The sequence below is a fragment of the Strigops habroptila genome, chromosome 4, assembly GCF_004027225.2.
Source record: "Strigops habroptila isolate Jane chromosome 4, bStrHab1.2.pri, whole genome shotgun sequence".
In the NCBI taxonomy this organism is placed as follows: domain Eukaryota; kingdom Metazoa; phylum Chordata; class Aves; order Psittaciformes; family Psittacidae; genus Strigops; species Strigops habroptila.
The window spans coordinates 20,036,959-20,181,137 of record NC_046358.1 but is presented as its reverse complement, the minus strand read 5'-3'; the positions used below and the strand labels follow the sequence as shown (position 1 = coordinate 20,181,137).

Sequence of the window (144,179 nt, the reverse complement as noted above, 5' to 3'; positions counted from 1 at the left end):
TCATTTTTGAACAGCACATTGCTCAGTGCACGCTATTTTTCAAAGCTCATCCCACTGTTTCCAGTTTTTGCTTGCACTCTGGCCCAAACAGTCCCAGCTGCTTTTCTCCCAGCTGCCCATCTGAATGGTTTCCCTCTTGCTTGTCTTTTCCATGTTTTCCTCACCCAGTCTGCCATGAATCCAGTTTCATTCTTCTCGGAGTCTTTCCTCCAAGAAGAGACTTGGAGAAAAGTATTTTTCTTACCTTGTGGTCACAGTCAGTCTTGCTGGCTTCTACTTTGTACCAGAGCTCTTCCTCAGACCAGCTTTGCCTCCTTACCTCCTCCTGTCATTTTGCTGCCTGTTCCAGCCTCCTTGGCTAAGCAGCCACCATTTCAGCCTCCAGAAAAAGCATCTTTGCCCAGCCAGGACAAATGTCCTCCAACTCCCTCTGCCGAGGGCTCCCTGCCTTTCTACCAGTGCAATATCGGTCCTGTCCTCACACAGTTCCTTAAAATCCTTGCTGCAGGGTACTGGAGACGTCAGGCATTTTTAAGTCAGTTCCAGAAAATAACAAAAGAAATTATTGAGGGTTACATGGGTTCAAGTTCTGGCCCAGAACAGAGTGCCATGCAGTCCCAAAGGCTGGCAATATTCCAGCACCATGCACATTTGACATACTTTTATCTTTTTACAAGCACCACAAACAGTAGACCAAGGCCAAGAGAGAGGTTTCTGGACAAGATGGATCTGATGACTGAATTGGTACAATCCTTTTTTTTTTTTTCACAAACTTCTCCACATCTCCCCTTCCAGAGTGAATTCTCAATCCCCAGCACTCAAGTCAGTTGGCCACTTCCTTCATGCCACCTATGTCCAGCTGATAAGAGAGGGGACAGGCTGAGCAAGTTCAATCAGTTGGAAAGATTGGGTCTGCCATATGTCTCAACATCAGCTTGCCCAGACCTCTCCTTGGTGGTCTCCCTGTGCTGTCCCAAGCACTAGTGTGAGCACAGGGCTTGTCCTGTCCATGCTGCTGTTCCTGTCCTGTGCTCTCCGGGTTTTGGAGGTCACTGGCATTTCCCCTCCTGCTGGTCTTTACATGTGCTACAAATTCCTGCAGCAGCAGCTGAGGAAGATTGAGAACTTTTGGACTCGCTCCTCCTGGTTTTGGGACAATCTTTGTTGTCTTTTAGGCAACTCTAAAGAAGCAGTGAAGATCTGGGGAAAGCTGCAGTGTCTGTGAACGTACCCACTAGTAGGCACTTTCCTTTTACTGATTATCTTACACAGCCAAGCTTTTAAGTTGTCCCTCCACACATCTATAAATCCAGTCCTCAACCATTCCAATTAGGAGCCACGGAGAGGCAACCAATTCCCTCCCTACCTGGTGCACTCAAAAAGCATCACTATGCTAGGACCTGACCTCATAAATAAAGCGTATGTCAGAAGCTCTCCTTGCATCAGACACAGTAAACAAATGCATTCAGCCCTGTTTGAGCGAGAAGACTTATGTACCAATCAGTGCCACAGGAAATCATGTTTATACCTGTACAGAAATTGCTCAAGAACAGTATGTCCTTTTGAAACTATTACCTCTGTCCCCTCCCTCTATCCACCAAACCCACCGTGGCCAAGGCCTGGGAGGGCCAAGGCCTGGGAGAGTCAAGGCTATTTGGCCACGGGGTTGAAACTACACAAGTGCAGCATGTCTGGATGCCATGGGTCTGTTTGTTCAGTGGCTCTGAACACTCTTCTCTTTCCTCCTCCTTTCCGGTTGTTCTTTGCCTCCTCTCATTTTTTCCTGGGTCCAGATTGCAATGGGAACTCCTTCCTCCTCCAGAAGTCTGGAGAAATCCCTAGGAGCAGAAAATGGCCTTTTGGAGTGAGCAGGGAGCAGGCGGCAGGGCTGCAATCCACTCTCATCCAGCACCCACTTGGCAGCACAGCTGAGCTGGTGGCAGATGACAATTTGCTCTTGGCTTTGGTCCCTAGTAAATTATGACAGGAGCAAGGAGGGAAGTGGGGAGATGGCTAGAGATGCAATCCCTTGGTGTGAACCAGCGACAGGCAGTGACTCAGAGGCAGGCTGCAGACCCAGGTTGTCTGCTGGTGTGCAGCGAGCCAAGGAGCCTGGGCTCTGCCTGCCATGGAGGTCAGAGCTGCGGCACAGGTCTTGTGCTGGAAAACACCTTCTCCCGAAGTATCCTGAAATCTCTTCACTCAAAGTGCATGTTGCAGAAGGGCTTTGCTTCACCTGGGCCATGACATATCATGCTTGGAAAGGGTCCAAAATGCAGGATAGCAGTGAAGACAAACACGAGCGAAGCACTGTAACTCTTCACAGAAGTGATCTCCAAGGTACAGTCCTGTACATCCTCTGTACAAAAATGGGAAGGAGACTGATTTTCAGGCATCTGTTACTTTTGGGGAACAAGTGTGGACTCTTCTCTGTGGTCCCCCATCCTCTATTTCTGGCTCTTTTTTCCTGCTGTGATCAGCCATCATGAAGGGGTGTATAGAAAGGGTTGACGAAAACACCAAGTGCAGCAGTTGTCCCCTGTGCTGATACTTACAAAGTGTGATCACAGAAATCCTGTCCAAACCATGCGTATTTTTGAGTACTAAACTCAGCAGCCTGAGGGAAGACCAGGGCTGGATCCAATTTAAAATCTCAGAACATCACTGCCTGCTAACAATGTCTGGGAAGAGGCGAAGATGAATGTGACTGGCTAAAATTACAGAAATCTGTCTTCTCTCTCTCATTCTCTTTGTTAGGAAAGACAGCAGCCTCAATTAGTTTGTTTCTTTCTTTTTGATTTGTTATTTCTCCTGATCTGAATTGTGGCGACCTGTGGTGGAGCACAGGGGATACTGAGCATCATCATTTCTCCTCTGTGTCTGAGGGACTGCTGAAAAACTGCTTTGCCACAAACCTTTTCAGAGCAGGGGCATCACAAATCAGGACCTCTTCATACCAAGGGGAGACCTTTCCATACGTACAGAAGAGCTGGAACCAAGCTGAACCCTCGGCAGAGCTGGCAGATCCTGTGATATGTCCCTGGGAAGAGAACACTTTGCTCAAGAGGGACAGGTGATCAAATACCGAAGAGTCCATGGAAACAAAGTGGATGCTTTCATTATGATTTTGAAGAAAGCAGTGATGATAATCACTTCCTCTGTTCACATCATGACAGAGAGCAAATGTACAGCACCGATTTATCGGTGCACAGAAACAGAGGCTGGTGTGAAGTGAGAGGACATCACCTTTCCCTGGAACGCCTGTGGGAACAGCATGAACATCATACACCTCTTTAAGTTGAAGCTAGTTCATATTCCAGCTGCTGAAGCCTTGCTGTGTTTAGTAGACCCACTTGCAAAACCTGGAGCTATCACTCCTTGCGTAATGAAGTTGACCCCATAGAAATGTGTATAAATAACACACCTAAGTAAATGAAAAATACAGCATGCAGGAAGGCTGTGCTGTATCTCTTATGGAGACTTCTGAAACAGAAAGCTTTTTGTCAGATAGGGTAATAGGTATGGCACATCACTGCACATATCCCCTTTTACTGAACTTAGAAATGAATCAGAAAATCATGGCTAGATAGAGGGCTAAAAAGATCTTTCTGATAATTTATGCAGGTAATGGAATTTCACTTCACACTTCCTGCTGGTGCCCTCATAATTTCTAGCCGATGGCAAAGTATGCCTTTCAAAAATTATCTGATGTTGATTTACAGAATTCAAGTGTTAGGGAGTCTGTTGCATCCCTTGGCAACCTCCTACAGTGGTACACTGACTTCTTTGATCAAGAGAAAAACAGTACCTAACTTACAAGCAGGGTTTGTCTTCATGGACCTGCTGGCCATCAGGTACGTCCTTTACTCTTTAGTTACTAAATATTTAAAAATTGGGTTAGGCATAGAAATGTAAATGAAAGTAAGAGTAATTGGTTCTATTAAAATCTGCTTAAATCAAGCAGAAAAGTTGTTGAAACAAGCTATTCCATGATTCTGAGAATAAAGTGATCTGCATTTTTTACCATAGAACAGCTTTTCATTTTGTTATTCTATTATAGCATGGATGACACTGTAAGAAATCTTCATACAATATACTGCAAAATGTAAACATTGAAAAATGAAAATGAATCAGGGTAATAGATTGAACTAAAATCATGCAACTATAACCTACGTTTGTTTGGATTTTTCCCCAAAAAGTTTTCTTTTACAGTAATTTTGAAATTTCAGGTTTTCAACCCCACTCAGAACAAAGACAAACTCTGGAAATCTTCCTGAGGCCCAACATCGACATTCAGTAGGACCTTCCAAGATTTCTTTTGCTGACCCAGCTTGTATTACCAGGACACACAGTGTAACTGTATCAGATATGGAGCTCCTGTCATTAATACATACACATCTACATCTGGGGTCTCTGCCAGTGCAGCTATTCCAGCCCAGCCTCTGAAAGAGAAACTCGCCCTCCATCATTGCTTATTCAGTCTGTTCCTGTTTAACTTCTTATCTGTACACTGGCTCAAAAATGTGCATTTATCTAAAATAAAATTTGAGCTTTGAAGCTCACTTGGCTTGTGAAATTTGGTGCTATCCACTTTTACTTTGTTTGATTTTTATATACGTATATACATACACATATATACACGTGTATTCACACAAACACAGAAACATACAATGTCAAAGACTGAATATAGGCCTTTTCTAATGTTTGCCAAGTGGTTTTCAGGTCCAACACTGAGTTTTTGTTGTTTGATTGTTGGGTTTTTTTTTCTTTCTAAAGTACTAAGCAGATAAATATTGCCATTTAAAAACCAAACTTCCTCAAAATTGTCCTCTATGTTCTGAAAGATCGTCTTGTTCTTTAGGTGATTTATGACATCAATCTGTAACTACACATGTATTGTTTAGAGTGTTCAGCAAACAAGACATGAGTGTTTGAAATACTTCAGGGCAGTAAGATGCACAAAACGTCCCAGTTCTAGTATGGACACTTGAAATTCAGTGTCTTCTTTCCCGTTGATGCACCTCATGTTGTCGTTGCCTCTTCATATCAACATAAATGAGCACTGACAGGCCAGCTAGAGTAAGGCATTTGCTGTGCAGAAACTAAAACCAGCCTAAGATGAGTATATCCTCCACTTTTTTTAAGCATTACACCATTTGCCAGATGGACCAAGACTGATGTGCTTTGAGTGAATGTGGATTTGATGCCCAGCCAAAATTTCTACCAGATCTTTGCAGGCCTCCCATAGTAGGGATGGCTGTGAAGAGACATGGGCCAGGTAAAATGCAAGAGTGCGATGAATGTTAGGAGACTGGTGCATCAGGACCATGGAAACCACTCTTTGGTGGCAAGGTTGGGCCAGCTCTTTCCCTGTCCAGTTAAATTCCAGGGTTCCCACCCAACTGAGAGCCCCGTAGACCTGCTGCCCAAGGAAACCAGCATTTCTGTTTCAAGGAGATGGGACTGGCAAATCTCCAGGAAGAAGAGCAAAGAAATTTGCCTTAAAAGACATAAAACTGGAGAGCATTATGGGAATCCTGAAGAGCACAGCCTGAGGCTGGCTGGGCAAGAGGGGAGAGCAAACTCATCCTCCTGCAAGACCAGCCATGTTAGGGAGAATGTGAGCCAGGTGGGGAGGAGAGGAAAAAGAGGGAGGAGTAAAATGGAGAGCTGGTAATACTGTTAGAGAACCAAGGAATAATTTAGGCTGAGATGCACTTCTGGAGACCCCTCAGTCCAGCTCAAACTAGGGCTAATCAGGTCATCTTGCTGAAAGACTTGTCCAGTCCAGCCTTGAACACCTCAGAGAATGGGAAATCCCACAACCTCTCTTGGTGACTTGTGCTATATTTGACCACTGTCATGGTAAAAGTTTTTTCTAGCCTTACATCTAATTGTAATTTTCCATGTTCCAACTTGTGACATTAAAGGGCACATCCCTGCTTGCTTCTTTTGTTTATGAACATGTCTAATTCCTGTGGGCCCTGCTGGCACTTCTTGCCTCCACAGCCTCCCAAAGCAACAAACTTCCAAAGCTGACTACCAGCTCTGCAAGAAAGGTTCTGGACCAAAAGCTGATCCTGGTGGTCTAAGCCAAGAATAGCCTCGAGGTGGTGGCAGGGGGATGGTCAACAGATCCACTGTTGAGATGGTCAACTCTCTATTCATATAACTTCATCCTCTGTTAAGACTAATTTTTCCATCATAACCTGTTTTCTAAGCTGGGGCTCTGGGACTAATAGCTCCACAAGCATTTGATTTGCCTGAAGAATATTTCAGAGCTTATTAATTTCATCAGTGACTGATCTGCATAAATTTGTTCAGCCAGCACTACAATAGCTCTTTCTGGCCAAGTCTGAATGAAGTACACGTCTAATATTATATATCTCACACACATTATACATGTATTATCTACGTGCACATGCACCCACACATACATTCATCACCTTGATACACCTTTTCATGTCAGGTATGCGAATTATTTTGTTTATAAGAAACAAAGTTCCCTCCCTGTGCCAGGATTAAGAAAACCCGCGTTCCTTTCCTGGCTCTCTGTGGGATCACATGTGATTCAGCCAAGTCATTTCATGTCTCTGTGCCTCTGCCTCCCATCTGGAGAACAGGGGCAGCACTTCAGAAGAAACAGTATGGTTCATTCTCATCAGAGCTGCATCCTGGAGATGCTGAGCGGGAAGAGCAGGGATGTTCTTTACAGTGAGGGTGGTGAAGCACTGGAATGGGTTGCCCAGGGAGGTTGTGGATGCTCCATCCCTGGCGGTGTTCAAGGCCAGGTTGGACAGAGCCTTGAGCCACGTGGTTTAGGGCAAGGTGTCTCTGCCCATGGCAGGGGGGTTGGAACTAGATGATCTTAAGGTCCTTTCCAACCCTTACGATTCTATGATTCTATGATTCTATGTCACTTTCAGAAGAACAATGACAATTCTGACATTCCTAATGCCATGGCAATATGAATATTCAAAATAGCAGGACCTTTGTTAGAGATTCTGATTAATCAGTGATTAATATGGCTGTCATTTCCTGTAAGCTCAGAATAACCTGTGCTTATCTGAAGAAAAGGGAAAGAGAGAGGGGAAAAAGATAGCACTTGAACGTACTGGTACGTGGACTTTAATTGCGTCTATAAACAAAGGCAGGACACTCATTTGTGAAAAAAACACCGGTTCCCAAACGTTCCTTATTCCTGTGACATTTACATTGCTCAGGCTCATGTACTTAACAGTCAGCTCCAGTAACCCTCCCTGATTCTCAAGTGGTGGTGGTGTAAAGTGTCACATCCACCAAACTCTGAGATGACAATTACACACTGCAGCTATTTTCATCTTGCTCTTGCAAGCACGCCATGTCCCTTGGCTGATTCAACTTGGAAAAACTCTCCTCTGAGCCACAGAGCACATGGAATATCTACGTTGTACCTTGTTGTAATATCTGTCACTGCTTCAGTTGTTTTGACAAGAATTCTTTTTTGAAGGACTCAAATATTTTAGTGCAAAACTGAATTCTTAAGCAGTGTTTGGAATGTTTCTGTTTCACTGGAACATCTGAAGCTAGCTTTACCATCAAAGTGAACTTATCACATAATTGCACCCAAGCAGCTGGCCACGGTATATTTCCAGCATATCTTCTGCCCTCGTTGTGTGACCGAGACAGAATTTTGCCCTCAAATTCTTGTTATGCATACATATAGCACATATTTTCTTGCTTAAGAAAGCTTAGCTGCATATCATTGCTCCACAATGAATTATATCTCTATGATTTAACTAGAAAGGCCCATTTAGAAACTAGATGCAACATAGACCCCAAAGGACAAATCCTACACTTTCTTCAAGACAAATCATAGAAACTACTTAATTATAGCAAAACATGGGCAAGAGCACTAGCAACATTTATTCAGAAGAGTCCAGATTTGACAGACAGACACATGCACTTCAACCAAGAAGCTAAGAAAAGAATTTAGTCCAGTATCTGAAACAATCAAATGGAAGAGCTGGGGGGCAAATTTCATTCATATCTAAGGTCTGTAAATTAGGTTGCATACGAAGATGTGTGTTTCTAAGAGGACACTTAAGCAAAGATAAACAGTTAAGTACTCACAGCTTTGTTTGTGTCAATGTTATCTGTAGATTCTCTTTTTCCATAACACTCTGAGTGACTTTTTAATGTATAGATAATACATTCCTTAAATATAGCCTATATACATGCACTGTGAATGGCTATACCACTAATACTGCAAATAAAAACATTACCCCTTGCAGGATTCTTCTGTCTGATTTCATTTGATGAAGCCTCTTTAAACAAGCTTAATTGAGTATTTGCTGTGTAGCTTGCTGAGATGCTGAGAATTGCTGCGATAGCATGCCTTGTCTGTTGAGAAAGGTGGTGGCTCTGTTTTGGTAGCAGGAGGGGAAGTTTCTTGCCAGTGGTCTCACACTTGGAATTCTTAAAAAGGGCAAAGACAGGGACTACAGGAGGAAAAACTAAATTTTAAACACATGCAGACTTTGCTTCCCTGTTAAAAACAGCCAGATCCTTCTAAGTTCTCCAGGTCAGGAAGGTTCTAGGGTCCGAGAGAAATTCTCGTGTCCTGGTTGCTCATGTTTTTCTTTATGAGGACTCACTACCAGCAACAGCCAAAGTTAAAGTCCCCGTTTTCACTCCCAGTCCACTCTTTTTCCATCTTCCTCCATCACTCTTGTCAAACTCTCCATGTATCCTGTCCTTAGTGCTCTACTGACCATGTTTCCTTCCACTTTTATGGTACAGTTGCAGCTCTGCCACTGGCTTTTCTGTAAACTCATCCATCCCTGCTCTGGGTTTTGCCAAACTGTGCTTGCTTTCCTCCTCTATAGTGAAAAATGCTGGCAGAATCACCTTCTCCTTAACTCCTTTCAAAGGGTGACAGCCAGTGGACTAGGAAGGGAGGAGGGAGGACAGGAACATTGCCCACAGGATTTGGTGGCAGCAGGATGGGGTGTGCTCACATTGACGCCAGGGAGTGGGGGGAACAGCATGTGTCAGGGGTCATGACACAGCCGTAAAGACATTTCAGTTCATTGCTGGTAAGCGCACACAGCTTGTAGCAGAGACAAGGTCTGGCAGTCCTCTTCCATAGCAAGGTTCTCCTGTTCCAAGTATCTCACTTGCAAGTGATTAAGGGTGTTGCTGTTCTTGCCTCGTCTCAGCTGCATCTCCTGCCTGCATGCAAGCATTAGTTCACAGCACTGGCTAATTTCTCCATACCTGATATAGTTAAATGACTTTTGCTAACATGGGGTAAACAAATATGCATCTCTTATTCACAAATAACCTCCAATATTGTAGTGACAAAACCAACAGTAGGTATTTTTGCCTTGATTTAACTATACTGATTCTAGCATCTGAAAACTTAATATCTGCAGTAAGCCCTGTATAAAGATGCGTATATATATATATGCATATATCCTAGTTCAAGTAGTTTAGAGACAAAGTATAGAAGAAAGGAAACATACACTGCAGTGATGGCAAATTGAGAAATGGGAGAAGTGTGGGCACTTACCAAGGTCACGCAGGAAGTTTGTGGCAGTATATGAACTGCACAATACTCAGGCACCAGCTCAGGCCTTTACCAAACAGCCATCCAGCTTTTGAAAATACTCATAGAAAAAGTTTAGGCTTGTTCAATAATCCACAATAAGGCAGAACAAACAAAAAGTCATTACCCTACCACAGCATGTCAGGCTGCAGAAACTGAATTTGAGGGGTTATTATCTGCTGGTACAAAGTTGTAGATATTGCCAAATAGTAATTTTAAAATTTTCTGTTTTACAGTGCTTAGAAAAAGTGAGAAATCTTGTTTTCCACTTTAAGCAGACTCAGTCCAGTGGAGTTGAACTGGCAATGTTTGCAATCCACGATTTATATGTTAGTGCTTTATCAGATTGCCAGAGACATATAATGTCTCTTTCTGCTGCCAATAAAAGCAGATGCAGAAGTATCTTTTTGTGTTTATTTAGCACAAGGTTGTTAATGCCTGGGAGTAGCATACACTGGGGTGTGGCTTCTGTGTCTTGCACACAGAAATCAGTGCTAAGAGACCAGAATTAAAACAGGCCAAAGCAGGAGTGCAACAGACTGACCTTGGAGCCAGCAGGGTGGGAAAAAGGTTATGAAAACCTAAACACAGCAGCTGGGTCAAGGCTAATTTTTACCTCTTGGAATTCAAAGGTGCTTGATACAAAGCATTAATATAAGTAAGTTCTTTGCTTCCCATTTCCTTAAGGAAACAAATTTTAAGGCTGCAGGCAGTCCTTTTCATCTCAACTTGAAGGGAAGAAAGAAAATCCTGGGTTGGCCTTTTCAGTGAAGAACTTTTTGCATAACTTCATTAAGACAAAACAAGATGCCATTATAGATTAAAGTAAGGACTTCAGTGAAGCAGGAGGTTGAAAAAACCTTCAAATGCAGTTCTGCTTCATGTCTTAATCCTTATTTCCTAACAGGTTGGAGGTGCAGTTTTCTCCTCTGGCTCGCCATGGTTCAGCTTGAGACCGTGCATCACTGGTTGTAAACCAGCTTGGCACCTGCAGCCTTAACTTCGGGCAAAAAGGGGTGTTGCTCCAAGATGACTTTGGTGGGAAAAAAATGGCCTCAGTGGTGTTGCCTCCTCTCCCACCCTCGCTCTTCATCAATGAAAGGCAATGCACACCGCGTTGTCCGCGTAGCACACAACCCTGGGAGCATACAGGAGCAAAACACCCACAACAGGAGGGTCAGCATGCTGTCCCATTTACAACGGTTTACATTTTGCTCTGCTTTAGCCTTAGGAAGGCAGCCACATGCTCAGCTAAGTCTTTGGCTAGGAGAAACAGTGTGATTGATCCTGACCGCAACTACAAACCAGTTCCAGCCTTGCTGAGGACTGACTGGGGTTAAAGCAAAAGTGAGAGTTGAAGGACCTGTTCCAGAGTAGAGTGAAGACAGAAGAGCATCTGGCCCACTAAGGGAAGTTTTGGAAAAATAAAAAAATAAAAACTTTTCACAGAAAATGCCCATGTCCAACAAAGTCAGCCTTCGCTAAGGCTTACCAGTGTTAAAGTCATGTTTAAAGCAGTAAACCCCCTCATTCTGCCTCTGAAGAAGCAGCAGCAATCTCCGACAAATGAGAAGGGAAGGGTTTACATTCGCATGGTTCCTTGGCTTGCTCCAGCACTGTCTGGTTAACTGGGAGCAAGATTTATGTGCTATAAAGTGCTCTGGGGAGGTTACTGATGCCAAAGCTCTACACCTGGGTTTTTAAAGCCTCTCTAAAATTATGAGAATATCTGTATATTCACATCTAGGAAAAGAGAGCCCCTCTGAAAACCAAAAATGACTACTGATTTTTGGTGAAGAGGAGAGCACAATTTCACCTAGGAGGGAGATTTGCAAACCAACAAACCAAAAAACACTAAGTGTCCTGGTCACATGGAAATTGGATGTGAGCTAGCCATTTACCCTTGGGGAGAGGTGTCCCCTTACCCCTGATGAGTTTGGATTTTTCCAGACAAGGAAGATTAAAGAAATAGCCTATTAAATGATTTCAGGATTGTTACTAGGGTTTTTTTAATCTTAAATTATTCTACTGAGTATAATCCCATGGAAACTTGCTTCAGAAGACAAAGAAGCTCAGTGTCTCTTAATGGTTAGTGGAGTCACATTCTTGTGCGACATCTGCCTCTAAATGATTACTTGAGAATGAGCACGCCAGCAGGACTAGCAATGTAACCAGGGATGTTATCAGCCTCTCAACAGACTTGGAAATTGATTTTCATCGAGTATTGTTTAAAACTATTGTGCTGAGTGTTGAAATTGGCCCGTCTTACAAATAATTATCCTGCGCTGATGATGTTTTCAAACCCTTGTAGAAGCCATCAACAGTCTGCAATATCTCGGTGTTGTGCAGTCTTTGTCTGGAAATCACATCCAGTCTGTGTGACTTCTGCAAGCTCTGACCAAGAGGAGACTTTTCGAGGGGAAGTGTTATCACCAATTCCACCGAGTAGGGTTTCTTTCAGAAACATGCTGCTGCCTACTGCCAGTTAACACCACATTTGGTCAGAGTCCTCATTTGATTTGATTCCTGTTTCAGGGCTGAGCACCATGGTCTGGGCTCAACTCTACAGCGTGCGAGAGCCATGGTGACTTCAGACCATCAATGAGTGGGATGGGAGAGAAGAGGTTTCTGTACCTCAATAAAATGGGGGAGAAAGAACAGCAGAAAAATAGCCTTAATGAGGGAAAGTTGAGACAAACTGGATGTCCCGGGTCATCTCATCTCTGCTGTCACTGAGAAAAAGACTCTGACACATTCTGGAGGCCAGTGGCCTTGGGCAGACAAAGGGAAGGAGGAAGATGATACTGTAAGTGGAAAGGATGCAGCCCATGGAATTTTTTGCCTTCCCAGACCTCTATGCCTCCACGCCAGTGCCCGTGGTGTGACCTTAGCAGCCCATGCCTGGATGGCCATGGCGCACAGCCACCTGCTCGCAAGGAGGACAGGGATCTCAGCCTAATTCTCATGCAGCCCAGGACTTAGGATGGCACCAAGGCCCCCAAGGCACACAAGGAGGTGGTGGTTGACTGACAGCGTACTGGGAGAGGCAGAGGGTTTGGGGTGTGAGAAGATGGCTTGGAAGGAGTTGAGGGTGTTTGAATTTGCGGTGGAAAACAAAATTGCTTTTTCAAAATCATTGGGGATCTTACTTCTGGCCCACACTGAGGGACCTGTAGTGTCTGAGGCAGTCCTTGCATTACGACAACAAATCCTGAATAGCAACTAGCAAGACTTTTATCTTCCAGCACTTTTGTGGCAAGGTGCTATCACTACTTGCTATTGATCCCTCAGCTAGTCAGACAGCAGTGCCCTCTCTATCTCCCACCTCAACAGTCATGCCAAGCCATTCAACTACACAAGGTACAAAATCTGCATCCAGTCTTTGAAACAAAAACTGTATCTCAAGGGCTTCATATTGACTAGGTCATTAAATCACTCCTCTTGGACAAGAGGTCCCTGAAGGAATGCAAGGAAATAAGTGCTGTTTCATCTGACTTTGAAAGAAGTCAAGATCCATGTACCTAACTCCCACTTGATCCTTGCAATTACTCAACCTGGGTCAAATCTAGAGAGAAGTCAATGAAAAGAGACACTGATTCTGCATGCCAGTTGAAGAGATGCTCAGTTCAAACCAAGTGGTATTTGACAAAGTCAGCATGGCAATATGGCTGGTCTGCAAATGCCCACAGTGTCTGACTTGTTTCTGGGTGTCCAGGCTCCCTGGGACTTGATGTTCATGTGAACAATGAGTACATAAATTCTTCAAATGCCAGGCACTTCCTGGCACTTGCATATATCTGATGTCTTGTACTTACTGCTCACTGTGTAGAGCTCACTGCCAGATGATGCTTATGTCTTTGGAAATGTCTGCAGCCATCTCCAGCCTATTATCTAAAGGCCTTATTGTCACCTCACCTGTTATCTGCAAGCTCTTCCTGGAAAGGTGGGTCACCATTTTTCGCAGGCATGATGGAGGAGATAGAAGAACCATATTTACCTTCAGTAGCTTCAGACTTGTGCACATTCTTCTCATAGGAGCAGAGCTAAATTGGCAGCAGTATCACAAGTGCTAGTAGACCCCATGGAAAAAGTCAGTCTTGCTAGTACAGTCATTGTTGTTTTGTTTTCTTTCCAAAGGGGTTGTCCAGCACAGAGCTTCTTTGCCAGTCTTTGGAGGTATAAACTGTTCTCTTCCTGAGGCTGAAAAAAGGCCTTTAAATCCTTTAAAAAGGATTTTTTAATTTCTTACGATGCTGTAGGTATAGGTCAAGACCATTTTTACACATAAATGCTCCATCTCATTTTGACATGCAAGATAGGTAACTGTATGTGCAGAAGGACTTTTCCAGATTCATATGTAAACCAGCTGCAAAGTTGGAGCGATCCAATCCAACACTATCCCATAACCATGAAGGCTGAGGGGTTAAACATGCTTTAAGAGGAAATGATTGATCTGGAGAAGAGATATTTCTGATGATGAGTTGGTGGAGCCAGTAGTGCAGTCTGGGCCTATGATACTCCTCTTCTGTCAACATGCTAGCCATAACATTGTATCCACATCCATACACACACTTATGCATATGTATGTGTATTAATCTCCTAATTGGACTGTAAATGGGATGTTGATACTACCTAAAAATGAAACATAATGCATACTGGGGTGTGTGGGGTTTTATCTGGAAGCGTATCTGTAAAAAGCTGACATTTAAATCAAATTCACTTCTCAATTTTTGTAACCAGGATCCCCAGCTGGGGGCAGATTGCAATAGTACTGCTGATTGCAATGGAGCTCCAAGCACAGATCAGCAGAAGACCCAACCCGTGCAGAACAATATCAACATCAATTCCTCTGTTTTCTTGTTTCCTTGTGAAAACTGGTGTGATTCCTCTCTCTGATGAAGTGGCAAACCCGTCTTCCAGGATAGCAGCTGGCATGGTATAAGTCTGTACAGTGTTCTCCCTTGACGGTAATTTATGAAACTTTCACAAGACAAGGATTAACTTGTGCTAGTGAGCTCGATTTCTTGAACCTCAAATCACATCTCCATGCATGCAGAGAAAAAAGGCTATAAATAATTCTCATAGTGTTTTATAAACCATTTTAAGTAGCAAATATCATCTGCTAACCTTATTTGCAATTGGTACGTGCAGCTAAGGGAAACAAATGAACTGCTGCTGAATTAATTTGCAGCCCATCCAGAAACTTCTTTACACTTTGTCTGGAAAGCGTCCAGGCAGCAGAGCAGCTGGCATGCAAAAAGTGGGTGGCTTCCTAGGAAAGGGGGTTAGCTTATTTTTAATATAATTTGTTTACAAAAATATCCACCTTTGGTCAGATCTATTTCTGCCAACCTGCCTGGAGTAGTCCATTTTAAAGGGAACATGTTGAGTCAGACTGCCTTTGTTTATCACAGATGGGGCAAGCTGTGAGCCTATGAAGAGAAGTGGCCATTTCCTCTCCATATTCCCCTTCAGGTGAGAAAACCTCCTGGAGGTGTCCATTGCCACAGATGAGACCAAAGCAACTCCTTTAAACTAAGCACTCAAATTTTTCACAGTCCCTGGGAGACTGGGAAGACTGTGTGGCTTTTTTGGGGGGTTGCTAGTGGCTGAAGGTGAAGGTGGACTCAGTATGTGCCTCTCCTGTGGGCTAGCGGGCAGACCTCTGCCAGGCTACAGGGGGTTTCTGTCTAGGAGAGACCATTATAAATAAACTTTCCTCTTTTCTAGGAACCTGCCCAACTTCTTACGCCAGTTGGCCCTATGTTTGGGGTAATTTCTGAGGTGAATGGGCAGGATTTGCCCTCCAGATACATGTCTCCACAGGCAGAGCAGAGAATTGCCAGGCTGACCCCTAGCACTGTAGCTCTGGTGGCAGCAAGAAGAGGTCAGGCACAGGGTATGAGGGGAGCCACAAAAGGATATTCTAAAACTCCTCTTCCCAGAACACCCCCACTTCTTCAAAAAATGAAGCTACCTTAAAAATGATCCTTCGCCTTTTCTGCATGAGTTCGTTGACTGTTGCTGCTGTAGGTCAGGCCCCCCATTGCGCATGAGGCAGGATGTGGCCCTGAGCCTGCCTGCTTCCATGGCCCTGAGCTCACACTTCTTCCAGCGGTAACAGCAACACTGCTAAGGACAATGACGGCAGAGCTGTAAGAGTATATCTGATGTTTTCACAGGTGATGTAACTTTTCTTGATATGGAAATACGGCTCAAAACCCCTCAGCTATACTTTTTATTACATTCCATTTGCTTTTATCTTTTTTTTTCTTTGAATACACTTCTGATTCTGGTGTAAAACAGCTGACACATGTAGACAGGCAAGTTTCCACAGGCAATTAAAACTATGGGTGCAGACACGAGTGTCCTATAAATGACATTTCTTTTGAGGAAGGGAGGAAACACAATGGGAGAGAAACTGTTTTAACTTTTAAAACAACAACAATAAAAGTTTGAAGTAATTTCCTAGAAGAGTTAACAACTAAAAGCTGACTTACCAAGTTAAGTACAAGATAAATCCTTCATCAGTAATAAAAACCAAACAAAATAACTTGAAAACCCCGGGTGGCTAAACAGACCTTCAGCTGCACAGGGATGAAGATGGCACTGGAGGGAAGAAGGCACACTTGCTTGCGTGATGCTCTCCTGGTGCCAAGGTGCACTGTGGCTTTGCTATTGAGACTGCTTGGAAATGTGTCAGGCTAAAGTCTGATCTCAATTACAGCGGCACAGAGCTGGAGCAGCTCAACTAACATCAGCTAGAAATGCTACTCCAATTTTTCTCATGCTTGTGGATAGCAAGAGTTTGGTCCTTTTGTACTGGAGCCTGCCCCATGGCATGCTTTTCCCCTTCTTGCAGCAGCCCATACTGTGTCACGGTAAGCATCACCTACTGCCTCAAAGGAAGCAAAGGAAAAATTGCACATGTAATTAATGCCTGAAGTTTTTACAGATGCTCAGAAAACATCACTTTTTCTGACTACACAAATTCAAAGTTTAGTCAGGGTATTAGATCTAGCATGTTTGCATGGAGATCTTTTGGTTTTGAAAACAGAAACAAAGCAAAATGCTTATTCTTTCACCTACAGAAAGAAATATGCTCCTGAGGAGATGCTAGAGGGTGTAACACAGTGCAGGACCCCTTCCCATCCCATCAGCAATGCTGAAGTGGCTGCTCTGGCACTAATGAGGTAATTCCATGTCATCCTGGGGTGAAGGAGAGCTGGCTTGGAGCTGCAGCCTGCCAAGATGTCCACTAAGAAGGCTGCCCCTTACACAAGGCTGTACCTTGCCCTTGGTGGGTACCTCTGAGCCTCCTTGGGGACATACCAAGCACCCTTCTGGAGCCCCAGGGGATATCTCCCTCTGTTTGGCACATTGCTGGTGCTTGCAGGAAGCGCTCGAGACAGCGCGGGCAAGCAGCACAGGCCAGCACGGGAGGGAAGGCATGGCCCCTATGAAAGAGGCTGGAAAGTTGCCCCAGCATGCCGGGCCTGGGCACGCTGCCTGCCCACTGGGCTGGGGCTCGTTAGGGGACACTGGGGATGGCTGGGAAACCCCATGGGAAGTACTACAACATCACACTAAACTGGACCAAAGCAACCCCATATCCCATTGAAGGGGGATATGTAACAGCTTCACATGGTGCTGTGCCCAGTTACAACAGTCCAACTTTCTGTCTAGTTCAGTGTGCACCTGGAGCAGAGCCCAGGCATCACAGTCATTGCAATGACCCAAGCAGAGGGTCCATGCCTCTGCCTCACGAGGGACACTGTGGCCATCCCTTGGCCATGACGTCACCCCACACCAGTGTGTGGGATTGCTAGCAGCATTGCTTGGACCTCAGAGCAGACAAACCTGTGCCCCAAGGGAGCCCATTCCTCCTGCCCTGCACACTGCAGCTGGCTGAGTAACCAACCCCACAGGAATCAGGCACCAGGACGTCAGTGGAGCTGCCAGGCATGCACCAGTGCCCACTAGCACCGCAGTGTGCAGGGCCCCTCCCCAGCACCAAAAGCCACAGAGAGCGTGTCCCCACCAGAGCAAAGAGTGAATACCAGAGGCATGAATCCTGTACTAACAGCTCTGGGTTTGCAGAGCTTAATTAAAATGATAAAACGGCTGCAAGGCTGGGCAGGCTCGCTGGCATGTGGCTGACGGCAGCAGCAGGGCAATCAGCTTGTCTGGTTTCTCATCACCAATGGGGAAGGTCCACTCGTGCCTGCTCCTCTGTTCAGCTCCCAGGGACAGAGAGGGATTTACCCAGTGCTCAGGTCCCAGTCTTGCTTGGAACTTGGCTGAACAGCTATGATGGGTTTAGCCCTTTGTCTGTAAATGTGTCTTCACTCAGACACTCATACACCTGTTTGGAAGACCCACTGTGGTTTGCTCCAAGGGCACAAATTTGCCATTTTTCTCTTCACCTTGGGGATGGCCAACTTTTGATGTAGCAGGTTCAGGCTCTTCTTGTGGAGGGCAAAGCATTTGAGGGATTTGCCTTTCTGCCAACCCTGACTGCTGCACTGACTGGAAGGATTCAGCTCATCTGCCCTTGGTTTAGAAAAGCCTCAAGATCCCTTCAACCAAACCTGACTGCTACCCACACAGAGGTTCTACCCTTAAACACTGTGTCTCCAGTCCCCCAGGAGAGAGCCCTTCCCTGCCCATGGCCCCCACAGCCTGGAGCAGGTCTTCTGAAGTTTGATGGCTCTCCTACAACCCAGCTTAAACTCACAGCTAGCTGCATCCACAAATACTTGTGTCCACACAAATTATCCTCAAAGTGGTCCCAAGGACACGAAACCCTTCACAGATCTGACTGCACATCATCACCAGGCGAAGGTGCTCCTCTTCCACCTTTCCCACAAGAACTCCACTCCCTTTTCCCCATACACACTCATTTGTGGGTTTAGGAAATCAGGAGTAAATGCCATAGGAATGCATGTTCATACAGTTAGAATATCTCTGTGAGCCCTTAGCACCCCATCTTTTTGCTGCCTGTCTATAGGAATAAATGTTATTAAAATGCAGGTGGTTTGCAAAGAGCTTGAATTCTTACTGATTTTGTAGCTGGATCCTTTGATGTCTTTAAAACTACATTTCCAACACCCAGCAAGATGTCACAAGAACCACAAAAGCCTAAGACACAGAGGTTTTTGTCTCCTGGAGTTTCCCTGCTCTTACAGTGTCCTCAGCTATTCTCACTGCTCTTCCTCCTCACGGGCATAGCTGAGCTGCTTCAAGGACAAATATTCCAATTATAGATAAAGCAGACAGCTCTCAGAGGCAGGTGTTAACATTTAGCTTACAGCTCCAGCTTTTCCAGTACCCCTTTCGAGGTTTTCAGGCTGCAGATGTAATCCCCTCCACTTCCCTTTCTGTCCACAGGTCTCACAGTGCTCTGAGCACACATCGCTGTCACCTCCTGGTAAAGCAGGAAACATCTGAATGACACCTCTGCGACACGAGAGATGGAATGGAGGCACAACAGGCATGCAGAGCACCCCGATTTCACACAATAGCATGAGCGGTCACCCCAAAACCACTGGCTGAAGGGTAGGATCGCAAAGCTGGTGGCTGGGGAGAACAGCCAAGGGACTTGCTCTTTGTCCCCTGCTTGGCTGTTACAGGACATTGCTGTGTCACCAGCCTCCACTCTACCACAGATGAGATGGAATACTCTAGATATATCACTCATACTTAAGGACAGCAATACGATCTATATCAAGTACTGCTGCAATGAATGTCCCATCCCATGTAGGTAAACTACCATTTCTAAGTGGCAGAAGACAGAAAATAAATGTGTTGTCAAAGGCAACCAACTTGTTTTTTTGGAGCAGAGAACCCTGAGGATTAGTTCCTCTTTAATAACTACTCTTAGTTAACAGGCATCAGGTAAAAGCCCCTATCATTCATCAGTAATATTCTGTTCTGACATATTTTTCAGCTAACTTTTTCCATAGCCAGGAATAACAGAGCATCAGAACTGAGTGGACAGAAGTATCAGACAAGGAACAGGACATCAGGAGAGCCAGTCCCAGTTTTAATGCTATGACCTTAGGCGAATCACCTGCCCCACTGTTTATCCTTCCATGCTTTGTCTGTCTTGTCTGTCCAGACTACAAGTGCTTTGGGACAGACACTGTTTCTCAAAATGTGTTTGCAACAATTTCCCTTGGAGGGCACTGAAGAACAAAATAAGTGCTTAGTATACCATAAAAATATTTAGTAAATAACAGACAATTGTGAATCACTGTCCTGTAACTCCATGTCCTGTTCTTGGTAAGTATTTTTATACACAACTAAAAGATATAAGTACCTACACCCCATCTTCAAAAGGAAGAACCTGAGGGGCTTGACTAATGTGGAGTTAAAAATGCAGTGGCTGAGGCAAATAGACGTCTTGTTCAGCCTCTGAAACAGAGGCGCCTCTTAGATGAGGAACATGAAGAGGACAGCTGGGAGCAGTCCCTGACTTCAGCTGTCCCAATATGTAGTGGCAACCACAACTCGCCCAGCTCCCATTATCTCAATCTTTTGAGTTGCTTCTGAAACATAGCTTCATTTTTTGACACTAAGAATTTAGTGGTCTCTCGGCATTAGGGTATGTGTTTATTTTCTTGTGTTTGTTTTGCCTTGGTTCTTTACTGACCTCTATGCAGGGCTTTGTCATGATGGTCTTGTTTAATGATTTAAGAAGGTTTGCTAGAGAACAGCTATGAATCAGCTTTGGTCTGCAGTGCACTTTAAAAGCACTCAGCTGTGGGGACAGCTTCATTTGTGATCACATCATAAGGGATGTGTCCTGTTTCCCCTTCTTTTCTTCACCTGTTGCTTAACTTTGTTAATTTTACTACCTCCTGCTTTCTCTTTATTTCTCTGCTGGATCATCTGGCTCTGCAGAACCACACAGGAGGTCCAGCTGGTACTGTCACACCAGGTTTGGTGCTCCTGACCCATGCAGAGGACAGCCCACGTTGCCTTCAAGCCCACCCACCCTTGCACTGCTTTGACTGCTGATCAAACTTCTTCATAGTCCAGTGAAAAATCTTGGCCAATCCTGGCAAATGCTCATCACAAGAAGTTGGATGAGGCCTGGGTGTGCTGGAAAGGCTGTGCATGCAAGGCTGATCTATGAATTTTTTGTGCCTAGAAGCCATTTCCATACCTGATAATGTTGGTGGGTCTCTAGCTCATGCTCTTGGGTCGCTTTTCCGTTGGCTGTTTCAGCAGTGCAAGTAAAACTTCTGGCAGGTGAGATAGCAGGAGGTGGTATAAAGCAGTGAGTTTGGTTTCTCTTGGTGAACATGAAGATCTGATGAGATGAATGTGGCAGCTGGATCAGCCAGATGTTTAAGCAGGTTCGGGGGGTCATTTGAGGAGGTGAAATGAGGAACCAGCATGTTCTTTCTCTCATCAAAGAGCTTTGAATGTATCCCTACAGATAAGGGAGCAATTTTAAGCATTTACCTGTGATAATTTTGTCTGACCAATTAAACCAACCACCAGCTTTTGTGCCTTCCCCTAAGGGCTGCATTGAAATGGGGATGTCAGTGCAACTGCGCCTGTCAGGAGGAGAAAAATCACTTCTGCTTCTTGGAAATACATATGATACAGTGAAAAATCTGGGGATATTTAGAAGGGAGCTGAGTCCAGGAGAAAGCAAGAGCTTCCTAGATCAGACCCATTCTTTGTCCTCCAGATATCTATGCCAGCAGAACTTTGACCCAGGCCAGTCTGTAAGGGTGAATTTAAAAGAGCAAAGTACTGCCTGTTGCAGTCCATTGCTACGTTACTCAGCACTGACACAAGCTGATTGATGGGGCTCTACTTCTCTGTGATCCCCCTGCAAAAACCCTTTGCAGATGAAACCAGAGCTCCTGGGCCATCAGGTACATTTTATTGTGCCAAAAATGTTTGTCCTGGGTCCCAGTGAATTCCTTCTGCCGCTTCTCCTTAAAAGGCATCACCCACCTGGCCTGATTATGAACATGAACTAAGCAGCCTCACACTCACCCTTGCATAGCAACTGCTGGATAGTGACAGATTTTAAGGGAATTGGTGGTTATCTGATACATAGTTGAGCAGCCATGTTCAAGGCTATAATTGATCCTTGCTCTCTTTTCTTTGCCACCAGCCCACCTGCTAACTGCAGCTCTTTCCATCAGGTTGTTCTCTAAAAAAAAAAGAGAAGGGATTAATCTTGTAGTGTAGTTCAAATTACACAGGAGTTATTTGACAGAGTAATATCTGTGCACTGAGCTAAAGAACTGACCTGGGAGTAAAAATCAAGCAGGGCTGTTCTCTGAACATTTAAAGCCTAGAGACTAGGCTTAACTGGTGACATTGGTATGGTGACTGGTGTAACAAATGACACAGAGAGCAGATTTGCATTTTTTATTTTCATTTTTAAGGGGTTTTGTCATGTTGTGACGTGCTCTGGGCTAATGCTGCTTTACCTTAAACTGATCCCCTTGGATGAATTTAATAGCTAATAACTTGTATGTTATTCCAGCTGTAGGCAGAACGTGTGGCAGTGGGCTTTTTATTTGAAAAATAGTCACATTGGTGCAAATAAATGAGACTGGAATCAGTCATGTTGCATATTATTTGCAGCTTGGGAAGTACATAAGATTTTAAAAAAAACCCTCATTTATGAGCAGGTTGATATGGAGGTTAAGACCTGAAATAGAGTCATTGGCCATGTCCTGTAGCTATGTTTGGTAATATTTCTTAAATTATTCTTTCTATGGAGATAAAATCACTGCTTCTTTTCTCCCTTTTCTGGTTTTATGATTACAGAATACATTAACGTATATTCATTTTTTTTGCACTTTCGTAAGTTAGCTTTGCATGTTTATGAACACCAATGAATTTAGCACAAAGGCACTTGGAGACAGAAAGACATTGATTTACCAGCTTAGAGGCAAGGAAAAAGACCAGGGGTAGATAGCAGGGAGAGAGAAAGTGGCAGGAGGCAACTGAGAATACCAAGGAAGTTGGGGAGGATCCAAGCTGCTTCATCAATCTACTGCCTGGATCTGCTGGTTACCAGCAAGCAATCCTGAACTTTGGCATCACTACCAAGGGAAACTCTTTGGAGGAGAAAGGATCATGAAAGCATGGCCTGGGCATCATAATTAATCATATTGTTTGACTGCCAGTTCTGGCAAACCCTGATGTCAAGGCAGCACAACCAGGGGAAAAATCCCCCTTGGCTTTGGCTTGGGCCACACTGCCACTCCATGCCTCTGTTTCCCCATCTGCAGAATTCCTCTTTTCACAGGCTCTGTCTGAGCATCTCATTTAATGCTCACAAGGAACAAGAGACCTGGAATAATGGTGACCCACCTACTGTCACAAGGATAATACTTTTAGAAGAAAAAGTGCTTCCTTTTGACAACCTTAGCAACAAATTCACTGATAAAAGACCTGTTTGTTGGAGCTTGTAAACATTAAAGCCTTACCTCACCCATGATTATACAGGACATTGGTGCAGTTAATATCACTGCAGTTCACAAGCAATCAGGAAGTAAATTAAACCTCTGCAGAAGGGGCTGTGCACTCATATGCCCCTATAAGCCAGGGACATACCAATTTTCCACTGGGGTAATTTCGAATTGAATAAATTACTGCGAAAATGAGAAGAAAGGAGGTTGCCCCCATTCAGTGCAATTGCACATTAATGCTGGGGCTCAGCTGGTGATTCAGTATCAGCAAGGTGGTCTTCCACAGAGCACCACTCCCGAGGACACTTCTCCAAATTTTGAGGATTCCTGCAGGTCAGGTCTGCTCAGGACAAAGAAGAAAGATGTGTTGCCTGAAACTCTGGCTTGAACACCCTTATCAAACCACCTAGAGTCCTCATCTGCTTGGACCCTGCAGCAAGATACACCAAACGCAAATGGGTTTTCACCTCTGTGCAATAGGTATATGCAAACATCTGTGCAAAAGGGGTGATGGAGCCAGGCCATGGAAGGAACAAAGTGACTGGACAAGTTTTAGGTAGCAGAGCATCCCCATGACATCAACATGCACATGGTGTTAGTAGCATTTATTCATTAGCCATCATTTGTGAATTATTTGGGTTTTTTCCTGTTGTTCCCTCATTCTTTCCCTTCCCCCCAACTTTATTAAGCAATTTATGCATGTGTGGAGAGGTAGAAATTGAATAAGATGTTGGGAAAAGGGAATTAAAAATCTGAGGAAGGAAAATCAGCTGGAAAACTACATATGATTTTTTTAATTGAGAAAAATAAGGAGACAGTGAGATTGAGTGTGCCCTCAGCAAGTCTGCCGACGACACCAAGCTGTGTGGTTCGGTTGATACGCTGGAGGGAAGGGACGCCATCCAGAGGGACCTTGATATGCTTGTGAGGTGGGCCAATGTCAACCTTATGAAGGTTTACCAAGCCAAGTGTAAGGTCCTACACCTGGGTCGGGGCAATCCCAGGCACTGCTACAGGTTGGGCGGAGAAGAGATTCAGAGCAGCCCTGTGGAGAAGGACTTGGGAGTGTTGGTTGATGAGAAGCTTAACATGAGTCGGCAGTGTACACTCGCAGCCCAGAAAGCCAACTGTATCCTGGGCTGCATCAAAAGAAGCATGACCAACAGGTCAAAGCATGACCAACCAAAGGTAGGTGATCCTGCCCCTCTACTCTGCTCTCGTGAGACCTCGCTTGGAGTATTGTGTCCAGTTCTGGTGTCCTCAACATAAAAAGGACATGGAGCTGTTGGAGCAAGGCCAGAGGAGGGCCACAATGATGATAAGAGGGCTGGAGCACCTCCCGTATGAAGACAGGCTGAGAAAGTTGGGGCTGTTCAGCCTGGAGAAGAGAAGGCTGCGTGGAGACCTCATAGCAGCCTTCCAGTATCTGAAGGGGGCCTATAAGGATGCTGGGGAGGGACTCTTCCTTAGGGACTGTAGTGGTAGGACAAGGGGTAATGGCTTCAAACTTCAACAGGGGAAGTTTAGATTAGATATAAAGAAGAAGTTCTTTACAGTGAGGGTGGTGAAGCACTGGAATGGGTTGCCCAAGGAAGTTGTGAATGTACCATCCCTGGCAATGTTCAAGGCCAGGTTGGACAGAGCCTTGGGCAACATGGTTTAGTGCGAGGTGTCCCTGTGCATGGCAGGGGGGTTGGAACTAGATGATCTTAAGGTTCTTTCCAACCCTTACGATTCTATGATTCTATGAAATGACGAGATATCAGGTGATGGCGTGAGGCTGACAGGGAAGTGAAGATAGATACACTTAAATATCACATGAAGTTATACAGATATGCTTTTCTTTCTTTGAAAAAAGACAATACTGGATTTTCCTTCAAGTTTTAGATTTTTTTTTATAATTTTAGCACCTGGTAAGTCTTTATTATTTTTTATAGCCAATGCACCAGGCTTGCAGATAAAACGTGTTTCTGCTTTGGCAGAAACCAATCAGGTTCCCCTGTTGTCACTGCAGCAGCACAGCCTGTGACAGTGTGTATCTGCCGCATTACAGGACACACCCGCTCCATGGCCTATGACAAATTCACTCATATCTGCTTAAAGGTTGCTGTTGCTTAATACATTCTCTTACCTTTCATAAAGTATACAGCTACATCTTGGAGAATTTTAAAAAAATAATGTTTATAATTTTACCAAACCTGATTTGCATTTTTTTGCTTAAATTTTTTTTTCTGCCCTAAGTTTGGAATTCATGTGAAAAGTTTTTTGGATTTTCCTAAATATAATATTTCTTTAAAAAAAATCTACTTTTCTGACAAGTGGAGAAATTTTTGTTTACTTTTTCTCTCTTTCAAATTATAGCTTGTCTTTGTTTTATTCTTCCTTTTGTCCTTGTAAGTCCAATACTATGCAGTTATTGGAAAGTCACAGATGACAGGACTTGTCACCTTCTTCCTTCAGTATCTTAGAGTTAGATGTCTAGTGAAAGCTGAGTTAAGCCTTTTGCCTCTTCCTAGAGAGTGTGGGATAAACTGCCAGCTGGGTGTCTCTCTGCCTACTGTAAACTGAGCCCAGAAGCCCAGCTCAAGTAAGTAGCTAACTCTCAAATAGCTAAAATTGCGTCAGATGATTTGCACCCAGAGTGACTAGCAAAGAAATGAGACACGGGGAGACATATGATTGTAAGAAAGCTGAAAAGAAAATGCAGCCTCAGATACCATAAAATCTGTGTGACATAGAGTGACAAGTGAGGAACAAAGGGACTTGCAATGAAGAGCAAAAGGGGAAATATAAGGAAGAAAATTGTCGTTTCGAACATTTTAATAGACCAATAGCAATATTTAAAATTATTTTTTAATACAAAGCTCATTGTTTCTCATAGGTCTCTATTCACCGTTTCAGGGTTCACTTCTATTTTTTTCCAATCTCTGACATATATTGCTAAATAAAGAAAACCCCTGTATCTAGCAGGATAGATTCTAGCAGCACAAACAGCTTCCTCTGTCTTTCTCTGCTTCTCTTTACCAGCTTCAGCTGTTATCCTCTGCCTTCATACATGCTATGTGCTGCTTTTCGTAGTTCCAGATGGCCAGAGAAGGCAGCCAATATAGTGTAGGCACTACAGGACATCCCCGTCAGCCTATAGAAGACACAATCCATTTTTCCCTTTCTCGGATCATCTCGTACATGTTTTCTGACCGTGCAGAACACGGTGATATGGTGTAGCTGGTACTAGCCCTTATACAAGGGATTATACAGATAATCCTCTCAAACTGCTTATATCTGCCATGTCCTATCTTTGCAGGATGGAGCATGGCCTCATATGTTTCCATCTTCCCACAGCTTCTCGCTAGGGTATGCAAGGCAGAATCTCCATTTCAATCATTCTGGCTGGTGACAGCACGACCCTATTGCTGCTGCAGAAAGTTTGAGCTGAAAAAATAGGTAAAAAATATTAGTGTTGGAAGGTCCTCACACAGGGCCCAAAGGAGATCCAGTCCAAAACGCTATGGAGCATGGACAGAGTCAATTTGTGTCACTTGGTGTCCCAGAAAAGTCCCCTGTCTTGTTTTAGTATTAGTGCATTCGGGCCAGCCCCAGGCTTCCCCTTGGGAAACAAAACCTTGTGGCAGTCTCTGCTCATGCATCTCTAGGCCAGTATATGATTTTTTAAGACTTCTATGTGATGAGAGACTGAAGGGAGAACCACCGATCCTTGCATGATCTTGCATAATGGCAGGTCCAGACAGTGGTTGTAGCTGGAGGGGCAGCAAAGGCTTCACATGAAAACTCCCTCTGATCCAAGAAGCAAGGACCAGGATGGAAATGGAGCAGCCAAGTAAGCGTTGCTCTGCAACACACCACACAAGTAATAGTACTGCAGATAAGTACCCATACCGGTGGTACTTCACGGCCCATCTGGGCCTCAGTTGCTTACCTACATCTCTTTTTTTCTGAGTAGCTCCTTAGGAGTCCAGGAGTTCTCTGTCATGTAAGTAAGCACATCTAATGGAGCCCATCAAGTGAACAAATAGCCTTTTAAGACCAGCCTCTGTTTTCCAAGATAACTTTATGGGCTTTCCACTGTTTCACTGGTTCTCATTGCTTTGTTTCCCTAAGGTTGTAGTAGATTTTCAGGATGTTGCACAATTTGAAAGAGTCACTGGGCCAAAGGTTCAACTTGTAGATGTATATCCAACTCTGGAATACTAGGTAGAAAACAGACTCCCAGGTCCAAGATGGACAAGATTTCAAGCTGTGCCAACAAAAAGGAAAGTTCCCCATCAGCATTATGACTTCCCATCCTTCATAGTACAATGAAGTTGGAAGCTGAAAGAAAAATAGGGAACTTTTACTTAGGAATTTGTTTATAGCTATTATTAGAAGTGGTATAGCTGTAGTCAAACAAATGAGTCCTACTTCCAATGCTCTAATATATTCTGTAATTTTTCTTGAAGAAACAAGGGAAAGAAATGCAAATTAGGTTTTTTTTTTTCCATTCACTTCCAGCAGTTCTAGTAGTATCTGCAGAAAACCTGTTAATCCCAACTACATAGTCACACAGAGAACCTTATTGGAAGTATATGTAAAAATATTTCAAGCCAACCCACAGGTTATGTTAGAATTATGATGCATCCTACAGATACTAAGATTGGGCATATTGGGATAGCCCTTGAATAAGCATATGCTGAGAGCAGTGTTTGTACCACAACTGGCAGCCTCAGGGCCCAAGAAAGTCTAGGGGTGGGCAAGGATTAAGAAGCAGTGTCCGAGCTGGAGTCAGACAGTATAAAGAGATGAAAATAAAATCCAGGTCTAAATGCACTTTGCCTCTGGCTTACTGGACCAAGTTTCCAACTCTCTTACATTCCTAAGTGCTATACACCAGTCTGCCATACCGTGCTTTATCCACATCTTCTTCCCTTTGAAATGGATATAAACCCAAATACTAATGGACCCCTGCAAAGGATACTGAGCCATTTCTGCTGGGTTGGTAACTTCTTTTGATGTACCAGTGAGAGCAGCACATGACTGATTTGATTTGGTGCTAGCACGCAGCATTGCCGTGACTTTTCGTTTTGCAAACTCTTTTCTTTTCCCAAAGTCAAATATGGAAAAGCTGTGACAGCAGCATGAGCAAAAGGATATTGGAAATAATCCTCTTCATTCAGCCTGCATGCAAGATTTAGTGGTGCAGTAGCATTGCAAGGATGATTTCCACGCATCTGATAACACTGTGACACCCTATAATAAAACATATACCTTCTGTTTCTTTTTATCCATTTAAGCCCTTTGAGCAACCAGCAGTTGTTGTGTTCCCCACTGCTACTATTAATAGCCGGGGCAGACCATGTCTGCCTACTTAGATTTATTACATTTTAACTAATCTTGATTGAAGTCTTCATATGCACAGGGTCCAGAGCAGTCACTCACCAGGGTTACACAAATATACACACACACGTACACACAAGGAGGTTTTCCTGAAATTAGCTCAGCAGATCTCACATAAAAAACATAAAAACATTTATGTGAAAAAGCAGAGGTTCATTACCTTTTTCCTAATGAAACCTGGACAACTAAATACAAGAATCACCTCTTTCACCATCATGGATTAATTCTGGACAATTTTTCCTAGGTAAAAATTCCACTGAAGTCTATGGGGAGATTTCCCTGAGTAGGGAAACTTGTGCAGCTCCACACGTTTTGCCATTACTGCGTAGCCATGATTCAAAAGAGATCACATGCAGGACGACAGAAAATTCTCCCTGATATTCTACATATTTTGCTGGATATTTTTGATAATAGACTTTATTATGTTGAGGGATCTGTCAGTGCCATGTGAAAATCTGCTTAGGTGAAAACTGCGATGCACTTTCTCAGCTGCAAGATAAGCTCTAACAAGCCCCATGTACATGTTGCACAGGAATGATGCAAAGGGCAGTGCTCTCCTCATGGCTAAGAGAAGGGGTTTGGAGGCTGCCATGTCCCTGTGTCCCTCCTTCCTCCCCCAGGACTGCACGAGTAAGCTGGGTGCCTGGCTGAGAAAGGACTTCTGCAGACACTCTGAAAAATTGTTGTTTTAAATGCAACATTCCAGTCCCTGTAAGCCAAAATATTTTGTTTAATATTCATGTTCCAGTTTATATCACTCCAACAAAAAGTCAGTCATGCTCATTTTCTAAATGATTTGTCAGCTTCAAACATTTCTCTGAGAAATGTCCAAAACCTAAAAATAAAATAAAATAAAATAAAATAAAAAATAAAATAAAAATAAAATAAAATAAAATAAAATAAAATAAAATAAATTAATTTCACATTCTGGGAAAGATCAATGCCATTCTTAAATTCAACCCACTGTGAGTGTTTCCAGGAACTGATTTTTCCAGGGAATTTGCTGTGCACCAGCAATACACCCTAACTGCAGCCCTCTCTGGGTGAGCTATGCAACCTTGGGAGCTCCTGCTCCAGGAGAAAAGGCTCTCACCCTTTAATACTCCTCAAGATACAGTTCCATTTGCTTGAAGCTGATTTTCCCTGGATGCCTCCTGCAACCAGTGCTGGGGAAGGCAGGCAGGCAAAGGTGCAATGGCTGCTGTGGCACAGTGTTGAGTGGGAACAGAGAGGCAGTGACCAGGCCAACGGAGGTACCCCAGAGCCATCTCCTATTCCCCAGAAAAGGGAAAACTCGTCTGAGCAGGACTTCTTGCTGCAAATCTCCAAGGTTTCCAAGGGTAAAATTCCCATCTAGCAGCCCCGTCAAGTGCCCAAGATCAAATGGGTCTCAGTCATCTGCCTGGGCTCCCTGGGAAGCCAGGCAAAGCCCTGGTCTCCAGAGTCCTCAGTGGATATTTAGCAGCTGCATTAGCCTTTCACTCTTTGCTGTCCTGAAAGGACAAGGTTCATAAGATTAACAGGCATGAGCATTGCTATGCTTTCCACACATTGAAGACATTAGCTCCTCAGAATCGCTCCTAGGTTAGCGAATGCTCCTGTTGCAAGAACAGGATAAATCTCTGGAGTTTTAAAAGATTTGCTTCAAAGGCCTGCAGCTGGGTATACTGGTGGTCTGAAGCTCAGGCAGGGCAATGGGTTTGCCCTAGCTGAGAACATGCAGGAGTCTGGACAAGAGACGGTGGGTATGAGCAGAGAAACCGTGCAATGCAAGGAGGGTACAGCAGTGGTGCCGCATGTGTCAGGAGCAGGCACCACACAGGAAATGTGATGTCTTCAGTGCAGGTGGAGCTTCCTGGCCATGTAAAAATCTCCCCCACTATTTGTGCACAGCAGGTCCAAAGTGTCCAGGATGCAGTCAACGCATTCACCACATGCTTCATGCACAGCTTGCTTTAAGATGACCAAGGCCAGTCTCTAGGATTTGGGGATGCTGTCAGTGTGCTGAGAGCCCTTGTGTGAGAGTGCACTTGAACTGCAGAGCCCTTCTCACCTATTTCTGCAAACCCTGTGAAGGAACCTGCCTGTTGCCAAAAATTCTTCATCTGGGGAGGAGCTGCAAGAGTCTGATAAGAAACTGTTTTCTTGCCAGTTCGGCAAAAATCCCACAGGGAATGATAACTAGGGAGGGGCTTCAGTAGTCTGAGGTTTGGCAATGAGATATGTCTCAGCAGGGACATTTCCACCTATTAAAGCCCTCCTATTGTCTAGGCCCAGGACAGAGGTGACAACTTGTTTCCTCTTGCTTCCTTCCTCTGTCGCGATGAGATCTGGGGCCTTCCATTGGAAATGTGTTTTAGGTGTCAAGGACAGCCCTGATTCTGCACTGCATGGCTGGGAAATAGAGAGTGGTGCTGGAGATCCGACTGACACTCACATGGTTGTGGGGACTAGACTGGATGGCCCCGAGATGCCTTCCCGTCCTGCGTTGGGTGGCATCTTCCACTTTCAACCACTGCTTTCACCTGCAAGCTAAGGGATGGACATTCACGCTGCTCTGATGTGAAGACAGGTAGAAAATTCACCCTTTTACTGATATTTCTGTGCCTGATTGTGCAACGTGCCTTTGCCTTCCACCAGAGAAAGAGAGTTTCATGTAGAGCTGGCAGCTGGTGGCATTCGTCCTGGAGAACAAAGTAAAAGGGCGTCAGTGTCAGGTGTGGAAAGGTGATGTGGACACTGCTCTAACACTTATGTGGAGGCTTTAAAGAGAGCAACTGGGTGATTCAGCAATTTCTGCCCAGAATAGCACGGTGTGTTTGGCTTGTGACAATGGAAAAAACCATACATAGCTAAAGGGACCTCTGCAAACCTACATGAATCATAAAAACATCAGCTGCAAGGGATGTGCATCTAATGTTCTTCTTGGCAAAACCAGGATGTCATCCATCCCCTATCTGCTTTTGCCATAATATGTAGTGCAGATCAACAAATCATGGCCTTCAGGAAACCTGAACACTTTTATAAGCCATTTCATAAAAAGATGCTTCTCTGAGCCCACAGACAGCAGAAGGTGAAACAAGAGATAGAACACAGTGACAAATCTGTCCATCATCAGCAACGTGTTTGGGAAATTTCGCGTCTTTTTCTGTCTCACACACCTATTGCAAAACTGTATCTTATCAGTTTTTCTAAACAGTGTCCAAATTTCCTTTATAAATACTTTTTAATTCAAAACCATCACTTTGTAGCTGTTAATGACATTATTTACAACACATTTTTACAGTTAAAAGCATCTTGAGATGTGTATATATTCAACTGAAAAAATACTAGAGCAGCAGACCACAGCGTGGAGATTAAAATGTTGTTTTAAGACTATTGAGGCACAACAGGGAAGGAAGAAAGTCTTCGTGTGATAAAGAGAGAAAGCTCAGGAGTGGCTTTGGAGCAAGGGCTTGAGACCACGACTATGGTCCCTGATGGAGATGCCAGGCTCGGGAACGGTCTCTGCTGTTTTCAGCCAGCTGTGAAACCCTCTCATTTTCCCTGGGTGTGGATTTCCCTGAAAAAGGCCTTTATGATTGCAATCCATTCTTCCAGGGGTTTGCATGGATGGTGTGAGCCCATGGAGCGATGCTGGCGAGGTTAGCCACTGCCACTGTAGCACTCCCCAGCTAAAGGACCTCAGCATGCTTTTGTCCCACTCTAGAGAGATGTGCATGGGAGAGCAGAAAGGGAAGGTAAGCATAGCTGTGAGGAACTGTAGAGGCTGAGACTGAAACCTGGGAGCACCAAGAACCCAAAGGAAAAGCCCTGGTGGGAAGTGGTGGGAACTAAGGTGCAGAGGCAGAACTGGATCCTGCAAATGCCACCAGGCAAAGGGTGTCGCAATCCCGGAGAAAGCACATCAAGACCTGGAAGAAGTCCATGGTGCTTCGATGCTTGAACCATGCTGCTTTGATGCTGCAGTGGTCAAAGTACACTGAAAAATAAAAACCCATTTAAAAGAAAATAAAGGGTTTAACAGAGAGTATCAATTATGTAGTAACAACTTATGAACCCTCTGCTCTCTGCTGACCTCTGATGCCTTGCTTAGTTACAAGCAATTACTGAGTCCATTTTGCTTTCCAAATAAATAGAAGACCTTTGCAGAAAGCAAACTCGGAGCTGCTTCTTGGGAGAAGCCAATGCAAAATGAAGCAATACCCCAATCGAAAACCCTTCTGTGAGCCAGCAATCGGAGAAGGAGAGTATTTTGCTTGGCTTCTCCTCCTGGGAACCACTTCGACGGAAACCTTCCTAGTGAAGCCAGAGCATGCCCCCAACATTGGCCCAATCCTTTTAAATGTCGCCTCTTTCTCTAGGCTTTGCAGTAGGCTCGGGTGGGCTCAGCCAAGCCTGGCGTGACAGGAATTTCTTAATAAAATGATCTGCATGCCTCCCTTGAGCCTCCTTGTGCTCACACTCCCCCCACCCCAGGGAGGCAGGAGGACTTTGTGAGTCTGCCGTTGTCCAGGCAGACTTGAAGCAGCCTCACAGGCATGATTGATGGGTACTCTGGTGGTGGGAATGCCGAAAATAATTCCAACACATGTTTCCCAGTAGCACCTGGCAGCCAACCAGAAGACAGCACTTGCATTTCCTAAATACTGGAAAAATTACTGTCACTGCAGATGCCTCACTAAATATAGCCCGGTGAGGTGGCAGCCTGTGAAAGGCTGGAGAAGGGCAGCTACCCACCATGTATGTACAGCTCTGGTCCCATTTGAGCCCTGGCTGTCATCCCTGGGCTGTGAGATCGCCAGTGCTGCTTGCTGCACAGGCTCTGAAGTCCCAGACCTGGTGGGGAAGTGTCTCTCAAGGAGTAGATGGTGATAAAATATTGGAAACTGAAAATACAGAGCCACCTGAGCAAAGCAGGCTCTTACTCTCCATGGGCAGGAGATTGATTTCAGGTGTTCTTCCATCTCTGGGGACTCTCTGGGAGAGTGTTTGCTCCCTTTGAGGCCAGGCGCTTGGGACCATGGGGTGAGTGGTCCTCTATGGTGCCTGCTCTCTGTCTATGTAGAGGGACTCAGGCAAAGCCCCTTTGGGTGGCACCTAGCTAAAAGCTGGACAGCTTGCACACCTAAAATTTCCTGGCTTGTGTGAGTGATTTGCAGAGCAAAGTGCTACCTGGTCTTGGAGCAGTGGAACACAGCTTTTAATTTTTAAAGGAGATGGGGATTATCCTCCACAGTGTGCCCCTCTCCCGTTTGCCCCTAGGCCTCACCTCAAGAATTAGTTTACCAGCAGAGTCCAGTGGTTCCTCGGGTGACGGCACTGCAAAGCATCAGTCCTATGAGCTGCTCTGTATTGTATTACAGGGTGAGTCAAGGGGTAGTGCTGCCAGTGTTTGCTTTAGCAGCTTGCTGGGCCACCATATGCACCCAGGTATGTGGTTCTGAAACTGATATGTGAGTCTCATTTTCCCAAGCTGGCTTTTGTAGGGGGGAGTAGAGTTAAAGGGACCTCTCAGGTCACTCTTGAAATCTGGCCTTTGGGACAAGCCCCTGTCAAGGTGTTTCATGCTTCTGAGACTCAGCTGTATCACTCTAAAAGCCAGAATGTTAAATGATGTGCCTAGATTTGTGCTTCTAAGACAGAAGGGTTTGTTTGCGGAGGTTTCGTTTGCTCTTCAACCTGCTATCACCCACCAGCATGAAGTGCATAAGGTCAGCCCTGGGAATGGCTGCTCAGCTGCAGACACATACCTAAGGAGCCATTTCATGAATCCTACCAGGGCACACAAAGGGTGGAAATCAGAATTTTAAACACGTAGTTTTATGTGTTTAAATTTCTTTGCTACTTACTCCCACCATGGGACTCATAAGCCATGGGGAGTGACAAGCAAGGTGGTGGAAGAGAGCCTTCAAATCATGGAGCACAGAAAGCCCATGGTAAAATGGAGTTATTCACCAAGAGATGAAAGCCTGGGTGAAGCTGCAGAGGAGGTGGTCACTGTAATATGCCCAGTCTGTCTTCATCCACCTAGCAGGAGGAATGGAGCAAAGAAATGGCCCTGCTTTTACCTGATCGTTACTCACGTCCACAGCATGTTTGTTCTCCTGTTACTTGCACTTGATAAAGCTCCTATCACAGCATCCTTGCGAGAGATGTGCTAGCAGTGTGCTGACATCAGCAACAGTCATGCTTCATCCTGCTGTGTGGAAAGACCCGTAGATAAGGCAAAAAACCATCATCCATTAAAAAAAGTCCTTCTGGTTTTGTACTCTAGGAAATTATGGGAATGTGTCTAGGGGAAGTGACAGGAACAACCTTGCTAGACATCAAGCCCAATCTCCTAGCAAGCATTGCCCAAGAACAGTCCTCTACCAGGTAGAGAAGGGCTAAAACAGCAGGTTTCCAGCCTAGATGCTGTAGTCCAGGTTGGCCTCCTTGGTAAAGTCAATGGGCATTTGTCTGTTGGTGAAGAAGGTTACACCGATATTAGATGTAACCACTGGAGTGTTACTGGTACAACAATCTTTGATTGCTTTTACAATGTCTGCTGTTAGATGTTTGGCATCTAATACTGCCAGGATTTTAACTCTGTGTTGGACCTCAGTTTAATTTTAACAATGCGGAAGGAGCGTCAAAGCAGGAGATTTGTTTTTCTGGATTTGGCCTTGCCCTTTGATTCTGAGCTGTGTGAAGCTGCAAGTAACCTTTTTCTCAGCTCTTATTCACGAGCAGAATAAAAAAAAGAATAATGAGCATAATAGAATAAAATGCCCATCCTGTGATGTTACTGTAAACTCTGGGCTATGTCCTTTCTGTATGTTTGCATAGTGCCTGCTACAGCAAGTCCAGGGGTCCTGGAGACCTATCATCAGACAGGTAGTTAACAAAGGAAGGCAACTGCAGACTTTCATTTCAAATCCATCACGTACCATGCTGGCAGAGGGGAATTTTGGAAATCGTTATCTACAACTGCTATCTTCTAGATGCAACTCCCCTTATACAGTTCTAACCACTTTTTGGAAACCCTTGATTGTCCCTTTTTTAAATGATTCAGGCTTCAGCCCATCAAGAGGAACAATTAAATTCTGAACCCAGGAGTGCGGGATTTCAGACTTGCAGGTGTTCTCTCTAATAGGAGCTGACATAGGAACAGTTCCTACAGCAGAGTAGGTAAACAAACAGATATAGAACATAGCCCTCCATAGGACAGCTGGTGAGAAAAGCTGTAAGGGCAGGAGTGTCATTTAAACAAAAATATCTAATTTGGGATCTCCTGTACAGGACAGAAGCCCTTATGAATTGCCAGTGTTTGAGTGTATGGTTATGTCTGACGCATTTTCATCTCCAGCATTATCCATTCAACCCAGAATGGAGCATGTGAACTTTTTGGCGTGATTCTTTGCAAGAAATGGGCAAACCCAATCTCAATAAAGGGAAGTGTGGCTGCATCAGCACCACAGGCATTTCTTGGTTTCCTTTTTGGCTGGTGCTTCCCTCCAGCCTGGCTGTCTGCGTCCACCTGTTGCCCCGGCTCTAATGTTTCGATTGTAAGTGCTTTGGGATAGGAGGCGTTATCCTCATGTGGGGCACTTGTGCAGGGCCAAAGCTGCTGGCAGTAATGCTCTGACATCATATGTAATGGTCCTCTATAGCACTATGGAAAGACATAGAACCTTTCTGTATTCATAAACCTGCAAAGCTCTGTCTGTAGGTACGTATGAAAGCTTGTGCTCCCACACATGGGCGGACTCTGTGCTGTGGCATTTTGTGACCCTTGGATGGTGGTGTGTGAGTACGAGAGGTGTTGAGGTGGGACCAGCAGGCATGGGACTGGATGCAGGGTCTGATTAACCACTTCATCCCAGCTGGGGGAAGGAACACATCCTGGCCACAGTGACATCTCTTGGCCATCTTGAGGCCCAGCTGTGTGTCCATCCCTGGAGCATGGTATGGTGCCCATGTGCAGGCTCTTGGGAGACTTGCAGTGAGGGGCAAGGGGATATGGTGTATAGAGTCAGCAACTCCTGTTCCAGAGTATAAAGTGAAGCACTCAACTAAGCCACGAGTGATGGAATTCAACCCCCTTCTCAGCATGTCGTAAAGTCAATCACACCCTCAGGGCCTGCTCCTACCCTCCTGTTTGTGTCTTTCCATTCTTCATCTCGTCTCTTACCAGTGTCCACCCTGCAGAGCTGGTTCTGTTTCATATCCCTGTTTGTGGCATGTGGTGGAGGGATGAGGAGAGAAAGGGGTCCACCTTTCTGGTTGCTCCCTGCCTCCTGCACAGCTCTCCTCCAGGCAATGGGAGCAAAAACAAGTGGATCTGACTCCTGGAAAGTCACCTGAGCTTGATTCTGAGATTTCATTACATCAAATCTCGTAAGCTTTAAGGAGATTTCCCAGGGTTCCTCCTCACTTCAGCATGCTTTATGATGCTCTCAGGTGGTTTTGGAAGAGCAATCCTCCACGGCTGAGAATAAGGGCTGTGGTTCTCCCTGCTTCAGCTGCCATCCAGTGGGATGCTGGCTCCGGAGAGGCATTAGAGGGCATGAAGTGAAATCATCTTATCAAAGGCTCCCTTACTTCTTATACTCATCTTGTTTAGGAAGGCCCATTGTGTGTCTTCCATTCCATTCAGGTATTAGCAGAATTAACAGGCACCTCAGGAGCCATTAGGATTTTCATATTCCTACACTTTCTTAATTGCTCCCGTCCCAGTGCCTTTTCTTCCTGCCAGGAGATGATAATGCTCCTTGCCTAGAGCCAGATTCCTCCAGCTCCCTGACTAATTTTCCTACAAATTTTGCAGCAAAAGCAGTTGGCTGGTAAACCTGCTCAACACTTAAATTGTACCTAGGGGGAAATAAATCTCCCTAGCTCCAGGTACCTCCATCTAGCTGATTACCATCTAGCCTGCTGTTGTCTCTTTGGAGTCAATGGCTTCAAGTGGGATTTATCTCATGCTAAAATAGATGCCAAAATCAATTACATCCATCCTTCTCTAGAAGGTGTTACACGTCTGCGAAGGGAGCTCTGATAAGACAACAGTGTTGTAAATGTCTAAAATGCTGTGAGATGAATCCTGCTTTTGTGCCACAAACGTTTTTCTCCAGAAACTAAAGTTGTTTAAAAGAAGACCATAAGGAATCATGAAAAATTCACAGCTGCACTGAAAAAGTCATAAGAAGCCCTGACTTCTTTCTAATTGCTCCAGGTGAGTAGTTCCTATTACCTCCTAATCCCAAACATCCTCTCGAACCTCCCAATTCCAATGGCAGACCCCAAGAAATTTATATGAAACTTCTGTCTCAGCTTTCTGGGTGTATGTGCGCAATTCGTTATCTTATCTGTAATTAAGTGTACCTTTCCGTAGCTGAACTGCAGGTTTAGATCCTTTGCAATTCTGTAGCTGTGGTTTTAGGGCAGGCTGATGAGCTGTGGGCTTGCTTTGCACACCCATGCCCACACTAAGACAAACATGGACAAAAAGAACTCTAAGGAGAGTTCAGGAGAAACAAAAAGTTCTCCTGAAAGCCTCCAGGTGGGGAGGAGAGAAAGTTTCACTTTGGTTGTGAATCCTGCATTTTCACTGTTCTCAGTGACTATAAAAGCTTGTAGAGTCTTTAATTTAGTGGGACTTTGGCACATGCCAAAAGGCAGCCAACTAGTGAACATCCCTTCTGAATAAGGAAACACTAAACACCAGGGCCCTTTGAACAGACCATTAGTGTTTATTTTAGGTCTTGGGGGAGAAGTTATGCTCTTGGCTTATGGCTGTTCAATGAACTGGAGACTGCGAGTCTGCAGATGCACACATGCACAGACACACAACTGGTTTGCAAACTATCAATTACAGCACTAAAAAAGAAAGTTCGATACCTGCTGAAACACCCCACTGAAGAGGGGAAAAACAATAAAAATAAAAAAATACAAGCACAGAACTGGCAAGAGAACTGTCCAGAAGTAATGGGTGAAGAAGTGAAGTTTTTAAGCTAAGTTTGAAGACTAGCTGCAACTTGCCACACAGGAAAAAACAGAAGACAAAAGCACCATTATGCTTTCTTAAAAATGTAAGAGTACAGCACACACATTCCCTGACAAGGTCATTAAACATCGGTTCAGAGACCCACAGCAGCATATGCCTGGGTACAATGGGTGTTTACTCTTTGATTCAGCGAGGTGCTGATATGCATAGGGGTTGCTGTCGCCTGAATAACATCGGTTTTGGCCCTGTGTGTATCATAACCACTTGGTTTGGTTAGTGCACAGAAATGCAGCTAAACCCACCCCTTCAGATATCTAATTTGTTTGGAATGACAGGCATGTCTTGACTAAAAATTAATTCTGCCAGGTGATATAACTTGTTTGAATTTGCAGGAATTTGCCATTTGGAAAAAGGAAAAAAGAAAAACATTTAATTAGGGACAGAGTTAAAGCAGCTAATTTGATCTTTCAATGGAAAAAATAAATTACAGGTTAAAAATGAAGATTATGTGCTCTGGGTGAAGCATGCTCCCTCCTTTCAGGTATGCTTTGATGAGGCTTCTTCCCCTACTAAGAAATGCAGTGCACGTTTGTTTCAAAGTAACGGCAGCACTGACTTGTTTGTTATCCTCCTGCTTCTGTCCCCAAGCAGATGACCTGGCCATGCCAGGGATTTGTCCAAGGAGCTTCCCTCTGCCTTTCAGCTTTTAGCGCCATGCAGCATGTAACCAACCCACAAGGAAAGGCAAAGCCAGCTGCTCTGACCATGAAGAGCAAACCTGCCTCTCCAGGGCTTTCCACCCCATCCACTGTCCCAGCTTAGCCTGACCCCTCTCTTTCCCAGAAAGGAGAGCCCATACATGCTTTCCTCTGCCTTGGAGCCGGGCAATCCCTTTTATCCACACCAAAGCCCCATGGCACAGCCATAGAAGCAGAAACAGTGTGGTGGGGAGCAAGAGTTGAGCAGGCATGGTGCCACTGGGGTCTGGGCTGGCCCAAGCATGGCCATGACACCACTGCCCACAGCTTTGCTGTGCTCTGGAGAGCCCCAGGGCACCCCTGAAGGAGAATCTGGGTTTGCCACATCCCTAGAGCCATCTTGGCTCCTGCCCGTGTGCAAAAGGAGCCTTGCAGATAGGCTTGACCTCAAGCCCACAGAAACCCAGGCAAATTTCCTGTTGACTCCAGCACTGCAGATCTTTAATAGCACCAAGGACATGCCCCAGCAGGAATGGCTTTTGGGCTTCCTCCTCTCAGGGGAGGTTTGGGACTCCATTGCTCCTGCTGCCTCCCACGGGACACCCAGCCCAGGAGGACGACTCAGGAAAGCTTCAGTGTCCATGCTGGAGTGGCTCGAATGCAGACGTGTTCAGACCCACCCTTCCCCTGGCCATGAGCAGATGGTCTAGACCACTAAAACCACATTTTCTGGAAGTAGGTTCTCAGATGGAGTCACTTCCTGACAGAGCTCGTTGTCTTTTAGCAGGAGGAGCATAATCAGAAAAGAGCTAATTATTTACTGGAGGGACTTTTTTTTTCTTTCAATCTTTTCTCATTTCTTATGAGTGTCCTTCCAGTTTATTACTCATCTGTGGCTTTTTTACAAGTTGTCTTTCAGGTGAGGCGCAGTGAAGTGGTGTTACATTCCATACATGTAGGGGCTTAGCTGCAGTTTCATTGTGTATTCAACCCTATAATTAAAACTCAGATGGAAGACTTTATGCCTTTAAAGCAAAGAAATTCTAGGTTTCTTGGCAAAACATTTGGCTGAGTACATAGAGAGCACCTTAAGTACTTAAATGGTCTCTACGTGAGGAAACCTGATGCCAGAAATTATGTACCTTAAAGGCAGGCTGTTGGGAAAAAGCAAACAAACCAACACTAAGGCGCTTGATGTCTCAAGGTGCATTCTTCCTGTGTATTACTTTTTTCTTGGAAGATGCTCTGTGAGAGGGATTATATTCTCAAAAACCAACTTGTTACTGGCACCCGATTGCTATTAATGTGAGCCACATAAGTCATGGGAGTCAGCAGAAACCACCCAGCTGATTTTCAATAAATTATGAGGGACTCGACCACTGCCTTGAAGCAAATCAATACAGTGCTGCTGTGGCGTGCCAACAGCCAGGAAAACTCCATTGGAAGAAGCCAGCATCTTTCTTAGGCATTACTGCGAATAGCTGCTGTGCCTGGCCCCTTCTAAGGGGACGCTGGAGTGAGGCACAGCAGCTGTGGGATCATTGGGATAAGGCACATGGGAGATTGGGTTTTCAGGTGAGTGTGGGGTGTTAGCATAGGAGGACTTTAACCACAAGAAAACCCCTGTGGGGAAGAGGAGCCGAGTGTCTCCTCCAGCCTGTAGCTCTGCAGGGGACACCCAAGGGCTGTGGTCCTACCTGGAGAAGGCCCAAGGCAGCCGCAGCAGGAGGAGATGCTCTGCTCTTCCCAGTGGTGTTTTCCCGTGTGGGTGTGCGCCCATCATTTTCCCTGCCTCTTCTCTGTGCCACCTTGCAGCCTTCACTGCATCCCTCAGGACCTGTTGATGTATGAACCAGACCCACATCTGGAAGAAAGGCTTCAGAGATAGGGTTGCCAGAGCAGCCCTGCAACCCACTGCTCCATGGGGAGCACAGACCAGGTGGTCTTCTATGTTTTGTCTCCTGCTGGAAGGAAGTGCAGCTCAGTGCACACTTTGAAGCTGGAAACTGTAGGTAGAGAGAAGAACACAGTCATTAGAATCAGGATAAGCAGCATAGGTAATTTGTCCCCATGCAAATAGTGTGACCTGGCTTTTGCAAAAGGGTGTGCTTGTGCTCAAACGCTGGGGTGGTGCAACATGGGCTAGCAGTGTTAATAGCCACCACAGTGGTAATAAAAGGCAATAAGAATATTAATGCTAACAATAATGATGTGCAGATCAGGCAGCTCTTTTTCCAGCAGTCAATCTCAAAATACTCCTAAAAGGGATCAATAGCATCTTTTAATACATGGAGTAACAGTGGCATAGAGCAGTGACCTTGTCACTGTCATCCAGCTGGCTGGCAGCAGGGCCAGCAGCAGAATTAAATTCACAACCCATGCTGTTCTCAGCCTAAAACAAACTTGGCTTTGCCATTCTGACTTTTCGCAGCGCCATTCTAAAATTTGGTAGAGAAAGGCACATGTATCCTCCACTCACCTCCCCTGTGTTTGTGTCCCATCAAATCTTAAATGAAACAGCAGAACCAGAGCAATAAAGCTTTCTATCAATGGGGGACCTCCCACTGCACAAGGAATGTATTTAGTTTGACCTTCAAAAGTAAGCAATTTGCCAAAGTCAGCCCAAGCTTTTAAGGGGTATCTGTGCTTCTTTCAAGGAGATGGTCTGTGTATCAGATGAGCCAGAATCTTTTGGGATATGAAAATTATAACAGCCTTTTTTTTTGTTATTAGGCATCAGAGTAAATAAGTATAAGCCCCACAGAGAGCATCTTGTTGGGGCATACATTGTATATGCTCCAGGGCGCAAATATTTTACACACCCTCCCCTTTGATTTTTTTAATGGAATATGCAAATCATGCATGTTTCAGCTGGGATTGTCTCTCTTTGATCTGACTGTTCTCCATCCTGGAATTTCTTGCAGTGGGGAGAAACCAAACTGAGGCATGCAGCTGAAGGGAATTTCACCCTGCACTTTCTCTAAACCCATCCAGGCCCAGCAAACTCACTACAAAGACCTTGAATGTTGGCAACGGGTTTGGAATAAAGTCTCTACAATGGAAGGGCCGGATATCACCATGCCAGGCCATTGCAAAGAATGAGCAGAAAGGCTTGGGTGCCTCCAAATTGAATTGCCTGTCCTCAGCATGAGATAGTGGAGGCACTGTTAGCTGGGTCCCACGAGTGTGATGGGTGCATGTTCATGCGCAGCAGAATGGAGAGCAGTGTGTGGATCTCCTGTTAAGCAAAGACCCATCCAGCCAGGTCCCTAGCAGTACCCACTCTAAGCGTTATCAGTTTGCTGCCTTTGACCAACACCTCTTGGCCCTGTGGGGTCTTAAAAATAATGCAGGGTGCAAACTGTGCATGGGGAGGGCTTTCAGGCACCCTGCTGAGCAGAACAGGAGCCATTTCATCCACAGGTGAGTCACAGAAAAGTGATTTTTAAGAACGCACCAGGGGAAGGCTGGTGTGAGAGGCACCTGCATGTGGCCAGGAGGCCGGCCGGGCGCCGCTGGAGAGGTCAGCTGAAACAACAAGCGGTGCCTAGGCTACGCTGCCAAAACAGCTCGCGCCGGGGCTTGAATTACCACCTTTGTGCAAACACCCTGCGTGGCTGCCGTGATCAGCTCCCTTTCTTTGATGAAGCAGATAGGGCTGAAAGGAAAACAGAACAGGGAGAAAAAGCAACATATGGCGATACGTGTGGGTTTGCTGGACGAAACGTGCTCCTGCTCCTGCTGGAGCGAGGGGAAGTTTTGCCTTCAACTCCAGTGACAGCACAAGAAGAGCTCAGGGGACCGGAGGAGGGTTTTGGCACACACAGAAATGAACTGTTAATCAGGGACATACCCATGGCCAGGAAGACTGGTCACCTGTATTCCAGGCCATGCTGCAGCAAACTAAGCATGACCACGAGTTTACACATATTTAGGGAGAACGATTTGAGTGTTCTGGGGAAAATTATAGTAATACTGGGGAAAAGAGAGAGGGAAGGTGTCCTTTCTGAATTTGGAAAGCATTCCTGTTTATTTCTGCTTGCCTGTGGGGGAGAGGGAAGCATAACGAATCATCCTATCCACATAAAAAGCACAACTGAGATTTTACCTGAGCAAGAAGAAAGCTTTTTCAAGACTTGTAAATGCTTATTGATTTGTCCTTTTCTATTTGTGTGCCTCTGCATTTCCAGGAGCACAAGTGGAAGGAAAACATCCCTGAAAAAAAAAATAACCCTATCAGCAGAGGTCTGACCCTTGGCCCCTTGACAGCGATGAAGCCGCTTGCCTCCAGCGATGGATTTGGTCCATCCTCTGCTGACAAAAGCAAACCATCCCCACTGTGCGGAGCCCCTGGCCCACAGCAGTGCCCTCCTGTGCTCTCACCTGCACACATTTGCCTTGTGGGCGAGCCCAGGACACTGCCAGGGGTCAGCTGGGGGGTAGCCAAGAGTTTGGCCTGCGGTGTCTTGAGACTTATCAATGGACTGTTGTTCAGCTTGGGATTCCTGAGCTTCTTAGTCACGTCTTTGCAGGTAACTATAAATCACCTTCTGCAGAACCTGGGGTTTTGCAATACCTGGCCCTTTGCAATTTTGCCTCTTCTACAAATAACAGGAGTGGCTATTTTTGTTCTGCTTGAGACAGGCTTTCAAGTTATGGGCTCTGGGTACACGAAGAATTAGTTGGGCTGATTCTGCTTCCTTGCCAAAGTTGTTACATTTCATTAAAAGCAGCTAGAAACGCACTAAGTTCCTCTATGGTCGTCTTTTTCCATATAAGGAATAGCTTCCACTGGGTTGGAAAATTGGCAAAAGTGTCCATAAAAGCATCCCTAAAGCAGGCTCGTGAAAAGCCTGGGAAGGGATCACATCCCTGGTCAAGTTTACATCTCTGGTCACTGGCGGTGGCCTTTCCTCCTGGGTGAGCTCAGCGTTTGCTGGTTGAAACCCTCCTGCTGTTGCTGTGACGGTGATCAGCTGGGCAGAGGCAGGTGATGTCTGGGGTCCTCCTTCCCCCACCCCATCAAATCCCATCCACCTCTACGGATGATGTTGTTCCAGAGGACGAACCCTGTACCAACACTCTTCCCCTGTGTTTTATGCCATGCAGTTTCATGGAGCAGCGGTTTGGCTGAGGGCACGATTGCAGGGATGTACATGCATAACTAAATGTGGGTCCCAGGGTAGTCTCAGCTGATGGCTTAGGAGTACTGTGCCCCTGGTAGGGCCCTGGATGAGGCAGGGTGTCCTGCCACCACTCCCAAATGTGCTTTGGAAGCAAGGGGATGTGCTGCCTGAGGAGCTGAGAATGTGCTGAGCTCATTTGCACCAGCTGAGGTGTTTCCCAGCCTCTGGTACCAGCAGTGCCACCCAGGAGATCTGGGCCAGGCTTGTAGCCCGTACATCACTGTAGAGGGTTGCACCACTTCTGTGGGGTTTGGATCTGGGGCAGTTGAAGCAATGGCAAAGTTATCCCGCTCCCTGAGCCCTGGGCTAATTAGGTCAGAAACAAGTGAATAGCAGACTTCAACATTTACTGCCTCATTTTTCACACAGGCTTCTTCCCTTTCTAGGAAGTTGCTAAAATCATGGGAAAACCCTACGCTATTGCAGCCAACCATCAGCATGGCTGTCATGTCTCTGTCTCACATCGGGTCAGCTCTGCCCATAAAAGCAGCTGCCACATCAGCTACTGAGTCTGCTCAGGGTTGGGCTTATTTCGTTTTTTTTTTCCTATTATTATGGGGATAGATTTGACTTTTCCACTTTCCAGGTTCACTCACCCTCTCATTGGTGTCTTTCCCTCTCTCTGAGCTCCTCAATAATGCATGAGAAGGAGCACAGGCTGCTTGCTCTGCCACAGCAGCAATAATGCAGCGAGTACCCACTCCGTGCGGGGTCAGGTTTCTGCCACTCGGGAATTCGACAGATGGAAACGCTGGGATTCTTTCCATGGCCCTCCTGCCTCCCAGGCCCCCAGGATAGCAGAAGATTATAGGGGCATATCCCAGCACAGTCACCAGCATGGGACAGGGAGGACCTATGGTGAAGGCAGAGGGGAGGGAAGGGTGGTAGAAGTCATTATTTCAGTGAAACTGTTGAAGATGAGGCCTTTTCCTCTGTCTGGGAAGGCAGTGCATTCATAATCACATGGCTAATAAAATCAGTTTGGCTTCTTAAAACTGATTTTGTTTTCACCGTCATGACCCAACTAATTAAAAAATTCATAAACAAGGTCCCCTTGCCTCCACCCCCAAACTGATGCTGGTGTTGTCTCGCCTTTGTTTGCTCTGCACCGAGTCAGTACAAGTTCTCTGTTCCAAGGGAGCCTGAAGCAGGTGACCAGACATTGGGGTCTGCCCAGACTCACTCACACAGGGGGGATGAGGCCATGTTTACAAGCCTGAGTGCTTTTGCATGAATATCATGCTGCCAATCCCAAGCCACTGCTGCTTCCAGACTGATCGAAAGATGCAGAGACTGGCCCATATGAAAAGGCCCTTCAACTGTTTGTGCAGGGGACTTTGCTTTCAGATCAGTCACGTTTGTACCAGATGCCCCATAAGTGCCAGCCTGGTACAGCAGAGGCAGAAAGAGAATTTTGGAAGCTGATGTGGTGAGTAGAGGTATAAATATTTTATTTCCATTATCTCTGTTGACTGTGACAGCTAGGGTGTTCAGGTGACAGAAGATACGACAGTAAAAACAGGATTAGGAAGAGCAAAAATGCACATACGGTCACTGAAAAGCAGAGCAACCAAGAAGGTGGTGTAGCCAAAGCTAAAAAGGAAGAAAAAAAATAGGCAGATCATTTGAACAAGTTTGTGTTCAGAAAACAAAGCACCAGTGGTGGTTTTCTGTGTTATATGACTCTGTATCTTCATTATACTGAGAAGCCTGGGTGGGAGCAGCAGGATACACAGGCCAAGGATTTTAGGATTTCAGGATTAAGTATCAGCCCGTGCTGGTATGTAGGCAGGTGAGACCATCCTGAAAGATGGGCTGGGATCCACACTGAGCCTTCAGCTCTGAGACTGCCCCCATCACCTCTTACATTCGTTGGCATTGTGGTATAATTGGTTTTGATTTTGGCCTCAATCCTTTCTTTCTATATGGGAAAAAACCTGGGCTACTTTGTCTGCAGCAGTCATCTTTCCTTCCAAAAAATAACCCCACCTACCTTCCAGATTTCATCCCAGATTCAATGTCTGCTTGTTTCAGCAAGAGCCGTCTGTACTGTAACAAAAATATTCATCTTAATTTTAGAGTATGAAACACTGCAAAAGTCAAGTCTGTTTATATTTTGCAGTTATAGCAGAGCTGGCTGGAGCAGTATCACAAAAGTCTCATTGTTGTCAGAAATGATTGCTGGAATATGAAAACATTGGTGCAGCAGATACTGTGGAGGGTTTGGGACCATTCAACTGCTTCTTCAGTTGCTTCCAACGGAGGAAGTGTCAAACCCATTATTTAATGCCATGCAGTACTGGTATGTACCCGAGATGCTCAGTTATGGCACAGTAAGCACAGTAAGAGCTGGTTGCCATGCCTGGGTGCTCTGGGTGCATGGCCTTGGTTGGTGCTGAGCCAGGGGCTGGCTGCCTCTGCAGGGCTCCTTGGAGGGCACACATTATGCTGCTTCTGAATTGGCAACCCTTGTTTCATCTCCTAACACTGCCCCACACAGCAACAAAGTTGCTAAACATGGGACCTAGGCATATCCATAGTGTGAGGCCATTGATTTCTGTCTCATCTGGGACACACACAGTGCCCTGGCAGCTGTGGGAGCAGAGTGTGCTTGGAGTGGGAGTTGTGATGCTCCCAGGTGCTCGGGAGGGCTAGTTCAGCCCCAGCTCTCTATGGCTGGCAGAGCAGCAAGGGGAAGAAGGATATGTGCTGGGATTCCTCATCCCCAGCTCCTGCTTGGGCAGCAGGGAGGACACAGTACGGCACAGCAGGGCTGCCCGGGGCCTCTTTCTGCGGTCCTGATGGACAGCTGGCAGGCAGGGAAATCACCGCGGGGCATGGCGAGCCTCCCCTTGGCTCCAGGGAGGAGAGGCAGGGTATAACGTGAAACTTCAGGCAGGCATATCGTTTGACTTTATCCCTTCATGAGGCCATTCTGTGGTCTCTGTCAATCCTGGATGACAAGATATGTAGATGGAAGCCAGCATTTGCTCCGTGTCTCATTTTGCCTGCTCCGGCAATGTATGGAGACTTAAATTGCCTTGAGAACCGGGACAGAGACAACTCCCGCACCAAAATATTTCACTGCTGGCTGACACAATCCAGTCAAGAGACAAGGGGACTTAAGACAGCTCATGAAAAAAATGCCATTACACTCGCCTTTAAACCTTGCCTTCAGGATTTTGAACTTAAAAATAACACACAACGTTGGCCATTTATGTTTAGCTCACTGGGGGCTTTCTTTCCTGCAGGAATGTGAGGATTAGATGGTCTTCTCTGCATGTGCGGTGCCTCCACCCGCGCCCTGCGAAGCGATCATGTTCTACTCTCCTAAAGCCTTGGCTGGATTGGCAGCAGCAGTGCAACAGCAGATGCATGAATAAGATTCCAGCATGCTATGTCCCATCCAGGCGGGAAGGAGAGGACCAATGCGCAGGACAGGCTGCATGGCAGGCTGGAGCAGGACCTTCAAGCCAAGCAAAGACTCAAAGAAACACATGGGTGGCATTCATCTCCATTTTACAGGCAATGAAACCTACTGATTGCAATGCCCTGATTTCTAAGGGTCAGATCCGGATGCCTGGCTGAAATTGGTGACAGGCTGCCAGCAGATTTCAGTGGAGTAAGGTGGCTGCAAATGACAGTAGGAAGTGGCTGCAGAGGTTTATTAAGTAAGAAAGTGTTAGAAAGGCAGGTACTTGGCAGGATGCTGTAAAATCATAGGAGTAGAGAGGTGTAACACTGTGCTGCAGTTGGAGCTAGGACTGGAGCCATGGCTGAGGATGTTGGGGGCTCAGAAACCTCAGTCTGCTCTGAGAGCTGAGTCTGAGCTCTCTGCAATACATGAAAATAGGTTGTGGGGTAAAATAAGCTATGGGTCCGTGCTGGCTCCCCTCCAGTTCTTCCGCAGGACAGGTACCTGAATCTGAAAGACGCAGCCCCTGGCCTCAATCTAGGCAGCAACATGCTATTTGATTGAGTGGTGAATATACATGTGCAGTCCCGAGGCACAGCCCCTCAGCCTGACAAGACAGAGCAACTGAATGCAATCTCCTGCCCCACAGACAAGAGGCTGCTCAAAATGGGCAGCTTATTTCTGGGTATCCTGAGCAGGAGGAAGCATGTTACACAAGGGGCAGAACAAGGTCTCATACTCCACTGCCGAGTACCTTGGCTGTTGCTAGCACCTCCTCATCTCCCTGGCGTGCAGCTTGGGGCCTGGAGAGCTGTCATTAGCCAGGATATCTTAAAGAAAAGTACTTACTGAGCCCACTGGCACATTTCTTTCTTTCTTTTTTTCTGTCTTCTTTTTTTTTTTTTTTTGAGGATGGTGGGAAAGCCAGAAATAAAAGAGGAGATTTACTAGAAGAGGCCTGGAATTAGCATCCATACAATCTGAAAGCAGGTTTACTTCTGATAATAAACCGATAGTGCATGCTCTGCATCACAGCAGAAGACAACTTTGTCACAGGCAGACTAGTGTCTTGATTCCTCAGGGGATGGATGAGTGATGAAGCAGTGCCCCAAAGCAAGCCTGCTGTCCCTGGAGACTCTCTTGCAGGTACAGGGAGGCAAATCTTGTTCAGAAGGAATGTTATTATTAGGGACAGTGAGGTTGGACTAGGTGCTGACTGCCATGCTGGGTACCAATGGGCTTCTCCGAGGTGGTTCCAGACCTCTGTCCTCCAGCAGCAGCAGTGCCCCCAGAGGGATGTGACAGCAGACACTGCTGAGCTCTGGTCTGTGTACTTCAGGATATGATTCATAGAGGTTCTGGGCTTCCCCAGAGCTGAGGAAGCTGTTTACAGCCCAGATAATGCAGTACCTCCCCACCCATCACAACAGCTCGGGACATCAGTGTTGCCTGCCAGAGCCTGCTGAGATTGCCACGACTTTCTCTATCAGACAGTTTCAGGCTTTCCTAGTGCTGCCGCCTTGGTTCTTTTCACCTGTTTTGGGGTCTAGCTGAAATACTTCTGTGTCTCCCTTCACATTAGTGCCTCATAACACGTTTCACCTCCAGCTGTGAGAAGAGCTGATGCTGTTACCTTTGCTTCACAGGACCTCCTAAGGTGCACAGATTTTGGAGACTCTGTTATGGTATTGCTAATACACATGGGCAATAGCCATCTCCAGACCTCTGGATTGCATCGAGATAGACAGTCTTCCTCCAAAGCTGCTTCAGCCTTCTGTGATCTTTATGGAGCAATTCATTAAGCATAGGATGTAGCATAGGACATGAGAGCAGTGGTCCTTAAAATATGCTTGTTAGAGCAGGAACATTTGCAAAAGGTGAACTTGACGTGAGAGGAACACATAGCTCAGATGTCAAATGCCATATTGGAAAAGTGTTGGGTGGTGAAATAAAGATTGGCAAACCCTCTTGTGATGGCTGCTTTAAGAGATCAGACATTCTACAGTTAGCTTTTGGGATAACTGTAAGAATGTGGAACATCTAAAGACACATGGGGGCTGGTGAAAGTGAAAAGTGGTGGGTGATCATTCATATCAATTTAATAATGTTGGAAATAATTTGAAAGGAATTAGTGGTGGAAAGTGGAGAGTCCAAAAAAAAATAGAAACTATATTTCTTGGCCTGTGTGACTGAAAAATTTTCATAATGAAAAATTTGACTCTCCATCCAGATGAGAATGTGTAATTGTAATTCATGGGGAGAAGGAACTGTTGGTTGTCATCATTAGTGATAATATATTAGTAGTGGATGTTCTTATGAGGGCTGTATGTGGTCAAGTAAACATGCCTGCAAGGCTTAGCTATAGTGTCTTCCTTTCAGAGAGCACCTAATTACATCTACAGAGACCTATTGCACCTTTAATCATGATAAATTATCATTGCCATTCTTGTGACACTAGCGTTGCCTACCTGCTGAGTAGTGGTAGAGATCAGGAGACTTGGTAGGTGGTCCATTAGTAAAATAGAAATCACTACCACCATATGAGTATATTACCATATGAGTATGTTTTATTTCGACATACCTTCTCATATCCTGGGTCTGAGCTGCCCAATGACACACACAATTTTCTGTTCTTCTGACCTCCGAGCCTGTTGCCAAGATGGAGTTCCCAAGAGGGAAAACACGAGAGATGTTCTACCACAATGACTCTCATGATGAAAGGAGGTAGCTAGCCCAGCAGGTCTCCACAGGACTGTCCCCCCCATGGAGATTAATGAAAAAGATTATGTTCAACCATTGCACCTTGGGACTACTGCAGATGTATTTATAGGAGCATTTTCTCTGCTTATGAGGGGAAGAGATCATCTCTACCTTCTGGGTACTTTGTAGAAACTAGCTCAAAGAACAGCTCTGAATTTATGCAAATTAACTCTTAACAGAAAAAAAAAGAGAACTTCAGCGTAATTTTTATGGTCACCTTTCTGATTTTCAGCTACAAAGATTTATCCAGCAGTACCTATTAAAATGTTTCTTGAAAGCCATTGGGGTGGCACTGTTCAGGCAGGCCAGGAAACATTCAGAGAAGCGAACTGGCTCTCTTAATGCAAATGAGCCCTCTGAGATAGCTGGAAAGCTCTTTTTTGTGGGCTTTGCTAAACACCACGGTCTAACAGGCTATTATTTGCTTCTTTGTACTGACTGTACATGCTGAATGCACACCCTGGCATGACGTTATGCTCTTTGTCTAGAGTACAGGTTGGCCACTAACTTTAAATGAGCGCAGATGCACTGAGCTTGCAAAACCAAGAGGATGAGAAACCACTTTCAGCTGTACACCAAGTCACACAAGTATGGGCCTTGCTTGGGCTGCATTTGTCCTTATTTTCCACTGGCAAAGCCCTGATGACTTCACTGCCATATAAACAGGGTAAAGAGCACCTTACCTGTAAGGTGTCTATATGCTTACAGTAGGACTTGGATATACAATAAGGATGCAATACATCTGTTTCTAAAATCACGTATATTTCCTTCATGCAACTGTATAGAAGAGACTGGAGAGGCACAGTCCTGAGTGGGTCCGGGCTCTCTGCTTTAATCTGCTGCTGGGACAGCAGCTAAGCAAGCTATAAAGCACCAGAAAGCCCTTAGCTCACTTAAAGAAAAGTGATAATTCCTCAATGGCTCGGGAAATCAGGCAGGCAAAACTTTGTGGGTGAGGTCCCAATTCATCAATTTCCATAGGGGTCGGCACATGGTCTACCCTAAAATACCAATACCAGCCTGCAATGATGTGCCTACCATTGAGTATGAACCTTTTCCCATCTCAGTGCCCATGTGAATGAACAGTCCCACAGGAAAACATCGCTGAGAGTCCCTCAGCCTTGCTTATCCTGAGACAGCAGGGACTGCACCAGCAAGGCTTGATCCAATCTGCCAGCCAGGCTTTTCTCTTGCAACCAAGCCAACAAAACCCAGACCACACATGCAAAGCAGCAGGGAGCTTCTCCATGCACATTTCTGCTGGACAAGGTGGTCAGGCCATGGTGGTGGGGGGCTAGCTCGGGGTGTGCTGGACCACCACACTAGAGCAGTTGTGGCATCACGGTGGAGCTGGGAAGAGCTGGTGGAATGAAGAACATTTCCATTGCTGTGAGCCTCAGCTCCCCTCTGGCATCCAATTGCAAATTGCAGCTATGCAAATAGAAAAGTTTCTCTGCACTCTTGGTTGCTATTTGTCATATTTTCAGCATTGGTTCACATCCTGTTCTCTTTTCAGTGTACATTTTAACTCCTGTTTCCCTGTCCCTTCCAAGTGATACAGTGAGGATGCTCTGCCCTGCCAGGACATTTCCTTGGGAAATCTCCCTGCCCCAAGTCCCTGAGCCAGCCCTCTGTATGGGATGAGGGTGCATAGTGATGTTTATTTGTCACAGGGCAGCAGGGCTTGCAGCTGTGTTTTGCTCCTGCTTGTCTGCACATTCCCGCCAGGGATAACAGTATTGTCTCAAGGAGTGACAGGCATAAGTATGGAATCAGGAAACTTGTTTGGTCATGCCGTAATCACAGCAGGGACTCTTTCATGTGCTCTTATCACGCAGTGCTACAGCGCAGCTTCCCTAACGCAGTGGTCCCCCTGAGACGAGCCAGCATGAAGGCTGCCACCGCAGGACCAGAGACACCGGCATAGCAGCACTACCCAGAAATGTCTCAGGCCATCCTCCCTGCACTGATAGGCACATTCAGCTTCCTCAGGAATCACGTAAAAGTATGGAGGGAAGGGAAAGAGTGCAGGGGGAAACCTGTGCATTCGTTGCAGCTTTCCCACCGGCGGGGCACAGCTCCAAGGCTCTCAGCAGGGCAGCCTCTCCTTTCCAAGCATGCTATGTACAAGTGCTGCACCTAGCCATGTTGTAAACGCCAGTGAAGGAGGTTTAGAATCCTCATGAGCCTGTACTGGGAGCATCAAGACCTCCAGGAAGAGTGCCTTGGCACTCTTTAGAGAGCACCCATCGGTCAGAAGGTGATTGTGCAGCCTTATTCCTGCTACAGCCAGCTTTCCTGTGCTCGTGTTATCTGCTTATGAGTGAGCTTTGAGAAGCCTAAGCCAAGATTTTGGGTAGCTTGAGGAGTCCAAAGCAAGAAATAAATTCAGCATGCTGTTTGCCACCCCTCCAAAGCCTGGCTGGGGCTGCCAGTTGGATTTCTGATCAGGAGCGAAGGCAAGCACCAGGTTTGCTCTGCACTGCTGTCCTTCATACAGAAGGAGGCCTGTTTCAGGCAGCAGCAGCAAGGAGCAGCTGATTAACCCTGGCCTTATTTGAAAGAATTGCTATACAAAACAGGTGCATGCTGGGCTGGCTAATGCATGCCCCACTCTGCAGTCAGTTGTCTCCTGTGCTCCTGGATGGCTGGGGTTTGATGGTGGTTCCTCTGCAGCTCTCCTCTGGAGGGGTTTTTCCACATGGAGGAGCTGGGAGGGTGAAAATCCACACCCTGAGAGAGGCCCTGTGCCTCCTTGGTGCCTACTCCATGCATGTGTGACATGATGAGGCAAGAAAATGAAACAGGAGTGGGGATTTCTGACAGCATTTGAGCAGAAGGAGGGACTGGTCTTTAGAGACTCTGGGTTCAGGCTTGTTTCTGCAATGCCTGTTCAGAGGAAGTGTGTTGAAGCCTATTAAAAAAGCTGGTGAGCTTAGCAGCCATATTTCTGTGTTTTGTCTAAGACCTTGCTCACCATGGAAATACTATGATATCAAAAAATACAGGGGTGAGCCAGCGGTTGCTAGTCTTAGGGAGCTTTGTGTTGGGTACAAGTGTCGGCAAATTGACTCCGGGCTGTTGCTGTGGCATCACCAATTCTCTCTTCCTCACTTGCTCTTGGGTGCCCTTGGGGCTGCTGTGGCTGACAGCATCTTTACCGACCTCCCCCAAACCCAAGAAAAAACAGGGCTTTTCCATCATTGAAGACTGCGGTGATTTATTGCAGAATAATCCACCAAAAGGAGGGGAAACTGGACAGGACAGAGAGGGTCATAGTGTCATGGGAAGAGGATGAAAACAAATGGGGCAAGAGGCTTTAATTAATGAGCAGGAACATTGAAACAGCACAGGTGCAAGGTGCAAGCTTTAGGTTCAGCAAAGACAGATGTTGAGTTCAGTTTTGGGCTGCAGGACTGAACCCAGTGCAATTGAAATATTGCAGAGGCATGGGCAAAGTCTGTTGTGGAAAGAAAAGCACCATTGCTTGTTTGCTTCTCCCAATATACTGCAAGGACCATAGCAGCTAAGCAGCATCTCATGGGTTTGTCCTGCATTGCCAGAATCTACAGCTCCTTCCTATATATTATTTTACAATATATCACAGCAGATCTTCCCCTCATGGAAACTCTCTCTTTGTTCTTGGAATTAGGGGGAGCAGCACACTGGGAGCAGGATTGAATGTGTTTGCACATTCCCTCCCCTTATAGGATTGAAACCCTGTCAGCCCAGTGATGGATGCACTGCTGAGCTGGTATATCTGATAACCAGAATCATTAACTAAATTGTTGGAGGGTCAGGGGCTGGAGGCACAAACACCGTTCTTGCGCCCGATTTTACAAGGTTCCTTTGTGAAGCTATGTGCAAGCCAAGTGGTGTAGACAGGGAAAGCCACTGAAGAGCTCTGTAATCATGGCCGAGTTACAAGGGGGACATGCAAGCAAAGGACAAGCTGTTTGCACAGGGACTGAGAGAAAATTGCAGGGCTTGGGTCACTCAGCCACCAGAGCTGCCATATCTTTGGAAGCGAATGCAGGATTTCCCCACACTCTCAGCATCGTCTGAGAATGGTGTTTGCCTTTCATCTCTGCAGAAGGAGAAAGGGCACAGTGGTTGCACTGACTTCCCTCACCCATCTTCCTTGCTGCTTGCCCCCTCCTCATCCTCCAGGAAAGGTCATTTATGGGACACAGCCTCTTTCCCCGCTCCATCAGGGCCGCCCTGCAATTTCTAGCTGTCACACACACACCCAGCAACTTTTCTGGAAAGTTGCCCTCCATTTACTTATATCTGAAGCACAAACACATGCAGCTCCTGGGGAGGCAGCCACTTTCCCAGGCAGATGTCTCCCAGTGTTAAAAAAATAATCAGCTGCAGGCTGGGATGCTCCTATTCATCCTGGAGGGCAAACTGCAGGGGAAAGGAAGGGATGTGCCCATCCCTGGCTCTTTATAGAGGGTCTGTTGCTTAAAAGACCATTGATCCAGATTCAGTGCACTACTGAGGCGTCTAAGAGGGGATTTAGGGACTTAAAATTTGCCTGTGGGCACCAATGCAAACTTTGAAATGGCTTTGATCCCTGAAGAGGTATCAGGCTGCCAAAAAAGCGGGAAGAAGCAATTGGTTCGTGTTTGGTCCAACGAGGGAACAGGATGAAATGGCAGCATGAGGTTCAGATGGGAGCAAAACCCCCAGGATGAAATTCCTGAGCAGAGATGTGCACTGCCCAGCAGCTTTCGGAAATACACTGGGAAGAGTGTAGAGGGAAAATGTATGGTGTTAAGTACATCCACTTCAGTGACCAAAAAACATTTGCTCATTATCTTAGTGTCACAAAAAGACATTTAAGATACAGCTTATTTAGATAGCTGCCTGCAAATATTCATGTGGAGAGGAGAGGAGAGGAGAGGAGAGGAGAGGAGAGGAGAGGAGAGGAGAGGAGAGGAGAGGAGAGGAGAGGAGAGGAGAGGAGAGGAGAGGAGAGGAGAGGAGAGGAGAGGAGAGGAGAGAAAGGAAAGGAGATGAGAGAGGAGAGGAGAAAGGAGAGGAGAAGGAGAGGAGAGGAGAAAGGAAAGGAGAGGAGAGAGGAGAGGAGAAAGGAAAGGAGAGGAGAGAGGTGAGGAGAAAGGAGAGGAGAAGGAGAGGAGAAAGGAAAGGAGAGGAGAAGGAGAGGAGAAAGGAAAGGAGAGGAGAGGAGAGAGGAGAGGAGGAGAGAGGAGAGGAGAAAGGAGAGGAGAAGGAGAGGAGAGGAGAAAGGAAAGGAGAGGAGAGGAGAGGAGAGGAGAGGAGAGGAGAGGAGAGGAGAGGAGAGGAGAGGAGAGGAGAGGAGAGGAGAGGAGAGGAGAGGAGAGTAGAAAGGAGAGGAGAAGGAGAGGAGAGGAGAAAGGAAAGGAGAGGAGAAGGAGAGGAGAGGAGAGGAGAGGAGAGGAGAGGAGAGGAGAGGAGAGGAGAGGAGAGGAGAGGAGAGGAGAGGAGAGGAGAGGAGAGGAGAGGAGAGGAGAGGAGAGGAGAGGAGAGGAGAGGAGAGGAGAGGAGAGGAGAGAAAGGAAAGGAGATGAGAGAGGAGAGGAGAAAGGAGAGGAGAAGGAGAGGAGAGGAGAAAGGAAAGGAGAGGAGAGAGGAGAGGAGAAAGGAAAGGAGAGGAGAGAGGTGAGGAGAAAGGAGAGGAGAAGGAGAGGAGAAAGGAAAGGAGAGGAGAAGGAGAGGAGAAAGGAAAGGAGAGGAGAGGAGAGAGGAGAGGAGGAGAGAGGAGAGGAGAAAGGAGAGGAGAAGGAGAGGAGAGGAGAAAGGAAAGGAGAGGAGAGGAGAGGAGAGGAGAGGAGAGGAGAGGAGAGGAGAGGAGAGGAGAGGAGAGGAGAGGAGAGGAGAGGAGAAAGGAGAGGAGAAGGAGAGGAGAGGAGAAAGGAAAGGAGAGGAGAAGGAGAGGAGAGGAGAAAGGAAAGGAGAGGAGAAGAGAGGAGAAAGAAAAGGAGAGGAGAGGAGAAGAGAGGAGAGGAGAGGAGAGGAGAGGAGAGGAGAGGAGAGGAGAGGAGAGGAGAGGAGAGGAGAGGAGAGGAGAGGAGAGGAAAGAGGAGAAAGGAAAGGAGAGGAGAGAGGAGAGGAGAAAGGAGAGGAGAGAGGAGAGGAGAGGAGAAAGGAGAGGAGAGGAGAGGAGAGGAGAGGAGAGGAGAGGAGAGGAGAGGAGAGGAGAGGAGAGGAGAGGAGAGGAGAGGAGAGGAGAGGAGAGGAGAGGAGAGGAGAGGAGAGGAGAGGAGAAAGGAAAGGGGAAAGGAGAAAGGAGAAAGGAGAAAGCCATTTCTTAAAAGACCTGAAGCTTTCTGTGGGAACATAGAGCTTTCAACCAAAAGTTGAACTTTGCAAGAAGTTACACTGGTACTTTCCTGCCAAGGTCAAGATATTCTCTCTTCCTTTTTCAAGAGCCTTTTTTCTTTTTTTTCTTTTTTTTTTCCAATAACTTGTCATTAATTTTTAATGCACATTCTATTACAAACATCAGTGCAGGTCAGCAAATACTGAGCCTGGGATGAGGAGCATTGATTGTATTGATGGAGAATGATCTTCTAACATCTGAAGTCCCACTTGTACCTCTGGAAGATTTCAAACAATTCATTTTATTATTAGATTTTGGTTTGGAAGCAATATTTCAAACTCAGATGAGTTTCAAAATCACATAAATTCCACCCCCCAAAGGAAATTCTCATCCTGTGCAGTTTTATTCATTTCCCGCGCAGACCTGTGAAATGTGTCATCACCAGCGCTGCAGCCAGGCAGAGAGGTGAGGAGCTGCAGAGCTGGCAGAAAGCCACTTGTGGGCTGTGGGAAATGGGAAAGCCTGTGAGAAAAACCAAACATCAACTACCTCCAAATGTGGATGTTCTTAAATCAAAAAACTGGAGGTATCAAACCAGGACATGGGATCTTGCCCCTGATTCAAATATATCAATGTCCATTTGACTTAGCTTCAGAATGACTGCAGAGAAAATTTCTTGGGGAATATCTGTGAGATGCATGAAAGGCAGTGGGGTGCAGTGACCCTGTTAGCATCCCCTGGTGAGGGGGTGCTGCAGGCAGCACAGCCAGGACCTTTTCTGGTTTTAATTTAAATAATGCCCAATGCTTTTTGTGGCCTGGGCTCTGGCTCAGGAGGGCTGCGCTGCAGATTTGTGATTGTATTAACCCTACTTCTTGCTGACCTTTGAAAGGAGATAACACAGCTGCAGTCCGTGGGGAGGTGCAGGCAGAAATGGAAAGAGGAGATGGCTGGAGACAGACCCCAGAGAATATCCAGCTTCATGACACACTGTGGTGGTGGGCAGAAAGAAATGCTGAAAAGCAGAATATTCAGAGGTGCTTTTCTTCAGCTGCTCTTCACATAACTCCACTCCCAGAGGTGCCAAAAGGGCATTAGGAAGCCACTCTGCAGACTGCCCAGCATGGTGGCACAACTGCAAGGAAGGAGGCTCTCTGCGGAGGGGATAACAATGGTAGGACCAATGCAGGCACACAGCTGAGATCAGATTAGAGGGGACCCAAATTCCTGGGTAGTGGAGCACTTGCCAAACAGGTTCTCTCACCTGCACCACCAAAATTTGAAGGCTTCTGCGGACACAGTGTCTGCACACCACAATATCTGTGGAAAGCGATGCTGCACAGCCAAAGCCCATGCCAGGGCAGGTCCCACACCAGCAGCACTGAGCTGGGCTGCTGAGCACGCTCTGTGGTCAGAGGCAGGCTGAGCATCCCTCCTTCAGGGCTGGCTCCAGACACAAACATGAGCCTGGACCTAAGGAGGAAGCCTGGGGGTGTCTCTTTGTATGGGCAGAAACCAAGCACGTGCTCTCAGAAGATCTCATTGACTCTCCATCAAGTAACCCAGCTTCTGCGTACATGGGGAAAAGGCAGAAGAAAGAAGCTGCACTAAAAACTGGCCTCATGCAGTAAGCTTTTTTGCACATTTTCCTCTCCTACAACACCCTCTCTCTTGGCTAAGATCTGCTCAAAGAGCCCTTTGGCTGGCTTACTTGACAGGAGATTCACAGCTGGGTGGTGTCCCAGTCCTATTGCAGATGTGTGGACTCCAAACCCTCCGCACTTGACTCCCAATTTGGGAAACCACCTTGAGGTCATTTGAGAAATTTAGCACCTCGAGGTTTCAAAACTGCAGCTGACTCAGAAGTGTGCAGGAGCTACTGCCATGAACTTGGCTTGTGAGACGACTGCATACATCATTTCTGACATTAGAGCTGATTAATGCCATCGAGGCCATTGCTGGAGCATTTGCTGAATCACTGCACTCCTCTGCCTGAGATGGGTCTTTATTATTGATTAGTGATAAGAAAGACAGGTTTCTCATGTTTGTAAGCCATGGGCTGCTCTGCAGCATTCAATTAGCTTTGCAAGAGGAGGCTGCTGGGTCTCCTGTCCAGGTTAAAAGCAACAAATATTCAATGTTCCTTTTTATGAAGATTGAATGACTTACAGCAGGGTAGCAGAAAGGTGTGAGTGCTCCTCTGAGAAGACTTTATATTTTAAAGGAGAAATTACTTGATAACCAAACGGACCCCATGCTGTGACCCCTTTTACTGACATTATTGGGTGGATCAGTGGATGAAGTGGTAAATTGCACATCTCTTGAGCCAGCCATCTGTGGGCAAATGATTCTTAAATTGTCATCTGAGACCCAACACTGCACAGAGGGCAAAGAAACACCTACTTCCAACCAAACTAATAATTCCCACCAAGGAATTTGTCTGGTGAATGTGAGTGAGGCCCCTGTGAATTCCTTGGAATTATTGACAATGGGCTTTGACAGATTGCTGGTGGGGAGATTTGCTGGGGTTTCTTTTTTGCTCATTGTTGGAATTTCAGGTGCATTCTGATGGGAAACGCAGGCAGTGGCATATGTTTCTGTCCCTTGATGAACCAAATAAAACTCTGCAAAGGATCTGCATTGAGAAAGGACTTTGTGTAGCAGAAGGGCTACTCAGTGGGGATCAGTAATTGTGTTCAGGGGATAGAAAGGGGAGGATGAACTTAGTTACTTGGTCTCATGTGGAAAAATTAAAAGAGAGAATTAAAGAAAAGAGAATTAAAAGAAAATAATAATAATAACAACAACAGCAATAATAATAACAACAATGATGCAATTAGTTTAGTTTCTCAGGCAGTCCTGCATGTTTATATGAAGTCACACTGTGCCGAAACTGACAAGCCACAATTCTGATGGTCCTCTGGTAGAAGAAGTATTACCACAGCTCAAGGGAGGATTTGGTTACAGTTAGTTCCAGGACTACATCATGTCATTGCTCCAGGATGTTAACATGTCACTGTTCCATGAAGTAAGAAAAGCCCAACAGGACAATATCAAGTGAATCTTAATGGGGTGTGCAGACTCTGGGGTACGTTTCTGTTCTGTGATGAACTAAACCCAGCTCGGGGAGGAGCCGCAGCTGGAAAGTGACAGAAAGAAAATTCCAGAGGTATGGCCCATGGTACAGATTGAATGTGATCTTTGCCTGGTTTCTCACGTCCAAAACTGGAGGCAACACCATGTACTGCCAAGGCTTGGACCCAGACAGAGGCCCCAGGAACCCTTTTACCTCTAATTTTTCTGTCCTAACCAGGCACTAGGTAGCCAGGGAGCAAGTGGGTTTTTCTTCCTGTCCCTGGTGCAAACCACAGATGCTCCTGGCTCTTCTTTACCTGGGGCAAAGCCAAAGACACAGTGAGGTGAATACAGCCCTTGGGCTTTGCCTTGGGATGGAGGGAAGAAGGAAGGTGACCACTTGCTCTGCACGCCACAGGTTGAACACAGAGGAAGGGTGCATGAGAGGCTTCCTTTGGGTGCTGAGCTAAAAAACACATTGTGGAAAGGAAACCTCTTTCTCCAACGAGCAGCTCTGGCAGTCAAGGTTCTACCTCCTGAACTTGCTTTCCCCAGCCTTCTCTCAGAGCTTTGGGGCCTAAAAACAGTGCCGTAACCTGGCATGAATAGTCCAGATTTTTAGACAATGACTCATTTTTCTTCCAATGTTTGGGTGCTGGTTTTATTTTGCTCCTTCTCCTTTTTAAGGGGTTTTGAAAGCCCCTATGACTTGAGTCTGCTCCTATTTCAGTGTTTAAGCCAATACTCTCCTCGAGCATGTGAGGCACTCAAAACACTACTGATTGCTCCCAATATCACTATCATCAGACCTGCCCTAGCTGGTCAGGGATCCCATCTGGGATGCCAACCCCCATGTTCAGTGCAATACTGGGCCCTGAGTTGTTTGTCTACCCCTATGTTGTATACCTTTATCAAGCCATGCTATCTCTGAACACTACTTGGGTATTTTGTCAGGCTTCACGTCAATAATGGGCTATTTTCCATCTTTTAAAATCCGTTGTTTGTTCTTTATTCACTTCCTTCTGCTGATTCAATCTGCTGCATAAATGAGCCGTTGCATGGTGGCTCCTCTGAGATTCTGGAGGAGCTGTGCACTTGGGCAAGGTGCAGCCATGTCCCCCGCCCTACCACAGAAACCACCAGTGGTGGCCACATCCCATGGATGTGCTTTCCCCGGATTTGCTGCCAAGAGGATCACAGCTATAGGGATGTCTTCAGTTAAACTCATGCCAGAGTACCTGGTTTGGTCACGGGTCCTTTCTAGCCTAAGGAAAAAAATGAAACATCCTCAGTTTTGGAAATTGTTTGTGGGAGACCGGGTTTCCAACGCTGAATGCCATGGATATATGTAACATATGTATCATGGACGTACGAGGCACAGCAGCAGCATGAGGACAAGGGAAGTGGGCAGACCTTACAGGCAGTCTCTTAAGAAGCTGAGTGTCTCCTTACATTTAGCAAAGAGGACTGAGAGATAAACTGATATATATGCTTTGAAGGGGTGAAAATATTCAGTGCTACTGGGATTTTTAACATTACCAAAGGCATAGATGATTTGAGAGTTAAGGATGAGCATATTTGAACCAGAAGGAAAGCACATGACTAAACAACAATGGTGACCAGTGACAAAGAGAAATGAGTCACTCCATTTCCCAGTGTCTTCAGAGCAATGTGGGCTTTAGTAAAACAGGCCACTGAGCTCGAGTGACTGAGCTCAGTGATCTGGGTAAATCCAGATTTAGCAATTCCTTCTGGCTGTAAAAGCTATGACCCTGCTGGTTCTCACAGTGTACTGGTGGGAAAGTGCTGAATTTGGTAAACTCAGACATAAATGTCACACAACATATTTATACAAACCAATGCAGCCTCTCCTTGTAGGGGAGCAGCCCTGTCCCTGCATGGCAGCAGTCACTCATCGATGGGTGGCAGCAGGCCTGGGACAGGGGACACCTCCCAGGAGGGCAGCTGGAAGCCATCCACAGCCGTCCTGAGGTAGTGGTGGTGCTGGCATCCCAGACCAGCCTCCCCGCTCCCAAGGAAGGTCAGAGGCAGGGACTGAGGGTGTTATGCACCCAGAAAGGCAACTCTAAGAGGTCCAACATCAGCAGCATCCTGCAGCGCCTGGACAGGAGCCTAACACAGAGGGGCATACTGTTGCTGAAGATGTCAGATAAACAGCATCCACATTGCTGTGACCAGATCTGATGATGGTCTGCTTCATCCCACATTCATGTAAATGCAATTCTCTGAACACCCAGAGCCCCTAAGCTCTACTAGCCAATCGCACTAGCCCTGGCCCTCTGAACCCACAATAACAAAAACCCCAAACCAACAAAAACCAAAACAAATGTGTTATAACACTACAAGAAATATAAGCTTTGTAACTCCTCAAATCCACTTTGGTTCCAGGGTGTTGCTCTTGCAAGACAGAGGGCAATTTCCAGCTTAGGCAGTTTCCTGTGCAGAAACCCCCAGAAACCCCCGGCATCGGCCCTCCTCCACAGGGCACACACATGGGTAACCAGAAAGGCTACCGCAAGCCCAAAGCTGAGCTTGGGCACTAGATTTTGTAAGACTCATGGTATTAACCAGGTGTCTTATGAAAGGATCTCAAGCATGGCTGGTAATGCGGGGAGCGGTGTGAAACCCATCAGGGAGAGTAACCAGAGCAGCAGAATCGCTATGGCAATGGAGATAAGGGGCAGCCCTCACACCGCAGCTGATGAGTGACATGTTTTCTAGCCCTTTCAATGCCTTGAAGTGTTTTCCTTCTTGACTCAAACTAGAAGTAGCACAGCTTAAAACAATTAATGTCCCCTTGGAGGAAAAAAAAAAAAAAAAAAGCAGCAATTTTTCCTTCTATTTTTAAGTCTTACTTCATTACAATAGCTCCAATATTTCACTCCTGACTCAAAGGCAAAGTCCGAGGGAGCAGGATATGCTGTAGGGTATCTCTCCTGCCACACTATTCGTGTTATTTTCAAGTTCCTCTCTCCCGGGTTGATCTTGGCAGCAGATCACAGCGCCAGTGCAGCACAATGTAAACCGGAGCCATTGTTACTCCACCTCCCGCTCCTCATCGCTGCAACAACATTTCCCCACATGCCTCCCAGCAAATTGTTGCCATGTCCCGTCCCACTTCCCCCCGCCTCCAAAATCCATTAGGCTGCTGCAGTTCAGCTATTCATCTAGCCCCCTCAGGCCGCTGAAACTCAGGTAACCCACCTTGCTTCTCGTGGGTGCATGTTAACATTGCCCCAGCAGCTGCAGCAGCAGGATGCTCAACCAGCAAAGCCAGCCCCATCCCTGCAGAAACCCCTACAGCCACATTCTGCCCATGCTCTGCCCAGGCTGGTAGTGGATGGTACTCAAGATGGGCTGGGAGCAGTGATAAAAACAACATCCGTGGGAGTTCGCCGCCAACTTCACTGAAACAGGATCAAATCTTCTGTCACTTGGCAACCTGCTTTATCAACGTGAACTTGTATCTCTCCCTGCTGCTGTTTTTCCAAGGGCTATTCATGGTTCAAAGCTGCAGACAATACGGTTCCTTTCTTCACTCACTGCCACCTAGTTATCTCTGTCAGAGTGTGACTCTGGAGAGAAGCAATTTGAGAGAGGAAATACATTGGAGATGGAAATAGCATGGAAGATACAACAAGGACTCGAGTTTCTTCTTTCTATCTTACTCAAGATTATGTTTTGTGGCTGCATCCCCAAAGCCATTCGAGTTCTAAAAATTATGAAAGGAACAAAAAAGTTTTTTTCATGCACATTGCAGAACATCCAGAATGATTCTGTTAACTTCCACGGTGTGGGAGTGGGAAACAGAGGTCAGCACTTGGCCCTTGGCTAATGCATGAATCATAGAATTATAGAATCAGCTAGATTGGAAAAGATCTTTAAGATCATCAGTCCAAGCATTCCCTCAGGACTGCCAAGACCGCCACTAAACCATGTCACTAAGGGCCTCATCTATGTGTTTTTTGAACACTTCTAGGGATGCTGATTCCACGACTTCCCTGGGCAGTCTGTTCCAATGCCTGAGCACCCTCTCAGTGAAGAAATTGTTCCTAATATCCATTGTTCCTAATATCCAATCTAAACCTCCCCTGGCGCAGCTTGAGGCCATTTCCTCTTGTCCTGTCACTTGTTACCTGGGAGAAGAGACTGACCCCCACCTCACTACAACCTCCTTTCAGGCAGTTGTAGAGAGTGATAAGGTCCCCCCTGAGCCTTCTCTTCTCCAGGCTAAACACCCCCAGTTTCCGCAGCCGTTCCTCATCAGGCTTGTGCTCCAGACCCTTCACCAGCTTCATTGCCCTTTTCTGGACCTGCTCCAGCACCTCAATGTCTTTCTCGTAGCGAGGGGCCCAGAACTGAACACAGGATTGGAGGTGCAGCCTCACCAGTGTCGAGTACTGTGGGACGATCACTGCTCTGGCCCTGCGGGTCACACTACTGCTGATACAGGCCAGGATGCTGTTGGCCTTCTTGGCTGCCTGGGCACAAGCTGGCTCATGTTCAGCTCAGGGTCAATCAGCACTCCCAAGTCCTTTTTTGCCATGCAGCTTTCCAGCCACTCTTCCCCAGTCTGTAGCACTGCACGGGGTTGTTGTGACACAAATGCAGGACCCGGTACTGAGTCTTATTGAATAAAGATAAAGCAAAAGAAAGAGGAAAAGATAAAGAAACCTGACAGCAAATATTAGCAATAGCTTTTTAACAGGTGGAGGAATTATTGTATCTATCTAAGAAAGAAAACAAAACAGGCACTCCTAAATCACCAGCACTGATTTAAACATGAGCTTTTAAATACAGTGTGAGCAGCAAATGAGTTCTAATTGAGGAAAGCTTGTAAACAAACAACAGCTTTCATCTGTAGCATCACATGCAATACAGGCTTTGTGCTGGGGGCTGGACTGTACTGCTGCAGCCCGGGCCTGGGAGTGGAGACAGGAGCGGTCTCTAAATCTCTGTAATGAATTTCAAGGCAGAAGCAGAAGCATCCTGGAGTAATGAGGAATGGCAAACCTGGACTCACACTTCTCAGGGTATGAATGAGGAAAGGGAGCAGTGTCAGGTCAGTGACAGGCACACGTGAGGGTCCCAGGGCTGCTCCATCTCACCCAGGTACTCCAGAGAACCAGAGCAAGGTCCGGAGGCAGCCTTGGAGCAGCCAGCATGTGATGAGTCACTTTTTAAACCACCTTTGAGAGATGTCATTTTTCTTGAAGTAAGAGAGTTGAGGGCCTTTTCCAGCACCCAGGTGGGCATCTGATCCATGCCACGTTCACTCTGCATCTCCTGCGCTAGGCAAAGACATCCAACTTCTATTGAGCACCATGAAGATATATCTGAGGAGCAACGTGGGAAAGTGGGAGTAGCTGAAAGGAGGGAATGTGGCTGGAAGCAAGCCTCTGAAAGATAACTGGGGCCATGGAAAGAAAGTTCTGCTGCAACAAGGCATGCAAAGTTAATGCTCAGCCTGTGATGCAAGAGCAGGGGAGATACAGCATGTCAGGAAATGTCTAAGGAGTGCAGATACAATCAGGCTGAAAACACACAGAGCATGCCAAGGAAGTAACCTTGAATGTGTGCTGGTATTTTTCTCTGGAAAGCAACAACAGGATATTACAGAGGGGCTTAAACACGGACATAGTTGCCAGTGCTTACTAAGATACATAAATTACCTGCCCTGGAAATGAGCATGAAAGGGAAAAGTGTTTATACCGGGTTCCAGACCAGGACTTCTTGAAAGGCAGGTGCTGGCTCCACTGGCAGCAGTGCCCCACTGAGCCATTGCAGTCAGCTGGAGGTTTTGACAGCGGAATGGTTGCATTCAGTATTGCAGCTCAGCATTTCCACTGGGTCTATAGGGTACAGGCCATGAAAAACACTCCCCTTTCAAGAAAGATGTGCTGCAGCGCCAGAGCTACACATGCATCAGGTATCTGCTGCTAGGAAAAATATCCTGCCCTAATTACTTTTTCCAGAAGTTTTAATGACTCTCTGCTCCAATAAATGATCAGTCGCTCACATGAGCTGAACCAGAAACTGGCAAATCAAAGCCATCCTTGTTTTGAAAACACTTTGCCCACCAAACCCAGTTTAGCACCATACCCCACAGCAGGAGAAACACAAACCCAATCAGAATATAGCACCCGCAGTTCCCAGCCCAAGTACCCAAATTTAGGCATGTGGATAGAGCAGCTTAACCCTGAGGATTGCTGGGACCCATATAGACCACCAGAGTCAATGGAAGCAGCAGGTGCTTGGAAACACTGCAAATCAAAGCACTCATTTAGGGCACTAAATATAGAGCAAAATTCAAACACCCAGGCTGGAAAATGCTGGCCATGTAGTCCCTCTGCTGCATTTTGCTACAGGTCTCGCACACCCCGGCTGCGGCCGCACGATGCCCGTAGAAGGTGCTGGGTCTGGGCTCCCACCGCTGCTGCTCATTAACAGGCTTTTATCCATGGTGACACAGTGCAAAGTAGGTTCTCCTCCTCGCTTTTTTAGAGGATATTGCTGCACTTGAGATAACCTCTCTGGTTTATCGGTACTGAAAGCAACGTCAGCGGGCTGTCAGAACACCTCCCTGCTGACCCGCCACGTCCTGAGGGCCGTGTGCAAGGGTTGTCCCTCCGCCACCATGCGGGGACCCTCGCCAGGCTGAGTTTTGCATCCAGGCATCCCCCAGTAGCCCAATGTGTCCATAGAGCCAAGGCAGCACCTTGTGCTTCCCAGCATCTTTCTTCAAGTAGTCAAAGAGCTGTTTGGAATCATTTTATATGTGTGTACATATATATATATATATATATGCTTTTTATTTTTTTCCTGGCTGTCATTTTATTAAAAAAAAATACGTAAAAGAGAAGGGGGAGAGAAATAGAGAGGAGAGTGTGCTGATCCACGCTCAACTTTTAGCTTGCCCAAACATTCAACTCCAACAATGCCTTATTTTGCCTGCTGTTGAGAAGCTGCTGCACTTACCATTTCCATCTTCTTTGGGAAAGTGGAGATGAAAAAATGTTGCACCAGTTGAACCTTCAGTGCCAGGGGAGTTTTAGCCCCATGGAAGACAGGCTGGGTCAGGGCTGTCACCTTGGCTGGATCAAGGGCTGGCTTGCACATCTCCTGTGCAGGTTGACTTGGGGTTTCAGCACTGAACAGCCCTTTATCATGCCTCTTTACACCTCCTTGTAAGTAATGCATGGAGGATTTTGGAGTGTGGGATTTTTGATGTAGACATATATAGTGAAGGGACCATCAAAGGGGGAAGGACTAGATAAGCCATGTGGTAAAAGGAGAAACATACAAACTGTCGCTGTATTTCTAATCCATAGAGAGGTCAGATCCTGGGACTGCATCTAACAAGGGTACAAAAGGAGGGACAACCTCCTTCTTCACAATTGCTATCATATACTATTTTAAACCAATGTAACACTTAGAGCTTTACATAAAACTGCAGGTCCTAAATATACAAAATGGTAATTTTTAGCCATTTCTGAATGGAGTTATGTTGCTGCTTTTTCCAGCACTGGCAGGTACCAGCCCAGTGACGAAGAGGAGCTGCCGCTCTCTGACGGGTAATGGTGTGGAGAATCCATCCAGGCTGCTCTCCTCCTGGCTGGGGCAACCACGTATCTGCCCAGGGCTGGGCACAGGACAACAGACACCAGCCACCTCACCCTTCTTCCTTCTCTACAACAGCAAACCACGAGTGTTGGTGGTGCAGCGCGAACGTTGCCATTGTGGCCTCACCTTGGAAAGCATAGGGCTATAAATACACCACTTTGAGAAAAACTGTGCTGGATGCGACCTGTTGCACAGCTCTTCAGCAGCAGAGAAATTGAAGAGGGATGAACCAATGTCATAACTACCCTCATCTCTGGATCTTGCTGATATTCCCAAAAACACAGTCCTCTTCCACAGTCACTGATGCCCACGTCCTTTTCAGCTTTCTTGCTGCTGGGGAGGCTGTAGCATCGGTTCTTCCAGTAGTCTTCTCTACACAAGTTCTGGTAATTGACATATTTGCATATACCACCCGTCCCCCCCCCACAGTGAATAGTATTGCAGTGGTCAGGCCCAGCATGGACCTCCTCACCCCACCTCCCGAAGCTGCTTCTTACAGGCACTCATGGGCAGAGGGAGCTTCTCCAGGGACTCCAACACTCCAAGCAGCTTTGCAACCTCCCTCTAACAAGAATCAGGCACATGCAGAGCCAAGGCATGAAACAACTGTCATCATTTCCTCATCAGTCTTGAAGCCAGCAGGGGCCAAGAAGTGACCAGCCTACCAGGGACTGTCAGGAAAGGATTTGTACCAAATGGAGAACAGTGCTAGTTTGTGTGGGGTGCCCATGCATCAGATGCTGTTCAGTTTGGTCATCCTGACTCATAAGTGGCAGAGAATAATTTGGAAGAGCAGGAAGACCAGCTCGAGATGTGAAACAGCATCTCTGCAAGTGGAGACATTAAAGACTGGGACTCTGAACCCCAGGACTTAGAGAGAGAGGGGTGTCTGCACTGTTAAGTCCTTAATGTTGTGGAGATGGTAGAGAGGGAATAACTGCTTGCTGTATTCACAATACCTTGTCAAGGAATAGGTTCACAACAAACAGAAGGAAGCACTTTGCCACCCAATTCATGGCGCAGTTGTGGAACTCTGCCACAAGATGTTGTGAAGACCTAAAGCATAAAAGATATGATACCATGGAGGTGTGGGGCTCAGGAAGCCCCTAAACCACTGATTTATAGAAGCTGGATGGCTACGAGGAAGGCTCGTGCTGCAGTTTGCTGCTTTCTTGCACTTTCTCTAAGCATGTTCCACTGGCCACTGCAGGACACAGGATGCTAGACTAGATGGACCTTTGATCTGCACCAGTAGGGCTGTTGGCTGAGTCAACTCCTACCCACAGGTAGGGCTTTGTTAATTAACAAGTGAGGTTATGCCCAGAGTCATGCCTCCAGGCAGATGGCCAAGCCTTCAAAGGCCTTGTGTATGCCGCTGCCACAGCAGTTTCCAAACCTGCTCCACAGCTCCCTGCTCAACGTTCTTTCAGATATAGCCTATCGCACAGCAAATCTGCCACACGGAGAAGTCCTCTCCAACCCAAGCCTCCTTCAGATGGGTGGGAGAAAAGATAGGATAGCAGCTGAGAAAGATTTACAAGTTAACAAGTCCTTCCCTACCAAACAGGGCTGAAGGGTTTGCATTTGGTTGGTTTTGTGGGGTTTTTTGACAGACCACGTGAAAGCGATAGTCTCTCTTGAGAACCCATAGGCCAGGAGACAGCATGACTCCCTCATCAGTCTTGCATCCTTACATGATTGTCACATTTACATCTGCGAAGTGATTCTTCTGCCTTAGCCAGCACTGAAAAAGAAGATTCTTTATGTCTCTGTGGTTATGAAGAGTAATACGGATGGAGTCTCATGAGAGCAGAGAGAACCACCTCTCTGGACCTGCTGGCCATGCTGCTTCTGATGAAGCCCAGCATAGGGTTGGCTTTCTGGGCTGCAAGCACACACCACCAGGTCACATTGAACTTTTTGTCAACCAACACCCTCAAGTCCTTTTCCTCAGGTCCTGCCCCAACCCAGGCGCAGGACCTTGCCCTTGGCCTTGTTGAACTTCATGAGGTTCACATGGGTCCCCGTCTTGAGCCTATCAAGGTCCCTCTGGATGGCATTCCTTCCCTCCAGTGTGTCAGCCACACCACACAGGTTGGTGTCATTACAAATCTTCTGAGGGTGCACTCAATTTCACACTCCATGTCACCAAAGATGTTAAATAGCGCTGGTCCCAATACCAACCCCTGAGGAACACACCGCTAGTCACTGGTCCCCAGTTGGACATTGAGCCGTTGACGACACCTCTGAGTGCAACCATCCAGCTAATTTCGTATCCACCAAGTGGTCCATCCAACACAGAAGTATAACACCTCCCAAACACAGTCTGTTTGTTTCCAGGATTTTTTTGCCCATCTAGGAAAATTTGCAGCAGCTTTGGTGCTGGGGAAGGAAACTGAATTATCTCCTCTGAGTTTCTAAAGACTTGGTCATTTTTCACCCAAGCTAGTTGATTTATATACACCTTTCAAAGTTATTTCAAAGTACTCTTTGAGAAGGATGTGCTCTGGCTGCGCAGTTGTAGGAACAGGTTATAGGTATGGACTATGGGACTTGTTATTGGCAGCAAGAATCAAGATTGCATTGCTCAGTCCTCGGGAAATTACATGCCTTGTGCAAATCGTGCTGATTCTCTGCAAATAACCTGGATTGTTAACTTTGAGGCAGGAACGTTGGGTCCCTGTCCAACTAATTGGTAAGACCAACTTAGTGCTATGAACACACACACTTCCCTGTACAATGTCTGTTTCTTCTTTATAAAAAGGATATTCATATAAACCACCCAGATTTTAGTAGCTTTTGCAAGGGAAAAGGTGACCCAATGAACCATGAAACTTAGCGATGTATGCAGAGGAAACAAAAAAAAGACATTCTATTTAAGAATATTACTCATGACATTCATTTGTAAACATCTGATTGCAAGCAGATGTTTACACTCAAGTGTTTGGAGAGGTTTTTGCTCTTAGTCTAAGTCCCTGTCATGCTGAAAGAAATCACTAGTATGCAGAACAAAAGCAAAAATTTCCACATATCTGTACTGAAAATTGCGTGCATGAGAATGGGTGTTTAAAAGGTATGAACATGGGAAGGATTTAGTCATATCTTATTCCCAAGGTGACCTTTTGTTCCTTTACTATTTTATAAGCTGCCATCTGTGACGAAATAAGGACAAGAGGCTAGTTCGACACTGCTTTGCTGGACTGAACAGAGCAAGTCTGAGATTCACGTATTTTTCCCAAAGCAAGAGTAAGATTCCAACCAAGAGCGACTCAAACACCTACTTTACTGCCAAGACAGGAGGAAAGCAAAGCCAACCTCTATGCTCCTTGCTCACTAGCAGACCCCAAAGGTCACAGCTAGATTGCGTAGGATGGTTCACAAGCTACTCAAACTCTTCTTCAGGTTCACCCTTCCTCTGTTGCATCCAAAGGACTGTGACAGCCCATCAGTACTCATGAACAGTGAGACAGATACTGTGTGTGACCAAATTGAACCAACCTAAGTTCCTGTACAAGTTAATTCCACACTGCACCAATCCTTTATTGTCCAAGCTACCTCAACAACTGGCATTGCAACTAATGTTCTCTGCAGCTTTCAAGCAAGTGACTAAAATGCCTTTCAACGCTTAGGCTGTTCTTGAAAAAAGTGTGGGGCAGCAGCAAGTTATTTTGCTGTATGAACTAATAGATGCTTCCCATAGAAGCATTGTGTGGTCTTAAGAGGACTGATTACATGGTCTGCTGGAGAACAAACCAGACATCAGCAAGCGGCCAAAAGAATCGAGCTCACCAAGGGTTTCGGGTTAGCATCAGATCCTGAAGAGAGCATCACAGAAGAAAAATTAACCTGGAACCACTCTTTGCTTAGAAAAAATCTCAAAGAAGAGCCCATTCACTAGTTTTCCTCATTATGTAGATCTCAAAGGTGTTATTCTGGAAGTAACATAACACTTAGCACATGTGCACCAGCAAGAAGTTGAGACATACAAGTTTAACATTCCATGTAAAAATAAGTAAAATAGAAACAAAACTACTGAAAATAAGGCGATATGGAGCAAGTGAAGAAGACATGCAATTAATTTAAGAGCAGCACAGAAATAAAGTCTGCATAAAACAGATCAAGGTTAAACTGTGCAAGTTCACTTTTTGTTCACCCTCCTCTTTTGTTCATCTTATTTCACATAATTCACATATCTCAGTCTACACAACTCGCCGTTGGTCATCATATGAACGTGGCATAAAATAATTCTTGGTTTTGGCAGGCAAACAGCACTACCATGTTTAAGACTTGTTCCTGCTGGCTCTGTGAATCTCCAGGGGATCACATCCTGGACACAGTATCAGCCACAGGGGAATGCTCTGACCCTTTGGAGCAGTGGGTGATGACCACTGTTGTGATGCCGTTACTTTATGTAGCATTTCAGTAATGGGAGAGAAGCCAAATGAGCACTTTCAAATGTAGCGGGCCAGCTCACCGCTGCATGACAGAACAGCAACAGCCTTATTCTGTATGTATATAAAACCCTCTATTATTTTTCCTTTTGCCCACAGCAGTGACACCCACTACATTTATTTGCATTCATGTAAAACCTCCAATAAGGAGCATTCTCTTAGCCATTTTAAGTACATTGTAAGCATCAGAAACTGCTCTCTGCAGCGGGGATACACAAATACTGCTGTTTCTGAGAATAGCACAACTTACAAAAAGACATTTTTCAAACCTGGCACTCTCCTGAACAGTTATAGCGTTGCTCCCACTATTTCTGAGGAGCTAACAGCAGTCACTAAGTCTTTCCAAAGCACCATGAAGTTGATTTTGGGAAGTCATCAATGACAAAAAAACCACATTGGTTCTTTATCTCAGCTTTAGATTCCCCCTCCCCATCATCCATTTGTCAAGGACAGGAGACATATTCGAAAAGTGAAAATCAAAGATAACAATAGGATTTGATTTTGAGAACTGACTTTGCTCTCGCTTATCAAGATAAAGACAATACTTCAAGAAAAATAACAAGGTAACTGTATGATGACTGGAATAAAAACTCTGCTAGAATCTACAATTCTGCTTTGGAGGTTGATAGCTATTAGGAAAAATTCCACTTTCATATTCCACATTATCTTATGTAAGAGTTCACCTTTTACTACAGAGAACATGCTACGCAAAAGCTGTTGAAATCACCATAGGAAACAGGCATAGACCTACTAAACTGAAACTGGCACATGACAAATAAAAGGCCTGAATGGCTGCAGGAAAGTATTACTTTAAAATCCAATTGAATTTGTCAAGAACACCTCAAGTCCCTGCATGCTTGAACAGCTCTCTTATCACCCAAGGAAGTAAGATCATAGTGCTCTGACAAGCCTCTGCTCAGCAGCTTTCAAAAAAGGCACATCATATGCACAGTCAGTACCCGTCAGCTAAGACCAGCCTTTGTGCTTTGTAAAGAGGCAGCGCAAGGAGAGTCCCGGGTTAGGTTCTGGAGATGTCCATGTCTCTAGACCCATGTGGGAGGATATCACCTTCTGTGCAGTCAGTGCTGCAGCAGCGGGCAGAGGACAACTCCGCTAAGCTGGCTGGGGAAGTATTAGCACTTGTGTGCAGGCTATTAGCTCAGGTTACGGGAAGTACCCTGTATTAAATCAGGACTGTCACTCCTCCTTCATTTAGCCTCATCGCATCAGAACTCCAAGCACTTGGAAAGCAAACACGATCTGAAGTATCTTACACACAACGAGGGAATCATTTTATTAGATTATGGAAGACAGCAGCATTACAGTACAAAAAGTTACAAGAGTAGCAGGAAAAAGAAGTGGTTTTGGTTTAAATACTCAGGATTATACTGGGGAACATGAGAAAGATAGTACCCTTTTCTAAACTAACTCCTAACCAGGTTATCAAAATAAGTTTTGAATATTTAGCACGAGTAAAAAAGTTACAACAAACATCATTATAAAATGCTTTAATAAATAGTTTCTTTTCTGAAAGTTTTTTTAAGAACATGTCAAAAAAAAAAGTACTAAAACAGAAGATCCTGCAAAGCAAATCCTGCATTCCTGTATAAAATAACTGATTTCAAAACATTCATGTTTACATTGTTCATGGGCCAGAGTTTATACTCTCAAACCTCCACTCCTCTCACTGGTAGGGTAACTAGGTGTATGTAGTGTTATGCTTCTTCAGTAAGTAAAATAAACTTATAGTTTTGCCCAGTTAATAGCAATAATAAAAGCCTTAAAAAAAAAAAAACCCAACAACACAAATGCATAAGCCTTCCATGACAAATACCCATTTCTAATGAGGTACTCCCATCCTCTGAGCTTGCCAGCCTTTTTTCTTTAGAGCAAAAGATGAATAAAGCACAACAGAAACAAGATTGAGGAAAATATTGTTCCCTTCATTAGGCCTGTATTTAAACGCAAAAAAGTAATACCACATGTAATTAACGTATTCACAAAAGAAAAACAACAATGCCTCGCTATGTTGGTACTGTACAGTAGATGCACCTGTTAGTGTTCTTGAGATGGGCTGAACATGGGGATAAACAAACATTTCTGGATCTATTTACACGTAAGTGGTTATGTTCCTATGTAAATACAAATGACCAACAGATTCCTAACATTGATTGTATTAACATCATTTTCTAATCTGGACATAATACCAAAAAAAGTCTTATAAACTGCCATAAAGCCTCCTTTTTCTGCAACATAAATTAAAAGGAATGACATGTAAAAAAAAAAAAAAGACCAAAATATTTAAGTTATTAAATCAAATATACAGAGTGATTCATTTAATATGTACATATTTACAAAAAAAGCACTTTCACTATTAGAAAATAAACTGTGTCAGTTGGGGAACCTAGAGTTCTCACAATTTTACTATATTGATACGGCAGTCTTTGACAGTTGCTATAGAAAAAGTTTAATCTCAAGGCACTTGTCACATGCTTCAATACTGCAATTCTAAAGTAATTCAACAGAAATAAAAAGGCCACTTTTAATCCACAGTTGAAAGATCTCTATAATTTTTTTTTTTGTTCCTATTACAAAGTGTGTAAGGCAAATTTGGAAAAATCTTACAGAAGCTACTAACGTAACAAGTGCAGTGAGCTGCCATTAATAGAGATTCAAAGTCAAGAAAGCAGTTTAAAGTTCACACAATTTCCTCAACCAGGAGGTTTTAAAGCCACCATTAAATTAGAGCAAGTAATAAAAAGAAATACATTCTGTAAACAGTGTACAGTCTTTTGTAATAAACTTTACACATATTGAAAATACAACCTCTCCTCTGCCACACAGCGAGTGTATTATAAGTAAACTTTACAAAAATAGCAACTATCAAAGATTACTCATTTTTTTCATCTGACAGTCATTGAATAATTTATACAAGGCTAAAGAAACAAAATAAATTTTATTTATTATTTTTATTTATTTTTTTTTTTTACGCAAAATAAAGAAACTATGAACATTTGACTCCAGATATTTTTAGTCCTTGATGCAAAGCGGAGATGTCAATTTTTCCCCTCCCCAGTAAGTGTAGGCGCAGCCTGCCTACATTCCAAATACAGGTTAGTCTCTACTGCCTTCAAAGTTTGATGCATTCACATTTTTTACAGATCTGTTGTCCATTTTGCCTATTTGATGGGATTTCTTTACTGGACTGCTCTCTGATGTGTCAGATGCCTTTGTGGGCAAAGGCTTTGCGAGTTTGTGAGAGAGGAATTTGTCCATTTCCTCATCTCTTTCCTCCTCTTCTTCCTCCTCTTCCTCATACTCTACATACTCCTCTACTGCATCACAAGTTCTTTTTTGAGGAGATATGAAGTTTTTGCATTCATAACGAATGTCTTTGTTACTGTAAGATCTGTCTATAGGATTTCGTATGGGATTTAAAGGCGCCCACTGGTTATTGGCACCCTCTTCTCTGGGAGGACGACTTCTCTCTCTCTCTTTTCTTCTCTTCCGAGTCCACCACATGCAGATGATTATACAAGTCAGCCATACAATGCTAAATACCACACAAAGAATTGGAACCAAATAATCTAGAAGGCAAATGAAAAACACACACACAAAAACAAAGTCTTGAGTTAATAAAACTAGATACATAGCACTGGGCATCCGCAAAAGAAGTATCCATACATAACTACAGGTGAGCATGAGAAAGACTTTTAGGAAGAAGGAAGGAAGATGTCATTACAGCACACTAATAACTGTTTGAATGCACTATTCCATCTAGAAATGCTCTTTACTAACTCAAACTAAGGCAGAGTTTTCTCTGCTTAATGATGTTACATTGAAGGTTTTACCCCAGACAAACTGGTTATATAAGCAGCATCTCTTTGTCAAGCACCTATGCTAAGTTGGCCCAGAAAAACTCAGTAATACTCTTAAGAAAAAAAAAAAAAAAAGAGTCTATCCATGTAGGAGACAGGCTAGTGAGAGTACTATACCTCTAAATTGCTCTAGAAGAACTGGCACTTGCATCAGAAATAAGTCCCGCATTTACTATCAGAAAGAAGAGTCCTTTGCCACCAACTCCACAGACATTTACGTACCAGCTACCTCAAAAAACATTCAGGTTAGAGCTGTGTAACCAAATCAGTCATGCACTCTTTAGGGTATTCTGGTTTTACTTTCGAGTAAGACACCAGAATATTGTCACTAGAGATTAGAGTCTTTGCTGCTCAACGAATAAACAAAACAAGTTGAAGCAATTGCTTTTCTCTACATTCCCAATCACAAAACTCCACTAGCGCTCTCCCAGCCACACAGACTCAGATTATTTCTCTCGGAAACCATTCCTGTATGTATACAGATTCCAAATTCAGAATACTTTTCCTTAAAGCTAGAGGAAATCAATTGTGTCTAAATGATCATCTCCATCTAGGCACTTGAGCATCCCACAGAAATGATATTCTCAACACAGGCACAGGGCTTTATACCACATTTTGTAATAGGTTTCCACCTACTTCACCCAATTAAGGGCTAACAAAAAAACAAATCAAGTCAAGGAACATGAGTCTCCAGGTTACAGTTTATTTCATAACAACTCTAATTAAAGGACTAGGGGCCAGTGGTCAATACTGAGCATCTACATCAAAATGATGAGTCTGGAAACCATTCTCTACCACTAGCCGCAAGAAGTTGAAGTCTATCCACACACAAGGACTCAAAATCTTTAACTGCTTATTTTGGCATAGCTCTTGGAAAGACAGTATTCAGAGATAAAGGTCTCTCCAATGACACCATATCCTCATTAAGAGAAATGAACATTACATTTTAAACCAGCTATGTACTAATGAGAAGCACATGTTGAAAGAGAACAAAGTTTTACATTATCATGACCAACTATTGGAAGATACTAGACATCTTTAACTCTTTTTAAGGTAAATAATACATAAGTGCTTCAGAAGAGAGTTAGTGTCACACTATGTGTCTTTGCCCTTACCATAGTTTTACTACTTCACAGTCTCAGCTTCTACAGTGCAGCAGCGTCAAGGGCTGAGGCTGGGTTAAGGTTAACGTAGGAGAATTGGAAAGGATTTGAACAGCCCATGAAAAGAACTTCTGATCTTGTGAAAAGTATGCTTAGACTGGATAATGGGGTTGGAAGTCAGAGTCAAAATAGTGGCAACGGTAGGTGGGGATACTATGTAAGGGATGAGGTTAAGAAACTTGCACACAGGCACAGAACCTTGATTTTAAAGCTACTTTCTCTTCAGTTAGTAATAGCAATTAAACAAACAACCCAACCTATCATTTTCCCCAATGTGTAAAGGTAAGACTGACACTAGGGGAACAGAAAATGCTCACACACACATGCACAGGATGCATGCATCGGGAACCTTACCTGATGATGAATTCCCAACAACAATGGTCTCTACTTTGACTTCAGTTACTGCCAACATAACAGTGCTGTTTTGCCGCTTAGTGATTGCATTTACTATTGTATTAGCAGCATTCTGTATGAGACTATTATCTTCTTCATCTTGATGCGGGACAAAAGACTAAAGGGAGAGAAGGGGAAAAACAAGAAGCTATTGCAATCACCTAACCGTGGAAATCTACTTTTTGCATCCAGCTACATCTTAATTGAGTTCACTAGGTTGAATTAGTTGACAGGAGTTACAAATAGTGTCCCCAAAAAGTTTACCGTAGCAATGGTTGGCTCTATCCAAACTGTAGAGGCAGTGTCAAGACTTGGTGGGTAACATGCCTACTTGATAATCTAGCATCCCTCAAATAAAAGGCAGCTGACTTCCATGTTACTTACACTGCTGAGCTAAACTTAGTCATAGTATGGAGTACTTCAAGACATGTGGATTATCTAGATAGAAGCTTGGACTAGTAACAGTCTGCTCTATTTATACCATACACTTTGCTTCTTGCATCAGCATGTTCTTTACAATAAAGACAGACAATCCAGCTTTTTCCCGGATAAAACATTTTACGAAAATTAACTCAGTCTTGGAAATTAAGCAATTCACAAGCACTGAGTGATTGGGCTCTCATGCTTCTAAAGCAAGTCTTTACCTCAATAGAGCAACAGTTACTTTCATCTACTCAAATTACACCTCCTTCCACTTCCCACTCACGTATTTCATAGAATCACAGAATAGTTTGGGTTGGAAAGGACCTTAAGATCATCTAGTTCCAACGCCCCTGCCATGAACACCTCCAGCAGCCATACTCCATATGCACAGCAGAAACTTCTTCATAAGACCCAATCCAGCCACCTGCAACTGTGGCTTACTGAGAAGGTCAATAGCCCAAGATTCCTGACAGAAAAGATAGGCACCTGTTCACTAGTTTCAGCTGAATTAGTCTTCAGAGTAATTTATCAGGAGGTTGCGGTAGCCTTCTGTCATTAATGATACCTGCAGTTTCAGCTATCTAGCACTACAGGAAATTGCAAGATCACAAAATTGCTTTGCAGTCACACTAAGCCACAGATTGCAGTATCTGCATTGAAGTGAAACAAGCTTAAACAACCTCTTCCCCAGCTGAAACTAATAAGAGAAAAAGATCCTATATATATACTAATACAAGTCTCATACTTACAATAGCAACTTCCACTGCATTCTCTGTGGAGTAAGACAGATCACATAATATTATCAGAGTTCTGTCCCTAGAAACACTCCTAGTAGCTGGTAAATACCGGATTTCAGAACAGATATTTTCAGTTGTAGTACCCTGTTAGAAGCAAGGGAGATTGTATGACTATTTAAAGTAGAAAATAGTACATAAAAATAAGCATCTTCAGAGTTTTTGCAGTTACTGAGACCTGATGAAGGCAGCAAAGGGAGCAGCAAGAAAGGACAGAGAAATGAAGAACAGGGTTTTGGAATGAAGGGTGAGAAACTGATCTTGCATGACTACCATAGTACAGTGTGAGCCCATCTTGAAATGTGAGAAAGTAGTTCTTTGAGATTTAAAGAAGAAAATAAAATGTTCAGTACAAACCCTAATTTTGCCTCGCCTTTTAGACAAAGCACAATTAATAGCAACAGAAGAGTCTAATAATAAATTTAGCAAGTTTATGACAGCAAAAAATCATATCAGAAACATTAATCTTCCATGCTTTGACATAGAACATATTCCTACACATATTGCCATAATTCTGCCCTCACCTGGGGGACTTTGTCTCCGTTAAAAATTAAAGTAATTCTAGCACAGTCATTGTCCAAGTATCCAGAATTAGGCAGACACTTGATATTGGCAGGCAGAGGTTCAGAGGCACTGCATTCTCCCCAGGCCGTGCATGGTGGCTGAAAACATTTCATATACTTCTCCCGGCATTCTTGACCCATGGGACACTGGTTATTTGAATTATCCCAGTGTTTGTGTAACAGACAAGGCTTTTTCCCACACCACACCTAGAAAGTAAAAAGAACAAAGAACTGTTGCAGTTAATTGCTTTTATGCATCAAATCAAAATAAGCAATTCTCATAAAATGGTCACGATCTACTACTGACCGCAAAAAAAAATTCTATTTCAATACTGCCGCAGTCCTAGCAGGAGAGAGTTGCTCTTGCACAAAGATATTTTGTATGGACAAAAGAGCAAAAACTGCAAAAATTACCCAAAACACCACTGACTGGCCATATCTCCTTGGAGGCTTACAGATTTGTCCCATGTAACTGAGCTATACAGAAGTTCAAGCATTTATTTTAAACTAGTCATCTAAGCTTCTATAATCTAGAAACACCTCTCCAGAAGAATTAATTTCTCTTCAATATTTGTACTGAGATCCTTGCCACAGAACACTGAAGATGTTAAGAGCTAATACACACTGGTGATAAGCACCATCATTTCAACCACTCTCCCAAAAGAAAACAGTATGCTGTTACCAAGTTGCTGAGGTACAGCAAGCTTCCAAACACAGCTCCATTTCATGATGCAACCTTGAAGATTCTATACAATAATTCTATACAGCTATTAGTTTGGGTATTTACAGATTTCTTAAAGCACAATTGTCAGCAAGAAAACATGTTTGTTCCATGAAAGAACCAAACACCACACACAGGCAAGTTGTCTGTATTTACCACACAACAATTTCTGAGATTCTAGTTACTTTCACATACTGTTACCTTCTGAAGATATCTCAAACTTCAAATCACAACACCACAAAGGGTCTAAAATAGCATTCCTAAATGACTAACTGCAAGATTTAGTTCTATCTTTACCTACAGTGCACACCTAGCTAAACCAAGTAAGATTAAGGCTGGATAGAATAGTAAGACCTCGAGGTTTTTAAACTGGTGCTTCCAGTGAAACATGGGAGACTGCTGTGTGAAGCAATGTTTTAAGCATTATTAGTGCTCATCTGGAACCACCCACTTAGCCTTGCAACTTGTCTGCAGCACTGATCTTGTCTCTCTCCAGGTGTGATGTAAAGCTGCACAGGTACCACAAATCCACTGAGAAAGCCTATCTCAGGAGAGCTGAAAGGCTTGGAGCAGATATTAACAAGTTCAATCTGCATTTAGGCTAGTATTATTTTTCTTAAGTCACAACCACCAGGATACAGTTCATAATAAATACACAAAAGTTGCCATTTGTCAATTCATAAACCTTCTGAAGCATGAAACAAAAAGACAATTATTACCGCTGAAGCAACTTCCCTGCCTACATGTTCTTTACCTTGGAACTAATGTATCACAAAATTAGGAGCTCTAAAACTGTGTTTGCAAAGCTTTAGCAGAGTCATTTATTATCCTTTCAAGGATCATTATTCCATTCCAGTTCATATTTCCTTTTCTGCAAAAGTGCCTTTGTGCTTTTAGGCAGCTTGTTCTAGCAGGTAGAGAGTAGGAGAGTAGTTTATGATTAGAGACAATCCCACAAGTACTTTTACAGGAAGTCATTAGAGGGTTTTGTTTCGTTTTTTTTTAAAAGGCAGTTTGGGAGACACAGATTAACTTGTGCATGAAGAACACTAAGCTTGTTTCAGCCAGAAGGATTTAAGAAAATTGGTCAAAACACCTACCTTCGTGCAGTCAATACGGCCATCCAAACAGTGGCAGTTGTTGCATTCTTGATCCCACCTGCTGCCATGGGGAAAGGTCATTCCCTTAAGCCAGCAAGGCTTTCCAATTCCAATCACTAAGAAAAAAAACCCAAAAGGGCACATTCAGACACTTCACCTCTTTGAATTACTGAAGCTATACAAATTTAAATCAAAAAAATACTAGTTACGGTTTCTTCCACATCAGACTACTGTATGTAAACTCTGTACTGGCTACATTGTACCCTACTGGTTTTGGGGTAAAGATTGATAGCAGATACAGGAATACCTTCTTGGCACCTAGGACCAATTCTTCCAGGAGGACAAGTGCATCGGTATCCATTTATTTCATCTATACACGTGGCACCATATCCACAAGGCGAAGACTGGCATTCATCGATATCTAGATAGAAAGTAGGTAAAACTCAATGGCAAGGACATAGAACATTGTAATTAAACATTTACTGAGATGTAATCTGATAATACCAGCTTTCTTAACAAGCAAAGGGCTGTTAGGCTTCAGAATTAATCTCCTAATTGGATACTTCTACCATTTCAGCAGTAACCTAACAAATTTCTTATAACTGCACCGTAACTGAGGTTCTGTTGATCAAAGCAGCAGTCATATGCTGACTCATCTCAGAGCAGAGGTATTGGACAGTTGAAGGTGCTAATGTGTTCTCCACATTCAGCTATAGAAATGAAGTCCCACATCTTGTTCTGGCACTAACCTCAAGACATTTAGACTTCCTGGAAAAGCACATGCTTTCAGGAAGTCATCACAGTGCAAGAACTGAACAATGAATTGGCTCAACAGTGCTCAAAAGAAGTGACTCCTATACAGTTCACCATAAGGAAGAAGAGTAATAGTTTAGTTTGTAACAGACATTTTGGTGTTACTTTTTCTTAATAACCATGAAATAGTAAGTAGATTACTTTAATACACATGGTTAGCACAAAAGCCTAAAACAAGCAAACAAAAAACAATATGCAAAGATCCAGAGATTTGAGCATAGCAATCTATTGAAAGAGGCAAGAAAACATAGTTGATTCAGATGCGCAGCAATGTGGTGTTATCCTGAGGAAGTGACCAATAGTAATTTATGCAACAGTTCACCAACAAAGGCAACAGAAACCAACCTGTCAAGTTGTGAGCCACAGGCACCAACTGCTTCATCTTCAACCACAACCATTCCCTTCCAAAGCATCTTTTGAAAAGGAAAAGATGTTCCCTTTCAAAAAGGTGTTCCTTCCATTGTAAATGAAGGCCCACTCTAGTCCCTCAGAAAAACTGTTTAAACACCAGTTCTTGACTGACGCACAGTATCAGCTCATCTTCTGTGTTTCAAGGACTGTACTTAGAAAGTACACATGATAAATGCTGTAGTGCAACTGTTACCCATGTAGGCAGAAAATATCAAATGGATGTGGAAGGGCTTTTGGTTCTATTCTAGCTTCCTTCAGAAGTGTAACAGGTTTTATAGCTTTGAAAGACCTTCATCATACACTTCTCTGTTATTCACATGCCAGCACAACACTCCTGATGTTTTTGTTTTCATCTGAGATGTCTCAGTGTATTTCAGTTTCTAATGTTAAATGGGACACCTGGCCATATACATCAACTTTAACAAGAAGTTGCTTATCAATACTTAAAACTTAATAAGCTTCTATGAAGTCAACACCCCAGAATCTTCAGAATTGTCAAACAAAATCCAGCAAAATCCAAGCCTTTTAAGCCAAGTCATTTCATTTCCATTTAGTGACATGAAGAAAGGAAAATAACTTGCCATTATTTAAAAGTATCAGTACCAGGTTGACTGAAAGGTGGGTTCTGCTTCATCATTTAGAATTCAGCCAACCTAATGCAAAAAGGGTCACAGGGCACTCTTTCCAACTTGTGCATCAGAATAGCACAGCCTTTGAGGTCTTTACCCACACAGGTACTTACTAATTCTGCAGTCAGGACCAGCAAACCCAGGCGCACATTCACATCGAAACCAATTCACACCATCAACACAGATGCCTCCATTGTAACTGTAAAAGTAACAGACCTATTATTACACAAAGCATTCACAGGGTAGATTCACTAGTCTAAAGATGAGCAAAAACCACAGTTCTCACATGGTGTGTTTAAATGCAAATTTCTATTGTCCTCTTCATGTACTTTCTCACTATTCAACAACATAGAATTAAAAAGTCCTTGCTAATTCATAATAGAAGTCTACTTAATAAGCCATCTACATTGTTTCATTGGTCTCTAATTATAGGTTTGTTAATTAAACCTTCTGGTGCTGTTTAGGAGGATGGTCTATTCCCATCAATAAAGAAAGCAGAATGTTAGATAAACAATATGTCTTAGTAAGTCACCTGTTAGAACATCCTACAAAAGTGCATGCATGGGGAGGGGAAGTGTATTAACAGAACTCAAGGAGATAAAACCTCACTGTAAAGTGAATACGGAGAAAGCCTAAGCTTATGCAAGGTTTGTTTGTTTTTGTTTTTTTGTTGGTTTTTTTTTTAATAGATGAAGTACAGGTTATTGCATCAGAATGGACAACAGAGAAAGATAAGGTAGCTGGTTCTCTTCATCCACATTTTTCCCCTTCAACCATAATATCAACCTCTTTTTAAAATACTCCCAATTGCATCTTCCATAAGATTTTGTTTTTAAAACATGTTTATACATAATATATGATCTAACAGGACATTCTTATGTTACCTAAAATTATTTACTGTAAACTAACAGGTTTTAATTTCTCTTTTACTATTCTAAAACTGAGCTGTGAGTGCTTGAGATGTTCACAAGTCTCATTCATTTCACATCACAGTAACTAGGATTGTTTGTGGTCTTTTTTCCTGCCAAGTAATAGATGAGACATGGCAAAAAAATATTTTAAGATTTTTACAGAGGCTAGCTTCAATTATTTTCGGACAGAGTTCTAATCTGGAATGGGAATCCATATTACAGTGCTCACTGTTATTTTCAAGTAGGTACAAAACTGGAGTTTGCATACTTACCATGGATGAGGGTTGCAGTCATTGGTATCTATAAAAAAGAATAATACAAGCTAGCATAACTAGTGCCATGTTTTTTGTCTAATATATGATATTAAGGCTCAGGAAAGCAAAGCAAACTAATATAGAATTAAACACTTTCTTCCACGCTTGCCAAGAAAGTTCAATTAGACCTAACAGACCTTAAAATTTATGAATAGGCTGACAAATGCTGACTTTACAACTTCAGTGTATTTTGATATATCAACAGCACAATCTTGATGCGCATGATAGCAACATAACAGAAATAGATAAGGGTATCGGTTGCATTGGTAGTGGATAATTCAACCAGGCTCTAAAAGCTTTCTAAAGAATTACTACTGCTTTGGCACTTCATATGTAATGTATGTATGTGCAACTAGCCACATTTCTTAAACAAATCTTTCCCATTATAAACTGCTCCAAATTCATTTATGCACTTATACTTAGCACTGGTCAGCTTTAAAACAGATAACTGGGACATACATCAAAACACAGCAGTAATTTCACAATAGATTTATAGCGACACCAGAGCTCAAATTTAGACTTCCCCCACCCCTGCTTTATGTTACACCATGAGAAAAAAACAAAACAAAAACACACCCCCCCAAAAAAAAACAAAAAAAAAACCCACAAAACCAACAATAATACAAGCCAAAGTTGCAGGCTTTACTCCTCCTAACCAACTAATTGGATTAGTATGTCAAAGTAATTTATTTCTAAACTCAGAGAAAATGATGGAATATATACTACTGCCTGCCTTTCCACACAGTTTTCATTATTAAAATTGGTATTTGTGAGGACTTTTTTTTTTTACTCTGCACGTTTCCAAAAATTTGTATTTCTGTAGAAAGCCTGAAAGTTTTATTTTGGCAGAGACTAGGTACAAAAAGAATCATGACAAGTTCTTCATTCACTATTTGAGCATCATCATCTTTACTTACCTCCCCACCCTGAACAATTCAGATATTTTGCCACATGAATACTATAAATTTGCTTTGTTTCAGTTAACAGCTCTGTGCCAGATACTCCTAATATCACAGGGGAATTCAGGGGAAGAAAGGAGAAAAGCCTTACTCTGTGTGCATGTACGTCCTTCCCAACCTTCTTTACAGATGCAAGAAAAGGAATCTCCACTGCCAACACATGTTCCACCATTCATGCAAGGGTTTGGAAGACAGCTGCTGTTTTTAGCTTTAAAAAGAGAAAAAGTCTCTATTTAGCACAGAAAATGAATAGTATCTATCATCTGGATATGTCAATAGCACAATCCTGAACAGCATTTAAGTCAACAGTGCAAGACTTACAAGAAGGTTGAAAGACTCCATAAATAGTCACATCACATGATAACCTCTCACCTTCATTATTATTCCAATTCAATTGTTCGATTGAACCATGAAGTTTCATAAAAAGATTATCAAATTTTTCCTCATCTGTGTAAGCATCCTCCAAATACTGCTACATTCTTACTTTAGCAGTGAGTTAAAGTTCAGGCTTTGATTAAATGTTGCAATTGTATCTAAAAATCTCTTTACTATCTATACTAAGTTACATTGATCTTTATTCAACTTGTTGGTCCTGATGGAAGTTTCATATTCAGAAAATTGTACCATGGAGAATACATTCAAACCCCAAAAAGATCAAGAGTAGCTCCCTACAGCAAGCAGAAACCCTGCAAATTCCCAAGAACCACTTCATTTAATTTTTCCTGAGTATGTCTGCTCATATGCTTCTCCATCACAAACTTAACTCTCATTATGAACCTTCATGCAAAGCAGGAGGCTTAAGTTTCTAAATAAACCTTTACACATGGTCTCTAAAGACTAATAAAGGAGTCAAGATACAGGTGTTCTAAATCTGGTTAGGAGAAGATATGTAAAAGACCATGTAAACAGCCTGAAGAGAACAGCTTCCTAAAAATCAGTATCACATGAGGTGAGTGGAAGGAATTACTGTAAAACTTCAGTCACCAGCCAACTGGAACAGCTAGAACAACAGTGTGCCTTTTTACTAAATAGGTATTATTTAAACACTTCTCTACTTCTTCTGGCTTTATTTGTAGACGATTTAAAAAGCTTACCAGTGTTGCAGGTGCTTCCTATCCATTCCGGAGGACATGAACAGCGGAATGTATCTCCATCATCATAGCATGTTCCACCATTGCTACAAGTATTCGCATCACACTGGTAGTCACCTACACATCACAATAAACCAGTTTTAATTTCTGTTAGTGTTGCTGAATTTTAAGACAAAGTACATTTTAATCAAAAATTACCTTTAAAGAGACTTCATATTTAAATGCAACAGAACTAGAAATGCATAGTTCCACTTCTTGTATTACTGTAAACAACCAAAAGAGCCAAATCTAAGGCATCTCTTACAACACTATTTCACTATATGAAGGAATAGATTTTTTAAATGTTCCATTTTGTTGGTGGGAAACTGGAAGAGGTAATGAAAATATGCCTATTCTTTCACTGCAATTGTTTTATTTTAAATTTCAGGAACTCTTGTCTCATGAGAAGAAAGAAAACAAATCTTTGGCTAAACTAAAGATCAAAGTAAAGAACACTTACGTGAATGGCAAGTTTTGCCTTTCCAGTCATTCTTACACTCACAATAGAAGTCATTTACCAAATCAATGCATCGGCCACCATTGTGACATGGGTTAGGAGAACAGTCATTGAAATCTAGAAAAAGTTATTAAAATTAGACGATCCAGCCTAGCCAAGGCCATGAGAAAATATAAAATACTTCTTTATAAAGAAAATAAATTGTGTACTATTTAGGAAGAGCATTCCTAATTGTTATGGGGTTATCTTTACGTAAGCAAGGAAAAAAACTCTGATCTAATACAGAACAACATGAATTATGAAAGATTCTTCGATGGCTTAAGACAAAAAGTACCATTCGGTATAGCTTCTTAGTAGAGCATCAGAGTAGATTTTTCTAAAGAGCCATATTCTGAACTTCAGAGAAAACTTTCTAGTAAGGACCACAATGTCCTGGAAAACTAGCTGCAACCCAGGACACTCACGTGAAACAGTTAAGGCTCCCTGTCCTGCTTTATGTCTCAACACACACAAAGAAAAAGCTATTAGATGGCTTAACCATATATATACACATACATATGTGTATACATATTAAACATATGCATGCATTGAACACATACATGGATTTTAGAGAAAGTTCTTCTCACTGAAGACAAACATTTTAATAGGTAGAATATTTTTTCCCGACCAAACTTCATCTAGACCACACAAAAAGCTCTTTTGACAGTGACACCTGCCAAAAGCTTCTCAGTCTTTATTTCATATCTTAATTGGTGCACGTCCTATAATATTTCTCAGCAAGTCCTTGTGGTCGTGTTTTAGAAGCAGCTTCATTCAGAGTACAAAAAGAACCAACTGCAGTTTCCTCAGAGGTAACTTAACCATGAACTGGCCTAGCACACTTCTCTGTCAGCTGGGGCCCAATATGTCTCGAGCCAGGGCAGCAAGAGTAAAGGCCTGCCCCCACCAAACCCAGACTACGAAACGCTGACTCATGATATAGAGTAAAAATTCAGGCTTCAGCCATTATTTTCTTACTAAAGGAACAGATATTAAGTTTATAAATTCCTTCAGTAAAGTGAAAGCACATTATAGCTTGAACTGGCTTAAAGCAAAAACCCTTTTCAAGTTTGGAAACTGCTGTGTATGAGTAGATTGGGTAAGGGACAAACTTTTATGTACAAGAAATACTAAGAAGCACATATTCTTAAAGCAATAAAAGCAATATAATGAGTAGACCCCTAACATGGTCTATTAGCTTTTGCTTCTCAGGAGAAAATGCAATTCTCTCCTCCTGAGGTATCTCCTGTACTATACCCAAGAATCAGGTTATGTTCCTATTAAAGGACTTTTAGAGCTTCTACCCAAAAATCTTCTGAAAACAACACTGCATAGTCTGTAATTACAGAACAGAGAAACTACCTCATTATTATTAACCATGTGCCAACCATCACTAACTTACAGCAAAACTGTTAATATTTGACCCTGTAATGCTTAGCAGTACTCACTCGTGTCACACAATTCTCCTTCCCAGCCACTTGAGCAGAAACATCTAAATGAATCAACTTCATCGATGCACGTCCCACCATTCTTGCAAGGTTTTCCAAGACAATCATTGATATCTATGACAAAAAGTCAACAATTATTGCTCAAGGCTGTCTTCACCTACCTAGGAGAGTTATCCACACTTGTGTCTCTAAGAAAAGGAGCACAAAGTTGTACTCCATTTGTACATACATAAGAACAACTCAAACATCTATTTTCAAGCGTGGTAAGGTTTCTAGACATATTCTCTCTCACATAGCAAGTTGAACCAGAGCATTTAGTTTATCCGGCAAAAATATCCAGGTGTTCAAAAAATACCTGGAACAGCAATACACATGCTCCTAAGCTGTGCTGTTAATGTGTCTGTCCTTTCTGCATTATTCCCATGTTGGAAAAATCCATGGCTTCTTGTAAGACTGTACATAAAGGTAGTAGGTTGTCTACCTACTTGTTGTTTCAGTCCAACATTCAAGTTGGACTGAAATCAGTTTTCTTTCACAGAGGAAGTATATACCATTACAGAGACAACTGTTACCAGAAATAAATGGATTTCAAGCAGTACACCTGAAACAATGCTCTACACAAGATTTTTAAAGCCTTGATGTTTCATTTTATATTATAAAGCTTCATAACAAAAAATAGAGTTTTAGAGCAATAAAATAATTTAAAAGAAATTTCTACTTACTTTCATGACAGTATATTCCAGTAAAACCTCTTTCACAGGCACAAGTAAAATTTCCTCCTGGCTGACTAATACACCGTCCATGAGGCCCACAAACATTAGATGAAATGAAACGGATTCCTTCTTGGGTAGCATTAGTGAAGACTTCTATTGTACAGCTGTCTATTACTAAGAATGAGAAGTACATCATCAGACTATCAATCTGCATCACCATTCAGTCTTTTACTTTTTAAGATGTCAACCAAAAATTACAACTAATCACAATTTAAAAGCTATGTTCAGTTTAAGTTACCCTCTACCTCTTTAAAAATTAGGATGGCTACAAGCATTTCTTCTGGCTGCCTCACTTTCACAAAGTCCAAGTGAGTACAATAAAAATGTTTCTGCATTAAACTGTTCCCAGAAATACTACCTTTTTGATGTACCACTAATACATTAAGAGAAGTTTCTGGAAAACAGCAGGTACCTTTACAAGAATTGTTCTTGCAGTGGTCCTTGAGATGAGAACAATTCTTCCCATCATAGTCATCAGGGCAGGCACAGTAATAATCTCCTCCCAGATCATAGCATTTAGCCCCATTCTGGCAAGGGTTAGGTTCACAGAAATCAATATCCATCTGTAAGAGAGGCCATAGTTAGCACCAGCTGCTTCATTTCCCAGGAGTAAGCAGCATTATCTGTGTTGCCAAAGACACAGATGAAGTTAATGTACAAGGAACCCCAAGTTTTAAGGAAGTTTATGAATCATATATATTACATTCCACCTTGCAACACAGAGAAACTTCAGGTTACTTTAGTCAATCCTAATATAGAGCATTTCTCACACTCCTAAGACAACGTTACTTTGCAGGAGGCTGAATAAGCACATTTGCAATAACTTAGCAAAGAACAAGCCATGAAAAGACATCTTACTGTGATGATTCTGGATTACTACAAGTCACTTCTCTGTCCCTCACACCTACATACTAGGTGCTATAATGCAAGTTAAATAGAAATGCACTTGTCAACTTTTGTGTCTGCAACACACTTAAAATACACAGAACTCAAAAAACCCACCAAACAATAAATCCTGTTCTCCAGAGCAATTTCTCTTTCCACCTCAATTAATACATAGCACTTATTATAGAATCATATAGCTTGGAAGGGACCTCTAGAGGTCAGCTACTTCCTACCTCCTGCTCAAAGCAGCTCTAGTTAGACCAAGCTGTTCAGGGGCCTTATTCTTACAAATACTATCACCATACCAATTTATACACAGAAATACTAGGTATATTTTGAATACTTATCACCACCTGATTCAAAAAGTAAAACTTAAACCTAGCTTTCATAATATAACCCTTAAAACAGACAAATTGCTATAGCAAAGCAATCCTGCTTCTTCTACATCTTAGACTGATACACAAGGTCACTGGTGATGCCCTAAACAGGCCTCAAAATCCACAAAGCTGCCTCAAAAGGGATATAGTTACATCACAGTAGCTTTCCTCCAAGTTGTTATTCTTAAGGATTGCCTTATTCCCCTTAGTTTTTTCCCTCTTCACATCTCTCATGATAATTTTATGTCTGTAAGGTTGAGAAAGCTAAGTCCAATGGTGGATTTGCTCACTACTTTTAGTAGTTCTTAGATAAGTAGGTTAAACATCCAAAGCTAATCAAAGCAGAAGGAACACAAATGGTGTTAAGCTTTTAATTCAGAGCAGCACATACAATTCCAGCTGCAGAGAGATTTTTACATGGCTATTTTATGCTCTCATATAGGACATTCAAAGCAAGCTACACAAAATAGCTAAGGTCTGAGAAAGATTCTCAGATCTCCTCTATCAGATGTCTCCATTTGTTTCCTTCCATTAGTGTAAATTTCCCCTTCCCAATGCAAGTTCAGTAGCTGGCACTTTAGCATCTGGAATCAATGGTAGATATTTCCTGCAACACACAAGGCAAGTAGCCAACTCCCCCCTATTATTCAAACAGATTTGCTAAAACTTTAATTACATGGTATGGTATGAATCAGCCAAGAGTAGAGCACTCAAGCTATGATCTTTATGTAATGGTACATGAATATTAGGTACTGCACCAATTTTATTACGCTGGTCAGTATCTGCAACCCTTTTTAATTTTGAATAAAAAGGAGGGCATTGTTCCTTTAACACCACAAATACAGAACAAAATTACTTCACCATTTAAGAGAGGTCATTCCAATGCCCTCCATGAAAAACTCTGGAGCAAATCCAACAAAATTCCAACCCAATGCCTCCAGTTGATGTCTATTTTGCTAGCCATAACACTTACATGAATTTGGCTATCAGTGAAAGCCAGAAAGTACACATTTCAGGCAATATAACTTCGCATTGAAAAGTCTAATGATCTCCCTAAGAAGAACTAGAATTACCTCTAGCATTTTAGTATTTCAGATCTTGTTTAAGCACTAGAACTACATGTTTCTAAAATGAAGTCAAAAAGAAAGTTCTGAGAGCCAATACTTGCATATCTACCTGCTTTTAATTACATGGATACTCTTACCAACAGCAGTAGGATTACTTGAAAGGTAATTCAATTATATACTTCAGAGTAATTAGGATGAAGACCTAAAGCATTCTAGTGGAGAAAAAAAACATAGGTCCTGAAAATCACAAAGGTAAATATTTCAAGCTTAAGGAATACTTGCAGTCTTAAACATCTAGGAGAGCCAACATGTATGAGCAACAGCTTGCACTTTGTCAGGCTGCAAATTCAAGTGTTACAGCTACTATGACAGCACTGCACAACAAATTTACTTATTCAGAGTATCAAGTAACAGCTATGTTAGTTAGTAATGCCTTAGCCTTGGGTTACTCCCATTTAAACCTGGAGATATGTTTCTTTCAAGAACTCAAGCCATGAGAAGTATTGCAGTAATGTCACCACTGCCCTCACCTCACAGAAGACTCCTGAAAAGCCTTGTGAACACAGGCAACTGAATCCATTCACCAGATCTTTGCAACGGCCTCCATTTTGGCATGGGTTGCTTTCACACTCATCAGTTTCCATCTCACAGTTTTTTCCTGTGAAACCACGAGGGCATAAGCAATGGTAACCATTCACTTCATCCTTCACAGAGGGGGAGAGAAAAGGAAAAGTAGAAAGATTTGTTTATTGATAAAACTTGCACACAAGAAGTTATTTCTATATTCTGGATTTGTGAACAACAGAAGCACTACAAAAAATTATTTTGTGAAACAGTGCAAGAGTCTGCAAGTGCAACACTATACTTTAATATTAAACCGCATTTAACCAACCTGCAATTCCAAACTACAGAATTCATAACTAGAACAAGATTGATTTTCAACACGGCAGGAATAAACAAAAGTTACCTTACAAGTCCCTCCATGTTGACATTGTCCATGACAGTCATTAATATCTATGGATAAAATATGCAAGGCATTAGAATTTATACTGGAGGACTAAGCTGCAAAGTACATCTCTAGCACAAAAACAGGGAACGAATGATTTTCAGGAAGGATTTTTCTACATGTTTCAAAGGAAGGCAAGGATGCTTTATGTCTTTAAAGATTTCTTATTTAAAAAAACCCCATGTAATAGAAAGTTACATCTTCCATATGACATATTTATATTATACTGTAACAGAAATCTAACGAAATGCTAACAGCTAATTTCATATCTAACATTTTAACTAAAAAGTATTTTAAATTGAATCAGTACATGACACCGTTCAGAATCAAGGTGAGTAGGGAGAGATTAATATTAAGAGAGTTATGTGTGTATTTAAACTCATACCAACTACGTTTCCAAATAAATTTTCAAAACAGTATTTTCAATTTACGTTGCTTGGACTTCAAAAAACCTTGACAATAGGTATTTTTTTCTTGTATGTGTGCTATGTTCATTGTAATACCCTTTTTTAAATAAGAAAGCATCCTATGGTCAACATACATACTAAAAAAATACTAACTGATATGACAATTTACTCCTGTCCATCCTGGAATGCAGTCACAGTAATATCCACCAATGAGATTTTTGCAAGAGTAAGCATTAACACAGGGTTTCCCTTCACACTCATTAGCATCTGTGAAAGAAGATAAAAGAAAGAAGAGAATAAAGAACAAACCCAGAAACAGATTACCACAGCACCAAGCAAAGTTCCCATGCAATCCAAGCATCAGAAGCTCATATTATACATAGGTAGGGCACTAAAACCATTTACATACCAGAGGACTTTAATGCATACTTATCTATAGTAGCACATGCATGTTATTTTACTTTCCTTTGGCTAAAACTCAAAAAGGTAATTTGTTAGTCAGGGCAAATCCCTTCCTTGCCTCCATAAGCTTATAGTCACTGTTTTGCCACCATGAAGCAGGAGTTACCATCACCAATGCTGTATTTTGAAACAGGAAAGTTATCAGGCATTCTAGAAGAATTATTACAAGTAAGCTTAAGTTGGGGCTTAAACAGTTACAAGTTCACTTGAAACTTCTGGCTTTTGGATCTACTAACGCAGAGCTACGATATCAGTAGCAACACACATCTTCAATGTTTTCTTCAGAAAAATCATGTCAGAAATGCCTCCAGAGTTATTAATTATTTAGGAATAATCTGCAGTTGTCTTCAAAACTTTAGAAGGTAATTACTTACCAAGCTGACATGTTGCTCCAATCCACTGTTGTGGACATATACATTCAAATGCATTAACACGATCAAGACAGGTCCCTCCTTGAGCACAAGGGTTAGATGCGCATTCGTCAATATCTGGAAAGTCAAAGTGTGCCTTCCATTACATGGTTTAAAACTTGGCTTAATCTGTTTGTTTCTTATTGTGTGGGTTTTTTTGTTTGTTTGGGTTTTAAGTTATTTGGAAATTAAGGGGAGGAATGCACAAACTTAGGAACAGACTAACTTTTCTAACCTAATTTTTACTTAGGCTTTTTTCACATCTTTGAGTTCAAAAAATTCAGAGTTCCTTTTCCCCTATCTGCAAACAGTAAGAAGATTCGGTTAATCTGCCAATGATGAACACATTCATTGACAGTCATGTTACCAGATCATGACACAGTAGCCAGTATTTAGGGGTTTTTTTCAGGAGAGTTGCTGTTGAAAAACGGATAAAACCCCTGTGCTCCAAATCACAGGCAAAATGTAAACCAATACCACAATACATTTCAACTACTTCCCTGTCTTCCGAACCAGACACTTAAATACTTAAGTGAGTAATCTACTCTTCTATTACTTTAAGAAGGGGAGAACTTTCACATTCACACGAGATGATCTTTAAGGTCCCTTCCAACCCAAACCGTTCTATGATTCTATATTTCTTAAAATAAATCCATTCTGGATTTTGCTTTAGCTAAAGAGTCAGAAATTGTCCTACATGCTCTGGCGACAGGGCATTTCTTTGGATATGGTCCAGCTATGCTTTTGCTAACCTGCAGACTTCAACTGCATCAAACAGATACTGATGACTGCACAGTACCCTTAATCTTCTGGGAGTATCCCAAAGCATAGCCATTAGACAACTAAGGTAAAAGACTACCACCAAATCCGTTACCAACATAGATATTATCAATTAAGCTGTATCAGTCCTTTCAACCTAACGAGGTCAGTCATCAGTAGATGCATACCCACCAATAGCACATGTTGGTCCGCTCCACCCTGATGGGCAGTGACACTTGAAGCCTGATGAAATTTCATGACAAATTCCACCATTAGCGCAGGGATTAGATACACAAGCATGCTCCGCTGGGAAGAAAGGGGAAAGAAATTATTCCTAAATACTCTTCCAGCAACAGTTAAGAAGAACTTGCACAGTTAGAAATTGTGTTCTGGTTAAAAGTGGCCAAGAGCACGAGCAGTAGAGAGGTGCCTGTAGAGAAGTTTGGAGTCTCCCTCTCCTCCCTACAATCTACTGAGACCGAAGCAGGATTTTACTGAAGGTGCATATCATCCTTCCTATCTACTGACTAGAAAGCATAAAGGTAGACAGGTCACTATCTTAATATCACAAGAATTAGAGAAGTTCCCCACTAACCTACTGCTTCTAACCATGCACTTCCAGCTTCAGAGTGCTCTAGCACTTTTTTTAACCCCTGTCTGTGAGACAAAACAGATATGCCATGCGCAGAGGTCTGAATGGTAGTAGTAGTTCAAAGCATCAAAGGTCTGTTTAGCTTCATTCTAATACTGTCCTTGGAAACAGCAAAGAATAGAGCTTGCAATTATAGACAGCACTGCTCATCATCACTCCATGTAGGGCTATAACACTTGCAGAAAATGCACTAAGCAATCAGGTTGAGCAGGAACAAGTTGTATGCCATCATTTTTGATATTCTCTCTCTCAGAAGGTAAGGAAGCTTTTGGAAAGAAGAAAACAATCCCCTTACTAGGTAACACTTTCTAATTGTTGCTATCACTTTTCACACTTCCCCTCTCAAAAACCAAGCTGGCTTTTGAGGAGAAAACAGCTCCTCTACAAAAAAAAAAAAAAAAAAAAAAAATGCAGCAATAATCATAAAATGCCACCTGACCAACTAGAACACAGCTATGCCTGAAACAGCTTCAGATTTCTGAAGATACATGCAATATCAAAAAATTACCAATTTCACAGTTCTTTCCAGAGTAGCCATCTGGGCAAGCACAGCGATATTCATCTGGTTCAGTATTCATACAGGTTCCACCATTCAGGCAGGGATGATGATTTCCACAGTAATTTAGATCTGGAGAGAGAAAAGTGTCAATCAATCAACAGGGAACACAAATCTCACCATTTTAATTGCTGGTCAGACAAACAGATGCCTTTCTGGCTTGAACATCATTCACGCACATCATCCCTGTATTCCATTAGCTAGCCTGTCATTTGCTAACTATCCACAGAACACAAAAGGATAAGCAAGAGCCAACTGCCTGAGTTAGAAGAGTCAGGACAATTCCAAGCCTTTCATCTTAAACTTCCTATACTTACAACGTTTAGGCATCACCTGCCATGAAAGAATTAGGCACAGAAATACTCAGTTAGTTGCACACTAGCAGAAAAAAATGGTTAATGAGTTATCAGTTAATCATGCAACTTTACTTATTTTTCCTGTACATTAATGTTAAGTACCTTTGTTACAGAGCAGGCCACCCCAGTTGGTTTCACAGTTACACTGCCATGGTTCATTACAGCTCCCATGAGCACAGCCTGGGTAGCGGACACACTCATCACAGAACTGTCCTTGCCAACCATAATGACACCTAAGATGTAAGTTCACATGTTAAAAGTTAGCAACATGATGCTTAATTATCAGCATTACAGGTATTTGGAACACTACACTTACCATTCTCAAGAACAAGGCCAACTGTTCAATGCACAACAGATAACAAAACTTTATTTCTCCTGTTTAGAAGGGATATACTAATCCTGTTGAACATCCTTACTGGAACTCATCTTGCTCAACCATATTACGTACCATGGCAATAAGCAACAGCAAGTACTATGCATTATGAGAAATGTACATATTCTTCTACAAGTCCCATCTTCATATAATCATCTCACACTAGGATAAAAATTATGACTGATGTAAAAAAGTTGAAATTACTTTTCAAAAGGAGACTGCTGGCTCACTGCATCAAGCACCGCAGCTTTTTAATCTCTGTGAAGATAGATTTCAAGATACTAGCTAGTTTCCTCTAGAGTGTTAGTTTTGAAAGACCAGGGCAGCCAGAAACGCAGCTGTCTTGTCAATTTTCTCAGGACTTAGTTTCTCAAGAGAACCATATTTACTCTCTTATACCCTCAGCATTCTCTAGTGACATGATAAAAAAGTCTTTGGGGAAAGAAGAAGAGAGAATAGAAACAAAATCCATTAATAAGTCATTGTTTCAAACTGAGTTGAGATTTTGATACAAGATTTCTTCAGAGATCAGTATCTTTGTGTTATTTGTAACAGAAATCTGCTTATAAAAGTACCCATTTATGATACAGGAAAGGTGTTAAAGTCTGAGTGTTGGGGGAAAGGGGAAGGACATAGACAAATGCTTTTTCTTCTTAATGCATATTTCATACACATTTTAACCAAAAAAGATAGTAAGCTTGCTATATTGGGCCAACAAAAATCCCTTATGCCTGTTGTTTTAAGAGTATTTCTTATAAACAATGTAAGAGCCATAGTAGCAACAGAGATGCATAAAAACCACACTGAATGGGAATCAGGTACATGCCTGCCAGTGGAGCCTTAATGCCTAAGGGAAAAAAGCACCAGAAAGTAAATTGTACTTCTTTTGGATTTAACATCATTATTCTATTATCAACATGCTTTAAATACCATAAAAGAACAGAAAATAAATGCTTAAGTCTTTGGGGTGTAGTGAGAGAAGACAAGTATAAACAAGGAGCCTTGGTTCCTTGAGAATCAATCCACTTCCACCCTTTCAGTAAGCTGCATCAATCCCTGAAGCCATAGAGCGGGTTACAGTGGCAGCATATTATTTAAATTTCTACTATTCGCATAGGCAGAAGGAATCTACACACAGATCTTTGCAAGACGATCTTACTTTTTTTTTTTTTTTTTTTTTTTAAAGTTCTAGAACTACTTTGAGTTCTTAGTCCCAGTATCTGCTCCTCATTCAAAACCTCAGAGTTGTGGGATCGCTAAGACAAGCCTCAGCTGCATACCTATTCCAGAGGCCTCCGATCACTCATCTAAGCAAGGCTGTCAGAAGCCTGGAGAACATCCGTATTTCAGAAGCAGCTTTCTTTTGCTGTATTAGCAGTAAGAGGAAACAAATACTGCTCCTGCTAAATTTGATCTCTTCCTTCCTCCTCAAGGACAGAAAAATCTTTTCGGGGCTGGTAATAAACAATAAAAAAAGCACTGTAACTCACTTTACTGGCCCCAACCCAAATCTCCATCCATGCCAAACCTGGCAGTACTGCCAGTGATTCACCATGATATCCTAGCCAGGGCCAACTCCCCACCCACATATAACAAGCATTTTCAAGAGCTGAAAGACTGCATCACAACACAAATGATCGCAATAACTCGATTTGTTTTCCATACCCAATGGATAACAAGTTTCTTTGTTTAACACTGCAGTGGTGATTAAGAGTGCAAAGAAAAATACAGCCACCTTCTTAGAACTTGAAGGCATCTTAAGCACCTACTTGAGTTTGTAGGTATGCTTGACTGCATTAAAATTAGTTCAGCAGAAAAGCGTTGCTGCTTTTTCATGACATTCAACACAAAGTTTACTGTTAAAGTTACCACCATGCCTGAGGGAAATAATTTCTAGCGGCTAAAAGCAGTCCAAAGGAACACAGTGTTTACAAGTCAAAAGGTTACTATGTGGTAAGCTGATCAGCCTTCAGTTTACAAGGAAGAGTAAATTAGGATTTCCTCTTGAACAGGAAGTCTGGCCGCATCCTACATTAGCAGGTGCTAGAGCAGCTTTAATTCCACTTCCTTCTAAAAAGATAATGTTTACACAGATCTCAGCTCACCCCTAGAGCAATATGTGATCAATAAAGTTAAATTAATTCAGAGATGGGCACGCTGTCATTTATGAGAGATCAAGCTAAGACACAAGGATGAAAAAAGGGTAATGATCTACTATGAGAAGCCCAAAAGGTACAGAGACAAAAGCAAATTCAACTAGAAGAAAATCAAACTGGAATTCCTTTTCAAGTAACAACCACTTTTGTAAAATCCAAAAGGGAACAGCTAGTGCAGTTAATAGTGGGCTAACGTTACTTCTTCCCTGCCTCCTCACCCCCAGTTGAGAATAATTTGTTTAAAGTTTCTGCAATCCTAAATTTTCCACATCTAAGAAAGCAAGCCAAATGTAGAGAATTCATAAGGATTCTCATTGTCCAACGGACAAAGAAAATTTATTGGAATCAAGATTCTACTTCCTTTGTCCTTCCCCTCTGCCGACTTCATCAGCTCTAATTTGTCTTTACAACCAAACGCACACAAAACAAAATCAGAGATGGCTTAATATTAGCCCTTGCTTGGTTATTAGCAGTACAAAAGAACCTACCATAAATAGATTGTTACAGTTTAGTTACTTCCTGATGGAAGGTTGAAGTACAGGCATCTGCTCCCAAACCAAAGCATCCCTTCAGGTCAGGATTAACACAGAGAGGTCGCAATAGCAATAGAAGAACAATTGCTAGTTATCTTGAAACCAAGAATTTGCCGAAGAGATTCTGGTAATTCTACAGGCATGCTTCACAGCTTCCATTTTCCTTTTCCTTATATGAGACACTGATGGCAATAGAAAATCAGAATTTACATACAAGGCTGGAAAAAGGGTAGGTGGTAGGAGTTAACCTCAGCAAAGCTTCTAGATAATATTACAGTTTTGAGATTAGAGAAACTGCAACTGTGCAGGAAAAATACTGTATGTAAACAGACTCAACATTTGTGAGAATAAGACCCTGAGCAACCTGGTCTAACTAGACCAGAAGCGGGACAAGATGATCCTGGAGGTTCTTTCCAAACTCCATGATGTAATGGGAAATCTTACAGTAGTACTTACAGAAGTGATGTGGAAAGGAGAAGAAACATACCCAGATCCTGATGGTCTGTAAACCATGATCCCTCAGCACCTTACATGATCAACTCCTTATCCAGAAGGAAGAAGTCTGTTACACAGCAAAAAGTTAGACTGTTCTTAACGGTCAATGAACCCGGATGTTTCATACTATCTTCACACATGGTTTATTCTCCCAATTCAATCACTTCTGCTTATTTGAGAGTCCTGAACTTCCTGTGCAGAAAGCTTAGCTAAGAAACTTCACATTGGAGGTCTCACCCAATCACTAATCTACTCTGGCTAACCTTATGAAAAGGCTCATAATACACTAGAATGAGAAGATACCTAAATAAACTTTATCGTATGCCTTGCTACAGAGCTTTGTCAGCACTTAATGCACAAATACACCTAAGGAAAGGAAGAAAATAAAAGAAAAAAAAAAAGAAAAAAAACCAAACCAAAAAAAACCCTAACCCAACAACTATTTCTGAAGTCTAAGTCAGAATACCGGGCCTAAAAATAAATTAAAACAAACAAACAAAAAAAAAGAATCCTAGAAAGGATGTAGGCAGTGTGGTATGAGCCTTTAATTACCAAAGGTTCTACATACTGGTATATTGCACATCCTACAAATGCCAAACCAAAGATCCTTGTGACATATTTATACATCATTTTTTAGGCAGGCTTTTTGGAGAGAGCTTCTCCCACTCATATTTCAAATGGAAACTGTGGCCAAAACACTTAACACAGGAAAATGAAGCAAAACAGTGACATTAAGAGCAGAAGCAAAATGCATCATTCAGGGGTGGGGGAGAAATAACCCTCTTAAATGGAAAACCACTAAATTTTCTAATGACGTGAACAGGATGGTGTTGCATAGGCCAGAACAATAGCTTTATATTAGTTATTTACTTAAAATAACTATAAGAAAGTCTGTTTAATCTTTTAAGAGATTAATTGTTGCATAGCAGGCAGCAATATGGCCTAGCTGTTAGATCCTACAATTCTGAGCATCTGGATTCAATGTTATAGCTAGTACCATACTCATTCACTACAACATATCACAGAAGCACTTTCCCCACTTTCCCACCTTTGAAACAGGCATGATAGTTCTTTGAATAGGGAAGGAAAAGATGCTTATTAATGAGCTGCAAAAACTTAGTTACCTGAAAGCCTATCATTTTTTCTTCTCACTGCCAGCATTCTTGTTAGATCAAAATATAAAAACCTTTCCCTACAAACTTTTTTCTTCTCTAATAAAGGAAGCTATTGAAAGCTAACATTCTCACTCCAGTACTTTAGAGTTTTGCGAAGGAGTTGATAGATGGTTCAAAATTGTTCAGCCAGAACATAAGAGGAAACATTGCTCAGTTAACTTGCATTAAGTGGCTCTAAGGGTTTGCCTATATTTGCATGGGTTCACACTAAGAGCATACTTCTTAAGCGAACTGCCTGATCATTCCTGTTGATGGTGTGTTGGTTCACATCATGGAGCTGTTCTGGAACAAAAGAATTGGATGCCTTTTAGGTTAAACTAAGGTAATGTAAGACAATGTATGCCAGGAGCACACCTAATGTGTTCCAGCTGCCAACAGGCATTCAGTCCACAAGAACAGACTAGAGCTACTCTAAAATTAAAAGAGCTGAAGTGTTTTTAGCATGGCTATTGGGTTCTCAATGATGCTTTGATCTACTGTTCTAATTTGTCTACCTACTATTGTCAACACAAGTTGGCATTACACGTTTTTACTTCCTGTACACTCTCTCACATTCTCCTAGAAGAAGCATACACCTTTAGGGTATATTCTGTGCCTTCTTACCCAGTAACCATCCAAGGAAGCGACTGCACAGTGTGCCTCAGTTCCTTGACCAATAAAACAAACACAACATGGGATTCCTTGTCTAACTTAATATGTCTACTTGCAAAACACTTGCCAACAATCCCAGAAGGCTTCAGATTAGGACACAGAAAACAATAATAAAAGGATACTGGTTATGATAACAGGAAGGAGAACTTATATGATGTAAAATTATTACAATTGCTATGTGTCACAAGTTCTTTGAAACTTGAAGCTGTGATACGGCATCTTGCAAAGAGGAGACAGGAGATGATGTCCAGGTACTGGTACAAAGTGCATTCCTGTAGGGCCAAACAATAGCTCTACTCTCTTTAGGGATCAAAGCTAGCCCAAGATTGCAGGAATTTAAATGGTCAGATGCCATTTAAATGAGCTAGCACACTGCTCAAGACTTCCTAGTTTATTGTTCAGAGCAGCTTATGAGATTTCTCATAATCCCATTCTACAAGCAACTGAAGAAAGAAGTCATACTGTTTAGAACTGGCTGATCTATCTGATCTAGCTAGTATGGAAGTTCTCCATCTCTTACTTTCTTCCCACTTTTAGAAGCAGGAGTATTGTATTTCCTTCCTTTATCAATCTTTACACTCTTTTGTTAGTCCTGTACAATCTTTCAAAACTATCAGATTTCCTTGTACCCAAGAATAAGTTTAGAAGAATCCAGTTGCCTTTTTTTTTTGTTGTTAGTTTAGGCAGAGTTTCCCATGTTAAGCATGTTATTCACCCAACTGTCATGAAAACACAAGTGGAACAGTGATATTGGTAGGCCTCCTACTGAAAAGGACTGAAAAGGAAGACTATGCAGGCCTATAATATTTAACAAAGGATCACTAGAACACCCCCAACAGGCCAAGTAGTTGTAGCTTATAGAATGATAGGTTAAGGTTGGAAGCGACCTTAAAAATCATGTACTTCCAACCTCCCTGCTATAGGCAGGGAGACCTTCCACTAGACCAGGTTGCGCAAAGCCCCGTCCAGCCTGGCCTTGAACACTTCCAGGGATGAGGCAGCTACAGCTTCTCTGGGCAACCTGTGCCAGTGCCTCACCACCCTCATAGTAAAGAACTTCTTCCTAATGTCTGATCTAGATCCACCCTCTTTCAGTTTAAAACTGTTCCCATTTGTCCTACCACATTTTTGCAACTCTGGCTTTTGTCCCTGGATCTCTGTAAAGCAAGTACCAAATAATAGCTGAGTAGGTTCTGGCCCTCATAGTGGCAGATTAAGGGAGCAAAACCCCTTAGGAGAGGCCTACAGCATCTGCAGGCGCTGCTGGACACAAGAAATCAGCCTCGCAAGCAGGGCTGAAGTGGAACACAAGGACTACAAGAAGTATGGCACTAGACATGAAGCTTGAAAAACCTGTTTCAACAGAACAAACTTAAAAGATGTGATAAAATAAAAAACCAAGAAAATCACCAATTTTGTCACATAGTTCAAGAGTAATTCTACAATGAGACGGTTCAAAAGCACACAGATTCATTTACTTCAAATATTTCTAAAAATCTATGCTTGCATGATTTCACATTAGAGTACTATTAATGATTGCATTTCTAATTCATTTCAGCTAGTCTACATATTCTAAAGAAATTTCTGTATCACAGTTGCGTGAAGACTCGCATTTTCCAGGACATAACTTGGGTCCTGCCATAACTCCAGAAGCTAAACACAAGCTGAGTAGTATTAAGGACTTAACCCCCCTTTTTTTTTTTTGCTTTGGAAGAGAAATTTAAACATTCAAAGGCAACAAGCAGAAAGACTTCTGAAAATACAATCATCCTAGCAGGAATATGACAATGCAGGCCAGATATGAGGCATATCTGGACTTCTGCCAAACCCATACCATTCTGGATGACAAGGAAGTGAAAGAATAAGCCGTTAAGTCTACTGACGTTCATGAGTGGTACCAAACATACTCAAGTCAGCAGTTTTACTTGACGAAGGAGACTGCCACTTGTGGTTTCTCTATATTCAACTCTGATAATTTCATACGGTGATTGAGCTTAAGGCAGGTATAAACCATTAAGCTTCATTCTTCTCTAGACAGTTTAATAGAATTTATCAAAGTAATTCAAATGATGCAAATACATACAATAAGCACCGACCATCATGGCTTGGCAATGTTGTTTCTTTGACAATCCTTCCACTAATTTAGGCTGGTGAAGTCAAACAAGACCATTTGGTCTGCCACTGTAGGTTAAAAAAGAGATTACAGTGGCCAAACACTTGTCTATATAGAAATTAAGGTTGGTTGGGTTTAACTTTAAAGAAAAAACCCAAACCACTATTTTAAGATAGCAATTTTCCATCTTTACAAGATTCAGCTATGTTGCTTCTGCTTTCCTCAAGGATGTAATTCTGCTCATTATTCAGTAAGTTTTTATTTTTGCTGAACTGCCTCCGTAATCACAAAAACCTGTCACCTAGCCCAGCCATACTACAAAATCATTGCCCTCATCAGGTCATTTTGAGACATCAGGTCATCCTCAACTTATTTTCCATTTCCTTGATGAAAGCTCAACAAAAGAGAGGGTAAACTTCACAATACCGTTACTTCCTCAAAACAAGCTACATGAACTTGCCCAGCAGATGATGTACAGTTATAGCTAATGGGATATTCTTTATTAACAGTCTGCAGTCATTTAGCTACTTCTAAGATCTGTTTTTGGTACAACATTTAATCCAAGAACTCTAAATTACACTGGAACATCAAAGCATGGAGGGTAAATCCTTTCTATTAAAGTTAGGCTGAAGCCTCAGAGCCATTGCTCAAGTTACCTGCATGTTCATGCAAGCTGAAGATGGAAACCGTTTTCCAACTTTTCTATTTATAAATGCCACTGCAGATTTTGGCAACCAAGTAGCTATTGGCACCAGTAGATTTCCATACATCTCACACCCATGTTTTTCTCACATTTTCATTTTCTTTCTGAATTAAAAAAAGGACATTGTTTTCACCTGTTAAATGGCAGTGGCAACTGTCCAAAAACCAGGATGAAGGAACCTAGATTATAATTCAATAGCACCAAACATAGCAGTTTGTTTTAAATAACAGCTTCCTTTGTACTGCTGAAGATAAAGGTCATGTCTGTAAGCCTTGCTTATTTTTAGTTCAGCATAATTTTTCTACAGAAAGTATTATCCATTTGTGTTAAAAGCACATTTCTAATTTACCCTAACTACTGCAGAATATCAGTTAAAGATATCTGTGTGAACAAGCTCAAACTACCAAATCACATGTAAAGAGGCAGCTAAGAACCTTCTACAATACTGCAAATAGAGTGGCCATAGAAAGGCCACTGTCTTCTTTCAACCTGTTGGCCACAGATCTATCACTTCAGCAGATGGACAGTAAGAAACAAGGCAGATGGCATGCAAGCCATCTGAAATATTGTTCCCTCTTCCTTCCACAGTACCTTCTTTCAGATGAGAGAATCCATCCAACAAAATAATAAGATTTCTGCTCAGACTCCTTCAATAGACTAAATGGGTTTTGGTTGGGCTTTTTTTTGTGAGCTTAATTTGACTGGGCAGGTTAGAAGGGGGCACCTGGACTTACTACACTATATACTTCTTCATGCCAGTCACATGCTGTAGGGAAAGGCTTTGCTCTTATGAGACTACCTATTGACAGATGTCTTAAAAAGGTTTCATAGCCACCCAGCCCCCATCTTTAAAGGTTTTGTATTTCCTTGTTTAAACCTTCCTCTTCCTCTCCAGCTTCTGTTTTCCCAGATACAGCTGGTATCAGAGAAATGAAAGCTAAGAAGGAAACTGCACCACCCCCCTCTCTCACTCCGTCCCTTGCCCACCCCTCACCCCTCCAAGGGTGGGTTTGCATTTGCTTAAATGTTGCTTTTCCACCTTTATTTCAAAGGCTCCTTGCATTCAAAAAGCAAGCATTCATAGGCTCCTAGGATACTCCTTTGATACCTACAGAACTCTAGAAACCCTTACATGAACCAAAATTCATTAGAATAGGTTCTCAAGGAGAAAGACATGTTCTTGGAAGGCTCAAGGGAAGGAGTATGTGTTACTTGGGCAGAAGTGATACTGGCCCAGCTCTCAACCACAATCTCTACTTGTAACCTAAAAAAACCCATGATCACTAACAGCAGTAGGGACACATAGTACTTAAAATCAAATAGTTAATGATATGAAAAGATCACAAATAACATGAAATATAAATATTCTCTTTCACAGAAAGGAAGCCATGGTTTAAATATCTGCCTTGGAAAAAATCTTCTAAGGGAGATTTTACAGCTCTTCAGAAGTGAAGCTACACATGCACTGAAGTGCTGCACTTCACATACTGTAATTTACAGTTTTCAGTCAGACTTGAAAGCTGCAACACACCACATCATCTACAAGTCAGCAGCATCTGATGAAAGTTTCAGGACAGTAAGAAACCACTCTGAAGTGCAATGGTTTAAGACTTACTTTGTTATCTGCTATACCTCACTATCAGAAACTTCAGCCTTTCCAGCAGGACAAGACTTGTTTGTATGTCACCTACCATGACTCAAAACTGGCACTTCAACCCCAGCTTAGCTCTAAGCCCAGCAAAACTAAGCAATCTGCATCTTATTTCTGCCACTTCTGTGATGACTGTTGTAGTTCCTAAGAGATGGATAAGGCAGAATTGCCTTAAACTATCACAGCTTGCCAACAAATGGTATTTGTCAGCTCTCAGGGGTTCTTGCAGCCAGTTCAGCTTCACCATACTCCAAACAAGCACATTGAACACAACTTAAAAAGGAGCCACTCCACAAGTCTACTCTTACAATGATGCATATAACTCTGACCACAATAATATCAAGAATTTATACAGGATCCCCCAACTTGCAAGCAGACCTCTCCCTTTTCTTCAACAGCCAGTGTAAAAATAACACTCATTTCCCCTTGTCCTACTACACTGGACGCCTGAACTTTTACAAGGAAACAATCAACTCCTCTTGCTACCACAGTCTACTTAGGCTTAATCAGCAAGTTAAGGGAACATTTCAGAGACTGTTCTCTTGTATTAAGGGACCAAAAAACATGGGGTAGAAAGTTTAGTTTGGGGTTGCTAATGTATCTCCATTACTACTAAAAAAACCCCTTTTTTCTTGGAAACTAAGTTTACTATATTTTGGTGAAAAAATACACATATTGAGTGTTCTAGGAGAGTGAGCATTTCCTAGTCATGACAATCCAAAGAACAAGTTCCCCATTTTATTTGAGGGGAACAATTAGCACATAAAGATCATTGCTCCTAAGGATTTTGAACGGGAAGGGGGGAAGAAAAATACTATTCTCATTTGATAAAGGTATAGTTTTGGATGACATTAAACAGATCTGTTCAGTCCTATATATGTAAAAAATAAAGTAGGATTGTAAAACAGTATGAAGTATATGCAGTTCTTGCACACACGAAATCTACTTCAGATCAATTTCAACTGATGTTCTTGCATAATTTTTTTTCCATTTTAAGTAGACTTTTTAAAAGTAGCAACATACTTGGAAAATGCTAGAAAGATCAGCACTCAAAGATACTCAAGCACATAGACTTACTTGCATTCCCCAGGTGTACTGCAACCCCCATGGAGCAAATTACATCCTTGTTTACATACAGCTGTAAACAGAAAAAGATTTAGGCATCAGTTTGAGCAGTTAGGTATCCATTAGTACAGCAGCAATGTGGAATTGTTTAGCTAGAGCTTCTGTCATTTATCCTGTTTGGTTTTCATGCAAAGTTGATTGTCTTTTGGCACATTCAAACAGTTTTTGTTTACAGCTAGCTATTTCACAAAACAACCCCATTGCAACTCTTTATGAAAACAGAAGTAACTTAAGGTAACTCTTTGAAAAAGTTGCTAATGAATAGGTTTGCAGCAAGATTGTCAGCACCGAAACATTCAAATACAGTTATTTTTTTAAACCCGGTATTATTCTGGAAATCCCAAGCTTCAAAAGACATACATGACCTTGAATAAGCCTTAAAAAATGGTCTCCCCTGTCATTAACAGGCTTTTTACTGAAAAGAAACAGAAAAGAAAACCAAGAGATTATCAGAAGACTATGTCAAGTAATGTTAGCAGTAATTACTAACTGAGACTGAAGGCAAAATGCAAAGAGGTTTGATTGAGTGGTACATTATAAAAGAGATGACTACACTTGAATTTCTGTTCACATTAAGAACTATCAAAAAGCTTTCAGCTTTGCATACGTTACACTTAAAACTTTTTCATTTACAAAAATAGTGCTACAGCGGAATTTTCACAGGATGAAAGTCTACAGTATTGCTGATATTGCTGTTAAATAAAATCTTACATTAACAGATGTAATACATCATTTTGTTTTGAAGTAACGCCACACTGAATAAAGTTCATTATTAAAAAAAAGATGTTTCATTATTTGGAATCCTAAATTTAGTGTGTATCCCCCATAGCACAACACCACAAGCAACACTGTATCCCATGCTGGGCTCCATTCTTTGTAGTGAATGTTCTTTCAAAGATCTGTCTTTAAAGGACAAAATCTGTATATATTAAAATTAGTATGCTACAGCACCGACACCACAGAAATACCTACTACAGTTTATACCTATTACATATACACACTAGAGCTAACCTAATCTAAAATTAAGCAAACAATACTACCTTGTTTACATTCTTCTCCCATCCAACCTTCCATGCAGGCTTTGTTTCCATTTTGATCACATGTGTAGTGACCGACGAAGTCATCTCGAGGGCCACAGAATTTATTGCACAGAGCACTGTAGTAATTTTCATCACACTTGACTCTTATTTGTACTTCAAAATGGGCAACAGGACCATTAAATTGTAGTGTCTTCCATCGATCTTCTGGGTTGATCATGCCAGCATGCGCCACTCGTTCTATTAACAAATCTTCACCTTTTTGAAAAAGGTAAATTCAAGAGGTGATAAGTCTGGTAGCACACATGAGCATATACATTCAAATCAAAAGCATTAAACCAGTTAAGAGAAAACCCAGTAAAGAAAATATGAAGATGATAAAGATCTACTGTAAAACTGAATTTTCCTTTGCCTTGCAAAGTTCATTACAGGAAGGCCAATTTAAAAAAGTGTCCCAAAGGAAATATTAAAAAATCCTGGAACATAATCCATAGGAAATAGCTTATTTTTCAAGGCAGCCAAACATACCACACCCACACGCTGACAACTAGCAGCTTTATCTTGATCTGAGGCTCTTTTTGTCTCCTTTTTGTTCTTATAAAACTGCAAAATCTGCATAACCTCATAGCTGAGATATTAAAGTTCTCTGGTGCAAGTTTAATTTTAAAAAGGAAGCAAAACACATTTGCTGCAAAATTACTATGCCATAGTAAATGCTCTGATAGACTTGCATTATGTACATAAATTAGCTTATTTCCATGTTATTATTCTCTCTACAGTAAAGGCAAAACATCTTTAATAAGCATTTCATGGAACACTGTGTAGCCAGTATTTGTCAATTTGAAAAGAAATATACAAGTGAATCCAAGATTGTCAAGGGGCTGTTCTCAGCTCTGTATCCTGCTTATCCTTATCCCCAGTGGAACTACTGATAATTGTGATCACTGTTGTAATACACCCTATAAGCAGCCTGCCTCATAGAAAGCAGCAGCACCATTACTGCTACATTCCATTAACTGAGACCAAATGCGTTATCTATCACATGGGACAAGAAGATTTTAGGATCTAAGATTATGGAACTGCCAAAGTATTTTCACTTTTATGGATATCTATTTTGTATTTTTATCCATTTTACTCTTAGTATAGAAGCATAGAAGCTTCAGTACTAGGAGATGAGATGCAATTATAGTCAGTTGAATTAAATTATACAACAAAATAATACAATTGCTTCAGCAAACGTTAAGAATAAGCAAAGCATAGTAAGGGTAAGGGTAGACAGTGAGTAACCCCAGGGATAGAAGTCTTCAAATGTTTTCGCTATTCAAATCTGGTAACATCCTACTGCAAGAGTTTTTCTAGGTGACTGCAAGCTGCAGCTAGAACTCCAAACACAATTTAAGGACAAGAAAAGGATATGAAAGCTCCACTGGTATACATGAATTTCATACCCATTTATGAAATAGCTGTAATATTTCCAGCTCAGAGCTTCAGCATCCACTTTCTTTAATTGAGAGACTCTTTAAAATGCAAGTTAAAAAAACAGAACCACCAAAATCTTGAACACAAGAGACTATAATGGTAGTGAGATGAAGTATAAACTTCAGATTATTAATAATATAAAACATGCCAAGCTTGTAGCAAGCAGTATTAATTTCAGTGAATACATTTCACCTTCTTACTTTCTACTACTCATTAACCTAATTTGTTTAGAAAATAAGTCAAAAGGAGTGACTGTTTCTCACATGGAAATTTATTGATAGCATAGGGGTATCCTGTGCATCTGTTACCAAAGCTGCACTTCCCCCTCAGACTGTAAAAAGATGAGCAACAATTTTCAGTCACTCCAAAGTTAAAGAAAAAGGAAAGGTACAGAAGTAGCAGGCTGGGAACATATTTTGTTAACATCTCTTTTTCAAGCTTGCTTCTACCTACCATAAAAAAAGAAAAAAACTTTCCTTTTAAAATTGATGAGTACTGAACTTTAAAAAAGCTGTTTTAATTAAGCGTTGAAAGTTTCTCCAATTATTAAGACTCAAAGTATATCTCTAACATTAACGTGATATTGCCATGTATAGGCTACAACTCATGCTTGCCTGGACTAGTCTGCATAAAACATTTTATGGCTAGACATGACGCAGAGAAGTATATCCTTGTTCTTTAATTCTTAAACAAAAACTCCTCTGTCATCGAGCAGCACATGGTCAGTAGCAGAGTGGATAAGAAATGTGCAAGCTAGGAAAGGCTGCCTGCATTTTATTTTTGACTGAACTGGAATCTGTTATACCACTGGTCACCATTAAAAGCTTTGTGATTAGATTCAACATCCTTTTATAATCTTATTCTTCTCTAATGACTATTGATCTGAAAAACTATAAAGGAAAACTGCTGAATCATTGAATGGTCAAGGAATTTGAACAAATAGCAAATACACATTATTGGAGCTCTTTTTCAGCTATAAGCAACACAGGTTAATCCAAAATGCCTGCAATAGCCACTGCTATAAAAGTATTTCCTCAAAGCGCATCAGATGGACTGAAGAACAGGTCCTGAGATTATAAGCCACTCCTGTATAATAAAAATCTTATCAAGCATCTTCCAACTAAATTCATCAGACCCAGTTAAACAACTGGAACAAGCATTACAGTTACTGCAAATATACCTATGCAGAACAGTCCTCTTAATACCTGCAGGTCTAGAACAGGGAAAATAACCCAACAGTGCCTTTTTTTTTTTTTTTTTTTTTTTAAAACACTTGAAGCTTATCTTCACAAACTCCTCTGAAAAAGAATTTATTCTGAGTCTTAAGAGCTTTTCCTCTATCTTACATAAGATAGGGCTTAACAGCCTAAATAAGCAAGCCAAATAATTTATCCTGAACTACGAAAGGCATAAGGAAATCAGCTCCAAGCCATCTCATTTCTAATACTAAATTCTTAAGTACTAGAATGAGTATAAGAATTCTGCTTTACTTCAAATTTAAGATTGATCCCAAAGAGAAGATGCATCTTCCAAAGAGATCAGTAATTGCAGTGAAGAACATGTTTGTCAAGGTTCCTCCCCCACAATGCCGAAGTGTTTCTGAAGATATCCGCTCTCCCACATTTAACTGTTTTGATGAAACAAGTTTTCTCCCTGCATCTGGTTTTCCATTAAAATTCACCGTAGGAACTCACATTACTTTTAGGCCTCAGTAAAGGCAAGAAGCTACATAAATGAATTTGTCTGGTTACTGGCCTACACTACTCAAAGCTCGCCCTCCACACACCTCAGAAGCAATAAGGCTTATTTTCCTTAATCACTAAAAAGTTTTCTACAAGCCTCTCTAGAAAAGCAGACAGTGCTTTTGCACAGACGTTTGCATAAGCCTCATACAGACTAAGATGAAGGAGGAAGGGAACCACTGCACCCCTGAGGTAGACAATCTAATGGAAAACTACTTTACCCATGAAGATGACAGCTTGCTTCATAATGGCAGCACTGGGCTATGCATTGCTAAGACCTCTGCTAGGGTCCAGAAGTTTGCCAAGTCAAATGATTTGCCTATAAAGTAGCCTAAACTGCTGTGACAGATGACAGAACAGGTCCTTTACAGTGACTTTGTATCTAAAGGCAGTTTCCCCTTCCCCTCCTACATTCTCCCAGAGCAAACAAATGGTAACACTATACTGCCACAAGCTTACTTCCAAGCCAATGCTGCTGCACAGAGGAGGAAAAGCACAGGAGTAGTTCAGGAATCACGGTCTGCAAGTCTCTTGGTTTACAGTTTTGAGGTAAGTTCTGGGGAAACACTTGCCCTGGCAGACTGGTTCTTGAGATGGTACTTCACAGATTTTCTCTGAGCAACCTTGCCTTGCTTTCATTGAGTGCAAGGAAGGAGCACAGGATGCTAGGACATAGAGAGAGGGAAGAATGACAACTGTTTCAAACAACTTCAAGTTGTTCACCGGAAACACCTCTTTCCAGATTTGGGGATTTTTATGCTTGCTTGTTACTTTGTTTGGGTATTAGGGGTAGTTTTTTTTCTTTTGTTGGGTTTTGTTGTTGTGTTGGTTTGGGGTTTTCTGAAATACCCGCTTGAACATCCAAGCAGGAACACAGGACCTGCATATAAGTTTCAGCCTTACTCATCCCCATTAAAGGGAAGCAAAACCTGACTTTGGAACTAATTAATCAGGTTATAAACAGACTCTGGCAATTACGTTGATTAATCTTACATTAGCAACAGAAGACACATGTAACCTGATCCGAAGATCAGCATAGTGTTCAGGATATGATAGGGAGTTCAGCTTTCCACAGATACTCTCTTCACCCCTTCAGGATACAGATATTGTCTTTTCTCTAGAGAAGTCGCCATATTCCCTTTCCTGTGCTTTTACACATACATTTTTACTGATCTGTGCCTGTCTGGCAGTTCAGTGGTCCTTGCAGAAATACACAGACAGTTGAATTCACAAGGCAAAACCTACCGGTTTTGACCTGCCAAGACCACAGAAGAGAGAAAAAAACCCCAAAACCTTCAGCATTAACGAATGGATTTCTTCCTAGAAACCCAATATGCAAGTCTAAACTGCAGCATGGCAAAGCAACAGGTCTCTATCATGGAATCAGTAAACAGACTACAGAAGCATTTAACCAAGACAGGTGTTCTGCCAAATCATGGGCTTACCAGCCTTCTAGGTTTCAGATGCAATACAAATTGACAGCTCCTCTCTGGCAGCCTGTATTAAAGGGAAGTTCACCTGCCATTAGCAGTTTCTCATGAGAGCTAAACTGTGTAACATGACACTTATATAAACTCCTCTAATTCATGGAAACTGGTAAATTAAGGAGATGGCCCACTGGGCCTCCAGAAGACACTGTATATACTGTGGACCTGAAGTTTAGGGAAAAAAGGGTCATCAATGTAAGTCAATAGATCCGTCAGAGCATGTTAAAAAACTAAAAACTACAGGAAAAACTTAAGCATAAAGTAACTGTCCCCTTATCAAGCATATTTAAAAAGAAATCTGGATTCTACATCTACAGGTTTGCAAGAGGATTCTGCAGATTCTAAGACATAAATATAGCAACTTGGAAGACCGTTATTTATTAAGTAACTTATTAAAAACCAAAATTCACCACTTGAATGCATACAGATCTGTTTTGCAGGACAGGCCCTTCATGTTCACTCCTTTCTACACCACTTCATGAGTTGATCTGCCATCTAGAACTAAGGCATGAATGTTCCAATATTTGCTGTACTAGCTACCCCTGGGCAATTTGTTCCCAAAATGCAAACTATTTAAAGGAATTAGTTTCATGTAGTACTTTGCGAACAAAACACTCAACAGGACTCCTCCAATCTGTTGCTACATAGGATATCTAAACATTAAAAATTCAGGCTTACTCTGCTCAGCACTCAATATCTCATTTTGAATACCACGTCCAGACTTGGGAAGTGCTATTCAAGGTGGCTGTGAACCAACTAAAGGGTTGCAGCGACATGAATTACCAGACATCTAAAGAAAACATACTTATTACAAAAGGTTGAAGGAGCTGTTAAACAAGACAAAAGCTTAATTCTAACAGAAGGAGGGCTCAGGAAAAAACTACAAACTCATCATTACTTTGTCTATCACTGGAGATAGATTATGTTAGGAAAAAACCTCTAAGTTAGGAAAGTTTGTCAGGAAAATGCAAGCAGGGCTGATCTCAAATCTTCAAGGAAAAGGACATTGAAACTCTAACATCGCCTTAATATCAGTTGAGCTTCACTGATTTTTTTATGCTTGATGCATCTTGGCCGGAATGATCAGGAATGAAGCAGCAAAGAATGGAACGTATTAGAAACTGATCACAATACGGGACATAAATCTTTGCTATGTTAATGTCCAAATACTTATCTTCCTCTATACTGATCCCACCCAAGATTAAATAGTCCATCATTAACCACAATGAAAGTCTGAAGTTTACTTAACACTTGTAACCAAAATCATTGCTTATTTGAAACAGGTTTGTAAACCAGTACGAAGGAGTAGGTTCAAGCTGGAGTCCTACTTTAGCAACAATATGGTAACCAGCACCTTCATATGATTTTGAAGTATTTTGACAATAATCTTGCTTTTCCTTCAGATCAGTAGCCCTGCTCTGATACTGAGCATTACATTTACAGACCATAAATGCAAGGTAACTTTCAGTAGTTGGAGAGAAACAAAGAAGGAATCATACCATGACTTTCATCACAAACATGAAGTATGGTTTCTTTATCACGAGCAAGAATGCTTATTTGTTTACTTGATCATGAAAAGTATTGCACAACACGGCTATGGGTAAACTGAGAAGGATTTTAAAATGCAGCTCTACATTTCATAGTCAGTTCTAAATACTGGTCTGCCCATAATACATGTAAATTCTTACATGGAGGCAAATTTTCCTAAAAAAAAAAAAAAAAAAAAAAAAAAAAAAAAAAAAAAAAAGCCCTACAATGCTTTTAAACATTTTTCTTTTAAAGCTAATTATTCAAGAGTTACAGTGTTCATTTACTATTGTCCATTCTTTTTCCTATCAGCAGTAATTTCCACTGTTCCTAACTCAATACTCAATGCTTCAATCTGTACATGCCCTTTACTTGTAGGTGTGCATTCAGACCGATTTGGGGGGTCGGCTAATTGCAGCAGCACAGCATTTCTCACCTCCGCAATCTGTGTACATACAGCACAAAGTGAAAACCACAAGTTTTACATAAATACTCACCTGCTTTTGTATCATTATCCCAATCCCATGCTTCTATTATTAATGTGAACGATCTCTGAAAAGAAACAAGACACCAGTTAGACAGCAATAAAAAACTACTCTTACACACCAGACACAAACAGTGATTTGGAATAAGCAGATACTGCTGCTACAAGAAAGCCAACTGAAAGCAGTTAAAAATTTCACTTCTCTGCTGTCATGTGAAAGCCCTTGAAGGCATCTTCTCAAAAGCATGAACTGTGGGGCAAAGCAAGCTAACAGCAAAACAAAAACATCCCCACACACCCTCTAAGGACTGAATTATTATTATTCTCCTCCCACTAACTAATTCTCAGCTTTGCTTAGCCACAGAAATAATTTTCAGAAGTAGCCCTAAGATTTGAATGAAGTGAGGGGTTCTTAACCTTGGGAAACAGGTAGGTTAATTGAGACTTAGCAACTGAAGACCCCCAAAAAAGGAATAAAATCAGAGCCATCCTTTAGGAAGTGCATAAAAGAACAGTCCATATAACAGATCTATTTGCTGTTTTCTAGAAAGATATATCTAAAGAAACAACACACAAAAACACCACCCTGCATCTATAAAGAATTTAGACTTCTTTCTCATGAAAGGGGTAGTGTGAAAAATTGACGTGCAAAAGACACAGCAGAAACATAACTGTTAAAGGAAGCACACCGAGTAGTATAACTTTCCCTTAAGGAAAGAAAAGCATTATTTCAGACAGTTTAAAAATTATTTGGAAAAAACATGAAGTCTTTATTTCACACTAAAGGAAAGCTTCAGGCATCTTTCTTAGTTTTATGAACAAACACGTAAGATAGATACTGACATCCAAATACTAAGTTTTCCTAAGTTTCCATATGCATACATGTAATGTTTACCTGCTTTCAGTTTCCAAGTTGTCCAAGTTAACACTGAGCTTCTCACATACATTTAAAACCAAGCAAAAAGCCTCCAAGAACAGAAAGTTATTGCACCACTATCCCAAAACCCTCACATATACATCTCTGCATTCAGAGGCAAGCCACACCAAAAACTGAAGCTCATTAAGTACTGCAGAGCCAAGCCTTAACGTGCACAGAATCCACAGGCTAACGATCTATGAATTCACATGGAAAGAGCACCTTGTTAGGAGGAGGATTATGTAAGAATTCAGTTATCTTTCCTAGGGTGTTTAGGATTATTCAACTGTTACTTCAGGAGATGTATATTTTTACTTTAAGATAGCTCATCAGTGCTTCCTATACCCCTCGCCTCCCAGCCAAGGAGGGTTGATCGTAACACTGAAATGTTCCCATTTTAGAACAGCAGGAGCAGCAGCAAAAATAAAGATCATTGCAGCACCCTAAGCAGAAGAGCTCTTTGCCTGAGGTCCTGAGACTGATCCATTGCTGTACTCATGTCCTGATCAATCTATTCAGAAATGTTACTTAACCAAGCGGGTATTTTTCTATAGCTTAGAGTAACATATAAACCACAAACTACACCTTTGAAAAAAGACTTTCTTCTGTACTTTCAGCTTCAGACATATACTAGGGAAGGTGGTGTTCCATCATTGAAACAGATAAAAAGTTTAGTGGTAAATATTTAGATTACACTGAAGGAAGGAGAGGAAAAAGGAACCTCAGCAGTTGCTGCACTGGACAGAAGCATACTTGAGCTTGAACTGCCTTTGGAAAAGGGCAACTCATAGAGATCAGCTGTGAAAGTAAAGGCCTCTACCTGTGAGGTATGACAACGCAGCACAACTCACAGCTCCACACGTTTCTGGAAAACAAATGTCAATGGAGCATTTCAGTATCTTCACCCTCCAACTCCCTGCTCTACCCTGTCCCCCCAAACTCTGCATTTAGGGAAGCAGGATAGGTAGGATCCTACTGTCCTCTGAAAACACTACCTACACCCCTCTCCCTAACTGCTACCTGAAAAACAGATGTAGAGTGAATAGTATCAGAAAATAATACGTAGTATTGCTCTAATTTTATCTTCTGGCAAGTGCAAGTCTCCTTATTCGGCAAGGAAATTGTTAACCTAGGCAGAACTCTGCAAATCAGCACATTATCTAAAGCTGTGTTATCCACCTCTCCTGCCTTTAACAACTGATCTCCTAACATATCCCTCAGTTTTCCTGTGTTCTATTGATTTATATTAGAAGTACAAAACAGTGCTCAAGTACTTCCAGATGTCCACTTACTCATCTTACGTAAGTGCTGGTCTTTCCTACTGCAAATTGGCTGTTTCATCTGACTGCCCACATAGGCTAAGGCAGAAAAAAAATTTAAGCTGGACTTGCTGTCTTAGGAAACAGATCAGTTAACTATGCCTTCCCATCATTCCACTTGAAAGCAGGTTTGTATCTTTGCCTAGGACACTAGGGAATTTTTGTGGGTAAAGAGAGTTCCATGCAATGCACTGTTCCAGCATGCTCATGGTGGAAGGTATGAACAAGCATTCTACCAATTTTAGGATGCTTAAAATAAGGAGTCCCATAGCTCCAGTGGCAAATCCAACCACCTAAGCTGGCATACACTCCGCAGTTGAAAACATTCCTCTACTACTCTATAGTTCCAAGATGTGGAACAACTGAATTTCTGGCCAAATGACTGACACCTGCAGCCCGCACTGCCTCCTGGTGGCAGGCAGGGCAGGGACACAACTCTCCAAGCCCCAGGTTGCACAGGCCTGGTCTCAAGCTTATGCTGTCCTCCCACTGGTGACCATTAAAAACTCTAAGCCCAGCTATAAAAAGCCTTAAAGAACGTGCACAACAAAGACAATCTTTTTGCTTACTGCTATCCCATAGCCTCAGTTTCCCCATGTCTACTTATGGACTAACAGCCTAGCACTTGGCCATTTACACATGAGTGATCATATGGAGTGCAGCATTTTAGGAAGGCTTGCGGTCACACTTGCAGGATATTAGAGATGTTATTCAAATGGTAGTAAACAGTATTAATGGATAAATGCATATTTACTGGAAGATCCGTTTCAGCTGGGACAGTTCTCAGTTGTGCAACTTCCTGCTTTCTACTGACAGTTACACAGCCACCCTTCAAAACCCCCTAATAGACACAGTAAGAATGTAACCAGGAGAGAAACTGATTTTTGTGGTTATTCTACCTCTAGAGAAGACAGTTAATGTTACCAACTCAACTTGGTCATCTCTTCCTCACTCCAGCTAGTCAATAACCTTAAAGAGGAATTCCTCTCTGTGGCAGCACATTGGATCATCATGTTGCAACTACTACACCTCAAAACAGGAAACTGATTCTTAACTTACTGATTCAAACACCAACACCACCATCACCCCCCCCCCCCCCCCCGAAGTATCAAGTCTTACACTAATCTGCTTAAATTCTTTTGGATTTTGCACTTCACTTGAATACAACAGCTAAAACACTTACGGACAAGCATCCGTGTTACTGAATATGTTCATGTTCTCTGCACTGAGAGCTTTCCAGTTACTGCTCAACCATCAGAAACATATTTGACTACCAAAAACATTTATTAGTGGAAGTGCTCACCCACACTGTCACCTCACCCAATAAGCTGAGTAAGAGCTATAGGATGAATAACACTAATGAATCTAAATTCTGAAGAATATTTTTAGCTTACATAATGAACACTCATTTTATAGAAGCGCTGCCATTGTTTTGCATTAGTCACATCTGTAAAGAATTCTAACACAGACTACCCAGCACAATCTCTGCTAGCACTAGCTGCAAGTAACTCTTCTGTAGCACAGATACTTACACCAGACAACTTTTTTCAACTGTACTAATGATAAACAATGACAGAACTTGCATTAATTTAGCTCTTGTCCAGAATTTAAGGTCTGCCCATACTGCAAAAACTTTAAACCTGTCACATCATCCAGCGGTGTATTGGCTCTTTGATGTATCTTTAATAAGAACAGGTTAGCTTAAAAACTAATTAAGGTACAAAGTTCTCCATAGAGACTACTCATATAGATGTGTGTCTAAATTCCTGCATAAATCTAAAGAAAATTCTACAGTTTTCTACCAAGTATCCTAAGAATGCCCCAAATTCATGAGCCTTTTATGAATAATGCACACACACAACTACACCTGCTCCTTTTCTAACAGAGAACTCTTGCTACAGGGTGATATGACTAGCATCTCACAACAGCAGGACATGCACATTCTAGCCTACTCTCATACATAAAAAAAAGCTTTGTGAAGTAGTATCCAGTAACTAGTACTAGCAAAATATTTAGAAAATATTTGAAAAGTGACTATGGCACTGTCTGGAGTGGGAAGAGATAGGGGTGAACATACAGCACTGAAAATACATTTGATTCTACTGACTTCGGTGTCTAGGTTTATCTTCCAGAAAGAACTAAACACAAACCAGTATTTGTGCTCATCAAATACAGAAACCCAGAAGATGTTGAAGGCTACCAGTCAGAAGAGCATCAGCGCACTTCTGAAGAAGAATACAGCTTTATGAAAGAACCATTTGGTAGGAGTTAACTAAATAGATATGCCAAGTAGTTTGGAAAGATACAAATTAAGCCTGTTTATCCTGGTTATGCTGCTTCAGTGTATTTTTCCCCCCCCCCTCGGGATTGGTGTTGACAAAAGCAACTTCAAAGCATTATTCCACTGTTTACACTAAACAAAACACTCCCTATGCTATCACAACGACCTCCTTTCTGGGGAGGAGGGAAACAAGACCTGCAATATTGGTTTGGCATTGACTTATCATGAACTATTACTTCGGTATTTGTAAATCAGCATTCAAAAGGTGGCATTTTATTTTTTGCCAACCAGACATGTCAGACTTTTCACCCCAAAAAAGATGATCAATGTGCAGACAGCCCTTCCAGTCTGATATAGAACTTAAATTCTCCAAGCATGAAAAAATGCAAAAAAGTGAAGCTTGACTTTTCTGCATCGATAACATACTATTGTGTACTACTTTTATTCTAACAGTCAAAGAATTATCAGTTTCATCTGAATAAAAGGAGTGATGGGAGTTTCTACAAAGAAAAACCTCAAAAGAAATCAGGAATCAGCTATGAAATAAAACATGCTGCTCCTAAACAAATCCAGAGCCCACCTTCTCTTCCTGTTCCACAATCACACAGTAAATGCAGGGTTTCATCACCAGTCAGTATCATTTCCTTCCAAACCTCAATCAAAGATAGGCTAGTCCTATTACTAGTCTAGTTTTTTGTAACTTCTGGAATAAGTAACCAACAATATTTCTTGCAACCAAGTCCATTAAGTCTTGATCAGCACAGTCAACTCTCATACTTGGTTTCCTTGTAAGGCAAGCACAGGTCTGGGGGCTTCCCCCACCTTTTTTTCTTTCAGCCCTTCTCCCCCTCCCCCAGGCAGCCTGCTTGCCATGGAAAAAGCTGACTTCGAGGCAAGCATATTCCATTTCCTTCCCCAGGAGCACTGCAGCAAGTTCTTACAACTTCCTCATGAATAACTAACTCAGAGGTGCAAAGGGAGTACAGAAGAAATGAAGAAAGATCCTAAGAAGGTCCAGGACACATCATCAACAGAGACGCTTTAAGAGAAGACAGATGGAACAAGCCTGTAGGTCAATCTTTTAGAAGCAGATGTTATAAATCCATAATGGAGACTTTTACTGAAGGAATAAATGTTCCCCATTTAGGGGGAGTGGAGGAGGGAGGGCTGTTTTCTGAAACCTGAGGGCCACGCTCACATGCAAGAACTTGTCTGCTGAACTCAGAGCCCATTCCACCACACCAAATCATAAAGATGCCTATCCTCTAAACCCTCATTTTTCATTTGAGAAGTAAGCACCACTAGCATAGCAAGTCCTAAATAAAAGCCTTCCCTTTGGAAAACATGGCTAAACAACCCTATTTTGTTAGGAGTGCTGTAGAAGGCCAGGTCAGAGTACTGCAAACAGCAGCAGCAGATAGCAGAAAGCAGTTGAGCAAGCTGAAGCTTTCTATTTGAGAGTAATTACTGCAGTTATACTCCTCTTGGCCCTGTCACAAAAGCAGGATAATGTTTACAAACTTTGGAGCCCTACTGCTGTGTGAGGGGGACTCTTCATAAATTAGCCCCACCTGACAATCTTTAGGAAGTCTGCAAAACCAGGAGGAGAGAGGAGACTATTTTTTGCCACAGTTAACAGCCAACAAGCCAATATCTCCACCTACATGAGTTTGAACACTTCATTCCTCTCCTCCCCAAATTAAGCTAAGTCAAAACTGGAGGGGTGTGTATGTGTGCACACATATGGGGGTGGCAGGGGGAAACCTAGATGTCTAGACCATTAAGACTCATTTCATTGCAAAAGAAGCACAAATAAAAACAACAGGTGAATAAGTAAAAATTAACACCCAGGTAGATACTCACCTTCAGTTAATTACCCAGCAACTAGGTAGTGGAATCCTACCATCAACCAGCTGCATGCATCTAAAAGATAAAACAACTTCAAGGAGGAACTCAAAAGGGTATGTCAACATCAATTTGGCAGCACCTACTGTTTTGTGAAATAGGAGCATAGCATGCTTCTCTCCGAGGTGATCAAGCTACTAGATCATGACAAACCTTAACAGACTATATATCTGTAGGAAGATCTTCAAGTGAAGGCTTGAAGATACTCTGATCCTGATGCAATGGCAGACTGCAACAAGAGTTTCTCAATATGAGGGGGGGGTCTTGACATACCACAGGACAGCAAACATTTTACCTGTAAAGTTCTAAAAATCATCTGAAGTCACATATTAGCTTTAGCTAATGCCTGTAGAAACAATGACCCATTTTCAGGTGGCTCACAAAAGGCAAAAATGGCATGGCTCTGACTAGAGCTCCCCAAGGGAGCGCATTAATACAGTCACCTCAGACCACACATAAAACAAAGAGAAAGCCCTCTAGAGATCCATCTATGGGAGAAGATAAACCATGGGAAGAAAGACTTCACAAGCTTCTCATATATTAGCACCATAGACAGAAACCCAAAGCAAATCTCAGCCAATTCAACCTTGTGACAAGTCTTAGAAACAGAGTATTTGTTCCCGATACCTCAGTACTGGCCCTGACCTTGACAGCACCCTCTGTCAGACAGCTGCTGCAGACAGAGCAGCAGCATCCTTGAGTAAATAGGAAGCACGCACCTCACTAACAGTTTTCACAGTGGCAGAAGCAGGTAGGTAGCTTCTTTGTTAGAAGAGCTGCAGGAGATCTGACCAAGCAGTGACTACTACTTTTCTTCTTCAGCTGAAGAAAAGCTGTTCTGCTAGCTACTCTCAGCTCACAGGACACTAAAGGTTCTTGAAGAGCCCATCCCTATTTTAAAGCAGGGCCTTTCACCATTACACACACAGCAGCAATGCTAGTCCTCTGAAATACAAGCAATTTCTGCCTCTGCTTTTTATAGCTATCTGCTGTTCATCCCCGCCCTACTCCATCCCCCCTTCCTTGATACCACCATATACCCATCTCTGTTACACTCCAGGAGATTAAGTTCCAACTCTGAAGTCCAAACTGCCAACTATGGTCACTTAAATTTGAACAAACGGTGTAGGATTGACTTCCAAATCATTTATTTTCCTTATACTTCCAGAACTAAACAACAACAAAAATCGGTGAAAACTTAGCTACTCAGGTACAAGTGCTCCTGCGATAACTTGCCTTTGCTAAGATTTTGCAGCAAGAAACAAGAAGAATATTACGTTTAATACCAATCCATGCTATCACCTACCACACTTACCAGTTTTGTTGAAACACTTCTATTTTACTGCAAATGCCTTCTGTTTCTGCCATCCCTAGGGACCTCCTGTGCCACAGGTCTCAACAAAAGTATTAGTTTGTAAAACTGATCAATACATGAGCAATGACATAGATGATTTTTTTTTTGCCCACTGGATGAGCAAGCATAATGCTCATTAAACAAACAATTTAACCTTAGCTGAATGATCAGTAACTACAATTTTATTCTAGTGACTAGAAGAGTGGCATTCTATGAGGCCTTTAAACTAGTTCTTAGAATAACATATACAGTTTCATTTTACCAATTATTTCTCTCTTTCCATGGTATCTTTTGAAGAATTCTTTGTACCAGTTGTCATAACAGCAGTACAGTATTTCAAACCTTGTGATTTGGACTTCTGACCTTGCTGAATGTAAACTAATTTTCAGAGAGCCCTATAGAACCCTGAGTTAATGACACCTGTGACTTTGTTCTTTTGTGCAAATTTGTATTGATAAGCAAAGTTTCAAAAAATACATCTTGTGACCTGTCAATTCCATAAACAGCTACTCCTTCAACCCACCAAAGCCACAAGCTCAACACAAGCTCTTTGATCAGATCCCATTATGAGATCTGCTTCCCACCCTCATCCATGTCTTGACTGATTAATATTCAGAAGTCAGTTGGAACGTGCAACCTGGCTAGAAGGTGAAACTAGAGAAGAGAGAGAAAAACAAGAAAAACTACATCCCATGTTATGCCACTGTACGATTCTGTAACTGAAGGTGGAGGGAAGCAATGTGGTTCTCCTCCCTCTCCCAAGAGATGGTATGAATAACATTGCCCAAGAGGGTGATGTTAGAAATCAATGGCCCAGAGAAAGCAACAAGAAGGAACAAAGAATCAAATTATCTCAATGAAAGGAATGAAAGAGTTGGTCAAAACTCGTCAGCCTGACAGACAGCAGAAGTATGTGACAGAAGCATACAACACCACAGAAGGCCATGGGGATGGTTAAGAATAGATAATCTGCTTTCTTGTTCTTGAAAAGAACTGAAGGGCATCAAACTAAGCCAACAGGAGCCATGGTCAGAAGAACAGAAATAAGAGAAGACAGCACATCATATAGAGCTTGGCAGAGTGTTTACACAGGTTGCCTAAGGGTGAAGTGGTTTTAGTAGCTCTTTGGATCCAAGGGCAAACTGGGACGAAAATACTTTGGAGAGACCAGTCACAACTAGTTCAGGAAATGCCCAGGTTGAAACAAAGCTTGGGAGAATGAGAAGAAGTTTTCCATCTTCTTGCCCTTAGCTTTCCATGAACATTATGTTCCCTGAAGTCTGCTTTCAGCATGGGTGCTGTTCTGAAGCAAGTATTCCACTTTTTCTGATGTGAAAACAAGAGAGTAGTAAAAAAAAAAAAATCAAACCAGCAAATTACACCTTGGAATCTTGCATGCCTGCCTGAGCCATTAGTATCTATACTAGGGTAATCGAAATTATGACTAAGGAACTTTAGAGGAAAAAGGGAAGCCAGGAGAAACAAAACACAGTTCCAAATTAGGTTTATAATTAGGGACTCAGAACTCCTCTTTGAAAGCTGTGACAGAAGTCATAATTGAAAAATCTAACCAAGATTCTCCTTTCTGCAATACTGATGTCACATGAAATAAAATAATTGCAAAAAAAAAAATAGCATCAAATCATGTATGCAATAGATGCATCGCAAGCCACGTACCTGTTGCAGTAGATGCAACAAATGCTATTAAAAAAAAGACAAGCTGAGCTAGAGCTATTAACAGGGAAATCTTTCTATTTGGAATAAAGGGATAGAGTACTGTAGGCTTCTGAAAGTTCCCCTGAGGAAAAGGTAATCCAGACTGTCTTTTAAGAGTGATTAAGTCACGTGGCACAAAGCAGAACATACTGTCATCCAAGCCAAGACAAGAGAAATGCACAAATACAGCAAGCATTTATCATTTATTAACTAGCTGAAGATTGACAAGTGTCAAATGAAATACTAAGCTTACTGATTTTATAGCATTTTTTCCACACTAAACAGGTCAGTATATTTGCGATAAAAACCCTAGTTTTACTATAGGAAAACCAGTATTTATCTTGGGGGAAACAAAGTGAGGTTTACAAAGAAAGATAACTGAAATAACTGGGCAATTCATCTCCAAACTTTAGCTATTCTATATACAGTAGTCAAAACCTACTGGGTTTTCTACTTAACATGGATAAAGGCTGGTGCTAGTCTTAGTTACTCTTTCTCCACTAAGAAAGTGATTCTGCACTGTCTATGTATGTTGCTGAGCCAAGTATCACAGTTCCAGACAGACACTAGCTGTAGAGCAAGCAAGAAATACCTCCCTCATTAAAAGCTGGACCTCTCAGTCACTCAAGAACCAGCCTGTCTAAGAAGGTAAAAAAACCTAAAACAAAACAAGAAACCAACAGCTTTCAAAACATCATCTATGTTCTCCAGAGGGAATTAGGGGAAGAATAGAATAGAAAGGGTGAAGATCAGGTTAGTATGACTGGCACAAAAGCTGTGAAGTCAAAAGCATCTGTGACAGTCTGTAAATACCAGCTAACAAGAAAGAAAAAAATGTTAGAACTTTGAAGGTGAGAAGGAATAAAAAGTGAGAAAAGTAACAGACTTACTGCAGAATTGTCCCTAACTTGACAGAACTACCTCAAATATTGTAAAGAATCCTTGTCATTACTCAAGATACCAAACTACAGGAAGATCCAGTCTCTTCAGAGCAAGCCAGATTAATGGCCTAGATTTCTAAAAAATGTTCCTAAATACACTGCACAGATATCTAGAGTACTCTGAATAAGGGAAACAGCAGGTATACCCACTTGGCTCTTTGGATCTGCCACAGTAGCTATGTACCTGCCAGTTGCTATAAGTTCAGCCCAGGGTTCAGACAACAGAGGTTCAGGATTTGAGTTGAGATCAGAATCCTCAGTGACCTCAGGAAACTACATTTTGAAACAAAATGAAGAGGGATGGGGAAGCAGGAATTAAGACATCACAGGCCTTCCAGAGTCATAGCTACTGAGGTAAACCTATTTTAGGTAAACTTTTTTGACTTGAACTTTTGCACACTGTCCAATAGGAGAAAAAAATGCCTTTTGTTCAGTACCTACGGAAGATCTTCTCCTTCAGGTCTCTAAAGTCATCAGAAAAGACTTGCAGAAACTCAGGACCATTCAATAACTCAGTAAAACGGTTTTTCTTGTATGTAAAGGAAGCCCATCCCTCCACACACATTCTAATCTACAAAGAGCATGGCAGATTTTACTTGCCTCTTGGAGGCAATCCTTATATCCGTTGGACAAAGGCCAAGTGTTCCCCCCCAAAAGCTTTAGGCATGTGGAAAACTGGCCTCAAAAAGGACAGCTTCTCCCAACTGCCAGCTCTTCCACAGCAGCCTGAGCACTGCGATGCTTTGTTCATCATGACCACTGTGGAAGAACGACCAACACTATTGAGAAGGATGATACGTACACAAAGTAAAAGCTACCTGGAAAGAGTCTTCACAAACCACTCTGCTCACCACATAGCTTTGTTTCAAGTAGCTGATCAGAGCGCTAATGATGAGCACAGAACATGAAAGACTAACGCAACCAGCAAATACCAGTGCTCAGAAGAAGCATTAGTTATCCTTCCTACTGCCACAGCTCCCCTCTGCTAGTTAATTTACCTAACACATTTACACTAAACCTTTAAGCAATCTGATTAGAAGTTAACTGATCTTTAAATATCCTTTAATATAGGTGTTGTGTCTGTTCCAATGAGTTTTTCTGGAAAGCAAACTACGATATAAAAAAATAGCATCAGCAAGCTTTCCTTCTATACCTTAGAAGAAATTACATAATAGAAAGGCCAGCCAATTACCAAAACAAAACTATTTTAAATATAACTACTAAAGCAATAGAATTTGGTATGGTATACTACAACCATAATATAAAAGGAAGAGACGTCTTACTCATTTACCTGAGTAAATGCCACAGTTTGCGTTGTACCTGTCTCTCAAACATGAGAGCCTAGAGAGTAACCTCCCCAGGTTTTGTTTCTCTTTTGACAGTTCTAAAGCAGAAGCAGCAGGAAGGAAAATGAAATTAATCACACCTGCATCAGTATCAACTCTGCAACCCTGCTAAAACCTCTAATATCAGCCTTCCCTCCCATTCTATTCAGGAAGAACACAAGGTGTTGATTTTTAATTTAAATTAGAAATTGAGATTAAATTGGAAGTTATACACAAAAGAGTAGCAATTCCAGCAGATGTTCCTCTGCTAATATCCAATGGGGGGGGGGGGGGGGGAAGTCAGAAACCTGCCAGCAAACACTGGTTTAGATGGGGGGTCACAGGATAAAGTTTCAATAGTCATTTTGCCTGATCATTACATAGAAGAAAATAAACAAGCTATTTACACCTTAAGATACTTTCATGATTTCACAATTATTAAGATACAGTCCCCTCCACAGCTGGAGTTTCCAGAAATCTGAGTTAATCCAACAGCAAAGAACAGAAGATGAAATTGTATTGATGAAATTAGAGAACAGAGAAAAAAGCCTTTTAGAACAATGTGTACATCACCAGACAGACAGTTGGGTGGTATCTTAACATAATTTTATTAGATTTAAGCAGAAGCTTTCAGCCTTGCTACCACCTTTGAACTGTTTCAGACAAACCTGATATTAACCAAGTATCCACGTCCTACTATTTTCCTAAGACTTGGAAGAAATCCAAGATAAATTAAGCCCGTTATACACACACTTTCTTGTTGCATTAATGAAAGCGTAATGTCTCTTTTGAAGTATATGTAACAACCATGAAGACCCATTAAGAGTTAGCGCAAGACTTGTTTTATGCTAATATTTAGAATTCAAAGATGAACTGGTAATTAATACTGCTCTTCCCCTCCTCTCCATGTGGCATGGATATTAGTATCCTCTGGGCACTTCAAGCCATGCATCATTATAATTTCAACTTGAAGTCAAGAGGGAATTAAACTAACTATGTAATAACATACTTTAATTATTGTTCTAAACACAGAACACCTGCATGCGCTCTCTTTTGTATTGGAAATATGTATACTAAGAAGGTAGGCAAATACAGGAAAAAAAAAAAAAAAAAAAAAAGATATGCCCCCAAGTTCTACATATGTAAAGTTCCTGGGAACAGAGTACTGTTTTAATCTTAACGCTTTTAAATAATGTTAGATGTTGATAGCTAGCACTGCAATCTTCCCTTTTGTTTTTGAAAAAGCAAATACCCTCAAAACCAATTCAAGCTAACGAACCTAGATGTCTTGCCCTGGGAAGAGGAGAGGCCCATCCTCAACCTCTATTTCTAATGGAACACAGATTAGGGCACTGTTTTTCTAAATCCTCTTCAACTCTCCCATCAGTCCTACCCAACTGAGTCAACTCTAGAGCTAGCTGGGCAGCATCAGTCCCACTTGACAGAGGACAAGCGAGGCAAAGACTGCTGGCCCACAGTGATGGCCAACAGCTGACTAACTAAACACTCATACAGCTCCAAACAAGATGCACTCTCTTTCTCCAAGGACATTAGCTCTGAGCACAGGTATCATCACAGATGTTTTCACTGTAAAAGGACACATACATCTAGGTTTTACTGCTACATGGGTTGCACAACAGTTTCAGTTGATTTGAATTTCACATTTTCACAAGAGATTTATCAAACAGTTTGTAGATTTCCTCATGGCTAGTAACAAGTGTCATTAATCCAGAGAAAGGGGATAATGCACTCAAGCTGTCCTTCGCTTCAGCCCCAACCCGAACACCAGCTCAGTTCTGAAATTCTGCAGATGCTAAAGAAGCTGGCAGAAAAAGAAACAGAAAGAAAACACCTTGTTTCATCCTCACAGACAGTTGCTCACTTTCCCTTACAGCCTCCTCAGCTCTCTGGATCAGGACACTGCAGACACAACCAAAGCTGTGTGTTTTACTGTTCTCCATGAATTTACAGGAGTAAGCTGAGCAGAAAAAAAGTCACCAATGTAAAACACAGTGCAGTTCTTTCAAGTAGATCAACACACACAAAGAACTTGAATACAGAATTAAACAGGGATTCTGCACACAGATTTGAACACTTAGTTTTTTCACAACTGAACTCTGGTGCTAACCACATATGTTTAACCAAGTTCATATATATGTTCCTGAAACAAATGCTTGTATTGTATTCCAACAGCAGGACTGAATCTTCTGAACAATACCTCATGGCTACAGTAAATCTCTATCCCATGTTTGTAGCACCATATTGTAGCACTATATTCTATTTAATTACTATTAAAAATGAACTACCTACAGCGGCAAATAAACACAGCATACAACAGATTCCTTGGCAAGCTTAAGTTTCACAGACTACTAAATCTTGAAAATCCATCCTACAGGCTCAGGGACAAACAAATTATCATTAATAGCAAGCTGCCACAAGACTATCTTTTCCTGCCAACTAAAGCTTATTTCATTTACCTTGCATTTGTGGTGATCTGGGAATAGATATGAACAGATTGAGAAGATCTGCAACAGTTTGTTCTTCTGTCCAAGCCCTCTGACAATTACATTCTCGCAGTCCACAGCTTAAGCCCAGGTCATGCAGCGTTAGAAAAAAGTTATATGAATTCTAGAAATGAACCTCTGAAGAATTGCTACCGGTTGGGTTTGAGCAACCACTTTCCCTCCACTTCTTACAGAGCAAGAAGAGATACGAAGTGACTACAAGTTGTAAACCATACAACCCCAAAGTTAATACAGCTGAACAGCAAACATCAGAAGGCACTGCAAGCGACTAAATATTTGACAGCCAACATCTTAAGTGTGTATGCAAGTCTAAATATTTCAGTTTCTCTACTTCCTTCCCTTCCTCACTTTCTGACAGAAGAAAGCACTGGTCTGTGTGTATGAGTCATGGAAACAATACTTCATTCTACAAAGTTTTCCAACAGCTAAATACAACACTAAAGCATTTTGAGCCTATTTATAAACATATGGTTTAAACAACAGTTTATAATCAACACAGGAGGTGCTACCCATTCATTGTTGTGTACAAAACCTAGTCATTAGTGCAGGGCAGCAGATGGCTACACCTGCTCTTAGTAGTCCAAGTAAACATGGTCAGACTTCTAGACTTTGCTGATTACATGCAGCCAGTTACAGTAAAAACTCCATGTGATGTAACAAAAATTGCGTTATTGTAACATAAGAGACTTAGAACTATCAAAAGCGCTCAAAGAATTGTACCTGGTGTAAGAGAATGGAACTACCACTAAAATCTATTAAGCAGTAGCACAGGTTATCAGACCAGTGATATTAAAATTGTCCCCAATCAATAGGAAGAACAGTCACTGGTACCAAAAACTGCACACCCTAAAAAACCTTCTACTTCAGTTTTGATGGAGCAGATCAATAATTAAACTATTTACATTATTTCTCAACTTACTGCTTAAAGCGCATTTCAGTCAAGCCTTCCAAGTATGAATAAGCTCCCTAATCAGAACTTAAGTTCTCCAGCTGGAATCGTGGACCTTTAACATTAAAAATGTAGACCGTGTTTTAAGGTAGACATTTCAACTTTATAATGCTATCAACAGAAATAAACATATTCAGGGAGGGGAAAAAAAACCTGAAAGAATTTGATGTTTTAGGTTAACTGCCAGCTCATATGATATTTCATTGCAAGTTGCATGTACAGAACTGCTTAATAAGGAGTAAGCTAAGCTCTACCTCAAACTAGCATTTTCCTACCAACTGTAGGATACTGCATCTATATTAACATCACTTACTCACTGAATGTCCAGAAATGTAATGTTTATCCACTTCAAATGTTAGATGTTTAGATTAGATATAAGGAAGAAGTTCTTTACAATGATGGTGGTGAAGCATTGGAATGGGTTGCCCAAGGAAGTTGTGAATGCTCCATCCCTGGTGGTGTTCAAGGCCAGGTTGGACAGAGCCTTGGGCGACATGGTTTAGTGCAAGGTGTCCCTGCCCATGGGTTGGAACTAGATGATCTTAAGGTCCTTTCCAACCCTAACTATTCTATGATTCTATGATACTTAAAGTTACTTAACCTGGTACATTCAGAGTAGTAGAAAGCAGTGGAGAGACTAGATACCTAGTGGGCTATCTGGAAGCAGAGGAGGCATTGCAAGAAAAAATTTAAGTGTAATAATAATCAAATAGTAACGTACTGAACAAAACCCATAAGAACACACCCTGCTGGGAACAAGAAATATCTATTCAGGACTTCCAAGCCTGAAGCAGGATGTAAACAGACTGCAGTTTATATACTGATATTCCAGCCTTATCTCAGATTTAAAAAAGGAAAAAAACTTCAGAGAATGAGCACCTGTGCATCTGTCCAAGGGGCATATAATTGGTTACCCAAGGACTATCAGGCTGTTTCTTAGCAACCTCTACAAGCTCTAATCAAGTAAGACTAAGATTGTCATTTAGCCTTGAAATGCCTTGCCCCTTCCATCTACTATAGCATTGTTATTGAGGCAGTCACTTCAACCACAGATAAAAATCCATGCTTACTATGAATTTCAGCTGACAGTTCTTCTTAGCACTTGCTATCAGATGATTTTCATGTCAAATATGCTTTTTACTCTTTATTTAGGCTCTGAAATAGCAATTAATGAAATAAACCTCTATTTTTCCTGCTTTCTATACAAAATAAAGACTGCCTACAACTCTAAAAAACCAGCATTGGGAATAAAGTTTAATAAATGAGCATAAGCTATAACTCAACTCTTAAACAACATCTCCAAATATCATTACAAGAAAAATGCTTAATATCAAAAGCAGCAGTAGGGACATTCAGGTAAATAGCAAGAATTTATCTCAGAGCTAGATGGTACTTAAATCTCTAGTGATGCTGAAATGTATCTACGATGTTGCTTACATTGGATTTCTAAAATCAAGTATCTTTGAGCAAACCTCTGGCCATCAGACCAGGAAAAAAGCCAGAGGCATTGAGTAATGGAAAAATAAACTCATTGGTTCAGTCCTAGTCTAGCATCACTGCTCATTTATAACATCAATGGACTATCAGTGGACAGTCTCCACTTAAGACAGCAGTCTTAAAGTTTCATGTTTTTCCTTATACGGTAAGCAAAAGCACCAAAAGTCTATGGTTAAATCAGGGATGGACACTCCTCCCTGACTTAAGATGATCTACACAAGAGCCATCACACAACTCTTTGGCTCACACCCTCCCAGTCTCCCAAGGTGTATGCACCAGAGGAAGACCACTGCTCTGAGAGGGTCCCACCACCCCACAGGAGGCAGAAGTTTAGCAGGTGCCCACCATGACTTAGCACAGATGGTCTTAGACATCCATACTGGTTCATTCTCCAACCCTGGAGGCAGTGGTCAGGCTACATGGCCACCTCCTCCTCACATGCGAGCTGAACATGCAGCTCAAAACTCACTATCTGGTTATGGCACAGTACTGCCAGCAGTCATCTCTGGCCAAAGACCAACTTGTTTTAGACACCCAGCTACCAAAAGCCAGAGCAGCTTCCTAGCAAAAGGCCCATCAAAAGTAGATCAGAGAGCTGAAGAGGAAGAGAACGGTGGAGCTATTGCCGAAAAACAGTAGTGACTATCCTTCAGGTAAGCATCTGGCTAAGCTTTACAGAGTCAGAAGCAATGCCAGCATATCCTTAATCCCTCACTCCTTGAGGTAGCCTCTCTCTCTCTCCAAAGTGAACTCCCAAGCTTGTTCCAGATCAGAGGTTTACTATCAGCTAGAATTGGAGAGGACCAAAGGAAAGTAAATTGGTGTGCTAGCAGGAAAGTTACCCCCCTTTTTAGTCTTTTCAGCAGGCTGAGCAGCTCTGAACTAGAGCAAGCAATGCAAACAGGACCCACACAGAGTTGACAACACATTGGCCTTGTTTTCACAACAGGAGGGAGGGAAGCTTTCAGGCACACAGTAATTTAAAGCTTCTGCAGATGACTATACGGTGCAATCACAGCTGCTTTATGAACTTAACAGTACTTTCTAAAGGATGTTCACAACATGCATTTCAGAGCCAACACTTGCACAAAGTAACACCTACAGGAAAAACAAGAGAAGATGACAGACTGCACAAAAAGGGCGAGTTCCACTCATCTCACATACACATAATGACTTGATGGCATTTCTCAAAACAGAGGCCAGACAGTCACTGGCCTACAGGGATAGCACAAACAAAAGTAATTTTAAAAGTTAAAAAAATCATCGTTTACCTTGCACATCTGTCTCAAATACAATCCTCCCTATACAAAAGAGACTTTGTAACAACTGATTAACAAGCAGGTTAAAAATGCACTACAACATTTTTGCATCTTTTTACATCCAGAAAACAGTTATTTCACATCATTTATTGTTTGACAGAACCTTAATTTTTTGCAGCTTTTGTGCTGACAAGCAGTGAACTCTAGTAGTAACCCAAAGTGAGCTGTGCTCGTGCAAGGAATACAAGCAGCAGCATCAAACACAGAAAGCAGCTTTTACAACACAAAGCTTCTCAACATCTGCAGCAACAGATTTCCTTGAACTTCAGAGGATCACTCAGAAAGCCTACGATACAGTGGGAAGAGAGCCCAATTAGGCCAAACATCACAAGCCTGATATAAACACAACCAATTATGGTTTTACTCCAACCACCTATGTTAAAGATAAACCTGATTGTTTAAGATTAAAGCTGTAAGTAGTCATGTCTTTAGCAGACCTCTCATGCAGACTTTTTTTTAATATAAAGCATTGTTTGAAACATCTTCAAACAGCCCAAAGACAGTGCTACGAAGCCTCCATCACACTGCGGTGAATTGAACATGCTCTGTTTCTACCTCACCCTCTTCTCCAGCTCACATCTTCTAGTGCAAGAGTAATCCTGACTAATACCTATTCCATTTTCAGTCAAAGATTTAATGCCCACACCAGCTGCGTGGCCAAGAGTGTAGCATTTCACAGATAGGCTGGCTGGAGTACTTTCTGGAATAAAGATTAGAAAGTTGACAAGAGGTGTATAATAAGCATACCGCTCTCAGTGTCTGGGAGGTAAGGTAGCTTGTCTGTGAGTTTTGAGTTCAGCCTCAGTGTTTCTAATAAATAAGCAAGTGTTTATCTAAGGAAGCTTTCAAGGAGTATAAATAGAAGTGTTCTTTACTATCTGACCATCTCTGTGACATTCAAAAAACCCCCAGAACTTTAAGGTATAAAAGCTTAAATCGATAGCAGGATAGTGTCCTCTGAGGCATAGTAATTTCAAAGACATAAGAAATTCTAGATTTAGAGACATCCACGTACGAAAGATTAAGAGTGCAAAGAACATTTCTGCTTAAAATTAGAAGGTAGATTTTCTATAGTTACATGAAACTTAAGCCTTTAGGCTTCCTACTTTGGGCAAGCTGCAAATAGTTGCTGGCACACACTGCATGCCAATAATAAATCCCTTTTTCAAAGTGTGGTTCTGAAGTGCTCACCATTAAGGCCTTGATTCTTTTTTAGAGGTGACACCTGCAGCTGCTAGTGAAATCAGCTAGAGTTGTCACTACCCAGCATCACTGAAGTCAGTCCCTAAAACATCAACCAATTATCTTAAGAAAGAGCGCAACAAAACCTGAAAGCCACTCTTTGCATCTGTATCACTTGAAACTGAAGGGATATCACTTTTATAAGAAACCAGTCCCCCAACCTCAACTTTCCACTCTTGACCAAAAAAGTTTGAAGGCAAACACGGGTGAAAGCATATGATTGCCTGATCTGCTTCCCCAGGACTGATGAAACATGGATCCATGTTTTCTGATCCACAATGTAACTGTCTATGAACAGGCACTGGAATGCGTTAGGAGCTCAAGGACCATAGGTGTTTCGGCATGGCATTTCCACAGAGCCCTAGAGTCTATGGACAAGCCAATCAGGCAGAGTCACAATAAGCAAGCAGCAAGTTCAGGGAAGAACAAACAACAAACTGTTGAAGTATTAAAAAGGAAGCTTTGTGCTATCAGCAGAGCCTTCCACCTGGGGGAAAAAAGTTAGGCTGCTGGCAAGTCAGACATCAAACATTTTTGTAGTTCATGAATATGCGGCTAGCAACTACATCCTTTTTTTCCATGCTGACTTCCTCTGCTAACAGGTGTGATGCATGCACACTAACCCATCGCTATACCAGGTGATTTTTGGTTTAAGGTCTTGCTCTCACTCCCTATACCCTGCCCTCATGTCCTGCTTGGGACTGCATTTGCACACACTTAACTTTTTAAAAGGAAGTTTCAATAGAGCAAATAACTACTTAGAGGTAAAGCTTGCTGTGTATCACTTGAGGATGCTTCATTTGTGAAATTCTGATCTTCTTCATGAGAAAAGTATACCTACTGCTCCTCAGTTACAGCTGTGTACAAGTGCCTTTTTCAGTGCTAACTGGCCAAATGTTAACCTAATTTAAGCATATCTGTCATGACAGGTTGTCATTCAAGCTGACAGGATGCATGCTTACTCTGTCAGGGAGCACACCGTAATCCAGGATATTTTCATTACAAAGCCTCAAGATCCTGATCAGAGAGTAGTGATGGCTGTGTTAAGACAGAAGGTAGACCAACTGTGGATCTACCAGCCAGACAAAAACAGAGAAGAGCATTTCCTACACTCAGGCTATCTAGCTCCCTACCGGCACCACGGGTCCCAGATAACACACTTCAAGGCTAGATGCCTTCCAGAGCCTGACCACCTTTGTTTTTCAAATTAGAAGAACTGAGTTTGATGCAGAATCCTACACTGAAGCAGACATCTGAAAGTGACAAACAAAACATTGTACCCATTAAGTAATAAAAGCTGTAAGGTCAAGTATTCCTGCTCGGATTTTGGCAGGGGAGGGGCTGCTTTCTAAGAAATTCAACATTTATTGCTGCAGCCAAGTTACCCTCTCAACAGCTTTACACGTATTTGATGGTTCACACTCCTGTGTATGTTTTAGATCAAGACTGAACCCTTCCAGGCATTTGGATGAGACTCACATGTGGACTGCATGTGGACAAAACTCACACAGAGCCTGGGTATTACATTTATATACTTCCACACGTTTTTATCTACCTGAGAGCTAACAGTATTTCAAAAGCTTAGAGAAAGGTGCTACAATCATACTTGGAATAGGAAAAACCTAAGATCAGTGACTACAAAAATAATAAATTAGTGCCCACATTCTAGTGGAGAAGGCACCCTTTACCCAAGTAAGTTGCGAGGGCTGCCTGAATCTGTACTACCCTTTCTTCAGACAGGTATACAGAGTCCTAGCTAAGTACCAAGGAAAAAGAAGTGAAATTGCTTCTTTCTGCTACTTATCTCCAAAACCCTGAACTCTGAATTTCACCTGTAGAGTTCAGGGCACACTGATCCCCATATGGACGCTGCCCTGTCACGCTAGAATCTCAGAAAGAGAGGGGCTGAAGGGATATAGTGATACGTACTGTAATACACAATTTCAACATCCACAACTAGTCAGAACAATTCCTCTATATGACTAATTAGCTGAAGTAATGGATGCCATACCAATATTTATGGTGCTGGAAAAGCTGTGAATTCCCTGAGGGAAGGAACAGGGTGGAGGGAAAAACCACACACACACAACTCCATTTCATGGCATCTTGCAAAGGAGTATGAAAAATGGTTCCTCATAACCCATCCAGCAGAATGCCTATAGCTTTAAAACATCATTTTCAGAAGCAACCTTCAATTAAACCCAAATGTAAAATTCTGCCAATAACCTAATTGTTATTAATACTGCTGTGCAATGTACTTGTGAATCTTCAGCCCCGAGCAAACAGCTCCGTTAGAAAAAAAAAAAAAAATAAAATGCTGAAGACTAACAAACATAAACTGTGTAAGTGATCAGAATTGGTTCTTCAGAGCTACTTGAATTCTTTTGTCTTTCTTTGTTTTAAAGTTCCACATAAATTTTAATTGCATCATTTATTTGTTAACAGTCTCAAATGAGCATTAAGCTTCAAGTTTTACAGCAGGAGGCAAAGAAAAAATCTGAGGTAGGTGGGTGAAGAAGACAGCTGTATTGTTCTAGCTGTTCCTCAGCCTCTCCCACTGCCAGATTTCTGTGGATGATGTATCCCAAGGTAGCAATTTTAAGAACTTTTTAGCAATATCCTAAGCTCCTCTTGCAAATCAGAGATCAGACTAATGATATTAAAAAGAGAGAGACAGGAAATAGGAATAAACTGGATAACTGACACTGTATCAAAAAGTAGAAGCCACTAAGCTCTGGCACTGCAGCTTTACAGAAGTGACTTGTCCAAATTTTAGAGTAAAATTTTACTATGTGAAATAATAAAGAGATCAGTATAACAAAACCAAGGCAAAAAACCCCCAGCTTTCAAGACACTACTTTCCTTACAGCTACTGCTAGCTCAAGACACTGCAATACCAAACAGATAAAGAAAACCTCCCTCAAGCAATTTATACATTAATACGTTAGTCTCCATACATGAGGGAGTTGCCATTCAGATGCAGTTCAATAAGCCTGCATACACCAGTGCTGGCTTTCATTACGGTTGGATTTCTCAGTCTCAAAAATCCAATCTAGAACTACCAGCACTAAGGCAAATGCATTTCACAAGCGACGGGCACGATTTCTGATTATCTTTAGTCTTGTCCCTTCCCAGCATATTCAGTAAAGGAACACTAATTTCATTACAGTTGCATAGCAAAAAAAAAGTCATATGAAAAGATTATGCCCATATTGTTGTTTCTTTGCAAATGCGAGTAGAGAGAGAATATTATTTGAGAATAATTTTGAGATTACCCCAGGGAGTTGAAACTCAACCCAGGAACTCCACCTACTTCAAAAACCCCTTGTGTTAAACTAGGATTAAAATTGAGTCTCTCCTTGCAGAGTCTGTATGACTTATCTACAGTTGTGACAAAGATGCCACGTTCCCCAGCATGCAGAGTTCAAGGTGTAACTACAACATAAAGGAGAACACCTTTCCATAAGCGCATCCACAGACTGCAATACAGGGACAGTTTTTAAAAGTACAACTACTCCACAGCTTATTTTTAGAATCAAGGGTAGGCAGGAAGAGTATTCAGTAAACCTTCCAAAAATCAGCTAGCCACCCACTGAACTGCAGCGGCACTATTTAAATAACTTACAGGCTGCTTTGTAATAGCTGCACAAAAAAAACCCCTAAAACAAAACGGTCGAAAGACTGACCAAATACCAAGTCCTTTAAAACGCCGGAGGCAACAATACAAGAAACAGCAGTAGATAGGGCACTGTATGCTAGAGACACCGTGGCAATTTACCTGCAAGAGGTAGGTCAAACAAGCCTTTCTTAGGACTGGATGAGCATAGAACAATATCCGGCAGCTGCAAAGTAAGAATGTGCTTATTCCAGCAGAGAAAAGCCACAGGAGGCTGGGGGTAGGGACCTGCATTGCAAGGATTATCAAACTCTCCTCTTGTTTCAAGTAGCAATACTATAACTGGCAAAATAAAAGTGCGAGTTAAGTTACCTTTACTTCCTCATGTAGATAACATATAAAGCTTGAGGTGCTAATGTTACCAAAATCTCCTACTGAAGAGTTTATGATTTTGTCAAGCCTGAATTAAATGGTCAGTAAAGAGGAGAAAGAATCTTAATTTTCCCTTTGATCTTATAACTTGGAAGCAGAGTTCTAAATACCCTGGTTTTACGGTATTGATTATACCCATTAACAGGAACCTAAGTTTAACTGGCCACAAGACCAACAAAAGCAACAAGAACATAAGCTCCTCTGTGCAGAGAAATTTATTGGTTGTATATTTTTTTAGCCATCTAACTCCAGCAAAACCCCTTCTTTCAAATACCAGCCAGTTCTTAACTTGAAGTGCATGAGCATCAGGTTGGAGGGTCCCTGGCAGCACAGAAAGTTAAGCGATGTACGTGGACTGGTTTCCTTTAGCACAAAATACAAGTGAGCAGTGTTGTCCCTGACCATTCCTAGCGGCAGTCTTCCAAGTAACAAAGATCCCAAGAGCTACACGTCTCGAGAGGTCGGCAAGGGCCGTTTCACGATGGTCACCAGGTGCCAAACGCAACTCGCAGGTACCAGGGCTTCCGACAGTCATCTCCCTCCCGAACGAGGGCACTGCCCCATCCCCATTCCCCGGCGCCTCCCAAACTTGCCAGCTCCCCCCACCGTGGCACACTTGGAAGGGCGGCGCGCAGCAGCTGTAAAACTCGCTGCAGGACCCCACCTGCCTGCGGCCGGGCAGCAAGCCCGGCCCTTCCTCCTGCCCAGCCCGCCCAGCACGGCTCCTCTCCGCACCCAGCGCCCCCGAAAGGCAGGAGAAAGCAGCCCGTCCTTCAAGGGCCGGGACGAGCCTCGGCCCGCAGCCCCTGCGGGTGCGCGCCCTCGGGCAGGCGGCACACGGGGAGGTGGGACTGAGCGGCAAAAAGCCCCAGTACCCCGCGGGGCGGGAGGTGCAGAGAGGAACGGGACAGCGGCAGGGCCGCAGCTCCCGCCGCCGCGGAGCCGAGGCGCGGGCCCGGGCTGTGACAGGACCGGAGCAGGGACCGGGCGCCCGGGGCGGGGGGGATCGCTGCGCGGGACACGCGCCGGGCCCCCGCCCCCTCCGCGCCACCGGCCCAGCCCCGCCCGCGCCCCGGGGGGAGCGGCAGCTCGCGCCCTTCGCGAGCCGCGGCACGCGCCCCGCGCCCGCACCTGCGCCGCCCGGCAACGCCCCCTGCCGGGGGCCGCGCAGAGCCGCGGGGAGCGCCGCCGCCGCCGCGCCTTGGCTGTCGGGACGGTTCCCAGCGTTATTTTTCTTAGAAAACATTGATTTCTCGTAATTTTTCCACGCGCAAGCCGCCGCGAGCCGCACCTGCCGCCTGCGCGGGAACCCGTCATGCGGCCGGCTAGCCCTCAGCCGCTCCCCGGCACCCCCGCGCCGTCCCCAGCAAACCCCCGCCGCCGCGGCCTCTGCGACCCTCCGCGGGGCGAGGGCTGCGCACCCCCAGCGCCCGGCTCCGCCGGCCGTGACCCGCAGCCCCGAGAAGCGGCCGGCCCCGCTCAAGACAGCGCACCGGTGGCTCATCCGGTTTCCTGACGAGGGAGCGGGCAGCGCCGCGGAACCGACGGCGCTGGTGGGGAGGGGGGGGCATAAAACAGGGTCGATAACAAGAGTGCGATCATCAACAACCTACCGGCCACGCAAACTGAAAGGGAATAACAATCCTGCCCGTCTCGGGGGTTCTGCCTTGATAGGAGTACTTGTTGTTGTTCAAATAGAAAATATTTCCACCGAGAACGGGGGTAGATCCGAATCCGTAGTTGCAGGGTCCGACCGGCGTGATCTTGGCCTGATATTCCTTGAGACAGACTTTCACGTAAGTGTCGCACTCGTCCCGGGCGCAGTCCAGGTTCTGGGGGCTTCTCATGCCATCGCAGCATTCCCCATTGAACAACTCGCCGTTTACATTCCGCACTGAGTTAAGCTGCAGCTCGAAATAGCCCGTGGACCGGGACACCTAAAAATAAAAATCAAAGAGGAGACAACCTCATTACTACCGCGGCCGGGGCGGGCAGCGCCAGGAGCGTGGGGCTGCGGCGAGGCTGCAGCCCCCGCAACTTTCGCCGGCTGCGGGTTTAACCCCGCCACGGCGGCACATCTTTATAAAATAAAAATATCACGCATATATAGGACATGCGCAAGGTACAAAGGGACCGGGGCGGAGGGAGACGCGCCGCCCGCGGCCGGGAGCGGAGCCCCCCGCACCCCCCTACCTGCACGCAGGAGCCGAGGAGCAGCGCCAGGCCGAGCGCAGCGGCGCAGGGGGCCCGGCTCCGCCGACCAGCGCCCCGCATGCCTGCTGCTCCGCGCAGCCGCCTCAGAGGAGCCCGCCGAGCCCACCGGCCACGGACCCACGGCCGTTCGCGGCATGGGCGGCGGGGGAGCCGCCCGCAGCGCGCCGGGGGGCGCAGGGCATGGGCTGCCAGCGGGGCCGCCCGGAGCGCTCCACCGCCGCTCCCCTCCCGCGGGCTCCGCTCGCCCTCTGTGCGCCTGGGCTCCGCAGACACCCAACAAGTAGGTGCCGGAGTGACAGCTTCATTACCCATTCGCCGCCGCTGCCGCCGCCTTCATATTAATGAGGGGGACGGCCCGGCCCCGCGGCCGGCGGGTGGGGCCAGCGCCGCTCCCGCCGCGGCTCTTAAAGGGCGGCGGGTGGCAGTAGCACCCCCTTACCCTGCCCCATTCTGCCCTGCCCTGCTGGTAGTGGGGGGTCTGCCAGCCCCAGGCAGGGGGATAGGGCGGGGGAACGTCTGTTGGGCCTGGAGGAAAACAAGTGGGGTGCGCGCACCCGCATGTAGGTGGTGTGTGGGGTGGCGTGAACGCGCTACCGCCGTGGAGGAGCGCGCAGGATGCGCGCACCCACGATGCTAGAGGAGCACCCGTGGGGTATGCGCACCCGTGGCTGCGGAGGAGCGCCCCGGCCGACGGGTAGCACACGGTATGTGCAATCGCAGTGATGGAGCTGCGCAGAGTGCACGTTCATACAGGCATAGAAGAGCATATGTGATGCAATTACACCAGCCAAGAAGTGCTTGGGGTAGGAGTGCCCCAGCTCACGCACCCACAGCTGTGGAGCAGTGCATAGGGTGGGATCACCCGCAGCTGTGGAGCAGTGCACAGGGTGGGATCAGCCACAGCTGTGGAGGAGTAGGATGCACTCTCAGTCATAGAGGACTGTGATGATTGGGAGTGTCTACAGCGGTGTAGGAGCACGGTATATGCAAATGTAGCTGTGGAGGAGAATGTGGCATGGGGTCATTCACAGCCGTGGAAGAGCATGCATGGTGCATGCGCCCATAGCTGTGGAAGAATGTATGGGGTGGGTGCACCTGTAGCTGTGGAGGAACGCAGGGGGTGGGAGCACCCACAGCATCACAGAGGAGTGTATGGGGTGGATGCACCCACAGCTGTGGAGGAGCACACATGGTGCATGCACACATGGCTGTGGAGGCGCGCATGAGGTGCATGCACTCACACTCATGTAGAAGCACAAAGGGTGCATACACCCACAACCATTTAGTTCGCCCGGGATCGCTTATAGAGTGCTCTCAGTGACACGTGCAGCACAGAGAGCAGATGGCCAAGTAGTGGGAGCCTCCAGTGGTGGCTCAAGCAAGTATGAGAGTAACAGAACAGAGATTTCTCCTTTAGTCTAAGCACCGTGTGATTTTGATCCCTGCTGACAGCTATGAAAGCTATACATCCAGACATGCTATGGATACACTATCAAAGCCCAGATCTGCATTTAGGACCTAAGTTTTCCCTATGTTTCTCTCCCTGCCCCCTCTCCCCATTTAACTCTTTAGTACTGATCATTCACCAAAGTGGACACTTGGAGAACAAACAGCTCTGAAATCAAAGGGCTGTCATGTTCCCCTGTGCAGAAAACCTTTCACAGAGCCTCCCCCTGCCTTTTCAGTGCCCCGGCTGCCTCCCGTCTCTCCAGCAGCCAGCCGGCACGCTGCTCCTCCGCTATTCATGGCCAGCGTGCAGCTGCAGCTACTCTCCTAGGCTGACACAGCAGCAGCTGCTATATGTGTGCCAGCTGGCTAGCCGCTCTCCAAAATCCTCTTGTCCGCCCCGCTCCCCTTGCTTTCCTGCTTCCCACCTACAGACCTGCTTCTCCTTCCCCACCCTCGTCTCCCACTTGCTACAATCTGCTCCAGTTTCCTATCTCCCCACTGTCCTGAGCCTACCCCTCTGCTGTTCTGATTCACCTTGCTTGCTCTCTGGGAAGCATCTCTTGCTTTCCCTCTCATCCCTCCTGAGCTCAAACAGGAGCTCTCTGAAGTGGAGCAGTGAATATTGTTTTTAATTATTTTATGTGTCCTGTCTTTGAAACTGTGCCTCCCAACATAACTGCATTCAAGCATTTTTTTGGTTAAGATAACCTCTGGTGTAACCACCTTTAGAAGGCGGCAAAGGGAAAGGAGGGGGAGCTGAGGGAGGGCCACTAGCTTGGTTTGAGGTGTTATTTTAAAGTTGTTATGCTTTGCTAATCAGAAACTCTGTTGGGCTCATCCTCTTGCCCAGCTGCGTGGCTTGCTGGCTTTCAAATGGACAGGCAAATGTTCTTTAGTTTTAAATTACTTTTTCTGATGGTTAAGGGAAGGAGTTTCTTAGACGAAAGCTTTTCTACCTTATTATTTTGCAGTGGATGGTAGCCAAAATATTTTGCAAGACAGGTATTTTGTTTGCATGTAGCATCATAAACAAAACCTCATAATCTACCTTCAGCATTATGCGGTCAATATACCTGGGGAGGATATATTTTTATCACTAAGCTAAGCAAATGTAATACCAAAGAAAGATGATCCAGTAGTTACAGCATATGCTCGGTCTCTACAGAGCCAAGCTCGGTTACCTGCTGTATCACAGAATTTCTTTGTTACCTTGAGCACACTCCATGTTCTTTTCGTGCTTTGGTTTCACCTTGGTAAATATTCTACAATACTCAAAGACTCTGGTGCCATTTTAAAACACCTTTTCTTGCTGTAACCTGACTTCACAGGAGCAGAGAGGGGAGGTGAAGCTATTTCCAGGCATTCTTTCTGCTCAGGGAAGTACTCGTTTTATTCTTCTTAGTGCTGCAGCCCCATTTTGAGCCTGAACTCCTTAGTTCTCTCACTGTGGTTATTATTTCTCAAGTGTCATGGACTTTCACTCTATTCTCCTTTAGGTATGGAAAGTTTTTTCATTTGAGTTACGCACAGATAGAGATGGTTTTCAGGAAATGCAGGAGAAATATTTCTTAACATATGAACTCTGAGCTTTTAAAAAAGGCCGGTGGCCAGATCTGGAGGTGAGTGCTGAGCAAGGCCAGGAAGAGCCAACTCTCATAGCTTGACAGCCTGGATTAGACTGTCTCTGCAGGACCAGCCCAAAAGTGGAACAGTCCAGCCTCCAGCACAGTCCCTGCCTTCCCATGAGGGCTGCCTCCCGCCAGCACTTTAAGGGAGATGAAGTTAAGTCAGATGAAAAGCAAAAGGTCCTGCACAGCCCTAGAGGTGGTGCCTTGGTCACTTCCAACAGGCCGTATAACTCTTGTGTGACCAGGAGTGCAGTGACAGGATTTGCCCCCCTCTTCCTCCAGCGTTTACTGGGCTCTGGACCCCTGCCGCAGGACAGCTTGCAGGACCAGGCTTCCTGGCGCTGAGCACGCACGCGGGAGGCAACTGGCTCCATAACTCATTCCCAATCAGCTGTGCTCTCCAAGGCCTGCTCGAGGTCCCGGCTGCCAAGTGTAATGTGTCTCCTCTTTCACCCACACCTGCAGCCCAGCCTGCTGTCATACAACCCCACGCCTTTCCTGGCCGTCCTGCATGTGGCTGCGCCCCACACCGGCAGCCATTCTTTCCCCACTGGGTGAGCCCAGGACCCTTCCTTCCCTACTGTGGGGTCATCCTCCCCTCAGCTTCCCCAGAGAAGGGTCCGTGTGTATTCATGTTGAGTCGCGGGGCCATCCGTGCAGTCCCACGCAGGCAGGCACCTGCCCGCTGCTCAGGGGAAGATGATATAAAATTGCCTATGCCAAAGGCAAGCTTTGAGGTGCTATTCTTTCACTCCCCACCAAAATAAGGGTTATCAAGATCCCGATTAAAACCCCATAAATATCCTCTCATGGTTGCTCTCTCCCTTTGTCCTGCTGCTGCTCCTTCTCCTTTCTCCAGCAACCACTGCTGATGATAGCAAGTGGGAATCAGGGTTGTGCATAAAAGAGGGGTGGAAATAGGGCTGAGAAAACTCATGCTTGACTTTAGCCACGGTTTGAGCTTGCAGTCAGCAGTTACTCATCCTGCACAAGGGATGTGACCAGA

General features: G+C 43.0%; 1 protein-coding gene across 1 annotated transcript; it reads right to left on the bottom strand.

Moving 5' to 3' along the window:
- Window positions 1-73,219: 73,219 nt before the first annotated feature.
- On the bottom strand, window positions 73,220-140,408 carry JAG2 (jagged canonical Notch ligand 2). Its single transcript, XM_030484048.1, has 26 exons — window positions 140,076-140,408; window positions 139,496-139,819; window positions 114,559-114,613; window positions 107,830-108,084; window positions 106,742-106,802; window positions 95,917-96,047; window positions 95,411-95,530; window positions 94,443-94,556; window positions 93,456-93,569; window positions 92,773-92,886; window positions 92,174-92,220; window positions 91,737-91,910; window positions 89,290-89,440; window positions 88,827-88,991; window positions 88,105-88,218; window positions 86,621-86,734; window positions 86,125-86,238; window positions 85,122-85,238; window positions 84,030-84,057; window positions 82,960-83,045; window positions 81,301-81,414; window positions 80,994-81,109; window positions 79,134-79,379; window positions 78,565-78,696; window positions 77,354-77,510; window positions 73,220-75,545 (listed from the first exon to the last, which is right to left on the bottom strand). Exons 1-26 carry the CDS (start codon window positions 140,406-140,408, stop codon window positions 75,073-75,075), a joined length of 3,969 nt encoding a protein of 1,322 aa, XP_030339908.1. The 3' UTR covers window positions 73,220-75,072.
- Window positions 140,409-144,179: the final 3,771 nt, after the last annotated feature.

What these genes read in the sequence shown, in the direction of transcription:
- JAG2 (XM_030484048.1), bottom strand. Translation starts at nt 140,408, where the DNA reads ATGGGTAATGAAGCTGTCACTCCGGCACCTACTTGTTGGGTGTCTGCG. An exon ending in TGGCCTGCTCTGTAACAAAG is followed by an intron (nt 95,531 to 95,916) that starts GTACTTAACATT and finishes TTCTCTCTCCAG; the next exon opens with ATCTAAATTACTGTGGAAAT. An exon ending in AGGAGAATTGTGTGACACGA is followed by an intron (nt 86,735 to 88,104) that starts GTGAGTACTGCT and finishes AACTTTTTCTAG; the next exon opens with ATTTCAATGACTGTTCTCCT.